Here is a 139182-nt window from a genome sequence, read left to right as displayed (position 1 = left end):
TTGGCAATTTCAAGCTTAATCTAAGAAATACTTACAAAAATTCATAGATTTAATGCTCTATTTGAATACTTTCCATTCTTAGGAGTTGCGGCTGTTATTTTTTCTTCTGCCTCAGTGCTTTGAAATAAGAAAAGAATTTCGTTTTCACTTTACGAGCTCGCAATAGTTACTACTGCATAATAAATTCTTGACGATCTCCTCCTCCCCCCTTCGAATGCTGCAGGCATATGTTGCATCGTAGTAATTCCTGATCTGTGGCAAATTGTGTCATAGATCTTTGATCTGACTCTGGCTCTGGCTCTGGCTCTGGCTGCAGTCAGTTCCCACAAGCTGCCAACTCGTATCAATTACCAATTGCATATCTGCAGTTATATTAGCTATGCCCACACACACACACACACACACACACACACACAAACACACACACACATATATATATATATATGGTGACTATCGATCAGTGATCTCATCTCATCGATCTTTTGGCCATGGTCGTTTCCCACACCTGAGCGAGCCGAGCGGACGGACGAACGGGGCCAACAAACTTTGGCAAACAAAACGCCTTCTATGGCATTATGGAAATACCGTTAACGTTTGGCCAAAAAAACAAGAAGAGGAGATGAAGGGAACGAGAGAAGAAAAAAAAAACAGCCCAATCAAATTCATAAGTTTCTATGGCCAAGATCAAAAGCGGGGCCCCCGAGCAGGTGACCGACTCAACCAATACACAGATCTTTAGCAGCAACTGTTGCTGCTGCTGCTGCTGTTGTTGTTGTTGTTGTTGTTGTTGTTGTTGTTGCAACAATCATTTGGCAGCGATCTATCATTGCCAACTGGCCAAAAGAGAGACACAGCTAGTTAGCTACGAGGAAGTTGTTGTCCATGAGAACCTTGAACTCCCAAGAAAGAAATCATAAAAGAGCGCTCACCAATGTCCGACTAGAAGATACCCTAAGCCCAGCTGCCAGCTTTAAATACTTTCACTTTTAAATATGAGTTTTTTGCCATTTAATGGAGAATCGGAAGAAGGTATCCAAGGTACGCGTGAATCTACAAGCCAAATTTGGTCCATCCTCGGCTTATGTGCTAAAATCGATATTTATCGATAACATGAACGTTGAGGAAGATATCGAGAACAAGCTCTCTTTCAAGTTAAGGCAAGTTTTCTAGCTCTTGTTACCAGACATGATCAAGAAAATATGTGCTCGGCGATGCTGCCCCCCCCCCCCCCCCCCCCCCCCCCCCCCCCCCCCCCCCCCCCCCCCACACACACACACAAACAGTTTCAATGGATTACAGGGTATCTTAAACAGACAATAACAAATAAACTCAGTTGTTGTTGTTGTTGTTGTTGTTGCTGTCGACACGGCCTTTAAAATATGATTTTGAATGGAACAGCGTGGACAGTTTTTTTCTTCTCTTGATTTTGTGATTTTGATTGAGTTGAAAACAGCAAAAACAAAAAAAAACAAAAGCCAAAAAAAACCGAAACAAACCTCGTGTCTTGCTGGCCGTGCTGGGTGTTAGAGCTGCGGCCAATGGCGGCTATCTGAATAAAATCGGTGGCAAGTCCACTTCGCTCTATTAGACTCAGCTCTTTGAGCCAACCCCACCCCCCTCCTGCTGCCCCGCCCACTTAACAGCCGCCCTGCCTGCGACCAGCTCAAAGACAGCCAACACAATGCGAAATAAGTTATTTTTTTGACAGCAAATCCGCTTAGGCGTCGGCCAAGTCAGCGGCCCACACGCACACACACACACACACACACACATGTGATTAGCATGTGTGTGGGTGTGTGTAGTCGCTTATACCTTGCAGCCGCGTGCGCCATGTGCAGGGTATGCTGATACCCTATACAGGGCAATACATTGATATTGTCAACAAATATGCAACGCGCATTTTAACAAGAAGCCAAGCTTATTCATCTGGCTGAAAGCTCTTGCTGCTGCATATATATATATATATATATATATATATCTGAATATCTGAATATATGCATATCAGTCAGCTAGATCGGGACAGAATAGTATATAGCTGTCAATCGGAAGGATTGCCTTCAAGTAAGCTGCTTGTTTAAGCACAATTCTATGTTGTTGCTGGAAATTTGCACCAAGTATTTTCTAGATCGTGACACTATATCTATTAAAAAATGTTGAATTCTTGAATTTATATAATCCCAATTACGAGCTTGAGTATATTTTTAAAGCATTCACAATGGTCCAATTAGTTTTTGTAGTTTGTAAAAAAGCAAAAAACATTTATCTATTTAATATGGTTTACTCTCGTAAGATCTTGTGTACTATATATGTATATATATATATATATATACACTATGCTATATATACATGCTGTACTGTATATAGACACTATGTGTTGTTGCAAAGTCAAAGTCCTTCGTGCTTGGAGCCTAGGGTATCTGGTGAAATTGTATATTTTTTTTATATATTTAATATAAATCTCATTGTTCGTATAAGATTTTTTTATTTTGCTGCTGCTGTTTTTTTCTTCTTCTTTTTATTTTGCAATGTCATTTTGTATTTCGTTTTTTGCAGTTCGCTTTAATTTTGTTTGATTTAATTTGGGTTTTTTTCGCGGAAGCAAAAAGCTGTTACGAGCATTACGGCTACAAATACCTATTCATATATGTATATTATATATATATATACATATATACTTTTTCGCTTATGGGCCAGACTTTGCTTTGCAATCGCCTTTTACCTAATGTTATTAACGTCATATTGACACACATTCGGGTCGGGCAGAAGCAGAGAAATAAAGTGCAAAAATCTAAGCTAATTACGTGACAGATACCCACGCCCCCTCCCCACACGCCCAGCCCGCAGTCGTTGTGGCATATGCCACAAGCCGCCCGGCGCGTGTTGCAACATCTTTTGCGCTTCCATAACGGCTTTCGCTCTCTTTCATTTGGTTTTCTTTTTTTGTTTTTTTTTTTTTTTACCTGCGCACACACATCGGCCGCATGTCACGTACTTGCGCTTTGTTGCATGCAACTTGCAGCTGCAGCATCGACTTGGCCCACATTGCGTCCACTTGCGGCAGCTCAGCCAGTGTTGGCAAAGTCACGTTAATATGCGCATCGACACCTGACACCTGACACCCGCCCAACCCCCCAACCCCACCCAGCCCACGGGGCCTCTGACCCATGCCAAGTGCCACGACTTTATTTCAACTTTAAACCAAGGCAAGAATACAAATATGGCCGACAAAAGCCAAAGCTCCATTTCGAGAGCAAATGTTTCCCTATTGAAGACAAGAGACGCGATAAAAGAGTTCGATTTGATACGCTTCGCAAGATATGCGGGGAGGGGCTAAGAGCAGATCGAAAGTGTCGAGTCGGGCAAGAAAGCATTTCACTTTTCAAACTATATTTCTTACAGAGCTAGATGATATAGATATATAGCAAGAATCAAGTATCTAGCATCTTGTATCTTGCATCTTGCATCTGGTGTCTAGTACCTAGTATATAGTATCTAGTATCTAGAATCTAATGTCTATCATCTTGTAACCCATAACGTTTATCATATACTATATTCGGATTCTGCTTACTTGAAATCGGTTGATATCATTAATATATTATCTATATATTAATATATATGCGACTATACTTACCTTAGGGTAGGGCAAAAAATCTGTAATTCTTTGCAAATTAATTATATATTTGAACTAAAAGCTATATACAAAGTGATATATACAATAAATATATAATAATATCAATAAATTTAAAATAACGTCAAAGTTAAATAATTTAAAATTAAAAATTTAAATACATACATTAATATATTACATTATAAAGTTAAATTAAATTATAAACATTTAAAAAGTTATTTAACAAGCGAATGTTCAAAATGTGTTTGAAAAATGAAAACATTTGAACAAAACTGGCAAAAAGTTGGATAATTGCCAAACAAAAAGGAAGATTGTCTGAATGAAATATAAAAAATATAATAATACATAATTAATTTAATATTAATATATATATATACATGCCGATAATTGCATAGAAGAGATTTACTTTAAGCTCATTTTTGGCAGCGTTGCGTCTTAACTTATTTACATGAATCCGAGAATTTGGCTTTGGATTAGGATTTTAGTCCGGAGAGGCCAGTACTTAATGTCTAATCTACGAGTCGGACTGATCTTCCATAGCATCGCAGACTTCATTCACTTCGGGCTGATTGTGAAGCCTCGTCGAATGACGCACTGACGCTTGGTGTTTATCTTCATCTTCGAAGTCGTCAACATCGTTCTGTTCACTTTCCGCTGTCTCTTCCGCAAGCGACTTGGCCTCCAGCTCTGCCTGACGCTCCATCCCATCCAGCTCCTTCACGATTGTGTCCGCGTCCATATGCCCGCTTTGTTGGAGCGTTGATGGAGTCTGTGGGCAAAGAAGCGTAAGCCAAAACTGGCCAATATGCTTAAGCTGCTATGCATACTCACCACTTGGTCGCTCACATCGGCTGAGACAACGCCCGAGTCGGCAGGTAATGGCTGATCCGACCTATGGCTGGAGTCCTCCGCTGCTGGACGCTGCGGCCGCTCGTCCAGGCGAGTGCTCTCCAGGAAACTGAGTCCAGTCGGCGACCTTGGCAGCGTCTGATCCAAGCGCGAGCTATCTAAAAAACCAGATTCATTAAAATCAATGTCCTGCGGCTCGTTCGTGGCGGCAAGCTGCAGAGCCTCCGGCTCATTTGGCTGCACATTCTGATCATCGCAGTCCGTTGTCGAAACCTCCAAGTCCATGTCCGAGGAGCCGTCCGGAATAGTTGCATCAAGTGCCTCAGCAATCGTCGCCAGCTTTTCGCGTATACCAGCTAACTCCTCGTGCAATCTATGCGCATCCTTGCTGGTGCACGGCTCCTCCAGACGCCCGTGTATCGTCAACATGCGTATCCGTAGCTGATGCTGGGCCACCCGCAGGTCGGCCTTGACCTTGGTCATGCTAGTGAGCGTGCTGGCCAAGGTCATATTATTGGGCACATCATCATGGGGTGTGTGGGGACTTGGGTGAGTCGGTGGCTCCTCGCAGCGACGCTTCTCGGGCATCGCGGAGCTGTGCTCGATGGGCTTGAAGTCGAATGGCGAATCTGTTGCTGCCGCGATGTTCGACGACAGGCGACGCTTGATGACCTTGCGACCGAGCTCGTCCGACACTGCCACGGCTACCGACGGGGACCGTTGATTCGGACGTGTGCTGCCAAAGAAGCCAACCACATTTCTGGTCAGTCTGCGCTCCATGGCAGTTGCCTTGTCGCGGCTAATGTTGCGTAACATGTTGTCCAGTGCGTCGTTTAGTAGCGATCTGGAGCGGCTGGACGTCAAGGCTGCCGGCTCCACATCCATGTCGGAAGACTCCTCCGAATCTGGCTGAATATTGATGAGCTCCCGCCGAATCTGGATCATTTCGAGGCGCAGCCTGTTCGCTGCCTCGCTGCTGCACGGCTCCTCGAGGTTCCGCTGTAGTTTCAACAAACGCGCCTCCAGGTAGCTCTGCATGTCCATCAGCGACGTGCTCCCATGGATCTGCGCTGCCTGGGCATTAGCCTTGGCTTGAACCTGAAACTTGGTGCGTGGCAAAACTGGCAGCAACTGCTGCACCCGGGCATCGTTGGTGTTGTAGGAGAACAGCTTCAGATCCCTGACGCCGGCGAGGGGTATAACGCTGAACGCTGCTCCTTGATGTTCGCCCTTCACATTGGGATTGAACGGCGAGTCCGGATCTTCATCGTCGCCAATCTCTTTGGTCGGCAAGGCGTTGCTGCTTAGCTCCTCGGCAATCGATTCGTCTGCGGATGAGTCGGAGGACGTCGGCGTTGCCCTAATCGGTTTACTTCTTGGAATATCAAGGAACCGAGCTGAACTGTCCGACGATTCAGGCTTCTTATCACAATCGTCCGTTGGTTCAGACTTCACTTCGACCGGTCCGACCGCTGATTTAGCCTTGAGGACGCGGCTCACGAAGGCGTGTTGCCAGGCCTCCAACTTGCTGACAGAGCTCTCGTCGGCGACATTCCATTGCTCCACCTTAATGGCCCTGCTGGTCCGCACGCCCAGCTCGTCCGACTCGGAAGACATATCCGAGATGTTCATGTTATTAATGGGCCGTTCGAACATTATCGACTCTGCCATGTCCGAGTCCTCGTCCAGTTCGTTATTCCTCGCCGACTGCAGATGGCGGAACGCTACGGCGCTGCTCTCGACGTCGTCTATGATCGCGAGCATGTTGCGGCGACTGGAGAACTGCCTGGACCGAAAGGGAATGTCCGGCATCAGCGTGTTCGACGTGGAATCCATATGGTAGGTGAACAGCTTATAGTTACCCTTGAAGTCAACAGCATTCGGATCTGACGCATCGACCAGCTGTATGCCCCGCCACAAGGGATGCACTGCATAATCCGTACTGTTTACGGGCGGTTCACGAACTGGCTTATATTGCATATGCTTGCGACTGAAGCGCTCCTCGTCGCACATTACCGTAAATGGTTTTGGTTTCATCACATAATTGAATGGAGAATTCGCTGGATGACGACTGTCGCTATTCTCGTGGCCACGATGTCCTCCCTCCGATGGCCGACTTTCGGCCAGGTCTTCCTTCTCTGGAAGCAAACGCCCGGCTAGCTCACGTTTGCTGCAGACCCTGGCGCAATGTGTTAGGAAAACGGTCGCATTCACATGTACCGTGCGGGAGAGCACATGGGCGGCCGGCAGCTGGATGCAATGGCGCATAAAGAAGTCCATATATTGGCCAATCGGAAGCTGCGGCTGACGCACGATGCCCTCCCCTTCCTGGGAGGCCGCAACGATGGCAGCTAGCAAAGCGGCCATGGTCGGATTTGTGTAGAAGGCGCGAATCGCTCGGGCTGCACGGGACAGTGTCTGAGCCTCGACCAACTGATTGTTATTCCCCTCATTAGTAGTAGCCTTGAATGGATTCATATTGAGGCAGCGGCTACCTTTGAGAAATTATAAATATACAAATTGCAATGAATTTCGAAAGGAAAGCACAGAGCTAAGAACATTCTCGCACTTACTTTTGAGAACGATTCGAGCTTGCGAAGGGTATTAATTCAAAATGGAAGGATAATTTTTGCCGGTTACGATGTGAGCTTGCGAAGGGTTTTAATTCAAAAGGAAGGATATGGCTACCGGCTATGACGTTGTCAAAAAGTTCCAGGGCACATCCGGTGCGCATCAAATTGCGCGTTGCCCAACACTGTTTTCACCTGGCTTTCGAGAGCCTGCGTTGCCATAACACCAATTGGCACTTGCATATGCCTTGGCTCGGCTCGATACTGATCGGCATCTTGTTGAAATTAAAATTACTGATCGAAAATGTTGCAGAAGAGATTTTGGTTAACACGCTCGACCTCGCACGGCCCGGAAATCCTCGCGGGCATTGTTCCATTTTGAGTGCACATGATGAACTCATCTCTAGCCAAAGCAAAGCTGTATAACAAATGGCGTCGTTATTCAACACTTGACTGTCGAAAACTTTGCCACATTTACTAGCTAGTCTGCTTGTGAACTTTACACAATTATCCGGCACTTGCAATGATAAGTGTGGGCTTTACATAATCCGGATTCCAAACTGTTTGTTGCGTGCGCCTTCAAGACTTTCTCAACACTAATATCGATAGGTGCAATAATCAGGCTCGGCTCATTTCTACTTAGCGCCTAGGTCCCTAACAAATATCGCCAACACTGTTCAGTCGATGGAAAGCCTTGGCAAGTGCATCCTTTATATCCATGCTTTATACTTTATCAAATTAACGCAACAAAATAAGTCATATTGTTAGTTAGCTGTCTGGAGTGTTACCCAGCACTCATTTTGATTGGTACTCATATCACGTGAGCCTGGAAGGCTCTGCAAGTGCATCGCACCTTAGAAATTTGCCCAACACTAATATCTAGCCTCGAAGGGTCAAGGCTTCCTGCGCTTGGGTCCTGAACTGGAGTGGAACCGAGCAGCGCAGCTCCATTAAATGCATAGATGCATATCGAGTGCCATCGTTGTTCAACACTGGCTTAATCAAAACAAATCACAGAAACTTTGGCACGTGCCGCGCAGCATGAGAGATTGTGTGATGTCATAATAACAATTTCGAAAGTGAAAATCTGATGCAGCTTAGTGGAGGCAACAGCAACAACAAGTGAAGCCGCACCGAGGCACGTTTAACGTCAAGGCACATGCACCACACACAGCTTCGAATTCGATTTGAATTTGAATTATGGTCTCGGTTCTAGCCGAAGCTGCGATGCGCTACCAAAAAGCCAAAGGCTGACTCAGCTCAATATTGTATTATTGTCTATAGGCAATAAATTGTAAAATTTGATTTGGCGTGCACAAGGCCGAATGCCCGACCGTGGGTAGCGCAGCGCGAAGATTCAGACCTATTTAACGCCTCGGGCCAAAAATGCATCGTGGGCGTCTTCTGTCTGTGTCTGGCTCAGCTGCTGGAGCAGACATGACTTCTAAATGCTCTATAACCATGTCAGTGATGCCACCTGGTCAAAATATTGAATGTGAAGTGCTGCCAATTTAATCCGTTAATTTTCATGCAATTGCAAGTTGCCAGAAGTGCCAACTTTTGACGGCAACAAACGATATGTATCCACATTTATAAGTAAGTATATACATATATAATTGCTCATGCTCGATGCATTCCATTTAATGACAATAGGCAAATTGCTATAATGCCACGCCCACCTGCGGCATTTATCATCAGACGTCAGACGCCAGACGTCAGCAGCCCGCGATGATGCCCTTGTTTGGGTTTAGGGTATACGTACGAAACGGTGAAACAATAAACACCAAATAAAGCACTTTGAATGCAGTTTGTGGAGATAGCCATAAAATATAATAAAGAAGAAAACAAAAATAAATAATAAATAATAAATAATAGGCGACACGAGAGCGGGAAATATTGAAATTGTTTAAATATTAAATTATTACAAAAATGTGCATAAATGAATATGGAATGATCTATGCAAATGGAAATGGAAATTGAAATGGAAATGCATGACACGTCGTTCCCATTTGTTGCATGTTGTTGCCTTTCGTCGTGCCAAGCAGCGCCTTCAAATCGAACGGATCGGATCGGATCGCATAACATTAAATAAGCGACGCGCGCCAATCTTGATGACATAACCTCAAAAAGCGGCGTCAGCTTTTTTTTTTTGCTAACGGGCCGCATGCGCGGGCGTCCAACGAGAAGGCGACAAGTGTGACAGTGTTGAAAAACAGCTTGATCTGCAGGCCTGCAACTGGATTTAAAGTGTTTACACATTGTTTGAGAGTTGAAATTATCGATCGCAATTCAAGGTTTGATTTCAAAGTTTGCCTACTTAACTAGACTGAGAACTTGTGTTCTACTTGTGTTCCAATAAGAATATTTACTAAACTAAGCAGTTACGATATTTAGTCTGCCTAAAGTTTTCGGTTTTCCTTGGATAAAGTTTTCCACATCACAGAATATATGTACTTTTATATTAATTTCTATATTAATATATTCCTAGTCAAGCACACGGCTTCGCAACAAGTTTTAGCTGACATCTCTGACATCTCAAATGATACACAGATAGGCACTCATTATTTGCTTATAATTCACAACTAGTTATAACGCAGAGGTGCTGTCATAAGCGCATTGGTCACATTGATCCACACTTAAAATAGTTCACCTATGCGAGGAAACGATTGCTGTCCTGAGTTCATATACCGGCAGATCGTGTATGTAGAAGATGGAGTAAGTTTCAATCAAATTCCCAAATAGTTATAGCTCATTCCCAACTAGTTCTAGTTAATGAGTTCGCTGTTATCCACATACTGGCAGATTGTATATTTGGATGATCGAGTACACCTATTATTCCCTTATAATTCCCAACTAGTTGTAGCTCGATGATACTGTTATGCAGAATCGCAGTGATCTACATTGTAGCTGAGTGGCAAATATGTGAAGTATGTGTGCCACATATTCAGCTAGGCCCGCCCATTCACAAATTATGTGCTGGCCAAATGACTGATGAGTGACGAGTGTTTGCAATTAGAATAGTGAGCTGTGCCCCAAAGTGAGTCTTTCGGATTTGGCGGCTAGTTGGAGGGGGATGGGGATGGGTGTTGGGCTGCGTGTTAATTAATTATGCATAACATTGCGGCGCCATCATTCGGATGATGCCAGCTCCTGTGCCCTGGCCTGGTTGCCGTTTGTGGCCCAACGCTCAGCTCGTTGCAATCAGTCCAACTGACGCGTAGACCCTGCTCTGGCGGGGAGAGGGGCGTGGCTGGGGGAGGGGGAGCTGGTGCAGCTGCCCCGTTGGCGATCTGTTCAGTTGCCGTCAGCCTAAAAATGCCGCGCTAAATTCTTGTGACTCTTTAAAAATAAACTTTTTCTAGATATTTGTCGCGCTTTAAAATAAGCCAAAATATTTTTGACTTTCACTTGCGATGCGTCTCGGCGCGATTGTTGTTGTTTTTGTTGTTGTTGTCGCCTTTGTGTCTAATTTATTGTTGTTGCGCTCTTTAATTTGTTTTTAGCACGCAAATTATGTGCGGCAAGCGGCAGAGGACTATTTGGCCCGGCGACAGGCGCGCAACAAATCAATGACACGCTCAATGACTTCCGGATTGGCCGGACCGATACTCGCCCTGGGCAATGTGCATTATCTGCCCGCGGCCAAGAGCGGCACCTTCTTTGCCCGCGACAATGTGTCCAACTTTATAACCTGGTGCAGGTGAGTCTTAACCCAACTACAACATACGAATCACAGCTAGTTCTACATAGATCCACATCTTTTACATACTTAGCTATAATCCACAAATTAGCATATTTAAGGTCAAAATTCTCAACTGCTTCTAGCGCACATATCGACTCGTCAGTTCACAACGATCGACAGACTTCTATGCGATCAATATAATTCTCAACTAGTTCTAAGTATTAGGATTTGGCATTCAGCTTCTCAGCTATCTTTAATTGATTACTTGATCAACTTTTTGTTGATTGTTACAGAATATATGTATTATTTTAAGATCAATACAATTAGAGAAATGTTTGAAAATAAGTTAATTATTTATCAATGATAGACATTATGGCATGATCCTCAACGAGATTGAATAATGAAGATTGATTCAAGATTTGTTTTAGTATGCTTCAGTTTTTTTTTAAAGATCAGCGATCGCCTGCGTGCTTTGATCCTTAACTTAACATCCCTCAGTAACTGATGAACTTTGATATGCTTTAACAAGAATCTATTATCAAATAAGTTGAAGAAAATACCTGATCAGTGATCGCTGATCGCTGATTATTGATTGACTAACGATTTGTCATTTGCAGAAAGAGCCTTAAAATCATCGAGTGCCTATTGTTCGAAACGGACGATCTGATCATGCGCAAGAATGAGAAGCATGTGATCCTCTGCCTGCTGGAGGTGGCCAGGCGTGGCGCCAAGTTTGGTAAGTGCAACAACATGATGTTATCGATCAGCCCAACTGATCGATATGTGTGCAAATTTATCGATAGGCATGTTGGCGCCGATGCTGGTCCAAATGGAGCGACAAATCGATCGCGAAATCGCGGCCGATAACAAGGCGAACGGCGTTGGCTGCGGCACACAGACGAACAACGGCTGCTCGGAGAGCGGCACCCAAACGGAGACGCCGCCGATCGGCTCAGAGTGTGCCGCCATCGAGACGGATCTCTATGACAGCGACACCGAGAACGAGGATGAGCACGACAAGGACCCGATGCTTATGTACGGGCCACAGCCCCAGATCATAACGAACGATCTGAAGAGTCTCGACGAGATGGTAAGTAAGTGGGGCATGCTCCAAGCCACGGCTCAGGCCAAAGTCTGCCCAGCTCGCGGCCCTAATTGCGCTCGCTGTTGATGTCATTTTCCAGCTGATTTTTCCTGCTGCTGCTGCTGCTGCTTTTCTTTAGGTTTTCTTGACGTGGCGCTGTGTTTTCTCTTTTATTTATTTTTGTTTCGTTTTTTTTTTTTTTTTTGTGTGGCAGCGGACCTCACGACTTTTTGTTATTGTTGTCGTTGTTGGTTGTTGTAGCTACTTTTCTCATGTCCATTTTTAGCCACGGCTAAGTTTTCCAGTTTCAAACTTGGGCAAAACAAATCAAAAGCAAACAACAACAACAACAACAAGTCGAGTCGAAAAACAAATGCAATGGATAATTGCTTAGACGATTTTGTGTCGACTTTTGCCTAAAAACGGATATGTATTACCTAGCCAAAAATAATCTACTTGCATTAAGTCGTGATCTTTGTTTACCAAGAGCCATGCATGAGCTTCAACTGTTCAATTTGTTTCTTAATATTATTGGTGAGTGAGATCTCGAACATGTTTATCGAATTGAAATGTTTAAACAATGACTGCACTCATCATCAAAGTTATCGATTACTCTGGGATTTAGCTTCAGAGATATATAAATTATATAGGACTAATAATCGGAATTGATCGATTGTGAGGAAAGGTACGCGTTATCGGAAAATATCGATTACTCGCGTGTTGGGCCATAGAAAAATATATCGTTAGCTTGATCAATTTATGTTTCCAAAGAAACCAGTTCTAATAATCGAAATTTATTGAAAAAATATCGATAACTTCTATTTTGTGCTTTAAGACTTTTAATGTGGAAAACAAACGAAGGAATTAAAGGCCTTAATAATAATCGAAATTTATCGATAATTAGGTAAGGAGAGTATCGAACACTTTCAAACATTCCAAATTTGTCTAAAAGCAGTTTAATATGATTTCCTATCACCAAAATCTTCTATTACCGAAGCCATTTTAGTGCACCTATCGATATTGGAGCGCCTATCGATTATTCGATTTATCGTTAGCGCTGGCAAACATGTCAAGTATTTGGCAAACAATTGCTGATTGGCGATTGGCAATGCTTATGTCACGGGCCCTCAACATATTGTTAATTAATTTGACAAGATGTTCGAGGCGTTTCATTCGCGCCCGTTCCGTTCCGTTCGGACTCGCATCGTTTTCCGCTGGCGCCAGATGTGCCAACAACAATTACTGCAATCGCAATTGTCAATGGTAATTGCAAGTGTGACTGCGAGCAACATGCGGCGACAGCAACATGCAGCAGCAACATATAACAAAGAGCGGACAATGGACAGCGAGCGCCCAAGGATTGAGGAGCAGTCAGCCAGGCAAATCGGAAAACTAATGAAAAGCCATGCAAACATTTCCTCACGCCGCCAGCAACATTGACTACGAAGCGCGGCTTACGATAGACAGCTGCTCGATGGATGGATGGATGGATGGATAAATCGTTGCGCATTTATTGGACGCAACATGGACATGAACGTGCCATGGCGCTTTGCTGGCTAACACGCAGCGCCACATGCTGCCCAAAACATTGTCAGGCAACAGCAGCAACAGCAACAACAGCAGCAACAACAACGCCAACAAAGTGGCCCGGCGGGCGGACAGAGTCGCCGAGTCGCCGAGTCGCCTGGTCGGATCACTCAGTCAGCCAATCAATTTGTTTGCAGCAGCAGCAGCGGCAGCCAAATCAGCAAATAGCCTCAACAACTTGTCGAAAATCAAATGATGTGCCACCACGGCAGCAGTCACAGCTACAGCAGCAGCAGCAACTGTTGCAAACCACGCCACGAATCATTTGTCGCTGCCGTTTGGCACGTCCGCGTCGTCAACATTGTTGTTGTTGCTGTTGCGATTGCTGTTGCTGTTGCTGTGCTTGTGCCTCCTCTTGTTGTTGCGATTGATGCTGATGTGGCTGTTGTTGTTGCTGTGACTATTGCTGTTGTTGCTGTCGCTGCTGCTGTTGCTGTGCTTGCGCCTTCGCTTGTTGTTGCTGCTGCGATTGATCCTGCTGTGGCAATTGTTGTTACTGTTGCTGTGGTGGCTTTTGCTGTTGTTATTGCTGTTGCTGCTGCTGTTGTTGTTGCTGCTGTAGTCGTTGCTGTTGCGATTGACGCTGCTCAGGCAATTGTTGTTGCTGTTGTTGTTACTATTGCTGTTGCTGCTGCTGTTGCTGTGCTTGTGCCTCCTCTTGTAGTTGCTATTGCGATTGATGCTGCTTTGGTCATTGTTGTTGCTGTTGTTGTTACTATTGCTGTTGCTGCTGATGTTGCTGATGTTGTTGTTGCTGTTGCTGCTGTGACTATTGCTGTAGTCATTGCTGTTGCTGTGGCTATTGTTGTAGCTGTTGTTGCTGCTGTTGTTGTTGCTGTTGCTGCTGCTTGTGCTTGCAATTTATGGCCCAGACCAGGATCACAGCGTCGGCTAATCTTGCATGCGTCACAGTCACGCCGTTTCCCCTGCCACTCACCCCTCTTCCCAGGTTGCCCGCTCGTTGTCGTTTGCAAATCTGCGCACCACTGCCAGATCATTTTGCTGGCTTATCGCCATGTTAGATTTATTGTGATGTCGTCTTGCCACAAGCTACGCCCACCCCCCACCCGCTCGCCATTCACCCCTGTCCAGCGGGGACGGATTGCAGCTGTGGCACAGTTCCCACTTGGCCACGAATGCAACTCGACAAACTGCGCCAGCTTCAGGCTGGCTAACTAACTAGCGAAGTTCAAAGGTGCAAATGCGTTTTGGCTGTTGCACCCAGCCCCCTCCCTCTCCCACTCCACCATACCCCTCGCTGTTGCCTGAAAGCTAGCAGCCCAGCAAAAAGGCCTGTCAAAGGCAGCGACACAGTAGCCAAGCAACGCCGACTCCCTACAGACACGATCCAAAGCGAGCCAGTTGCTCTGCTCTGGGGCCTGACTGCAGCTCTGGCCTCTGTCTCTCTTTGTGTTTGGGTCTGGGACTGGTCTGGGCCGCGGAGTTGGTGTCTTTGGCTCGTTTTGGTTGTTCCGCTCATTTGTTTGATCATTTGTTCGGACAATGGCAGCGCGTGAATTTATGCAGTGGAAAGCGAATTGCGATGCCGCCGCGCGGATTCCGATTCCAAAATAGTCGTTGGCTTCTTGACTTGAACTTATGCAATGGCCTGCGGGGTCAGCCTTTGGCTGCCCGCCCTCTGCACACACACACACACACACACACACACACACACATATAATATATACATGCATGCAACATTTGACACAAATTTTGGTATATGTGCAGGTCAGAGATTTGGTGGAGAAATGTACATGCCCCTCGCAGTTTCCCATGGTGCGCGTCTCCGAGGGCAAATATCGCATTGGCGACACCAAAGTGCTCATCTTTGTGCGGGTAAGTCAAATCTGCAGGGTAGACGGTTAACTTAACTTCCGGCCAAGCGCCTGGCTAAGCTTTCGACTGAGAATACGGCTAAAATATTGGCTAAACGTATCGGTTAATATTGCAGACTCAAATCTCAGCTAATCTTACCGATAACTTTCGAATTTTCCGGTCTAATATTTCGTCAAAACTTACGGCTAAACTCGCAGCTAAACTTGCTGATAACTTTTAGCTTAATTCACGGCTTAACTTTAACTAAACTCTCGGCTAAAATCGTGGATTTCTTACGCAAAGAAATCCAGCATAACTTACTGTTCAGCTGCTAATTGAACTCTTGGCTAAACTTGCGGATAATTTTTGCCTTAATTTCTTGTCTAATTTTTGGTCAAACTCTAAACTAAATGTTAATCAAGTAAACACCAAAATAATATATCCTATCGTGTCTTCTTCGTGCATCGTGTTTCCATATTCACGCTCAAATAACCAATCGTATCACATCTTCCATTTGTCTGCAGATACTACGATCGCATGTGATGGTGCGCGTGGGCGGCGGCTGGGACACGCTCTCCCATTACCTGGACAAGCATGATCCTTGCCGGTGCCGTGCCCAGCACCGCAGCTCGATCCAGGCACGTCTGATGACCCGCAACACAGGCAATTCCGGCAACGGCATTGAGCTGCACAAGGCGCATGTGATATACGAACGGTAAGTGAATCGAACTGTTCCATCTCCCGTCTCCGATGGACGGGGTAGCAGGTTAAACGCCAGCTAAACAACACTTTGCTCCACTTCCACTCCGCCTGCCGCGACGACTGCTGCAATTGAAAACGCGGCCCATTATGTGCCATGCATTAAGTTGTTATCGCCCCGCTAATTGCATGCATAAAGCCGGATAATGATGGTGTCTCCAATCGCCAGCGCCTTAAACGCAGCAACAAACTAGACAGACAGTCCGTCTCTTGGACAGCGGCACAGAATCAAGCCAGCTGAGACTGAGGCTGAGACTGAGTGCGCCATTAAGGAACTCCATTAGGCAAGCTCGCACGAATAGCTGTAGAGGCGCAGTGGTAGGGGCTAGGTATTGGCATGGTCTAGTTGTTGATACTTGTAAAATGCATTCATTTCATATTCATGAGTCTACACGCTCATTCACAAGGCAAACTTGTGCTTATCAGCCTCTGCTCGACTCGAAATTCCCTATTCGCGCTCTTAGCTCGCATCTCAGAGTCCTTGAGATACATCTTAAACACTTGTTTAGATAGAGTCTTGCCTTCGTAGTTTTATTTTCTTTTTTCCCAGCAATAGCTGTTTGCATGAGCTCGTGCATTCAACTTTGTGTTTTATGCATTTTCGTTTAATTCATGCAGTGCTCTGGCGCAGCCAACTTAATAAGGCTATTGATAAGCTTAACAGCTGTTAATTCTGAGCGCAGCCAACTTAACAGAGCCAATGCTAAGCTTAACAGCTGTTAATTCTGAGCGCAGCCAACTAAACATGTTTACTGGGACAAATATCGAACAAGGAAAGCATTCAGAAATTAAAGAATGTATATTTTCGTTCAATTTACTACAATTTGTACTCGACTGAATCTCTAACGCCCACTCGTAAAATTTAATAATGCAACTTTAATGGTCATAGACTGCAATACACTCTCAAGAGATAAGAGGTTTTTATTGCGTTTACAAAACAATGTTTATCAAAGCAAAAACTATTTGTAAGCTTTAACGTCCGATACTTGACGCGTGGTCATGCCTGTAACTAAACAGATATGATATCAATTTTCCCAGTATTTGCGTTTTATTGCGCCGTCATAAAGCCAATTGAGCTCTTTAAGTTCAATGTTAAATCGATGAGAAACTAACCTCAAAAATATAATATAATTCAGATAGATATACAGTCTATAGACACAAAAATGTGCAATGTAAAGGCAAATGGATAGCTTACCTTTAGGTACAAATTAAAATGGCTCCGTCAAAAAATCTTAGTTTTTTAAGGTCGATTGTGATACCGGTTCCCGGTTTCAACTAGTTCCAACGTTAAATCGATTCTAGGTTCAAACCAGTTCCGGGTTTGAATTGCTTATATTTGCAAACCGGTTCTAACCGGTTCCAGGCTGAAACCGGATCCAGGCTAGACCGCTTCCAGTTTCAAACCGGTTCCAGGATCTAGCTGCCAACCGTTCCTAGGCTTAAACCGAATCCAGAATCGAACCGGTTAAAACTTCGATCTTTTTTTAAGTGAACTCTTGCATTTGGATTCAGGTCGAAATCCGCTTGCCTTCCATATGCTGATGCCCAAATCGAATTCTTGCAGCTCACCACCCGCAGCACGGCGTGTTCTGTCAACGGCCGGAACTGGTTCCGGTTCCGGTTGCAGTTCCGGAGCAGTGTCGCCAGCCGCTGGAACAGCCGTCAGCAGCACACCCAACGCCAGCTTGTCGCCCAGCGCAGCCGCTGCCGCAGCCGCTGTCAAGCATCGCAGTCGCAGTCCAACGCCGCAGCGCAAATTCTTGAACCAGGTCAATGGCTGCGCGGAGCCCCTACCCGGCTCGCCGCGCCCGGCCAGGCGCTCGATGTCGCCCAGCCAGCGACGGCTGAACGATGTGCGCAAGAAGCAGAGCTCGCTGGACTCCTACAAGACGCTGCCCGTCCTGGCCAGCGCTGAGAGCAACCTGGAAGAGATCAATGGCGGCGGTGGCGGCGTTGCCACATCGGCAGCCGCATCGACAGGCACGGTTGCCGGACAGCCGGAGCAGAGCAGCAAATTTGAGAATATCAGCGACAATGGCAGCGAGATCAGCGACGAGGGCTACCGCAGCCTGGGCGTCATCCAGTCGAATGCACAGAAGCGCGAGTCCCTGCACAGTCAGGCCTCCATGGAGGACGCTGAAACGAATGGTAGGGGGATAGCGGGATGCCGACCGTTCAGGGCTCAGCTCCAGGCTCACAGATTCTTATTATTTGCTTTGTTTTTGCAGCGCGTCTCGATCAAACGTCCAGCGACTCGCAGATCTCTCCCACTGATGAGCCCGAGGCCGAGCCGGAGACGGAGGCGGAGATCAAGTGCAATTCCGTGGCCGAGGAGGAGCCGGAGTATACGCTCTGCGAGCTGGATGGACCACAGTCGCTGCCCGCTGTGCTGGCCCTGCCCAAGCAGCCCAAGGCCGTCTACGAGGGGCATGGCCACAAGTTCGAGCAGTCCGGCGTTTACATAACGGACGATGAGATTACGGTGACCAGCTCGCCGCTACCAGAGCCGGACAACAAGACGGCGTCCCAGTTGGTGGCACCGTCGCCCATTTTGGGCAGCAAGATACCGCGCTCCCCGCTGGCGCAGCGACGCCGCCGGCGCAGCATCGACAATAGCACCTGCGGCGGCAATGCCGGCGGCAGCCTTCAGGATTTGAGCACGCGTTCCACGGCGATCGGCTTCAATCGTAAGCAGCCCGTCTATCGTTCGGTGCGCCGCCCGCCACAGGCTCAGTCGCAGTCTGCGTCGCAGGCGGCACGACCGAAGGCCTCGCAGCTGCCGCTGGTGCGGGATGTGACCAACACCTGGAGCGGACGCAGCGCTGCCACATCCACCGGCGCCAACGGCAAGAAGCGGCCCACGATCAGTGCGGAGACATTTGCGCCGCCGGCGCCAGCAGCAGGCACAGGCGCATCCGTATCGGCATCGGCATCCACATCGCCATCGCCTTCGCCGTTCGAGCGCAGCATCAAGACACGCTCCTCGCAGATACTTTACGATAGCAATGGGCGGCGGGTGCGTGGCGGCTGCAGCAGCTCGCTGACCACATCGCCGGTAAAGAATCACGCCTCCTCGCCGCTGGCGCAGCAGCTGCTCGAGGCGGCCAGCAGCGCCAAGAACGATGCACAGATTCTCGAGAAGATGAAGACCCTGCTCTCACGCTACGCAGCCGGCAATCAGCAGCAGCAGCAGCGGCCGGGCAAGAAGACGCCCGTCTACGAGGACTTCACCACGGCGTGGGTGCACAGCAATGGCAATCTGGAGCGCTCCGAGAGCTGCTCGCCGCCGGCAAAGGCGCGCTCCAAGCGCAGTTCGGCCGCCTCCTCCTGTGGCAGCAACAATTCGCGTGATATGACGGCAGCTGGAGCGGCGGCAGCTGGAGCGGTTGTGTCGCCACGACGGGAGCGCGGCATGTCCAAGATTCCAGCGCCAGTGCGTCATCATACGGAGCTCTATTAACGGCACGCGCGGACGCCTAGCGTCCGGCCCAGGGGCATGCCCAGGATAAGACCACAGTCGGCGGCCATCCATGTGGGATGTGTGGCTGAATCGGTTTAATGGGCCCCATACAAATGTGGGCTTAGACCTTAGGTTAATGTTAGGCAAAAGCTCGAATTGTCCGTCTGTCTGGTTTGGGGGCGTGTCCGGCCAAATTGAAGCGAACGGAACCGTTCCAAAAGACCTCAATACACACATATATGCAAATGAAACATACTCGTCTATACGAAACGTTAATCGATAATAATGATAATAATAATAAGAAGAAGAAGAAGTAAAAACTGTAACTGCCTCATTAGATACCCAGTTTCAGCTGATCCGTGCACCAGACGCCAATCGCCAATCGCCAATCATATCACATTTCATTTCGCAAAAGCAGCAGAAAATTCCAAGTCTAAGCACTTCGTAACCCAATTTCTACTCGTCACTGTCACTCGTTGCTTCACATGGGCTCGCACTCGTTACTCGTTTCATCCATGTGGGATGTGCATTTCGAAACTGTTTCAAGAACAACTTACCCCTACTCTTTAACATTCGCTCGTTTATTGAGTATCCCTCTCGTTACATTTGATCGAACGAGCATCGGAGTATCCGTCGTTTGTGGAATAGCGGAAATATGTCGTGCGAACTTATGTCGTTGCTTCGCTATTTTACGCACTGCTGCCATTCGTTACTCGTTACTTTTTACCAAGCGATTGCTTTTGCGTTTAGCAACAAATCTAATCCCCAAACTCAATACTTTCACTCGCTAGCTTAGCGAATATCTTACTCGCTACTCGTTACTTTTTGTCGATCGAGTGCTTGACATTTGCTCCGAGTACAGCTAAACCCGATTGACTATAAGTTGCATCTTACTCGCTGCTATCCACTCGTTACTTTCATCGAGCGATTGTTCTGGACTGCGCGCCATGTGATTGGCAGAGAGAACCAACCATTTACAATCCAAATTGAGACTTTCAACTACAATTTTAACGTTTCTTCGACTTACTACTCTACTACTTTTTTTTCAATAGGATATAAAAATAAGGGAACGATTTTTGGCATATAACATTTGAATGGATACTTATGCATTGCTCTCGTGATAGATCTTAGAAGCAAACCACATAGAAAGCGCATAATTTTCTAGAAGTTTTACGATTAGTGCACACACACACACACACACAGAGAGAGAGGGAGCCTACAGGAATATTTTGTATATAGGCTAAAAAGGAATAAAAGTGAAAATATGCCTAAATAGTTGGGTTTTTCAAAAATATATAAATAGTATATGATAAAAGTATCGCAATATAACTGATTGCTGTGAGTGTGTGTGTGCGTGTGTGTGTGTGCTTAATTTTTTTTCCAGCATAGTCTTAAAAAGAAAAAAGGAAGATTTATTTTTATATGCAAGCAAACGCCATCAATGTGAAAACATAAAATAAAGGTAAGAGGGAAAAGCTTTTAACAAAAACTCAATTTTACACATAATACGAGATGCGATACGATAAAAGATGGAAATACAAATAGATAAAAGATATATATGCAACTATATATATATTCGTATAAAGAAATGTAGTTAGGATTGTTTGAGCAAGCCAAACAGAGCGAAAGAATAAGAAATCAACTAAACGAATTTTGGTGCTTTACCAAAGCCAATTTCAATATACTCCCCCCCTCAACACCCTACTGAACCCCTCTGACACAAGGATCCAACTATATCTATAAAGTTAAGAGCCATAAACTGAACAGCGGTCACAAATGTTCGAATGTTAAGTAATTCGTCTAATTGATTAATTAATACTCCATATATAACACATAACTACACATATTAAAGCCCCAAAACTTATTAACTATATATATATATGTAATAGATACTTGCTGAAGTGTTTACCCAGATATCATTTAATACAATATATTAGCCTAATTTTCTGCACCCGCTGCAAAACGAAATATATATATATTAACTATATATACACATATTCGACTTAATTAAAGTGTGTGTGTGTGTTTTTTTTTTTCTTACTTGTTTTTGCTTATAATGATAGCAAAGTTAACATACTTAGTACGCCGTACCTTTAAAAAGCAGTATGCATATAAGTACTATATATAAATAGATCCCTTGCTTATGAATACGTTAAAATCGGCCTTAATATTCAAACTATGTTTATTGTAATATATGATTTCGAGTTGGGTTTCTGTTCAGTTTCGTAACGTTAACCAAATGTATATCGAACGAAGGGCAACAGCATATTTGAATGCCCCTTGTAATAAAACATATGTATTCTCAGCTATATCCGTGGGCCTTAGCCTCTAACTAAGTATATAAACAGAAAAGAAGAGACGAAGATATTTGTAGATCAAATCGAAACAATAACACTTGAACATCATTTCAGCAAAATTACAATTTAATTGTTTACAACACACGCACATAAGAATTAAATAAAACAATAATAAGTATATACAAAAATATACGAAAAACAAAAAGTATCTGACAGATACAGCTCGTCTGATGCGTATCTCTTGCTGTGTTGACTAACTGGCAATTTATTCTTAATTCTCAATCTGTATTTCGTTGTTTTGTTTTTTTTTTTTTTCGTATGGAAACTTGATATAATGCAAACATATAAAATGTATTTTAAATACAATTAATTATTATTAAATCATTTAAAGCAAACTAACTATTACAAATGGAATAGATTACAAGAAATATGCAAACCACAACAACAACAATATATTGATTTTAATCACAAGAATTTAATAAATAAATACAAATTATAAGCTATAAAACCCCCAAAAAAAAAAAAAAAAAAAAAAAAAACACATATCAGTTTATTCTATTTGCAGCTCATAAACTAAGGAATCTCCATGCACATACAGAATATCGCGAATATCTAAATCAAGATATTCGCTACTCGTTATGAAAACTGCTACAGCAAAGCCAACTGGGCAACATCATAGATATAATCTCTTCACATCGGATCTCACTCGTTACCTGTTACGTCAAACTTGATGAACAGCCAAGTGTAAATATCGCCACCTGCCCGTTCCCGCCATTATCCGGATCAGTACTATCGATTGGCATTAAGAAAATGAAAATCCAAATGTTGACCCAAATCGACCAAAATATTATACCTTTTTGAATTTGTATGCTTTCTGGCAAAATTATGACGTTTGAAAACGACATAACTCCGCCGCTGATCATGGCGAGATTATGTCGTTTTGAAGCGACATAACTCCGCCGCTCTAAAAACGATATATCTCCGCGCTCTAAAAACGACATATATCCGCGGAAGATATGACGTTTGAAAACGACATAACTCCAATTTTGGACTCGTAAGGATCAGTACTATCAATTGGCATTAAGAAAATGAAAATCCAATATCTCGAGTAAATATCGTCTGATTTTGAAATTTTATACCTTTTTTAGTTCGTACGGATCCCTACTATCAATTGGCATTCAAACAAATTAAAATTCAGTGGGTTAAAAAAAGTTGTGGACAAAAAAACGATTCGTTTTTAACATCAACCCTTTTTTATGATTTTTTGGAATATCTCGTCCAAATAATGTCAGATTTTGAAATTTTATACCATTTTGGACTCGTAAGGATCAGTACTATCGATTGGCATTAAGAAAATGAAAATCCAAATTTTGACCCAAATCGACCAAAAAGCAAGGGGTTACATCACGTTTTTTCTCAAATTCGGGGTTGGTTCGAAAATCAAAACTTTTTCGATGATTTTTATTGAATATCTCGAGTAAATATCGTCTGATTTTGAAATTTTATACCTTTTTTAATTCGTATGGATCCCTACTATCAATTGGCATTCAAACAAATTAAAATTCAGTGGGTTAAAAAAAGTTGTGGACAAAAAAACGAGTCGTTTTTAACATCAACCCTTTTTTATGATTTTTTGGAATATCTCGTCCAAATAATGTCAGATTTTGAAATTTTATACCATTTTGGACTCGTAAGGATCAGTACTATCGATTGGCATTAAGAAAATGAAAATCCAAATTTTGACCCAAATCGACCAAAAAGCAAGGGGTTACATCACGTTTTTTCTCAAATTCGGGGTTGGTTCGAAAATCAAAACTTTTTCGATGATTTTTATTGTATATCTCGAGTAAATATCGTCTGATTTTGAAATTTTATACCTTTTTTAATTCGTACGGATCCCTACTATCAATTGGCATTCAAACAAATTAAAATTCAGTGGGTTAAAAAAAGTTGTGGACAAAAAAACGAGTCGTTTTTAACATCAACCCTTTTTTATGATTTTTTGAAATATCTCGTCCAAATAATGTCAGATTTTGAAATTTTATACCATTTTGGACTCGTAAGGATCAGTACTATCGATTGGCATTAAGAAAATGAAAATCCAAATTTTGACCCAAATCGACCAAAAAGCAAGGGGTTACATCACGTTTTTTCTCAAATTCGGGGTTGGTTCGAAAATCAAAACTTTTTCGATGATTTTTATTGAATATCTCGAGTAAATATCGTCTGATTTTGAAATTTTATACCTTTTTTAATTCGTACGGATCCCTACTATCAATTGGCATTCAAACAAATTAAAATTCAGTGGGTTAAAAAAAGTTGTGGACAAAAAAACGAGTCGTTTTTAACATCAACCCTTTTTTATGATTTTTTGGAATATCTCGTCCAAATAATGTCAGATTTTGAAATTTTATACCATTTTGGACTCGTAAGGATCAGTACTATCGATTGGCATTAAGAAAATGAAAATCCAAATTTTGACCCAAATCGACCAAAAAGCAAGGGGTTACATCACGTTTTTTCTCAAATTCGGGGTTGGTTCGAAAATCAAAACTTTTTCGATGATTTTTATTGAATATCTCGAGTAAATATCGTCTGATTTTGAAATTTTATACCTTTTTTAATTCGTACGGATCCCTACTATCAATTGGCATTCAAACAAATTAAAATTCAGTGGGTTAAAAAAAGTTGTGGACAAAAAAACGAGTCGTTTTTAACATCAACCCTTTTTTATGATTTTTTGGAATATCTCGTCCAAATAATGTCAGATTTTGAAATTTTATACCATTTTGGACTCGTAAGGATCAGTACTATCGATTGGCATTAAGAAAATGAAAATCCAAATTTTGACCCAAATCGACCAAAAAGCAAGGGGTTACATCACGTTTTTTCTCAAATTCGGGGTTGGTTCGAAAATCAAAACTTTTTCGATGATTTTTATTGAATATCTCGAGTAAATATCGTCTGATTTTGAAATTTTATACCTTTTTTAATTCGTACGGATCCCTACTATCAATTGGCATTCAAACAAATTAAAATTCAGTGGGTTAAAAAAAGTTGTGGACAAAAAAACGAGTCGTTTTTAACATCAACCCTTTTTTATGATTTTTTGGAATATCTCGTCCAAATAATGCAAACATATGAAATGTATTTTAAATACAATTAATTATTATTAAATCATTTAAAGCAAACTAACTATTACAAATGGAATAGATTACAAGAAATATGCAAACCACAACAACAACAATATATTGATTTTAATCACAAGAATTTAATAAATAAATACAAATTATAAGCTATAAAACCCCCAAAAAAAAAAAAAAAAAAAAAAAAAACACATATCAGTTTATTCTATTTGCAGCTCATAAACTAAGGAATCTCCATGCACATACAGAATATCGCGAATATCTAAATCAAGATATTCGCTACTCGTTATGAAAACTGCTACAGCAAAGCCAACTGGGCAACATCATAGATATAATCTCTTCACATCGGATCTCACTCGTTACCTGTTACGTCAAACTTGATGAACAGCCAAGTGTAAATATCGCCACCTGCCCGTTCCCGCCATTATCCGGATCAGTACTATCGATTGGCATTAAGAAAATGAAAATCCAAATGTTGACCCAAATCGACCAAAATATTATACCTTTTTGAATTTGTATGCTTTCTGGCAAAATTATGACGTTTGAAAACGACATAACTCCGCCGCTGATCATGGCGAGATTATGTCGTTTTGAAGCGACATAACTCCGCCGCTCTAAAAACGATATATCTCCGCGCTCTAAAAACGACATATATCCGCGGAAGATATGACGTTTGAAAACGACATAACTCCAATTTTGGACTCGTAAGGATCAGTACTATCGATTGGCATTAAGAAAATGAAAATCCAAATTTTGACCCAAATCGACCAAAAAGCAAGGGGTTACATCACGTTTTTTCTCAAATTCGGGGTTGGTTCGAAAATCAAAACTTTTTCGATGATTTTTATTGAATATCTCGAGTAAATATCGTCTGATTTTGAAATTTTATACCTTTTTTAATTCGTACGGATCCCTACTATCAATTGGCATTCAAACAAATTAAAATTCAGTGGGTTAAAAAAAGTTGTGGACAAAAAAACGAGTCGTTTTTAACATAAACCCTTTTTTATGATTTTTTGGAATATCTCGTCCAAATAATGTCAGATTTTGAAATTTTATACCATTTTGGACTCGTAAGGATCAGTACTATCGATTGGCATTAAGAAAATGAAAATCCAAATTTTGACCCAAATCGACCAAAAAGCAAGGGGTTACATCACGTTTTTTCTCAAATTCGGGGTTGGTTCGAAAATCAAAACTTTTTCGATGATTTTTATTGAATATCTCGAGTAAATATCGTCTGATTTTGAAATTTTATACCTTTTTTAATTCGTACGGATCCCTACTATCAATTGGCATTCAAACAAATTAAAATTCAGTGGGTTAAAAAAAGTTGTGGACAAAAAAACGAGTCGTTTTTAACATAAACCCTTTTTTATGATTTTTTGGAATATCTCGTCCAAATAATGTCAGATTTTGAAATTTTATACCATTTTGGACTCGTAAGGATCAGTACTATCGATTGGCATTAAGAAAATGAAAATCCAAATTTTGACCCAAATCGACCAAAAAGCAAGGGGTTACATCACGTTTTTTCTCAAATTCGGGGTTGGTTCGAAAATCAAAACTTTTTCGATGATTTTTATTGAATATCTCGAGTAAATATCGTCTGATTTTGAAATTTTATACCTTTTTTAATTCGTACGGATCCCTACTATCAATTGGCATTCAAACAAATTAAAATTCAGTGGGTTAAAAAAAGTTGTGGACAAAAAAACGATTCGTTTTTAACATCAACCCTTTTTTATGATTTTTTGGAATATCTCGTCCAAATAATGTCAGATTTTGAAATTTTATACCATTTTGGACTCGTAAGGATCAGTACTATCGATTGGCATTAAGAAAATGAAAATCCAAATTTTGACCCAAATCGACCAAAAAGCAAGGGGTTACATCACGTTTTTTCTCAAATTCGGGGTTGGTTCGAAAATCAAAACTTTTTCGATGATTTTTATTGAATATCTCGAGTAAATATCGTCTGATTTTGAAATTTTATACCTTTTTTAATTCGTATGGATCCCTACTATCAATTGGCATTCAAACAAATTAAAATTCAGTGGGTTAAAAAAAGTTGTGGACAAAAAAACGATTCGTTTTTAACATCAACCCTTTTTTATGATTTTTTGGAATATCTCGTCCAAATAATGTCAGATTTTGAAATTTTATACCATTTTGGACTCGTAAGGATCAGTACTATCGATTGGCATTAAGAAAATGAAAATCCAAATTTTGACCCAAATCGACCAAAAAGCAAATGGTTACATCACGTTTTTTCTCAAATTCGGGGTTGGTTCGAAAATCAAAACTTTTTCGATGATTTTTATTGAATATCTCGAGTAAATATCGTCTGATTTTGAAATTTTATACCTTTTTTAATTCGTATGGATCCCTACTATCAAGTGGCATTCAAACAAATTAAAATTCAGTGGGTTAAAAAAAGTTGTGGACAAAAAAACGATTCGTTTTTAACATCAACCCTTTTTTATGATTTTTTGGAATATCTCGTCCAAATAATGTCAGATTTTGAAATTTTATACCATTTTGGACTCGTAAGGATCAGTACTATCGATTGGCATTAAGAAAATGAAAATCCAAATTTTGACCCAAATCGACCAAAAAGCAAGCATCACGTTTTTTCTCAAATTCGGGGTTGGTTCGAAAATCAAAACTTTTTCGATGATTTTTATTGAATATCTCGAGTAAATATCGTCTGATTTTGAAATTTTATACCTTTTTTAATTCGTATGGATCCCTACTATCAATTGGCATTCAAACAAATTAAAATTCAGTGGGTTAAAAAAAGTTGTGGACAAAAAAACGATTCGTTTTTAACATCAACCCTTTTTTATGATTTTTTGGAATATCTCGTCCAAATAATGTCAGATTTTGAAATTTTATACCATTTTGGACTCGTAAGGATCAGTACTATCGATTGGCATTAAGAAAATGAAAATCCAAATTTTGACCCAAATCGACCAAAAAGCAAGGGGTTACATCACGTTTTTTCTCAAATTCGGGGTTGGTTCGAAAATCAAAACTTTTTCGATGATTTTTATTGAATATCTCGAGTAAATATCGTCTGATTTTGAAATTTTATACCTTTTTTAATTCGTATGGATCCCTACTATCAATTGGCATTCAAACAAATTAAAATTCAGTGGGTTAAAAAAAGTTGTGGACAAAAAAACGATTCGTTTTTAACATCAACCCTTTTTTATGATTTTTTGGAATATCTCGTCCAAATAATGTCAGATTTTGAAATTTTATACCATTTTGGACTCGTAAGGATCAGTACTATCGATTGGCATTAAGAAAATGAAAATCCAAATTTTGACCCAAATCGACCAAAAAGCAAGGGGTTACATCACGTTTTTTCTCAAATTCGGGGTTGGTTCGAAAATCAAAACTTTTTCGATGATTTTTATTGAATATCTCGAGTAAATATCGTCTGATTTTGAAATTTTATACCTTTTTTAATTCGTATGGATCCCTACTATCAATTGGCATTCAAACAAATTAAAATTCAGTGGGTTAAAAAAAGTTGTGGACAAAAAAACGAGTCGTTTTTAACATCAACCCTTTTTTATGATTTTTTGGAATATCTCGTCCAAATAATGTCAGATTTTGAAATTTTATACCATTTTGGACTCGTAAGGATCAGTACTATCGATTGGCATTAAGAAAATGAAAATCCAAATTTTGACCCAAATCGACCAAAAAGCAAGGGGTTACATCACGTTTTTTCTCAAATTCGGGGTTGGTTCGAAAATCAAAACTTTTTCGATGATTTTTATTGAATATCTCGAGTAAATATCGTCTGATTTTGAAATTTTATACCTTTTTTAATTCGTATGGATCCCTACTATCAATTGGCATTCAAACAAATTAAAATTCAGTGGGTTAAAAAAAGTTGTGGACAAAAAAACGAGTCGTTTTTAACATCAACCCTTTTTTATGATTTTTTGGAATATCTCGTCCAAATAATGTCAGATTTTGAAATTTTATACCATTTTGGACTCGTAAGGATCAGTACTATCGATTGGCATTAAGAAAATGAAAATCCAAATTTTGACCCAAATCGACCAAAAAGCAAGGGGTTACATCACGTTTTTTCTCAAATTCGGAGTTGGTTCGAAAATCAAAACTTTTTCGATGATTTTTATTGAATATCTCGAGTAAATATCGTCTGATTTTGAAATTTTATACCTTTTTTAATTCGTATGGATCCCTACTATCAATTGGCATTCAAACAAATTAAAATTCAGTGGGTTAAAAAAAGTTGTGGACAAAAAAACGATTCGTTTTTAACATCAACCCTTTTTTATGATTTTTTGGAATATCTCGTCCAAATAATGTCAGATTTTGAAATTTTATACCATTTTGGACTCGTAAGGATCAGTACTATCGATTGGCATTAAGAAAATGAAAATCCAAATTTTGACCCAAATCGACCAAAAAGCAAGGGGTTACATCACGTTTTTTCTCAAATTCGGGGTTGGTTCGAAAATCAAAACTTTTTCGATGATTTTTATTGAATATCTCGAGTAAATATCGTCTGATTTTGAAATTTTATACCTTTTTTAATTCGTACGGATCCCTACTATCAATTGGCATTCAAACAAATTAAAATTCAGTGGGTTAAAAAAAGTTGTGGACAAAAAAACGAGTCGTTTTTAACATCAACCCTTTTTTATGATTTTTTGGAATATCTCGTCCAAATAATGTCAGATTTTGAAATTTTATACCATTTTGGACTCGTAAGGATCAGTACTATCGATTGGCATTAAGAAAATGAAAATCCAAATTTTGACCCAAATCGACCAAAAAGCAAATGGTTACATCACGTTTTTTCTCAAATTCGGGGTAGGTTCGAAAATCAAAACTTTTTCGATGATTTTTATTGAATATCTCGAGTAAATATCGTCTGATTTTGAAATTTTATACCTTTTTTAATTCGTATGGATCCCTACTATCAATTGGCATTCAAACAAATTAAAATTCAGTGGGTTAAAAAAAGTTGTGGACAAAAAAACGAGTCGTTTTTAACATCAACCCTTTTTTATGATTTTTTGGAATATCTCGTCCAAATAATGTCAGATTTTGAAATTTTATACCATTTTGGACTCGTAAGGATCAGTACTATCGATTGGCATTAAGAAAATGAAAATCCAAATTTTGACCCAAATCGACCAAAAAGCAAGGGGTTACATCACGTTTTTTCTCAAATTCGGGGTTGGTTCGAAAATCAAAACTTTTTCGATGATTTTTATTGAATATCTCGAGTAAATATCGTCTGATTTTGAAATTTTATACCTTTTTTAATTCGTACGGATCCCTACTATCAATTGGCATTCAAACAAATTAAAATTCAGTGGGTTAAAAAAAGTTGTGGACAAAAAAACGAGTCGTTTTTAACATCAATCCTTTTTTATGATTTTTTGGAATATCTCGTCCAAATAATGTCAGATTTTGAAATTTTATACCATTTTGGACTCGTAAGGATCAGTACTATCGATTGGCATTAAGAAAATGAAAATCCAAATTTTGACCCAAATCGACCAAAAAGCAAGGGGTTACATCACGTTTTTTCTCAAATTCGGGGTTGGTTCGAAAATCAAAACTTTTTCGATGATTTTTATTGAATATCTCGAGTAAATATCGTCTGATTTTGAAATTTTATACCTTTTTTAATTCGTACGGATCCCTACTATCAATTGGCATTCAAACAAATTAAAATTCAGTGGGTTAAAAAAAGTTGTGGACAAAAAAACGAGTCGTTTTTAACATCAACCCTTTTTTATGATTTTTTGGAATATCTCGTCCAAATAATGTCAGATTTTGAAATTTTATACCATTTTGGACTCGTAAGGATCAGTACTATCGATTGGCATTAAGAAAATGAAAATCCAAATTTTGACCCAAATCGACCAAAAAGCAAGGGGTTACATCACGTTTTTTCTCAAATTCGGGGTTGGTTCGAAAATCAAAACTTTTTCGATGATTTTTATTGAATATCTCGAGTAAATATCGTCTGATTTTGAAATTTTATACCTTTTTTAATTCGTACGGATCCCTACTATCAATTGGCATTCAAACAAATTAAAATTCAGTGGGTTAAAAAAAGTTGTGGACAAAAAAACGAGTCGTTTTTAACATCAACCCTTTTTTATGATTTTTTGAAATATCTCGTCCAAATAATGTCAGATTTTAAAATTTTATACCATTTTGGACTCGTAAGGATCAGTACTATCGATTGGCATTAAGAAAATGAAAATCCAAATTTTGACCCAAATCGACCAAAAAGCAAGGGGTTACATCACGTTTTTTCTCAAATTCGGGGTTGGTTCGAAAATCAAAACTTTTTCGATGATTTTTATTGAATATCTCGGGTAAATATCGTCTGATTTTGAAATTTTATACCTTTTTTAATTCGTACGGATCCCTACTATCAATTGGCATTCAAACAAATTAAAATTCAGTGGGTTAAAAAAAGTTGTGGACAAAAAAACGAGTCGTTTTTAACATCAATCCTTTTTTATGATTTTTTGGAATATCTCGTCCAAATAATGTCAGATTTTGAAATTTTATACCATTTTGGACTCGTAAGGATCAGTACTATCGATTGGCATTAAGAAAATGAAAATCCAAATTTTGACCCAAATCGACCAAAAAGCAAGGGGTTACATCACGTTTTTTCTCAAATTCGGGGTTGGTTCGAAAATCAAAACTTTTTCGATGATTTTTATTGAATATCTCGAGTAAATATCGTCTGATTTTGAAATTTTATACCTTTTTTAATTCGTACGGATCCCTACTATCAATTGGCATTCAAACAAATTAAAATTCAGTGGGTTAAAAAAAGTTGTGGACAAAAAAACGAGTCGTTTTTAACATCAATCCTTTTTTATGATTTTTTGGAATATCTCGTCCAAATAATGTCAGATTTTGAAATTTTATACCATTTTGGACTCGTAAGGATCAGTACTATCGATTGGCATTAAGAAAATGAAAATCCAAATTTTGACCCAAATCGACCAAAAAGCAAGGGGTTACATCACGTTTTTTCTCAAATTCGGGGTTGGTTCGAAAATCAAAACTTTTTCGATGATTTTTATTGAATATCTCGAGTAAATATCGTCTGATTTTGAAATTTTATACCTTTTTTAATTCGTACGGATCCCTACTATCAATTGGCATTCAAACAAATTAAAATTCAGTGGGTTAAAAAAAGTTGTGGACAAAAAAACGAGTCGTTTTTAACATCAACCCTTTTTTATGATTTTTTGAAATATCTCGTCCAAATAATGTCAGATTTTGAAATTTTATACCATTTTGGACTCGTAAGGATCAGTACTATCGATTGGCATTAAGAAAATGAAAATCCAAATTTTGACCCAAATCGACCAAAAAGCAAGGGGTTACATCACGTTTTTTCTCAAATTCGGGGTTGGTTCGAAAATCAAAACTTTTTCGATGATTTTTATTGAATATCTCAAGTAAATATCGTCTGATTTTGAAATTTTATACCTTTTTTAATTCGTACGGATCCCTACTATCAATTGGCATTCAAACAAATTAAAATTCAGTGGGTTAAAAAAAGTTGTGGACAAAAAAACGAGTCGTTTTTAACATCAACCCTTTTTTATGATTTTTTGGAATATCTCGTCCAAATAATGTCAGATTTTGAAATTTTATACCATTTTGGACTCGTAAGGATCAGTACCATCGATTGGCATTAAGAAAATGAAAATCCAAATTTTGACCCAAATCGACCAAAAAGCAAGGGGTTACATCACGTTTTTTCTCAAATTCGGGGTTGGTTCGAAAATCAAAACTTTTTCGATGATTTTTATTGTATATCTCGAGTAAATATCGTCTGATTTTGAAATTTTATACCTTTTTTAATTCGTACGGATCCCTAAGATCAATTGGCATTCAAACAAATTAAAATTCAGTGGGTTAAAAAAAGTTGTGGACAAAAAAACGAGTCGTTTTTAACATCAACCCTTTTTTATGATTTTTTGAAATATCTCGTCCAAATAATGTCAGATTTTGAAATTTTATACCATTTTGGACTCGTAAGGATCAGTACTATCGATTGGCATTAAGAAAATGAAAATCCAAATTTTGACCCAAATCGACCAAAAAGCAAGGGGTTACATCACGTTTTTTCTCAAATTCGGGGTTGGTTCGAAAATCAAAACTTTTTCGATGATTTTTATTGAATATCTCGAGTAAATATCGTCTGATTTTGAAATTTTATACCTTTTTTAATTCGTACGGATCCCTACTATCAATTGGCATTCAAACAAATTAAAATTCAGTGGGTTAAAAAAAGTTGTGGACAAAAAAACGAGTCGTTTTTAACATCAACCCTTTTTTATGATTTTTTGAAATATCTCGTCCAAATAATGTCAGATTTTGAAATTTTATACCATTTTGGACTCGTAAGGATCAGTACTATCGATTGGCATTAAGAAAATGAAAATCCAAATTTTGACCCAAATCGACCAAAAAGCAAGGGGTTACATCACGTTTTTTCTCAAATTCGGGGTTGGTTCGAAAATCAAAACTTTTTCGATGATTTTTATTGAATATCTCGAGTAAATATCGTCTGATTTTGAAATTTTATACCATTTTGGACTCGTAAGGATCAGTACTATCGATTGGCATTAAGAAAATGAAAATCCAAATTTTGACCCAAATCGACCAAAAAGCAAGGGGTTACATCACGTTTTTTCTCAAATTCGGGGTTGGTTCGAAAATCAAAACTTTTTCGATGATTTTTATTGAATATCTCGAGTAAATATCGTCTGATTTTGAAATTTTATACCTTTTTTAATTCGTACGGATCCCTACTATCAATTGGCATTCAAACAAATTAAAATTCAGTGGGTTAAAAAAAGTTGTGGACAAAAAAACGAGTCGTTTTTAACATCAACCCTTTTTTATGATTTTTTGGAATATCTCGTCCAAATAATGTCAGATTTTGAAATTTTATACCATTTTGGACTCGTAAGGATCAGTACCATCGATTGGCATTAAGAAAATGAAAATCCAAATTTTGACCCAAATCGACCAAAAAGCAAGGGGTTACATCACGTTTTTTCTCAAATTCGGGGTTGGTTCGAAAATCAAAACTTTTTCGATGATTTTTATTGTATATCTCGAGTAAATATCGTCTGATTTTGAAATTTTATACCTTTTTTAATTCGTACGGATCCCTAAGATCAATTGGCATTCAAACAAATTAAAATTCAGTGGGTTAAAAAAAGTTGTGGACAAAAAAACGAGTCGTTTTTAACATCAACCCTTTTTTATGATTTTTTGAAATATCTCGTCCAAATAATGTCAGATTTTGAAATTTTATACCATTTTGGACTCGTAAGGATCAGTACTATCGATTGGCATTAAGAAAATGAAAATCCAAATTTTGACCCAAATCGACCAAAAAGCAAGGGGTTACATCACGTTTTTTCTCAAATTCGGGGTTGGTTCGAAAATCAAAACTTTTTCGATGATTTTTATTGAATATCTCGAGTAAATATCGTCTGATTTTGAAATTTTATACCATTTTGGACTCGTAAGGATCAGTACTATCGATTGGCATTAAGAAAATGAAAATCCAAATTTTGACCCAAATCGACCAAAAAGCAAGGGGTTACATCACGTTTTTTCTCAAATTCGGGGTTGGTTCGAAAATCAAAACTTTTTCGATGATTTTTATTGAATATCTCGAGTAAATATCGTCTGATTTTGAAATTTTATACCTTTTTTAATTCGTACGGATCCCTACTATCAATTGGCATTCAAACAAATTAAAATTCAGTGGGTTAAAAAAAGTTGTGGACAAAAAAACGAGTCGTTTTTAACATCAACCCTTTTTTATGATTTTTTGAAATATCTCGTCCAAATAATGTCAGATTTTAAAATTTTATACCATTTTGGACTCGTAAGGATCAGTACTATCGATTGGCATTAAGAAAATGAAAATCCAAATTTTGACCCAAATCGACCAAAAAGCAAGGGGTTACATCACGTTTTTTCTCAAATTCGGGGTTGGTTCGAAAATCAAAACTTTTTCGATGATTTTTATTGAATATCTCGAGTAAATATCGTCTGATTTTGAAATTTTATACCATTTTGGACTCGTAAGGATCAGTACCATCGATTGGCATTAAGAAAATGAAAATCCAAATTTTGACCCAAATCGACCAAAAAGCAAGGGGTTACATCACGTTTTTTCTCAAATTCGGGGTTGGTTCGAAAATCAAAACTTTTTCGATGATTTTTATTGAATATCTCGAGTAAATATCGTCTGATTTTGAAATTTTATACCTTTTTTAATTCGTACGGATCCCTACTATCAATTGGCATTCAAACAAATTAAAATTCAGTGGGTTAAAAAAAGTTGTGGACAAAAAAACGAGTCGTTTTTAACATCAATCCTTTTTTATGATTTTTTGGAATATCTCGTCCAAATAATGTCAGATTTTGAAATTTTATACCATTTTGGACTCGTAAGGATCAGTACTATCGATTGGCATTAAGAAAATGAAAATCCAAATTTTGACCCAAATCGACCAAAAAGCAAGGGGTCACATCACGTTTTTTCTCAAATTCGGGGTTGGTTCGAAAATCAAACCTTTTTCGATGATTTTTATTGAATATCTCGAGTAAATATCGTCTGATTTTGAAATTTTATACCTTTTTTAATTCGTACGGATCCCTACTATCAATTGGCATTCAAACAAATTAAAATTCAGTGGGTTAAAAAAAGTTGTGGACAAAAAAACGAGTCGTTTTTAACATCAATCCTTTTTTATGATTTTTTGGAATATCTCGTCCAAATAATGTCAGATTTTGAAATTTTATACCATTTTGGACTCGTAAGGATCAGTACTATCGATTGGCATTAAGAAAATGAAAATCCAAATTTTGACCCAAATCGACCAAAAAGCAAGGGGTTACATCACGTTTTTTCTCAAATTCGGGGTTGGTTCGAAAATCAAAACTTTTTCGATGATTTTTATTGAATATCTCGAGTAAATATCGTCTGATTTTGAAATTTTATACCTTTTTTAATTCGTACGGATCCCTACTATCAATTGGCATTCAAACAAATTAAAATTCAGTGGGTTAAAAAAAGTTGTGGACAAAAAAACGAGTCGTTTTTAACATCAACCCTTTTTTATGATTTTTTGAAATATCTCGTCCAAATAATGTCAGATTTTGAAATTGTATACCATTTTGGACTCGTAAGGATCAGTACTATCGATTGGCATTAAGAAAATGAAAATCCAAATTTTGACCCAAATCGACCAAAAAGCAAGGGGTTACATCACGTTTTTTCTCAAATTCGGGGTTGGTTCGAAAATCAAAACTTTTTCGATGATTTTTATTGAATATCTCGAGTAAATATCGTCTGATTTTGAAATTTTATACCTTTTTTAATTCGTATGGATCCCTACTATCAATTGGCATTCAAACAAATTAAAATTCAGTGGGTTAAAAAAAGTTGTGGACAAAAAAACGAGTCGTTTTTAACATCAACCCTTTTTTTATGATTTTTTGGAATATCTCGTCCAAATAATGTCAGATTTTGAAATTTTATACCATTTTGGACTCGTAAGGATCAGTACTATCGATTGGCATTAAGAAAATGAAAATCCAAATTTTGACCCAAATCGACCAAAAAGCAAGGGGTTACATCACGTTTTTTCTCAAATTCGGGGTTGGTTCGAAAATCAAAACTTTTTCGATGATTTTTATTGAATATCTCGAGTAAATATCGTCTGATTTTGAAATTTTATACCTTTTTTAATTCGTATGGATCCCTACTATCAATTGGCATTCAAACAAATTAAAATTCAGTGGGTTAAAAAAAGTTGTGGACAAAAAAACGAGTCGTTTTTAACATCAACCCTTTTTTATGATTTTTTGGAATATCTCGTCCAAATAATGTCAGATTTTGAAATTTTATACCATTTTGGACTCGTAAGGATCAGTACTATCGATTGGCATTAAGAAAATGAAAATCCAAATTTTGACCCAAATCGACCAAAAAGCAAGGGGTTACATCACGTTTTTTCTCAAATTCGGGGTTGGTTCGAAAATCAAAACTTTTTCGATGATTTTTATTGAATATCTCGAGTAAATATCGTCTGATTTTGAAATTTTATACCTTTTTTAATTCGTACGGATCCCTACTATCAATTGGCATTCAAACAAATTAAAATTCAGTGGGTTAAAAAAAGTTGTGGACAAAAAAACGAGTCGTTTTTAACATCAACCCTTTTTTATGATTTTTTGGAATATCTCGTCCAAATAATGTCAGATTTTGAAATTTTATACCATTTTGGACTCGTAAGGATCAGTACTATCGATTGGCATTAAGAAAATGAAAATCCAAATTTTGACCCAAATCGACCAAAAAGCAAGGGGTTACATCACGTTTTTTCTCAAATTCGGGGTTGGTTCGAAAATCAAAACTTTTTCGATGATTTTTATTGAATATCTCGAGTAAATATCGTCTGATTTTGAAATTTTATACCTTTTTTAATTCGTACGGATCCCTACTATCAATTGGCATTCAAACAAATTAAAATTCAGTGGGTTAAAAAAAGTTGTGGACAAAAAAACGAGTCGTTTTTAACATCAACCCTTTTTTATGATTTTTTGGAATATCTCGTCCAAATAATGTCAGATTTTGAAATTTTATACCATTTTGGACTCGTAAGGATCAGTACTATCGATTGGCATTAAGAAAATGAAAATCCAAATTTTGACCCAAATCGACCAAAAAGCAAGGGGTTACATCACGTTTTTTCTCAAATTCGGGGTTGGTTCGAAAATCAAAACTTTTTCGATGATTTTTATTGAATATCTCGAGTAAATATCGTCTGATTTTGAAATTTTATACCTTTTTTAATTCGTATGGATCCCTACTATCAATTGGCATTCAAACAAATTAAAATTCAGTGGGTTAAAAAAAGTTGTGGACAAAAAAACGAGTCGTTTTTAACATCAACCCTTTTTTATGATTTTTTGGAATATCTCGTCCAAATAATGTCAGATTTTGAAATTTTATACCATTTTGGACTCGTAAGGATCAGTACTATCGATTGGCATTAAGAAAATGAAAATCCAAATTTTGACCCAAATCGACCAAAAAGCAAGGGGTTACATCACGTTTTTTCTCAAATTCGGGGTTGGTTCGAAAATCAAAACTTTTTCGATGATTTTTATTGAATATCTCGAGTAAATATCGTCTGATTTTGAAATTTTATACCTTTTTTAATTCGTACGGATCCCTACTATCAATTGGCATTCAAACAAATTAAAATTCAGTGGGTTAAAAAAAGTTGTGGACAAAAAAACGAGTCGTTTTTAACATCAACCCTTTTTTATGATTTTTTGGAATATCTCGTCCAAATAATGTCAGATTTTGAAATTTTATACCATTTTGGACTCGTAAGGATCAGTACTATCGATTGGCATTAAGAAAATGAAAATCCAAATTTTGACCCAAATCGACCAAAAAGCAAGGGGTTACATCACGTTTTTTCTCAAATTCGGGGTTGGTTCGAAAATCAAAACTTTTTCGATGATTTTTATTGAATATCTCGAGTAAATATCGTCTGATTTTGAAATTTTATACCTTTTTTAATTCGTACGGATCCCTACTATCAATTGGCATTCAAACAAATTAAAATTCAGTGGGTTAAAAAAAGTTGTGGACAAAAAAAGGAGTCGTTTTTAACATCAACCCTTTTTTATGATTTTTTGAAATATCTCGTCCAAATAATGTCAGATTTTGAAATTTTATACCATTTTGGACTCGTAAGGATCAGTACTATCGATTGGCATTAAGAAAATGAAAATCCAAATTTTGACCCAAATCGACCAAAAAGCAAGGGGTTACATCACGTTTTTTCTCAAATTCGGGGTTGGTTCGAAAATCAAAACTTTTTCGATGATTTTTATTGAATATCTCGAGTAAATATCGTCTGATTTTGAAATTTTATACCTTTTTTAATTCGTACGGATCCCTACTATCAATTGGCATTCAAACAAATTAAAATTCAGTGGGTTAAAAAAAGTTGTGGACAAAAAAAACGAGTCGTTTTTAACATCAACCCTTTTTTATGATTTTTTGGAATATCTCGTCCAAAGAATGTCAGATTTTGAAATTTTATACCATTTTGGACTCGTAAGGTTGGACTCGGGGTTGGACTCGGGGTTGGTTCGAAAATCAAAACTTTTTCGATGATTTTTATTGAATATCTCGAGTAAATATCGTCTGATTTTGAAATTTTATACCTTTTTTAATTCGTACGGATCCCTACTATCAATTGGCATTCAAACAAATTAAAATTCAGTGGGTTAAAAAAAGTTGTGGACAAAAAAAACGAGTCGTTTTTAACATCAACCCTTTTTTATGATTTTTTGGAATATCTCGTCCAAAGAATGTCAGATTTTGAAATTTTATACCATTTTGGACTCGTAAGGTTGGACTCGGGGTTGGACTCGGGGTTGGTTCGAAAATCAAAACTTTTTCGATGATTTTTATTGAATATCTCGAGTAAATATCGTCTGATTTTGAAATTTTATACCTTTTTTAATTCGTACGGATCCCTACTATCAATTGGCATTCAAACAAATTAAAATTCAGTGGGTTAAAAAAAGTTGTGGACAAAAAAACGAGTCGTTTTTAACATCAACCCTTTTTTATGATTTTTTGGAATATCTCGTCCAAATAATGTCAGATTTTGAAATTTTATACCATTTTGGACTCGTAAGGATCAGTACTATCGATTGGCATTAAGAAAATGAAAATCCAAATTTTGACCCAAATCGACCAAAAAGCAAGGGGTTACATCACGTTTTTTCTCAAATTCGGGGTTGGTTCGAAAATCAAAATTTTTTCGATGATTTTTATTGAATATCTCGAGTAAATATCGTCTGATTTTGAAATTTTATACCTTTTTTAATTCGTACGGATCCCTACTATCAATTGGCATTCAAACAAATTAAAATTCAGTGGGTTAAAAAAAGTTGTGGACAAAAAAACGATTCGTTTTTAACATCAACCCTTTTTTATGATTTTTTGGAATATCTCGTCCAAATAATGTCAGATTTTGAAATTTTATACCATTTTGGACTCGTAAGGATCAGTACTATCGATTGGCATTAAGAAAATGAAAATCCAAATTTTGACCCAAATCGACCAAAAAGCAAGGGGTTACATCACGTTTTTTCTCAAATTCGGGGTTGGTTCGAAAATTAAAACTTTTTCGATGATTTTTATTGAATATCTCGAGTAAATATCGTCTGATTTTGAAATTTTATACCTTTTTTAATTCGTATGGATCCCTACTATCAATTGGCATTCAAACAAATTAAAATTCAGTGGGTTAAAAAAAGTTGTGGACAAAAAAACGAGTCGTTTTTAACATCAACCCTTTTTTATGATTTTTTGGAATATCTCGTCCAAATAATGTCAGATTTTGAAATTTTATACCATTTTGGACTCGTAAGGATCAGTACTATCGATTGGCATTAAGAAAATGAAAATCCAAATTTTGACCCAAATCGACCAAAAAGCAAGGGGTTACATCACGTTTTTTCTCAAATTCGGGGTTGGTTCGAAAATCAAAACTTTTTCGATGATTTTTATTGAATATCTCGAGTAAATATCGTCTGATTTTGAAATTTTATACCTTTTTTAATTCGTACGGATCCCTACTATCAATTGGCATTCAAACAAATTAAAATTCAGTGGGTTAAAAAAAGTTGTGGACAAAAAAACGAGTCGTTTTTAACATCAATCCTTTTTTATGATTTTTTGGAATATCTCGTCCAAATAATGTCAGATTTTGAAATTTTATACCATTTTGGACTCGTAAGGATCAGTACTATCGATTGGCATTAAGAAAATGAAAATCCAAATTTTGACCCAAATCGACCAAAAAGCAAGGGGTTACATCACGTTTTTTCTCAAATTCGGGGTTGGTTCGAAAATCAAAACTTTTTCGATGATTTTTATTGAATATCTCGAGTAAATATCGTCTGATTTTGAAATTTTATACCTTTTTTAATTCGTACGGATCCCTATTATCAATTGGCATTCAATCAAATTAAAATTCAGTGGGCTAAAAAAAGTTGTGGACAAAAAAACGAGTCGTTTTTAACATCAACCCTTTTTTATGATTTTTTGGAATATCTCGTCCAAATAATGTCAGATTTTGAAATTTTATACCATTTTGGACTCGTAAGGATCAGTACTATCGATTGGCATTAAGAAAATGAAAATCCAAATTTTGACCCAAATCGACCAAAAAGCAAGGGGTTACATCACGTTTTTTCTCAAATTCGGGGTTGGTTCGAAAATCAAAACTTTTTCGATGATTTTTATTGAATATCTCGAGTAAATATCGTCTGATTTTGAAATTTTATACCTTTTTTAATTCGTACGGATCCCTACTATCAATTGGCATTCAAACAAATTAAAATTCAGTGGGTTAAAAAAAGTTGTGGACAAAAAAACGAGTCGTTTTTAACATCAACCCTTTTTTATGATTTTTTGAAATATCTCGTCCAAATAATGTCAGATTTTGAAATTTTATACCATTTTGGACTCGTAAGGATCAGTACTATCGATTGGCATTAAGAAAATGAAAATCCAAATTTTGACCCAAATCGACCAAAAAGCAAGGGGTTACATCACGTTTTTTCTCAAATTCGGGGTTGGTTCGAAAATCAAAACTTTTTCGATGATTTTTATTGAATATCTCGAGTAAATATCGTCTGATTTTGAAATTTTATACCTTTTTTAATTCGTACGGATCCCCACTATCAATTGGCATTCAAACAAATTAAAATTCAGTGGGTTAAAAAAAGTTGTGGACAAAAAAACGAGTCGTTTTTAACATCAATCCTTTTTTATGATTTTTTGGAATATCTCGTCCAAATAATGTCAGATTTTGAAATTTTATACCATTTTGGACTCGTAAGGATCAGTACTATCGATTGGCATTAAGAAAATGAAAATCCAAATTTTGACCCAAATCGACCAAAAAGCAAGGGGTTACATCACGTTTTTTCTCAAATTCGGGGTTGGTTCGAAAATCAAAACTTTTTCGATGATTTTTATTGAATATCTCGAGTAAATATCGTCTGATTTTGAAATTTTATACCTTTTTTAATTCGTACGGATCCCTATTATCAATTGGCATTCAATCAAATTAAAATTCAGTGGGCTAAAAAAAGTTGTGGACAAAAAAACGAGTCGTTTTTAACATCAACCCTTTTTTATGATTTTTTGGAATATCTCGTCCAAATAATGTCAGATTTTGAAATTTTATACCATTTTGGACTCGTAAGGATCAGTACTATCGATTGGCATTAAGAAAATGAAAATCCAAATTTTGACCCAAATCGACCAAAAAGCAAGGGGTTACATCACGTTTTTTCTCAAATTCGGGGTTGGTTCGAAAATCAAAACTTTTTCGATGATTTTTATTGAATATCTCGAGTAAATATCGTCTGATTTTGAAATTTTATACCTTTTTTAATTCGTACGGATCCCTACTATCAATTGGCATTCAAACAAATTAAAATTCAGTGGGTTAAAAAAAGTTGTGGACAAAAAAACGAGTCGTTTTTAACATCAACCCTTTTTTATGATTTTTTGAAATATCTCGTCCAAATAATGTCAGATTTTGAAATTTTATACCATTTTGGACTCGTAAGGATCAGTACTATCGATTGGCATTAAGAAAATGAAAATCCAAATTTTGACCCAAATCGACCAAAAAGCAAGGGGTTACATCACGTTTTTTCTCAAATTCGGGGTTGGTTCGAAAATCAAAACTTTTTCGATGATTTTTATTGAATATCTCGAGTAAATATCGTCTGATTTTGAAATTTTATACCTTTTTTAATTCGTACGGATCCCTACTATCAATTGGCATTCAAACAAATTAAAATTCAGTGGGTTAAAAAAAGTTGTGGACAAAAAAACGAGTCGTTTTTAACATCAACCCTTTTTTATGATTTTTTGGAATATCTCGTCCAAATAATGTCAGATTTTGAAATTTTATACCATTTTGGACTCGTAAGGTTGGACTCGGGGTTGGACTCGGGGTTGGTTCGAAAATCAAAACTTTTTCGATGATTTTTATTGAATATCTCGAGTAAATATCGACTGATTTTGAAATTTTATACCTTTTTTAATTCGTACTGATCCCTACTATCAATTGGCATTCAAACAAATTAAAATTCAGTGGGTTAAAAAAAGTTGTGGACAAAAAAACGAGTCGTTTTTAACATCAACCCTTTTTTATGATTTTTTGGAATATCTCGTCCAAATAATGTCAGATTTTGAAATTTTATACCATTTTGGACTCGTAAGGATCAGTACTATCGATTGGCATTAAGAAAATGAAAATCCAAATTTTGACCCAAATCGACCAAAAAGCAAGGGGTTACATCACGTTTTTTCTCAAATTCGGGGTTGGTTCGAAAATCAAAACTTTTTCGATGATTTTTATTGAATATCTCGAGTAAATATCGTCTGATTTTGAAATTTTATACCTTTTTTAATTCGTACGGATCCCTACTATCAATTGGCATTCAAACAAATTAAAATTCAGTGGGTTAAAAAAAGTTGTGGACAAAAAAACGATTCGTTTTTAACATCAACCCTTTTTTATGATTTTTTGGAATATCTCGTCCAAATAATGTCAGATTTTGAAATTTTATACCATTTTGGACTCGTAAGGATCAGTACTATCGATTGGCATTAAGAAAATGAAAATCCAAATTTTGACCCAAATCGACCAAAAAGCAAGGGGTTACATCACGTTTTTTCTCAAATTCGGGGTTGGTTCGAAAATCAAAACTTTTTCGATGATTTTTATTGAATATCTCGAGTAAATATCGTCTGATTTTGAAATTTTATACCTTTTTTAATTCGTACGGATCCCTACTATCAATTGGCATTCAAACAAATTAAAATTCAGTGGGTTAAAAAAAGTTGTGGACAAAAAAACGATTCGTTTTTAACATCAACCCTTTTTTATGATTTTTTGGAATATCTCGTCCAAATAATGTCAGATTTTGAAATTTTATACCATTTTGGACTCGTAAGGATCAGTACTATCGATTGGCATTAAGAAAATGAAAATCCAAATTTTGACCCAAATCGACCAAAAAGCAAGGGGTTACATCACGTTTTTTCTCAAATTCGGGGTTGGTTCGAAAATCAAAACTTTTTCGATGATTTTTATTGAATATCTCGAGTAAATATCGACTGATTTTGAAATTTTATACCTTTTTTGATTCGTACGGATCCCTACTATCAATTGGCATTCAAACAAATTAAAATTCAGTGGGTTAAAAAAAGTTGTGGACAAAAAAACGAGTCGTTTTTAACATCAACCCTTTTTTATGATTTTTTGGAATATCTCGTCCAAATAATGTCAGATTTTGAAATTTTATACCATTTTGGACTCGTAAGGATCAGTACTATCGATTGGCATTAAGAAAATGAAAATCCAAATTTTGACCCAAATCGACCAAAAAGCAAGGGGTTACATCACGTTTTTTCTCAAATTCGGGGTTGGTTCGAAAATCAAAACTTTTTCGATGATTTTTATTGAATATCTCGAGTAAATATCGTCTGATTTTGAAATTTTATACCTTTTTTAATTCGTACGGATCCCTACTATCAATTGGCATTCAAACAAATTAAAATTCAGTGGGTTAAAAATAGTTGTGGACAAAAAAACGAGTCGTTTTTAACATCAACCCTTTTTTATGATTTTTTGGAATATCTCGTCCAAATAATGTCAGATTTTGAAATTTTATACCATTTTGGACTCGTAAGGTTGGACTCGGGGTTGGACTCGGGGTTGGTTCGAAAATCAAAACTTTTTCGATGATTTTTATTGAATATCTCGAGTAAATATCGACTGATTTTGAAATTTTATACCTTTTTTAATTCGTACTGATCCCTACTATCAATTGGCATTCAAACAAATTAAAATTCAGTGGGTTAAAAAAAGTTGTGGACAAAAAAACGAGTCGTTTTTAACATCAACCCTTTTTTATGATTTTTTGGAATATCTCGTCCAAATAATGTCAGATTTTGAAATTTTATACCATTTTGGACTCGTAAGGATCAGTACTATCGATTGGCATTAAGAAAATGAAAATCCAAATTTTGACCCAAATCGACCAAAAAGCAAGGGGTTACATCACGTTTTTTCTCAAATTCGGGGTTGGTTCGAAAATCAAAACTTTTTCGATGATTTTTATTGAATATCTCGAGTAAATATCGTCTGATTTTGAAATTTTATACCTTTTTTAATTCGTACGGATCCCTACTATCAATTGGCATTCAAACAAATTAAAATTCAGTGGGTTAAAAAAAGTTGTGGACAAAAAAACGATTCGTTTTTAACATCAACCCTTTTTTATGATTTTTTGGAATATCTCGTCCAAATAATGTCAGATTTTGAAATTTTATACCATTTTGGACTCGTAAGGATCAGTACTATCGATTGGCATTAAGAAAATGAAAATCCAAATTTTGACCCAAATCGACCAAAAAGCAAGGGGTTACATCACGTTTTTTCTCAAATTCGGGGTTGGTTCGAAAATCAAAACTTTTTCGATGATTTTTATTGAATATCTCGAGTAAATATCGTCTGATTTTGAAATTTTATACCTTTTTTAATTCGTACGGATCCCTACTATCAATTGGCATTCAAACAAATTAAAATTCAGTGGGTTAAAAAAAGTTGTGGACAAAAAAACGATTCGTTTTTAACATCAACCCTTTTTTATGATTTTTTGGAATATCTCGTCCAAATAATGTCAGATTTTGAAATTTTATACCATTTTGGACTCGTAAGGATCAGTACTATCGATTGGCATTAAGAAAATGAAAATCCAAATTTTGACCCAAATCGACCAAAAAGCAAGGGGTTACATCACGTTTTTTCTCAAATTCGGGGTTGGTTCGAAAATCAAAACTTTTTCGATGATTTTTATTGAATATCTCGAGTAAATATCGACTGATTTTGAAATTTTATACCTTTTTTGATTCGTACGGATCCCTACTATCAATTGGCATTCAAACAAATTAAAATTCAGTGGGTTAAAAAAAGTTGTGGACAAAAAAACGAGTCGTTTTTAACATCAACCCTTTTTTATGATTTTTTGGAATATCTCGTCCAAATAATGTCAGATTTTGAAATTTTATACCATTTTGGACTCGTAAGGATCAGTACTATCGATTGGCATTAAGAAAATGAAAATCCAAATTTTGACCCAAATCGACCAAAAAGCAAGGGGTTACATCACGTTTTTTCTCAAATTCGGGGTTGGTTCGAAAATCAAAACTTTTTCGATGATTTTTATTGAATATCTCGAGTAAATATCGTCTGATTTTGAAATTTTATACCTTTTTTAATTCGTACGGATCCCTACTATCAATTGGCATTCAAACAAATTAAAATTCAGTGGGTTAAAAAAAGTTGTGGACAAAAAAACGAGTCGTTTTTAACATCAACCCTTTTTTATGATTTTTTGGAATATCTCGTCCAAATAATGTCAGATTTTGAAATTTTATACCATTTTGGACTCGTAAGGATCAGTACTATCGATTGGCATTAAGAAAATGAAAATCCAAATTTTGACCCAAATCGACCAAAAAGCAAGGGGTTACATCACGTTTTTTCTCAAATTCGGGGTTGGTTCGAAAATCAAAACTTTTTCGATGATTTTTATTGAATATCTCGAGTAAATATCGTCTGATTTTGAAATTTTATACCTTTAATTCGTACGGATCCCTACTATCAATTGGCATTCAAACAAATTAAAATTCAGTGGGTTAAAAAAAGTTGTGGACAAAAAAACGATTCGTTTTTAACATCAACCCTTTTTTATGATTTTTTGGAATATCTCGTCCAAATAATGTCAGATTTTGAAATTTTATACCATTTTGGACTCGTAAGGATCAGTACTATCGATTGGCATTAAGAAAATGAAAATCCAAATTTTGACCCAAATCGACCAAAAAGCAAGGGGTTACATCACGTTTTTTCTCAAAATCGGGGTTGGTTCGATCTGATCAAATCTTTCAACAAGAACATTATATTGATTTGAATCACAAGAATTGAATTAGTAATTTAAAAGTGTAAACCATAAAAACAAACAAAAACACATGCATTTCGGCATATTCTATTTGCAACAAGAACATTATATTGATTTGAATCACAAGAATTGAATTAGTAATTTAAAAGTGTAAACCATAAAAACAAACAAAAACACATGCATTTCGGCATATTCTATTTGCAGCTCATAATCTAAGAAATCTTCCTGCATGTCTCGACTGCAAATCTAGCGTAGCGAATTAGTTGGAAAGTCTGACAGAGAACATATTGCCTTAATTATAGAAATGGAGTCAATTATAGAGGACGTTGCGGAGCAAACCCGTTATGCCCCACTGAGATGTTTCACGCAAAACAAGTGCGCGTCGTGCTCACCTGTTGCCAAGGTAAATTAGCGCACGCATCTGTAACTAATTGGGAATAATCTGAATTTTTCACCCAACGATATTTAAATATGCGTTATGGAGTGCCATAGCAGTGATCTTTCGTTAGGCCACAAATTATATATATACAGCACATGGCTGCATTTTTATCGATAATCGAATGCATCACTGATTGACTGAAAGAGAAAACAGATAATTGAATGCGCACTTTGTTCACACATGAAAAGCTTAGGCATGTGTATGGAGTATCAAATATATATTTTATATAATGTATTTCGTTGTTGGACTCATTTAAAACTAAATACTAATTATAAATCGCCGAGATTGCCGAGACCGCCAACTTCCGAGCCAAAGCGTGCCTTATCCTGGCTCTCGGTCCAGGCTTTCGCAATCATTTGCTTTGTTTTTGAATTGCCGCTGTTGTACATTTTCTTCATGATGTTGACCAGAGCACCCTCGGGATTCTCGCTCTCTTTGGCCAGCTCGTTGTCCTGCTTCTGCTTTAGTCGCTTCTGTATGGACGTCAGCACGTCCCAGCTCTGCCCCTCCTCGACCTTTTTCAGATATATCGCCACCATGTCCGTTTTCAGCTTGCGGTAACTCTTCTCAATGTCGATGGCATAAAGCAGGTTGTTGACAGTCAGACCGAAGTCTTTGCCATTAAGATCGCTCACGTGCAGCTGCAAGGAGTGATCCGTGTACTTGACGGTGACCGCCTCCTCGGCGCAATTCTGTACGCCGTTGAGTGTTATAAATAATTTGACAAATTTGGAGCTCTGATCCCAGCCGTAATCCGTCAGCTCATGCAGATATCTGCAGTGCATGAGAATATTCAATTAAATTGCCAAAATGTATATATGTATGTATGTCCAGCAAGAACTTACCGCTTGGAATCTGCGCCAGCTTGCCGCTCAGCCGCCAGTCGTGCTTTTATCTCCAAATTGATTATTTCGCGCTCCGCCTCGGCTTTGGCCTGGGTTAGCGCGCCTTTAACACGCGCACTTTTCGCGTGCTCCAGCAATGCGGCGCACTCGGCGACATCGGCCTTCAGCTGTATGCGAAAATTACATACATATATAGGTCTGTGGATACATGTCACTGACACTCACCTGTTCGAGGGACATTTTGTTAGACTTAGTACAAAATTAAGGTTTGTCAGAAATAGGTGCAAGTGATTCGTAGAAAATTCGAGCAATAGTGACGCCGGCTTATGGAAGTGTCGTCTGAATATATCGATAGCTGAACACTTAAAGTTGGCGCTGGTATCGATATTGCCAAAAATACTGGAAAGGAACTGGCATCGATTGACCAATTGAATGAGCGGAACCAGTTAAATTTCCTTATTGTTGGCAATGCTGCTCGTAACGGTGCTATTCCAATTTTGCAATCCTGGACGACAATTAATGTGCGAAATTTGTGTCTTGAAAAATGAGTTTGCAGGATGAAAGCTTTCCCGCCGATGATCTGTTCGATAAGCTAAACGCGACAGCGGCCAGCCAAGGCACAAGTCTTAGCTATCAGCGACAATATGCACTGGATCTCGATGACCCCGATAACCTCGAGCGACATCCGTCGCCATTTTTGAACAGCGACTGCTCGGAGAAGACCTGCGCCAGCGATCCGGTTGGCCTGGAGCACGATCATAATCAGCCCAAGCACGGTGAGTAAGAGAGCGCACTTACCACAGCCACTTAATTTGACTTGGTTTGGTTGGATTGCCAGAAAATGCGGCGAGCAATAAAGGCCACCACGCCGACAGGCACATACAGCTGGGAAGTGGACGCAGCAGCAAAGCGGTTTCCTATCAGGATATCCATTCGGCGTATACGAAACGTCGCTACAAGCATGTCACCAGCAAAGTGAGCAAATACATAGCGGACATTAACGACCAGGAGAAGCAGCGTCGCACTACGGCCGGCACATTTCAACGGCATCGTTCCATGCCAGAATCGCTGACACCACGTGGCGGTGCCGAGGATCAGCAGAAGCTGGATGAGTCGCTGACAAACAGCAGCGGCACGGACCAGCATATGCGCGACGAGAGCTACGAGCGGCTCATCAACGAAAAGGAGAGCCTACAGTGGCACAACAAGATGCTGGAGAAGCAGCTCTACGAACGAATCGACGCCAACATTCTCTTAAGGAACAACTTTGAGCTTATACGCACCGAGCTAACCGACTGCAAGGACAAGCTGAAGCGTCAAACAGCCTTGGTCGTTAGTGGTGCTGGGCATGCATTTGGTGCTGGTGGCCATTCGGTTCGTTCCCAGATCTATTGCCACGCCTTGCCTAATGTGCGCGTGACAAAGGCCACACAAACTGATCTGCCAGTGATTACGGGGCACATGTCCAATCTGTCCGATCTATCCGATATGCCCGCTATAGCGGCCAATGCAACGCCGCATCCCAATGCGAATCTACATGATCTAACGTACGACAGCAGCGCGGGCTCCATTGAAATACCGCTGCTTAGCGTGCCGCCCGCGATTCGCCAGCCAAAGCTGACCAAATCGTTGAAGAAGAGCGGCCATATAAAGCCGCTCTCCCTGAACTTTAGCAACGATAGCGCCGATGTGGATGCCCATGGGCATGCAGGTAGGCACTGCTTTTTAATGGCCATACATCAGGCAGAGATCATTAAAGTCGCTTACTTTTCAATTACAGCTGGGGAGGACGTTAATGGAAACTTGCAGCCAACTAGCTCCAACCGGGCGACTACTAACAATTCGGGCAGCAGCCATCCCAGCAGCAATGATTCGGCCATTGACATTGAGGGTCACGAGCTACGTTCACCGCAACCGAAGTTCGGACATCAGGCCATCAATTTTGCGCCCATGCTAAACTGGAGCCAGCGCGAGGGCATCATTTGCTTTGAGAAAACGAGCAATCGAGTGATGGAGCTGGTGCCCTTGAATACACACGAGCCAGACAATGGCAATACCAATACCAATAACAGCAGCTCAAGCATCAGCCAGTTTAGTATGCAGCAGTACAGGACCTATGCACATATTGGCCAAAGGAAGAGATCCCTTGCTGCCCGCATGCTGCGTCTGTTTGGGCCCTGTGCACGATGTGATGATCCCAATCAGATGGATGCCAGCAATGCCACATATACGGTGGGCATTCCGCTGTTGCCCAACGATTCCACGCGTTCGCATAATTTGCGTTGATTTGCATTTAATTTTTTTTTTTCTGTTTCCTCATTATTTGTATTGTATTTATTTAGTGTTTAACACGCTGGCGTTTTCAATGGTTCGCGAACGAACGTTTCTATTTTTAACCATATCCAATAATTGCATTATTGTATTTTTATGTTTTAGTCCATATTTGTAAGTACGTATGCCATGTATTCAACTACCTGCGATGTCTCTCTCATGTCGATTTGCTTTTTATAGTCTTAGTTTAGTGTCAACCTAATAAAAAAGTGTATCTCGATTCTAATTGTATTGCAAATTTAAATTGTCGCGCACTCTTAAACGATTAATTATCGATAGGTAATGGTGCGGTCAAGCGATATACCAGCGTTAACAACACTGAAATCAGCTGCTCGCCGTTTATCGCTGTTGAATTGTCAAATAATTGTAATGGCCTGTCAGGCATAGAGTAAGCAACTTGCTCTATGGTCGCATTTAATTTAATAAAAACGGAAAGTTCGAGAGGCAAGTGAACAAGTCCCGCTGATATTCGCCAAAAATCGTGCGTCTTTCGCTCTACACAGGCGAGTGACAGCGGGAGCGGCAGATGCAGCAGCAACAGCAACAGCAACAGCAGCAGCAATACCAGTACCAGAGACGGAGACGGAGCCAAGCAAACAGAATCGGAAGCGAGTAAAAAAAGTAAGCGGCTCGAATTTTGGCATTGCTGTGAGAAGCAAAACGTAGCGGCCTGTGTGCCAGTAATATTACAGCGCTCAACAGTTTCGTTTGGATGAAATAATAACAACAAAAAAATATACAAAATTTTATCAGCTAAATTCAACCGATCAAATATATTCGCAAGTTTCGGCCAAATTTTCCATGTATTTATAGAACCAAAACAGCCATTCCACCCAGAGGCAAGAGGGCGGCAATACAAAAACAAAAAAAAACTAAATTTAAAAAAAAAACGGCTAGCACAATAAAGAAAACAAAAAACGAATTAGAAAAAAAGTACCGTGCGTGATTTGTAAAGTGTGGCCAAATTACTCGAACTTCATACTACTCTGCCCATAAGCCAGCTCAGGCAGATGCTGCTCCTGATTAAACCAACGTCAACAACAACAACAACAACCACAACGCCTGAACAATGGAAAAGCGCATTAAATCTGGCAACGGCCGCTGCGACAATAACACGGTCGTGGCGGCTGCACCAGCTACCAAAATCAATGTGAACCACAACAAACCGCAGCAGCTGGCCACAAATACAACAACAACAAGAACAATAGCCGCCGATGGCAACTCTAGTTCCAAGTTGGCAGCCGCGTTTCGGAATATCAGAGTCAATGTGCAGCCCAGCAGAGGCATGCACTCTTGGCCGCGTCAGGACGAGCAGACGGTTCAGGCAACAACTGCAGCGATTTCAGCTGCACGCGCCCGCGTAGAGGCAGCAGCAGCAGCAGCAGCAAACGCAACAACAACAGCAGCAGCAGCAACAACAACAACGATAATAATAAACAACAAACAGAGCAACAATGTTGTGAAGCTGCAGAAGCATCCATCCTCAGTGTTGGCAATCGCCGAACAATATGCAACGATTGCGGCCAATTACAGGACGAAGCCACGCAACAAAAGTGACGGTAGGCAACCATCTTGATTTTAGATTTGTGTGCGTTTCTTTGTATTTCCATGGCAGCACTGAATATTGTATGCGTAGCTGTATGTGTGTGTGTGTGTCTGTGTGTGTCATTTCAAATCTATTTTTATGCACAACTCGTGCTAGCTTAGTTCGTAAGCGAGTGGAAGAGAGAGTGAGAGAGAGAGAGAGGTGGAGAGAGTGCTGCCAGATTTGATTAAATTGCCATTTTGTAATGCACATTAATAATTGATAATTGTTCAACTTGCAGAGGCCATCAACGATCTGCTGCTGCGCATACCGGACATTGCACAAATATTCGATGTACAGAGCCGCATCGGTAACGGTACATTCAGCACTGTGCTGCTGGCGACGCTCAAGCGGGAGGCACAGCTGCCGGACAGCATGCGTCGCAAGTTTGCGATCAAACATCATATACCCACCAGCCATCCCGATCGCATTATGAAGGAGCTGCAGTGCATGACAGATATGGGGTATGTCTAATAACATAATTCATTGGCTAATTCAAATGCCAAGCAAAACGTTAATAATTCCTCAATGTGTGTCGGCCTGTGCCGCATTTCCATTGAGAGCGTCACGAACGACGTCAGCCGCTCGCAGCAGACGTATCTTGTCATACGTATCTTACATACGTCATTGCACTTTATTTAAGTTGCCGTGGTCATCGATTGCTTCGACGTTTATTACACTTTCACACACCATTCACGTGCCACCTTCTTCTCTTCTTCTTAGTTACACCATCGCCGCTCTCACTCGCTCTCATGTGCGAATTGCTGCTCATGTAATATTTGTTTACAAATCTTGCAAATACATTTCATATGCGCACACTTACATGCATAGATTAGTCTGTGCAGACGTAAATACACTTATATGCACGTACACACACACACACATGCAGACACACACACACTCATAAAGATTGTTGCTTAAGAGCTTTGCCATTTGCGCAAAGTGGGCAATTTGGACTTGACGTATTTTGCATATCCTTCCACCGCCTTCCAATAAGTATCGATTACACAATTTTGCGTTTGCGTATTATCGATAATCTCGTGCTGCTTAGCGAGATTAGATAAGCAATACATACGTAATATGTTATTTATACTTGTACATGTGTGCAAGTGTGTGTGTGTTGTGCATATCACACTGTGCGATGACGTAGAAAAGCAAAAAACAAAAAAAAACAGTTCAATTCCGCTTTGAACTACCTTGGGCAAGGTTATCGCCAAAATGTGCCTAAATGGCAACCAGCTTAAGTTCCGCTAGGGTTCTTGCATTATTTATGGCCAACGAGCTCGCGCGAGAGCGAGAGAAAGCGAACATATTTGAGAGCATATGACAGTCTTTGCGTGGGCCGCGTGGGTGGGGGGTGGGGGAGGGCTAGCCAGACAACCGGCCGGCCGGTCGGTCGGTCAGACGCCGACTGGACTGATGCCTCTCTCTCGCTCTTTCTCTTTCTCGCGTGTATCTGCGCCTGTATATGTACATATATCTATCCCTATTCGTTCAATTTGCGCAAATTCCGTTGCCCAATTGCGTCACAGCGCTGATAATTATGATTGGGAGACGGGGATTTGGTCGTGCGCAATGCCCGGCGAATAATCATCGCTGTGACGTCGGTAGACCAGACCGGGCAACCCGACCGACCATCCGACCGGCCATCGACGTGGGCGACCTCTGCACGGCTTGAAATATGGAAACCGGGAGACCCAATGAGCTCATCTCGAGTTCCTCTTTTCGCTGTGTATATTTATCATTAGTAAATGCGCGCAGCATCGATTTATAGAGCTGTTAATATTATTAATAATGAGTTTCTCACATTAGCAACAAATTAAACGAAGATGTGTGTTCATTCTCTTAACCCTTATTGTGCTCTAGGCCATATTTTGCACGCGAACATCTACAGCCTCGAAGACAGACCTTTTCTCACCCTTAACTTAATTTCTTCCTTTATGCAAAAGTCCTTAGTCCGATATTTATATCTATTCTTGGTTTTCTCATGAACCAACTCCAGGTCCGACAAGGGTACAATTCGTAAATCTGGTTTTCTATAACTTCATATATATACTCAGGTTTTGGTTCGTCAGATTTTCCTTGGCACTTGGCCTCGGCAACCAAATAATCCAGTCTAAGATTGGGAAACGTAAAAATCGATTTTGGAAATTGTTCTTTGAAATTTCAAACTGGAAAAGTCTAAGATTAGCGATTGTTCTCTCTTATCTCTTATCTCTCGCCTCCGCTCTCTTCTTGCTCCTCTTGTCACTTCTCTGATCTGATCTCTTCTCTGCTCTTTCATTTTGCAGGGGCACCGACAACGTTGTGGGCATCCACTGCTGTTTGCGCTGCGAGGCGTCGGCGGCATTCGTGATGCCCTATATGCCGCACGATCGTTTCCATGATTTCTATACCAAGATGGAGGTGCCGGAGATCCGTTTGTATATGCGTAACCTGCTGTTGGCGCTGCGGCATGTCCACAAGTTCAACATAATTCATCGCGATGTGAAGCCCAGCAACTTTCTGTACAATCGACGGCAGGGCCAGTTTCTGCTCGTGGACTTTGGCCTGGCGCAGCATGTGAATCTAAGCGGCGGCCCAACCAGCATAACTGCCTCCCAGCAGCAACAGCAACAGCAGCAGCAGCAGCAGCAGCAGCTGGCGGCCAGCAACAGCAAGCGACCACGCGATGCCTCTGGACAGCAGCAGCAGCTGGCGGCATCAGCAGCAGCAACTGCATCGGAGGCGGCACTTGGAGGCGCGGTCAAGCGGATGCGGCTCAACGATGATAGCAATGCCAGCAACTGGAACAAGATGCCGCTCAAGCCGGTCAACGAGATTGCGCAGAGCGCCAAGTGCGATGCCAAACAGAGTCTCACTGAGATCGCGCCCGACACACAGCAACAGCCGGCGCCGCCGACGGGACCGGGACAGGCACAGGCACAGTCCGTGCAGCCGGCGGAGTCGAGCGTGGCGACCAGCAGCAGCAAGTACAACACGAATCGCATTGCTGGCGGCGGCGTCGGTGGCGCCGGCGGCGCCGGCGGCGGCAATGCAAAATGCTATTGCTTTGCGAATCCGTCCGTTTGCATCAACTGCCTTATGAAGAAGGAGGTGCATGCGTCGCGAGCGGGCACGCCCGGCTATAGGCCGCCCGAGGTGCTGCTCAAGTATGCGGATCAGACAACCGCCGTGGATATATGGGCAGCGGGCGTCATCTTCTTGTCGATACTATCCTCCGTCTATCCGTTCTTTAAGGCGCCCAACGACTTTGTCGCTCTGGCCGAGATCGTGACCATCTTTGGTGATCGCGCCATACGCAAAACGGCCCTGGCCCTGGAGCGCATGGTGACGCTTAGCCAGCGCTCGAAGCCGCTCAATTTGCGCAAGCTGTGCCTGCGCTTCCGGCATCGTCTCATCTTCAGTGACCAGCAGATGGTGCGCAAGCACGAATCACCCGACGGCCGGATCGATGTGTGCAAGAACTGTGATCAATATTTCTTTAATTGCCTCTGCGAGGAGAGCCCCTATGTGACCGAGCCGCTCGATCCGTACGAATGTTTTCCGGCCAGCGCCTACGATCTGCTCAGCCGCCTGCTCGAGATCAATCCGCACAAGCGCATCACCGCCGAACAGGCGCTCAATCATCCCTTCTTCACCGAGCAGCCGACAGTTCCGGCTGTGCCCGCTGCCGTTGCCGCCAAACTGCGCACCGAGGCGCCCAAGCAAATGACGCGCAGGCGCGCCACCAAAGCGGCAGCGGGAGCGGGAGCTGCAGCTGCAATTGAAGCTGGAGCGGGAACGGGAACGGGAGCGGGAGCCAGAGCGGCAGCTGCTTCACCAGCCGCTGAGCAGCCGCAACAAACTCTAAACAAACTGTGAAAACTAGTCGAAAACCCTTTGATAACCTCTAGAGCTTAGGATATATATCTATATATATATATACATACATTTTTTTTTTGGCCAGTGTCGGGCATAGTTTATATGTATTTACAAACACACACGCACACAAACACACAATCGTGCCTGTACATACATACGCACATCCTTAATACACACAGCAGCACACACACACACACACATCACACACACACACTGCCCAGTAATCATCCTAGTTCCATGCATATCTTCACGGAGAATTACGAGAGAGGATCACAAAGTATAAAGGGACATATAAAACTCAAAAATTGCCGCTCCCGGTCGCAAATACTTAAACAAATAAAAACCAAAAAAAAAAAAAAAAAAAACAGAAATATTTATAGGAAAATCACACAAAAAACCAAACACACAAAGATCATATACCTCAGCAATGTTTTGAGCGCTCGTTCTTATATTCAAAGTCTAAATCAAATCCGTTTGGTTTTCGGATAACCCATTTTATGTACACAAAAAAAAAAAAAAAAATACATGCATTAAATTTATACACATATTTATACAACAAACAAATAAATTTAAAAATAAAAATGTTTTTTTTTTTTTTTTTTTTTTTTTTTTTTTTTTTGTAATTATACCAAATAATCATTGAGAATAAATGCAGATAACTTGACAACCAAATAGTATAAAACTAAATAGATCTAGTACTTAAAAAAAAGCGGCAGCAAGTTCTGTTGTTTGTTATAAAAAACAAAAATGTACATGTTATATAGTTCGAATAAGTTTAAGTCTATGTATAGATTTATATGTGTATATATGTATATATCTATATATATATATATGTATATATATACAATATGCATAAGCAATTCATGTGTGCGTCGAGTTAACTGATTCGTATCTATATACAAAATAATATATTTATACCATTCAATTTGAATGAACAAATTATAATTGTTTTGTGGTTTTATGCTTGGACAACATTTCATGGCTTAAGGAAAGTATTTACGTTAAGATAATGCCCAGATTTTCAGCTGAGGGATATCTTTCAGAAATTGAAAACATCATTAAATTGGATTTTCGAAATAATCAACTTTTATAGATTAAGTGTACAGTATATTCATGAAAGAATGGAACTCTTCGCCAACTAAACTAATCATATTGTAGTCCGGATGCTTATGAAAGTGCTCTGATTTAATTTGAGATATATAATAAAAGATCGTAATTGGGAAGTCGGATCGTTGTCAAGGCTCGAGATGCACTCGGCGAAGTATACATCTATGTATATATAAATATAACAATTATGCGATTATCAAGAGTTAATATATTTTGTCAGATCAGGTGTGCCTAATTTATAATTATATACTTATAGCCCTGCACTATTTGCACATATAAAGGCATTACAGGATATTTGATTAATGTAAGACGAATATTCGTCTATATATTTTACATTCTTTTGTAATGTACGATTTACATAAGGTTCGGCGACTGCGCAAGCTATTACAATGAACTTTTTAGATTTGGAAAGGTTTACATATATATAAAAAAAAAATATACATATATTGGTTTAACGAGCTAAAGAAAATCTGCATAGCATTACAATTCAGGTCGCCATTTTCTTAGGTTTCTTTCGTGTCAGCTTTGCGGATGTTGTGGGCGCATCCTCGTCCATGGGCTTGTCCTCTTCGGGCTTCACCTCAACTTTGATGCGCTTGCCAGCCTTGACCTCATCTTTGCTTGGCTGCGTCTCGATGACGCGCTTCTTGGGCATCTGGAAGCTGCCGCGGCCAGCCGCACGCTCCGACTCCTCGATGCTGTATGGCTCCGTTTCGAGCGCCTTTAGGCGGCGCTTGTGCACCTTGGTGCGAAAGTGCGCCTGCATCGATCTGTCGTCGATGAAGTACTTGGCACAGTGAACACAATAGAACTGTGCGAAGCCCGGCTTATCAAGGTCCACGTTCTGATTAATTAGCTCGCCGCTGCGTGTGCGCAGATCGTCATCGATTTGGTCGAGATCCCTGCGACGGTTGCGTACACGCCAGCGACGCTGCAGATGCGTGTCGCCATAGTGCATCTTTTTGCGCTTTTGTACCATACCCATCTTGAGGCTTTCTTTTTGAAATTAATATGACAACAAGAAGAAAGAAAAAAAAGCTGTCTCGGATGCACGTGGTATTTGTTTTGACCACTTTCCTGGGGCGTGCAGCAACTGATGTCTGAACGGCACTTCCAATATGCTTAGGCATAAAAGTTACAGTTAGAACGAGAATTAAGCAGCAATATTCAATTATTTACACACCTTGTAACACCTTAATAAACAACGTTTCCTTTTAGTTATTTACTGCGCATAAATTGTTCTTAAACTAAATCTGTTGGGTGCACACTGCAGCGGCTGATGGGCGAGCGGTGGTGTGTACACACTGTATACAAAACATAAAACATCTGTGTACATACAACACAGCTGTTTTAAATATTTAATGCTTTTGCTTTTGCTTTAGCCATTGATTTAATATAATATTGTGCTACATTTGTCAATAAATTTCAAAATTTTGGGATTTTGGGGTCATAACGCGATTTTCGTTAAACACTGTAATTATTTGCGTAACGCGCATTTCCGTAACCGATAAAATAAATCGATAACAAAACAATCGGCTTGTGGATCGAAAAGCTCAGCAATCGTTGTCAACGATGGTGCCATGAAGGAGGTGGTATTTTAATCGTGCGAACAAGTTGTCTGCGGGCGGACGTGCGCATTTTGGTTGTATTTTTTTTAATATCAGTACGGAAAAAAGAAGTAAATAATGCATTTTGTTTTTTTCTTCAAATAAACAATAAGTCGATTACAGTGCGATAATGCAACAAAGTTGTGCATAAGCCTGCGAAGCACACACAGCTAAATGGAAATGTGTTTGATATGTGATTAAATAACGTTGACAGTGCGGTTTTTCTATAAATTGTATTTTTTCTTTATCTTATTATGTTGAGTGTTAAGCGAACAGAGTGCAGTAAACATTGGCATTATTGTTATGCTCATGATTAGACCACCTGCAAACAATTGCCATTGTTGTTGTCGTCGCCGCCATCGTCGTTGTCGTTGTTGTTGTCGTTAACGTTGCTTTTGATTGTTCAATTATGCCGTTATGAACAGCTGTTCTGATTGTGCATCTCTCTGAGGTTGCAAGCACGGCATGCGAAACGCAACAACGATAAATATGACTTGCCGGGTCCCTGTGTGCGTGTACGTGTGCGCGTGTGTGTAGGCATATTTAAACAGTGATTACATTCCCAAAAAAAAAGAAAAAGAAAAACCTGTATCGTTTATTTATTACCGATTTCTGTTTCAGCTTTGCACATTCCCTCGAGTTTTTTTTTTATATACCAGCTTATTCTTGTTCGTATTTGTATTCGCAATTGCTGGCGGAGCAGACAAGTATAGTGCAGTAAGTAGAATTATTTATATATATGTATATACAATAACACAATGTAATTGTTGCAGTAGTTGCTTTTAATACCACACTTATCAATAAATAAAAGAACGTGCGAGGCCCTTTATCAGTGGGCGCTGTTGCCTCGCTTGTTAATCAGTCGATTCGCTATTTAACAGTTATTCGCATCCACACGGACAGACACGCATAACTTGCACACTTACAGTCGTCACGTGCGTCTGTATGTGTGTTGATATTTAAATCTCTTTTGCGCTCGGTGATCAATTTCGATCGCTTCGTGCAATATTTGCAATTGTCTCGCAACTCGAATGTAGCGCGCACTGTGACGTAACAAGCTCACACACAGCATATCCCCCTTGCCCCCGGCGCGCCCCAGCCAAGCGTTTTTGTCAATGCAAATGAACGCACTCCCAAACATGCACCAATCACAGTCTCCCACTGTCAGCTGTCATAGAGGGTCTCTCTTGTTTTACTCTCTTCTGCTGTCGCTCTCGCTGGCTCAGTGTTGCCCAAACAAGTTTGCACATAAAAACCGATTACAATTGCAAGTGTTTGCATAGCGATGCACAATGGATCAAATGTCTTCTGCGATAAGTTCAAATGCGATTTCTACGCGAAGCTGAAATTTTCAGCAGCAGCAGATTTATTAAAATATGAATGCAAATCTTGAATTCAATTGGTTATTTATGTATGTAGCATGTCATATTAATGAAAGCTGTGAGCATAATCAAGGGATATATGTATTTCCACCGTCCATAAATATCAGTGCGACAAGCACTCAGAGTTGCTAATGGGAGCTGCCAATGTATCCAGCTGAAAACGAAAGTCTTTACTCGAGAAAGAGACACACTGAAAAAAGGGAGAGAAAAAACCCGTTACCATTTACCATTTACCGTTTAGCTGATCTTTGATTCGACACGGGAATTGTTGCGCAGCTCGAATGGCAAATTTACCAGTTCGTTTTTTAAAGTAACAATTCGAAACGAAAATAAGTAATAAGTTATGTTATGTCTGTAGGTTGAGTCGAGTTTTGTACTTTTAGATAATGCCCTTGATTTGTATCTATGCATGTTCAACTTTGGATTACAAAACAGTCCCTTTCAAAAATAAATGGTTTTTTTTTTGGGTTTTGAAAAGAATCCCGATCTAGTTGCGAAAGACTATGCATAACGCCAAACCCATGTGGAAAAGCCATTAAAAATATATGATAAATATATTATCTGCCCGTCGAATTGGTATTTAGGGGCATTGAGGGCGTGGCAAATGCCAAAGCCAGTATTAGGCCGGAAATCCTGAATCCCTCCTGCTGGGGGAGGATTCGACCCAACAATTCCTTATAGCATATAATATTCCCATAGTCAAATCTAGATAAATCTAGACTCTCGTATCACACAATTCAAAAAAGAAAAAGCAAAGAAAAACATTTACAAATTTTCTTTTGAGCCTAGGATTCTCTCCTAGGCAAATCCTTCACAATTATTATAGATCGATAAGCTTTTGTTTTGAAAATTATATAATATATCTATACAAATACTTATAATAATACTTGAGAAAAGAAAGAAACAAACGAACTAATCGTGCTTTTTAATATTTAATATTATAAATAATAATTTTTTAAATGTTTTTCCCAGAAATAATTGCCTGAGATTGAGGAGAAAACAAATTTGATGAAGCACACTATAATATTTCCATATTAAATAGACTATAACTTAATATATATGCATATATATATATATTATACAAACTAGTTTATAATGAATGAGCTTTTGTAATATATACGATCTATATACGATATATAGCTAGAATTCTCTGCTAGATTGTCATTTTTTTTTAGATCCATCTATTTGTATATATTTGGACGTAAGTTGCCTGGAAAATCGCAATTACAGATTAATGTTGAATTAGCCTAATCGAAAGGCCCAACTCAAAGTTTTGAGTAGATTTCTCTTAAATGCGAGCCCAAAACAATTCCGGCCAAGCAACCCGTTGGGCCAGTCAAAGAGGCTCGGCCAGCTTCAAGGCGAACGTCTATTTGCCTCTCAAATTGGTTTGGAAACAGATATATATATATATATATATATAGAGAGAGAGAGATAGAGAGAGAGAGAGAGAATTGTTCATATAGCTGGATCGTTGGAGAATGGGGCTGGGATTCATTGAGGGCATTCTTTCACTTTGTTTTCTTTTTAATGGGGTTTTTTTTATGTGCCGAGCTACGCTTTAAGCTTTTGCGATTCGAAACTCGTTTTATTTCACTTAGTTTTTTATTATTTGTGATCCATAGCCCGGTTACGTTGAGTCTCGTGACTCAGTTTGAGGCAGGTTTAGTTTTTCCAACATTTGCCAATTACCAAAGCGAGCCGAGATATTTCATCTATTGTTGCTGAAACCGGCTTTTCGACTGAAGCTCGTTGCGCAGGGGAGATGGGGGATGGGCGGGGGCACAGGCATTTCCCCAAAGCACACATTACCAAAGGTATTCCACAAAACAGTCAAGCGAATGTTGATTAAATACAGAGAACAAATTATATACTTATCTGCGATCGTAAAAAACAAGTATAACCAGAGAGAGAGAGAGAGGGAGAGAGAGGGAGAGGGAGAGCGATTCTAGATGTGTGACGTTTAAATATATTCATCTATATATATATATATGGTATATAGTATTTGATATAAAGCGCGTATGGTAATTCCCCATAAATCGCGTTGCGAACGAATTACCATAAATATGCGACCTTTGGAATGCCTATGCTTAAGTACAGTGAAGACTCGCCAGAGCGAACGCACAGTTTTTACTCCAGATAACCGTGGAGAAAAGAAAAGAGTGCTCGACTGGCAGCTACCCTGTGAGGCATTAACGCAGGCTGCGCTTCTTCCTACTATGTAAAACTCGGTGCTTATGGTCCGATCTATTTGCGATTTTCAGCGCTTTCAAACAGACTCCTCTTTCGCTTTTGTAGAAACTGAGGGCATGTATCCAAAATGTTGAATACATATCAAATAGCTCTTAAAATCTGCGAAATTTCTAAAGAAAGCATAGTTTTAGCGATGCTAAAGAACTGATAAGAGATTTTGATAAACCTGTGCTGCATGTGATATAGTCAAACATATATTCAGAGTTTCCATATATGTATATATATATATGCATATTTAAAGTATGGCTTCGAAGGTGCTTGCTTCCTTCTACAATATGTAAATCGCATTAAGATAAATTTCTTGCTGTTCGTTAAGCTGGGTATTCACTGTATATATACTCTAATTGTGTGCATATGGCACCCTCTTTTCACATTGTGTCTGATATTGTCGTGCACATTGCGCTAATTGCGCTTGTAGCTCGGCGCTATCAAAAAACAAACCACAGACAAACCGAACACCCTAATGCACCTTATCATTTATTTGTATTTTGCTGCCTTTCTGATATGTGATATCTGAGTGTGTGTGTGTGTGTGTGTGTGTGTGAGTGTGGTCACAAACGGCACAACAAGTGTCGTGCCTCAATCTGAAATTCGGCTCGTTGCAGTTGGGCCCACCGGCCTTGACTCAACTTGAATAGCAGGAGGCGTCTGCCACGCCTCGAAAGCGACATTTGCGGTAAGCCGAAGCCAAATTGTTGTTGATAAAGTCGGATATGAATATATCATGAATATATACACTGTAAAAACGTTGCATTCCAAAAAAGACTAAAAGGGAAAGTAATTTGTATTTACACAAATTAACATTGCAGTTATCGATAACATATCGAGCTTGGGTACGTGATAAATCGTTTGCTGCGAAACAAATATCTAGAGATATTATTCGAAAAGCATTCAGCAAATGTTCACATATGAAAAGAAGTTTTTGCAATGCAATTGCGGACGAATTACTTAAATAATATATTGCTATGTGTTATCGATAACCATCAGACTTATCGTTAAGTGTGCAAGGAATATATATATATATAGATCACTTAAAGGCCATTTCCTAATGGCTTAAATGTGGAAAAGAGCATAATTTATCAAATATTGTTTGAAAAGCAAAAATTATATTGCGATATGTTATCGATAAACAGCAGAGCATGGGCATGCAACATGAATATCGACAGATTATTTAAATACCATTAAGATATGGTACAAATGTTGTTAAAGTTTAATTGAGTTTAACAAAGAAAGAGACTATTGCTGTTATCGATAACTGGCAATCGGTAATAAGCCGAGTTTGGGTACGTGATTTATCCCTATAAAGTTAACTTTTCTAGGGTATTTCGAGGTCGATAACTATTGAGCGCCTGTGCAGGCGTTTATCGATTAAATATAAGTTTCAAATGAAGCTGGATGCTTTCTCCACGCTCCACGCTGGATGCTTTATACGCACGCCGAGTTATGCTGAATATTTCAATTTCAATTTGTATGAATGCCGCACTGGAATGCATGACCTTTGTGTGCGTGGAGCAACTGGGAGGGGCGGGGCGTGGCGTGGCAATGGGTCATTTGGGTACTTTCTAACCCCATTTGGATTGAGCTGCTGCTGCTGCTGGCGGGTGAAAGGTGCCGCGTCATTTGATTGCGGGAAGTGAATGAATTACTTTCTAGTTGGACAGCGGGAGACCGAAACATTTGCCGGATTTGTAATTGTTATACCCCGTAACAGTTTGCACCAACGAGTCCATGAGGCATATCAGAAGTCTTGAGCCGAAGCTGCAGCCCATCGATAAATATCGATTTTGCAAACTTGCTTATTAGGCATAACTCGAAGTCTATCTGAGCTGGAGCTAACCAACTTGTTAGTTAGCTTCCTGTAGAGCATGCCCAGAAAATCTGGACTATAATTCAGCTCCATGCTAAATTGAATAGAGTTACTTCAAGGGTATCTAGCAGTCGAGCACTTGCTATAGTTTTTGACTACATCTCATGTTTGACTTTCAACTTTCACCGCAGATATTAACACGGCCCTAGATATATATCACCTGGCGAAATGGACGCACACGCACACCACAGCGCACCCAATGTTGGTGAGTAGCCCTTGGTCCCATGAGATGTCCGTTGACAGAATGTAGCCTCGATTGCCCAAAACAGAACTGATTGACCATTCCATGCACGGACACGATCACGCGAACATGCATCACGATCACGAGCACATGGGCCTGGACGCGACCACGCTGAGTCCGCCGCTGGCGACGCCGCACGGGGATCTGGCCATGGGCATGCATGCTGGCCATCATCATGGCGGCGGCGGCGGCGGAGGCACGGGCACCGGCATGGAGCACATGATGTCCATGGCGGTAAGTGCCCAGCATGCCAAACTGTTTGGCCATTTGCTAATAATCCTACCCCCCCGCTTCCCAACCCACACCCAATTTTCGGGCAGTTCCATTTCGGCTACAATGAGACAATCCTGTTCTCGTGGTGGCACATCGAGACGATCGCCGGCCTGATTGGCTCCATGATAGCCATCTTTCTGCTGGCGCTGCTCTACGAGGGCCTCAAATACTATCGCGAGTATCTCTTCTGGAAGACGTACAATCTGCTCGAGTATCGGCCGGTGACGGGACCGCAACGCAATCCGGAGGCGCCGCGCCTGCCCGCGCCCGCCGCCCATGCCGCCCCATCGCCCGTGCAGTGAGTATTGCAGGTTTTTTTTTTGCTTTATTCTCTCCTCTCAAGTTTCAGTTCAATGTTTGAGTGCCTGTGTACCACTGTGCCTGTGTACCACTGTGCCGTTTGAGTTATGCTCTGTATATATTAATTCTAATGCTTACTCTTATATCATATATATCTCTCTCTTTCTCTCTCTCTCTCTCTCTCTCTCTCTCTCCGTCTCTTTCTCTCGTTGCCGTTTACCGTTATTATATGCGTCTCTTGTGTGTATCATACGCTTTTCGCCTGCGCGCCCATCATCTGCGCCATGTAAATTATGCTCATCATCTTATAAAAATATCTACACAACAATAATGTACAAAATCCAACAACGATATAAACTAATAACAATAACTATAATTCTATTTAAATCAAATTATTAATGATTACTTGAAAAAACAACAACAACAACAACAAAACCAACAAATCGACGCTTACAATTTGATAACGATAACGATAACAATTTGATATTGATTTCCCTTCCATCTGTATTCGTACACACACACGCACGCACGCACACGGACGTACTCGTACTCGTACTCGTACACGCAACCGTTACCCGTTACCGTTAACTGTGAACACGCCCCCAAAAAACCGCATCGTACGTATGTATGTGTGCATATGCATGCCCCCAGATACGTTGGCGAAGTTGTGCACAAACAACCGTAAGTATCCCAAGCCACGCCCCCCCTGAAAATGTAGTCATAATTGAAAACGTTTCCATTTACATATTTAGCTAGATTATCGGATTACCTTTATCGTATATAGTACATACATATATATATATATCGGTTGCACATCTAATTAACGATCTCTCTTAAGTATATCCGTTTTTTTATTTTTCCCCATTTTCTTTTTATGGTCCGTTTAAAACGAACTCGCGTCCGATTAGCTGAATGAGAAATCGCAACTTGATACCCTTGATACGAGCACTTGATACCCAGATATCATCAGTCCAATAACCAATTAGTGACTAAGTCAATTTGCACTAATGCGTAACGCAATTCCAATTCGCACACTAATCTTGTAGCTAGACTAAATGGAACACTTAATCTCACAGAATTTGCAACCTTTTTGATAGAGCCTAGAAACTAACTTTAATGAAAAAGTCGAACATAACCACACTTTATTTTTTGTGCAGCCCTGGGCTTGGCACTCTTCTTCTTCTTCTTCTATGATATTTTGCTTACTTGAAATACAGAGAAAAGTCTCTTGAAACACAATTTCGTACATTATTTTTAATATATAAATAATAAATCGAATATTCGTAAATTTTAACCATAAATCAAATGCATTTACTGTGTACTTATCCGTTAAGGCATGCTGTTCGTTAATAGACAGCGTTCACTGTAAATAAAAGTATTGATGCATTCAGTTCTTCGTAGAGCAGCACGTTTAAGTAGTTTTTTCGAATTTATCGATAGGCATTTATCGATAACTTGTTAAAGTGTGAAACGCAAAACTTGTTTCGATTAAAAGCAAATAAACCAGAACTCACAGATTTCTCCAAACTTAAGTAGTTGTTATCGATAGACATTTATCGATAACTTGTTAAAGTGTGAACTTGTTTCGATTAAAAGCAAATAAACCAGAACTCACACATTCCTCCAAACTTAAGTAGTTGTTATCGATAGGCATTTATCGATAACTCTTTAAAGTGTGAACTTGTTTCGATTAAAAGCAAATAAACCAGAACTCATAGATTTCTCCAAACTTAAGTAGTTTTTTCGCATTTATCGATAGACATTTATCGATAACTCTTTAAAGTGTGAACTTGTTTCGATTAAAAGCAAATAACCTAAAACTAGTAGATCCTACCAAGCTCCAAAAATTGTTGTACATTTTGTTTCTGTTAATTTATGTTTATGTTTCTGTTTTTGTTTATGTTAACCTAATACCACATACTTTCTTGTCGTGGGGCTAAAATCTGGCTGACTTGATATCGAAACTGAAACGCCTGTTAAATGTGTTTATGTGCCACACAGACCGACAATGCTGTCCATCAATCATCTGTACCAGACGCTGCTGCACGTGCTCCAGGTGACGCTCTCCTTCCTGCTAATGCTGATCTTCATGACATACAACGTATGGCTCTGCATGATGGTGGTGCTGGGCGCCGGCATTGGATACTTTCTCTTCTGCTGGAAGAAATCGGTAATTGTCGATGTCACCGAGCACTGTCACTAGCAGACGCCCATCTGTCCAACCAGGAAGGCGATCCACTCCAGCCGGCTGTGTCTCACCCGCGACGGAACGTCGCCATGATGAGCCGGCGCCCGCCCGACCGATCGACCAGTCACAATTCCTGCTGCAAGCTGAATGTCCCATTTTCTCGAAATGCCCAACCCCCGACCCCCTCCCCCCCCCCACACACACACACCCACACCCACACCCAGACATTTTTAGGTATTAACATATATGTTTATCCGTGCAAAGCGCATTTGCCAGCACTCAAATTTTTATAACTGTGAAATTTTTTCAAGAAATCTAAGCGAAAAGAAAAAAAAACTGCATCCAAACAACAACAACAACAATAACGAACCAGTTGCTACGGGCACACTTTTTTTTTTAAACCAAACATTGAGGTTAAGTGAAAAGTGCAGCGAACAAAAGACGAGCAAATTCTTAAAAATTGCCCAGCAAACTAATAATTGTATAAATTGTAAAAAGCAAATAAACAAAAAAAAAAAAAAAACAAAACAAAAAAGAAGTAAAAGTAAACTGTTAGTTAGCCAAAATTTATCTCAATTGCTCAATTGCCGATTGGAGCGTCCGGGTTTGAACCACTTTTTTTTCTTTTGTTTGGTTTCACTCTACATTTGTGTTCTTTAAATATTTATCTATATATTATGCCCATAATTATACCTATACCTATATGCTTATATTTTACACAAAAATTTGTTAAAAAATTCATTTTTTTTTTTTTATATATATATAAATATTATTTTGTATTTGATTTGCTTAAAAGTAAAACAAAACGTTACGTATTTGTCACCCCTCCCCTCAAACATTATGAATTTATATGCTGTTAGATGATGAGAATTCCGTTTTAATATGATATTGATAAATCACCAAATTGATATACATACATACATACATACATATATATATATATACCGCTATGCATATAGATTGCTGTAGATATTAATTATAAATGCAAGTACATACAATAAATGGCAAAAACAAAATTATAATACGTATGTATACCTTATCTATACAAACAAATCAAATATATTACAATAAATATACACAATTGCTAAAAAGAAAATGTCTCAGCTTTGTTTTTTTTAGAAAATACTGGAAAATACTGAAAAATACAAAAAATACTCTTTCAGACATAAGACAGAAAAGAGGGTCCATATTTAAGATGAAGGCTCTTGATATTGGTTTTAATATCTCGACAACATTTCATTTTTCGATTTATTCTCTGCCAAGTTAGAACATCTTACGATTAAATACCCTTCCTTTGCGTATATGCTGAGTTTGATGAAAATATACCGAAAGACAGAACATGTTGCCATATAAGAACCTAGATATGGTTTGGCATATATAGAGTGGAGCATAAGGAAGCAGATATCAGGTTTTCCATACAAGTACAAGTCATTTTCGACCTATCCTACATGATATAGTTTATCGGTATATAAATGGAGAATAGTGAAGCTAATAAATGCCGACCTAAGTCAAGATATTGTGAAAAAGAAAAGAGCCCACTTTTCGACTGTTCGTTCCAAGGGCAGCTAAATGATATATGGATGCGATCCGGCTGGTTTCTGTAACAGAAAGACGTTGCGACGTTTTATTGAGATAGTTCCATTAATGAAAGACTATATTCATAGGAAGACAGGAAGGCTATATCAACTCAGCTGTTGATTCTGATCAAGAGTCTGAGAAGTCATCTTCTACATTCCAGGACAAAATATCAATACCAGCTTTCCTTGTAGTTGTCGAGTCTAGAGAAAACTTTACAAAAAATAGATGTGAAAGAAAAAACAACAGCATTACGAACCAAAAAACTCAAGACCAGTCGCTGGTTCAAAGCGTGATTCGCTCAGCTTTTGAATGTTTCAATAAGTATTTCGAAACAACATGAGGAACAGATCCGATGTCGCATATCTTTGCGTAGAACTCTAACTCCAGACAACTAAAGGAACTAGTCGCACAGATAAGTTACGATCGTGAGATCTGGTATATCGAAATGGATTCGACTTTCAGTAAAACCGATTTGTCGACAACTTTTTAATGAACATCTAGTTCTCAAGAACAAATTGGATTATTTCGAAAGTATTTCAGCTCCAAGCTCTCTCGCATAGAAGAAAAACAACAGAGTTTCGAATTGCGCAATCTGTAGCAATTTTTTTTTTCATTTTTTTTTTATTATTATGATTTTTTCTTGCATTTGGTTTTGGATATTGCATTTTTTTTTTCTTCTTCTCATTTGCTTTGATGAAAAATTATTGCAAGTCGCGTATCTGCATGGATATTTATTGTAGATATGAGTTATGCGTTTAATAATTAAAAACTCGCTTTTGGATTAAATGACATTTTTTTTTTTTTTTTTTTTTTTTTTTTTTTTTTTTAGTTTCTTTGCTCTTTTTTTTTCTCTCGTTTTTTAAATGTATTTTTATTAGTTTTTTCGTTCGGTATTCAAACATTCATGTATGCGAATTAAATGAAATTAAATTATATATATATATATATATTATTATTATTATTAATATTGTTTTTTTGCTTTTTTCTAAATACATAACGAAAGGCGACGCATTATCCTTCACAAACAATCCGAAAAAAACAAAAAAAAAAAAAGAAGCTCTCAACAGTACCGGAAATTTTCTCTACATGTCTATATACATATATCCATATAAATATATAGATATATATCAATATATGTAAATACGCATTATATCAATTATTATTGCCAATAATTTGTGAAAGATACAACGTGGCCAATTAAATCAAATATCTAACAATTGTTTGGGTTGTGTGTGTAAGTGTGTGTAGGTGTGTGTGTTTGTGTGTGAAACAGAGAAGAAAAGGTCGGGAGTAGGTATAGTTATATATATATATATATATACATATATATACGTATAGCTATTTATACATATATATATATATATATATATATATAGGGAGGAAGAGAAAGAGACAGTTAGATAGAAAGAGAGAGATAAAAGGAGACAAATTGAAATTCACCTCGGTATCTCATGCTTATTACAGTTAACATGATTGGAAGATATAGTGAACCCGTCACTCGATACTCGTTACTCGTTACTCGCTACTCGTTACTCGCTGCTCGCTGCTCGCTGCTCGTTGACTGGCACTCGGCGGCTTTCGTCTGTCTTGAAGAAACATAACTGGGTGTTGTGGGCATAGAAGTTACCTGGGAGTAGGCTCTTCGCTGGCACGCATATATATTTATATATATATATCCATTCATTCGTTCCCAAAAACCAGTTGACGAGAGAAATTCGTCGCTCTCAATTGACGCATTCGTTCGATCCTGCAATATGTGAAGAAAACGGCATTAGTATACAACATGACGTTCATATATATTTTTCTCTTTTGTTTTTGTTTTCTTTTTCAATATCATTAAATAATACGCCCAGTGGCCTGCACATAAGAGGTATTTACGAGCTAAAAGTCCGAGTGTGAACTTTTAGAAAAAAAAAAATCTGTTTTTTTTTTTTTTGTGGTACATGTATGAGAGTATAATAATATTTAAGGTATTTACGATAGACGCGAATGTCGTAAGTAAATTGTTTACACACAAAGGAAAAAAAAATAAACAATGGGCATATTTTGGTTAATGCTTACGACTATTTCATAGTTTTTTTTTATTTTTTAAGCAATTATTAGGTTGAACCCACCAATAAAAAGCAAATTTTAACAGAGAGTGGTTTGTGGTGTGTGTGTGTGTGTATGTGTGTGTGTGTGTGTGTGTGTAGGGGGGGTGGGCTAAGGATAGGGATAGGGGTAGGGATGTTGCTAACCATTTGGATAGAAACTTTTAGACCTGAGCTGCTTGAATTCTACAGTTTTCTTGGGCGAACCATGTGTGTAGTATTTTAGTATTTAAATACTGTTGTTGTTGTTCTTGTAGGTATTTTTTGTTTATAATCGAAATTTACCTGTTTTTAGGGGGGGCAAGACTCGTAGCCGGGACTTGGGGACAAATGCGTAAAAGATCAGGCTGCCTGCTCTCGCCTATCTACAGATCGTGTGTGTTCTCGAATATTGGATATACATAATATATATACTAGCAATACACTATATGTATTTTATATATGTGAGTAAATGCTTTAAAAGAAATGTACAATTTGTTTTTTTTTTTTTAAGATTTTAATTCAATTGCAATTACCTCTTGGTCGAGAGTTCGATCCTCGGATCGTCTAACGTTTCGATAACGAATTCCAAGCTCGAATTCGAATTCGAACTCGAATTCGAACTCGAATCAAATATCGATCACAGCTTCAATCATCGCGTTGCTCACTTCGAGATATACTGAGTGTACACATATTTATTTATATTCTTTTTGATTCTTGCCCATTTCGTTTCAGTTAATTCATTAACAAGAAAACAATTTCGGCATAGCCGAAGCCTCTATGCCCTTGCCAAATATAGAATTTATCAATAAATAAATATATTGTAAATCTTAAAAAAAAAAAATATATATATATAAAATGGACTTTTATTTAAATTTTAACTAAAAATGGATTCAAAAATTACTTTGTATTTAACACGGACAATATAACTACGTTAAACATTGTTTATATTTTGGAAAAGGCATGAATATTAATTTAAGTAAATGTACCTGACGTATTTACGAGTCTCGGAAAGCCGTTAACCGGGCAACTGTTCGTGTGTGTTGTTCGTGTCAGCGAGCCTTCGGTTCTGTTCAATGTATTTGATGTTGTTGTTGTTGTTGTTGTTGTTGTTGTTGTTATATTTAATAAGGCACCTCCTACTATATTGACTACAGGAGAGATTCATTGATAGGCAAAGTGTGAGAGAGAGAGAGAGAGAGAGAGAGAAAGTAGGTGTGTGTTTGTTTGTGTGAGTGTGTGTGTGTGTGTGTGAGAGAGAGAGAGAGCGAGAGGATTACGTACCTCTGAGCGAATCAACCGTTAACAATTCAAGCTTAATGCAACCCTGACCCTGATGGGTGGCAATGAATTAAAACGCTGTGTTTGGATCGGGGATCCCTGGTTCGCATGTACCGCGAACTGCGAACCACAAAGCACATGCCATTCCCATGCAAACGCGATCTGTGTGGGTGTTTCATTATATATCATAATATAGTATATGCATATACTTAGAGTTTGTATTTTATATTTTTTTGAGGTTAGTTTTTTTTTTTTTTTTTTTGTCGAGTTGTAAATACCTGGTACAATCAATTTGAACGTATCTCCAATAACAAGTACAACAAGGATACTCTCATTCCCAGCGTTCTGTGATGTTTAATTATCTTTCTTTTTTTTTTTTTTTGTAGTTGTAGGTTGTGTGTGTGTGTGTGTGTGTGTGTGTGTGGGTGGGTGTGTGTGTGTCTTGTAAGTGAATGCTGTTGCCCGTAAACCGATTGTCGAATGCTTAAAAATGCAACTAACCTGCTTCCAATTGTTTGATACATTTGCCATCGATCAGTGCAAATGGAACTACCCCCAGGACTAGAAATATTTTGGTTTGTTCCGCATATTCCGTATTCATCTGACATATGTATTTATCCATCTGTCCCGTCTGTCTGGCTATCGACGACATACACATTACACATACACATACACATATGCAAATATATATTCGCATGTTAGCTACAATCAAGGCGACAAGTGCAACAAGAGACTCTTGGGGGTTTTGCCTGTTCCGGTGCAGTTAACAAATTTCTTTTTCCAATACCAAATAACGAATGAGGGATTGCTGTAGTTGGCGAAACATGAAATGAAACTATTCAAGTTGGAACAAATGGAATTGGAACACTTCTCATATTCAATACAAGCTTAAAGTAAACACAATGTTAATTGGCGAATCTGAATTGGTGCAGTAACAATGTGTTTCATTCCAACATTCCATTTACGATCTGCTCGAAAAACACGCACACGGACTAATTCTGTGATGTTTACACATGTTTCAATTCATCGTTCCTATGCGGATCAGCTGCACGCAGCGCTGCCTTTGTGTTAAATGCAGACAACTTCTAACATTCCGACATATCATTTGTTTCATTCCAGCATTCCTTTTGCGATCTGCCCGAAAAACACACGCACACGTACAAGTTCTCTGACATATCTATGTACATATGTTTCAATTCATCATTCCTTCGAGTATTAGGCAGCGGACAACTTCTTACATTCCAACATATCATTTGTTTCATTCCAGCGTTCCCCATCCGGTATTTGGTACTTGGTTTTCTAGTGCACAACCTGGCATCGAATTTGCGAGTGAAGGTTCAAGTGAAAATGAAACACGATTTACAATACACGCACACACCTGCATATATATATATATATATATATATGCATATATATATAAATTCGTAACACACCAGAACAGGCGAGTCTTGTGCAAACATAATTTTTTAATCTAAATAACTGTGTGTGTGTGCGTGTGTGTGTGTGTGCGTGTGTGTGTGTGTGTGCTTGTGCGCGCGTGTGTGTGTGTGCGTAGGAGTGTATTATGATGTGAATTTGGGAGATTTTCTTTCTTTTTTTTTTTGATATATATATATATATATTTTTTAAGGGATATTTTTTCGTAGCCATAGGATTAGACAGAACTTGTGCCTGTCTCTGTACAATTCAAATTAGATAGAGCACGAGTACTCTTCTTTTTTTTAGTTGTTGTTGTTGGACTACGAGTACGTGTACGAGTAGGGATTATGAATATAGGTTTTATATATGGTTGAACTCACCTCTAGTCCCATTATATTTGGTAGGTTCGCACGTGTCACACACATGCGCGCCTTTTAGACTGTCTGATCTTAATATTTTTTTTTTTTTTTTATACAGATTATTGAAATGTGTTATTATTATTTGGAGTACCTCGATGCTGCATGGAGTGGGGCGGGGGCAGCGCGTTATTGGGCGTGGCACATAGCCAAAGAGAGAGTTGCGTGTGGCGCATCTTCAGCTAACTTGCATTTTCGATTAGTTACAATTGTTTGTTATGGTTTTTTCTTAATTTGTTGATGTTGTTGTCGCTGTTGTTGTTGCCGTTGTTATTGCTGTTGTTGTTCTTTATCAAATTGTTGTTTATATGCTTATGCTTATGCTCTTTGCTGTTCTCATTGTTGTTGGTTGTAGTTGCTGCTGCTGTCCGTCCGTATTTGGTATCCTCCTAGTAGCGACTGCGACTGCGACTGCGACAATGCCGCTCCCGACTGTCGTGGCGGTAATGATTGTGGCGACTGCGACTGCTGCCGCTGCTGCTGTGACTGCCGCTGCGCGAATACGAATGACCGTGATGCGATTTGTGGTGATCTGTGCAAAGAGACGGAACATTAGACAGACAGTTGGATTCAAAGTCGAACTGGGTCCGACTTTGGGCCGTGCGCAAACTTACGATGCCGCCTGTCCGATGATTGGCGATTGGGCGGATAGTCTCGACTGCGTTCCCGATAGTCACGCTGATCGCTGCACGCATTCGAGCACGATGAATGTGTTGAAAAGAGAGGGAGAATATGTTAATGTTGTATTTCATGAGCTAAGCTATTCATTCAAATATATATATGCACATCATTTCCAAGTCGAGAGTGCTAGCTGGACATATATATATGTATATATGCGGATCTTCCACAGTTTCTGACGCCTATTTCGTCATTTGTTGCTGCATTTATAAATGATAATCAGCCTGATCAGAATTGTTTGCCTTACCGCCTGTTGTCGTAGGTGTTGTGGAAGCGTTGGACACGATCATCGCGACGCCTTCGCTCCTCCTCCTCGTGCTCCTTTTGGCGGCGCTCGTTGATTTCGGTAACGGCATTGCGCAGCTTGGAATAGCCCAAATGCTGTTTGCCCATCAAATGATCCTCGATGCGCTGCTGTGCATCGCCAACAATGAGAAAGGCGCCGCATATTTCGCAGACCTTCATTTGCTTTTCGGGTAGCACTTCGTGCGACCAATTGGCCGCCGTTTTGGTATCTGTCTTCGTGTCCGATTTGCTGTCCTCGGACGCATTATTGATGCCAGCTGCTGTTGGCGATGCGCCGCCTCCAGTTGCTGCAGGTGCAGGTGCTGGTGCGCCTGCTGCGGGCTCTTCGATCGGCTCATTCGATTCGGTGCCGTCGCTGGCGATGGCATCGCCAATGCTGCCGGCTATGTTGGGACTGGCGAGCGGCTGATCGTTGCTTGATATTTCGCCGGCGTTTGTTCCAAGCGTGGGCGTCTGCGTCGGCGTGGGCGTGGTCGATTGCGAAGGCGGCGCTGCACGAAGCTTATGATAGTTTTTGACTTGGGCCTCATACTGCTGCTGCACCGACTCCTTCTCCTCCTTCAGTTCCTCGCAGAGAGCCATCAGATCCTGGGCCTGATCAACATCGCCGCGTATGCCCGCCTCCTCGGCCTCGGCGAGCAGCTTATTGATGCGCGCTGTCAGATTGCTCATGTGCTCCTGATGTTTGGCCGCATGCGACATTGTCCCAGACGGATTGTCTCGCTGCATCAGCTGCAAGCGCTGTTTGCCCTTCTGTATCTTTCGATCCACATCGTGCAGCATCACATTGCAAAAGCGCAGAAACTCATCCTCCGTATGGCGTTTGCGCTGCGATGGTCGCGCCTCCTCGTACAGGTGTTTCGCCTCCTCATCGTGAATACGTGTGCAAGGACCAAGATCGGCTCGTGTATTTATAAACAGATCGTGCGGACAAAATTTCACATTGTAGAATTGACAAAACTGTGCAAAAGTAAACAAAGTTATAATATGTCGTTTATCTTTATAAGAACGAAAATTTGGCTGCGCAGGGCTCCAGTCTTTCGGCTCAAAATACATGCAGTCCAGGGCTACGCACGCGACACTTGTATGTTTTCAATATAAATAACGTTATGTTAATAACAATTCTGACTCTCTATTCCAAAGGCAAGCTTTAGGCAGGGTTGTTGGTTTGAACCGTGAACCGAATCAGCGAAAATATGTATTTTTTTTTTGTAAATCGATTTGATTTGCAAGAAAATCAATTTAGTTGTAGCCTTAAATTAATATGATTTTCGAGAGGGCATACAATTTTTAAATAGAGTCCTTTAAATAGTTGATATGTTACATGTTTCGTAAGAAAAACAGACAAAGCACAAAAAAAAACTCAATGTTAGCAATAAACTCTTTACAAAATAAACAAAAATGAAAAAACAATGAGCATTATTTGAGTGCAAGTAGTTGAGCAGAATGCTCTGTGGAATGGTCAAGAATTCTGTTGTAGCACAACAAAATGTAAACAAATAGTTGCGTTGCCTGCAACTATTTGAAGATTGTGCGACAACTTTTGGCTTGTACTGTGCTTTGCCGGCTAGACTAGAGAAATGCAAATAAAATGGCCATAAAGTTATTCATGGCGAGCACTGCCAAGAAATGCGATTATATCACACAGAGCATGTTTATGGTAGCCAGTTGGTGCTCAAGCTGGGACTTACCTCTGGATCCTCCCAGTTGACCGCTTGCCCAGCCTCTGAAGGATGCAAATTTCGATTGCGGCCCATTAGCTCATCGAGCATTTGTCGGGCAGCGTCCACCATTTTGGCTGTATGTGTGGTGCGCGCGATGTGCTTGCTTGTTTATGTGTGTGTGTGTGTGTGTGGGTGGGTTGATGGCTGGCCCCAAGTCAATTGACAGTCGCAGCTGCTGTGCAAACGTAGTTGAGGTTATTGTGCCCTGTTAGCGCGTGTTCAGCAAACGTGTTCCATCCAGTCGGCCTAATTTAATATATTTCTCTAATGAAATTTCGGAATCAATAATTTCCTTGTCGCACTCAGCTCACACGCGTTAGCGATGGTAACTTGCATGGAAACCCGATATCGATAAGACAATGCGATAGCGTTGACAGCGCTGCCAGACTGCTACCGTCTGGCAATATTTTTGGCGCGCATTTATCGCTAGATTTCTAAAAATATAATTTATAGCTATTTTAATCACGTCAAGGCGAATATAAAACAAATACAATACACATTAGCATGCGTGCTACATTCATATACGAATGCAAGCAGCCCCTCACGTATAATGTGCCGATAGTCGCTCAACAATCGATAACTCACATGCCGCTACTGTCACTGCGAGTTGTCAAAAAAGGCGCGAAAATTGGCAAAAAAAAAACACGCAACGGCGGCTAAGTAAATAGCATCAGTCAACACAACTAACTCTTGCGCGCTTACATTGTTTATTTGTTGGTTACGAATCGAACGAGATGGATGTTGCTGATGCACAAATCGGACAGCTGCGCGTCAAGGATGAGGTGGGCATACGCACCCAGAAGCTGTTCCAAGATTTTCTCGAGGAATTCAAAGAGGATGGCGAAATTAAATATACACGTCCGGCTGCCAATCTAGAGTCGCCCGATCGCTGCACGCTAGAAGTTAGCTTCGAGGATGTGGAGAAATACGATCAGAATCTGGCGACGGCCATCATCGAGGAATACTATCATGTCTATCCGTTTTTGTGCCAATCTGTCTCCAACTATGTTAAGGATCGCATTGGCTTGAAGACCAACAAGGATTGCTACGTTGCCTTCACGGAGGTGCCGACACGGCATAAAGTACGCGATTTGACCACCTCAAAGATTGGCACGCTCATACGCATCTCTGGCCAGGTGGTGCGCACACATCCTGTGCATCCGGAGCTCGTGTCGGGCACATTCATGTGCCTCGATTGCCAGACGGAGATACGCAACGTTGAGCAGCAGTTTAAGTTCACCAATCCGACCATATGCCGGAATCCCGTATGCGCGAATCGTCGTCGCTTCATGCTGGACGTGGAGAAGTCGCTGTTCCTTGATTTCCAGAAGATACGCATACAGGAGACGCAGGCGGAGCTGCCGCGCGGCTGTATACCACGCGCCGTCGAGATCATATTGCGCTCCGAGCTGGTGGAAACGGTTCAGGCTGGCGATCGTTATGATTTCACGGGCACACTCATCGTGGTGCCGGACGTGAGCGTGCTCAGCATGCCGGGCACCAGGGCCGAAATGGGCTCCCGCCACAAGCCCGGCGAGGGCTCTGACGGCCTCACCGGCCTCAAGGCCCTCGGCGTCCGTGAGCTCAACTATCGGATGGCATTTCTGGCGTGCAGCGTACAGGCGACCACCGCCCGGTTCGGCGGCACCGATCTGCCCATGTCCGAGGTGACCGCCGAGGATATGAAGAAGCAGATGACCGATGCCGAATGGCAGAAAATCTATGAAATGTCCAAAGATCGTAATCTATACCAGAACCTCATCAGCAGCCTATTCCCCTCCATCTATGGCAACGATGAGGTGAAGCGCGGCATACTCCTGCAGCTGTTCGGCGGCGTGGCCAAGACAACCATGGAGAAGACCTCGCTGCGTGGCGATGTCAATGTTTGCATTGTCGGTGATCCGAGCACGGCCAAATCGCAGTTCCTCAAACAGGTCTCGGACTTCTCGCCGCGTGCCATATACACCTCGGGCAAGGCCTCATCGGCCGCCGGCCTGACCGCGGCCGTCGTCCGTGACGAGGAGAGCTTCGATTTTGTGATCGAGGCCGGCGCCCTGATGCTGGCGGACAACGGCATCTGCTGCATCGACGAGTTCGACAAGATGGATCTGCGCGATCAGGTGGCCATACACGAGGCCATGGAGCAGCAGACCATATCGATTGCTCGCGCCGGCGTCCGGGCCACGCTAAATGCACGCACCTCGATACTGGCCGCCGCCAATCCCATCAACGGACGCTACGATCGCTCCAAGAGTCTGCAGCAGAATATACAGCTGTCGGCGCCAATAATGTCGCGCTTTGATCTATTCTTCATTTTGGTGGATGAATGCAACGAGGTGGTCGACTATGCGATCGCCCGCAAGATCGTTGATCTTCACTCGAACATTGAGGAGTCCGTGGAGCGTGCGTATACGCGCGAGGAGGTGCTGCGTTATGTGACCTTTGCACGCCAGTTTAAGCCCATCATTGGCACGGAGGCGGGCAAAATGCTGGTGGAGAACTATGGCCATTTGCGGCAGCGCGACACGGGCTCGTCGGGACGCAGCACCTGGCGCATTACGGTGCGCCAGCTGGAGTCCATGATACGGCTGAGCGAGGCCATGGCCAAGCTGGAGTGCTCCAATCGTGTACAGGAGCGTCATGTCAAGGAGGCTTTCCGTTTGCTCAACAAATCAATTATACGGGTCGAACAGCCGGACATCCATCTGGATGATGACGAGCCTCTCGATGTGGACGATGGCATCGAGCATGACATCGATATGGAGAACAATGGTGCGGCTGCCAATGTGGATGGCGATGCCGCCGCCGCCGCCGCATTGGATACATCTGGCCACGCCATGCAAAAGAAGAAGTTCACGTTATCGTTTGAGGATTACAAGAATCTGTCGACAATGCTGGTGCTGCACATGCGCGGCGAGGAGGCGCGCTGCGAGGTCGAGGGCACCGATACGGGCATGAAGCGCAGCGATGTCGTTACCTGGTATCTGGAGCAGGTTGCCGAACAAATTGAATCCGAGGACGAGCTGATATCCCGCAAGAACCTCATCGAGAAGCTGATCGATCGTCTGATCTATCATGACCAGGTCATAATACCGTTGAAAACCTCCAATCTGAAGCCGTTCGCCAAGAGTCCCAAGGCCTCAGCTGTCGATGATGAGCTGGAAAACGATCCGCTGCTTGTCGTGCATCCCAATTACATAGTGGAGTAATCTTTGTCATTCTCTACGCTCATTTTTTCTTTGCATTTCATTTCAGTTTAAGTTTGAGCGATTTTTTTTTTCTACCGATTTTTAGGTTAGGTTTCATCTATTTAATAAGCATATCGTAGATTTTAATTTATATTTAAGAATTAATTGTAGTTTTTGAGTAATTCTGAAAATTAATTCAATCTCTAATTAATATGCATTTGTATTTCAGCTTCGTTTGCAATTATAATACATTTAATAATTTTGAGGTTATGTTGTCAAAAATGAAAAGATGTTCAAAAAAAAACTATTTTTTTAAATAAAGCAACAGATAAAAAACAAACTGGATTTTTGCTATTCGTGGGAGGTCATGGAGGTCAACAACAATTCATCAAATCATGAGAAAAAAAAAACGGTTCACGCAATGAACCCAAATGAAGCATTGGTTCAAGCCGTGAACCAAAGCTCCACGACACTGTTTTTGTTTTGTTCGATTTGCAACACTGTTTCTGATTTGGTAGCAAATAATTCGCAAGTCAATTTCATTTAGTTTTTCTTTTAATGGTACATATGCGCTGGTAAATTGCCCAATCAATAATTGAGCGGAGCAAAACAGAAAGAAAGAAAATAATCTACAAGCAATCCCAACTGGCGGTCCCTAGCGTTCGAAGGTATAGTGCTTGACGCCGTCGGCGGGATACTGCTTGGCGGCCACTGGACGATACATTTTCTTGTCCTCGAGCCAATAGTAGAGCGCCAGGCAGCCGGTCATGACGCCCAGAAAGCACGTGAAGTAGTATGTGTTGCTGTAGCGTGGAACATCCGGCTGTGAGTAGCGATCCTCGCTGTACAGATCGTGATCAGCTGAAATCTGAAAGAGAGCATGGAGCAGAGCATCAGATCTGTGCTTGGCATGCCTTAATCGTGGCGCTTACGGGCTCGTTGAGGTTGCGCTTGTGTTCGGGATAGTCATAGGGATAATAACTATCCTTGTTCTCTATGCCAAGGCCACCGCCAACTTTGGGATAGTCGCCATAACCCAGACCGTTATCTGCGTATGGCTTGTACTCCTCGGGCAGTAGATAGTATTTCTTGGCAGCGGCCTCGCGTTCCTTGTCGGTTTTTGGATATGGACCGGGCTTGTAGTCCTTGTTCCAGCCGGCAACTGTAAATGGAGAAATGCAAATTGTTTGAAACATCTCAAAAGTTACGTAAACAAAACAGAAACAGCAACAGCAACAAAATGCACTTACGATTGCGGACAATGTGAGCCTGCAGGGCAGGATTGACAGCGCTCAGCTTCTTGGCCAGGCTCAGAGATTTCATTAACGCTGACATTATGTGGGCGATGACGTTAACTTCTTTTCAATTTACAATTTATTCACAACACTTCCAGCTCTCGCCTGGCAGCAATTCGGCAGGCAGCAGTCACAGCTGTTGCTTAGAGATGAGCGTTTCGGTTTGCGATATGTGTGCATACAGCTTTAACGATAGGCAGTCACGCAATATTTACATATATCACTCTTAAAATATTTAAAATACTATTTTTAAAAGAAAATCACAAAATATCCATGCTTAAATTGGTTTTTAAAAAATAAAAAGAATATATATTTACGAATGGTGCGCATCTCTATTAAATTGCTCAATACGATGACTGCACCTATCGATATACAATTCCAAACATAATTATCGCCTATCGCACTTATTGTTTTTGTTGTGCTGCCAGCCTGGTCCCGCTAGTTGAGAGCGAGTGAAATATACGCGGCTTTATTTCTGTTTGCAATTGCTGTATTTAACATTTTCTATATATTAAAAAGATGGTGCTACCGCTTTTGCAGCGCTCCACGCTTCGTGGCGTTCAACAGCTGACCAAGCCATGGGCGAGCGCAGCGTGCAGTTTTCGCATGGTAAGGAGATTTATCGTGGAATGTGCGCTTATGTAATTTGCATTTCTATTCTGGCCTGCATTGCCGCTTTTGGCCAGCTTGCCATAAACATGCAAAGTTCATGAGCTGCAATCGGCAACAATCCTCTCTAAATGCACTCACACACATACATATATGTGTATGCACCCATGAACTGCAGATACTTCCAATTGGAACCATTGCTGTGGCCATTGCCGGCATTTCATAATCAAGCATACCAATCAAATATGGAGTGGTTATATGAGACGGATCCTGAAAATAGTTAAACCGTGCTAAAGAAGTGGCCTTTCAATTTGGTAACACGCCCACTATCGAACGGCAAATACTTCAACAAGTTGTGCACCATTCCAATAAGAGGCACACATTTGCTTTGCGCAGCTTATCTACCACGGATCCAATTAGACAAAATGGCGACACAGAGAGCTGTTCAAATCAAATTAGACTCGTCCTTTTGCTTGGAATTGCGCCAATTTCACAATTGATTAAATTGTATTTCTGTGCTTGATTGATAAGCTAAAAAAAAAAAGTGCAGTAATGTCTTTAAATTATTGTATTACAGTAATCTCTCGACAAAAAGTACAACCAGTATTGATTGATAAATGCTCAATGTAAATTTATATAGTCCCACTTCAAAAATTACGTTTTAATAAAAGGAAAATACTTTTTGCACCGAATGTAACTTAACACACAGCACAATATTTGAATATTTAAACCATTTCACCAGATATAATAATCGGTAAATGTTTATTTCACAAAAGCTAGCGTAAAATGGGTGGAAAATTAAGTAGAAATTCAAATAAGAACTTGTGAATCGGTCAAAGCTTGTAATACCTTTGTATTACTGATTGTTTACTATATATATAATATGCATCTTATCTAAATCGAAATCTTTAGGATATTCCTTGTGCATAACTACCATAAATGATTTTGTACAGGGTATTCGAGGTCGTCAACACCCTACACATATGTAATATGTTTACATACATTATTTTGATTTCTCTACAAAGGTATATATATATATATACATATATTCTTTTGCACCGATTTCACTGAGTTTGCGCAAAAACCGGCCCAGGCAGCAATTTACACAGACACACACACACGCACACACATACACACATGCGCGCACATGAACACAAGCATATTGGCAATTATTCAGGTATTTTGACAATGCAAACCGGTTAATTGTATCTGACTGATGTTCTAATTGGAGGTTGGAGAAGGATTGTCGCACCGCCGTGTGAATTGTATTTAGCCTGTCATTCACACCGATTGGCATCCACTAACTACCGTTGCTCGTTAGTTGGGCGCATGCTGCGTTCTAATCTCTCCCACGCGAATTGTTGTTGTTTTTATTTTACTCGGTCGTCTTAAATTTAGCACTTGCTCGTGGCTTGTTTACACACAGCGGCATATAAAATGTAAAAGACTCGCGCACACACACATGTGCACAGATTAGCGCACAGTCATGTACACACACACACACACAGAAAGGCAGACTTCGCGCAGCCGAGAAGCAGAAAGCGCGCCCCGTGGGTCGCGAGTCTTGAGTTCGGCATTCCGGCACTTCGTATGCCCTGCAGCTGCAACGGCAATTGGCCAAAGCAAATTAAAGCTCCGAATATGTTGAATAAATTGTTACAAATGCGAAAAGCAGCTTAAATGCAAATATCCCAGAATGTGACAGGGCTGTCTTCAATTCCTTTTGAACCGGTTCGCTCAAGGAATTTCAATTTTGTTCCCACAGTGAACCGAATCAGTAGCTCAAAGAGCAGACAAAACGGTTCGTTTACAATTATCTGTTGAATAGCACAAAAATCATTAAACAAACTATATATTTGAGTCATCGGAGTCAAAATAAAGGTTCATTGAAAGCATTTCGCTTTCGATATGAAAGTCTGAAACGGGCCCGAATTCGATTTCGAAAAGTCAAATCGGAATTGAACTCTTGCACTGGCCAGGCGCGAGTGTAGGGCATCCGAGGGTCGGGCTGACGCAGCCAACAAACATGCCGTACTTGTTGAGCCAGCTCTTGCGTCGGCATTTAGCTGTATTTTATGGCCCCGGCTGGCTCGACTTATCTGATTCGCCCGACATTCACCCAACGGAGCCGCTGGCAATCGCAGTCGAAATCATTTTCATAACGAGATTCTCAGTCGAACAGAATGGTCAGCATCAGGCATATAATATGAATATATACATATAGATAATACCATGTATGGCGAGAGTCCTTTGAAAATTCCATCGTTGTTATCGTTGACAGGCATCGCAGGACTTTCGCGTGGAGAGCGACACATTTGGCGAGCTGAAGGTGCCCGCCGACAAATACTATGGCGCCCAGACGATGCGCTCCCAGATTAACTTTCCCATTGGCGGTGCCACCGAACGCATGCCGGTAAGCATGATGAGCTGCCTGCCAACCATTGATCCTTATGGGAATCGATTGTTTTCGTATTGCAGAAACCGGTTGTCCAGGCCATGGGCATCCTGAAGAAGGCCGCCGCCGAGGTCAACAAGGAGTTTGGGCTCGACCAGAAGGTGAGCGAGGCCATCTCGAAGGCCGCCGACGATGTCATCTCCGGCAAGCTGTACGACGACCATTTCCCCCTAGTCATCTGGCAGACTGGCTCCGGCACCCAGAGCAACATGAATGTGAACGAGGTGAAGCTGGGCTTAGCCAAGGCCCTAACCAAGTCTCCAGTCTGTTTCATTTGTCGTAATCATTGCGTTCCCTTGGGCAGGTCATCAGCAATCGTGCCATTGAGCTGATGGGCGGCAAGCTGGGCTCCAAGACGCCAGTGCATCCCAACGATCATGTGAACAAGTCGCAGAGCTCCAACGATACCTTCCCGACGGCCATACACATCTCGGTCGCACTGGAGCTGAACAACAATCTGAAGCCGGCGATCAAGACGCTGCACGATGCGCTTGCCGCCAAATCGAATGAGTTCAAGGACATCATCAAAATTGGCCGCACCCACACAATGGACGCGGTGCCATTGACACTCGGCCAGGAATTCGGCGGCTATGCCCAGCAGCTGGCCTACGCCCTGGAGCGCATCGATGCCTGCCTGCCACGCGTCTACGAGCTGGCCCTGGGCGGCACAGCTGTCGGCACCGGACTCAATACGCGCAAGGGCTTCGCCGAGAAGTGCGCCGCCAAGATAGCCCAGCTGACGGGACTGCCCTTCGTGACGGCGCCCAACAAATTCGAAGCGCTGGCCGCACGCGACGCCATGGTCGAGGTGCACGGCGTGCTGAACACCATTGCCGTCAGCCTGATGAAGATTGCCAACGATATACGCTTTTTGGGCTCGGGACCGCGCTGCGGTCTCGGTGAGCTCTCACTGCCAGAGAACGAGCCGGGCAGCTCCATAATGCCCGGCAAGGTGAATCCCACACAGTGCGAATCCCTTACAATGCTTTCCGCCCAGGTCATGGGCAACCAGGTCGCTGTCACAATCGGCGGCGCCAATGGACACTTTGAACTGAACGTCTTCAAGCCATTGATTGTGTCCAATGTGCTGCGCTCCATACGCCTGCTCTGTAAGTACTCTCTGCCCCAATCTGCCAATCTCTCTCTCTCTCTCTCTGAACTGTTTGGTTTTTCGGTTTGCAGCCGATGGCAGCCGCACCTTTACGGCAAACTGTGTGAATGGCATTCAGGCCAATAAGGAGCGCATTGCCAAGATCATGAACGAGTCCCTGATGTTGGTCACCGCACTGAATCCGCACATTGGCTACGACAAGGCGGCCAAGATAGCCAAGACGGCGCACAAGAACGGCACCACGCTCAAGGAGGAGGCCATCAATCTGGGCTATTTGACGGAGCAGCAGTTCAACGATTGGGTGCGACCCGAACAGATGCTGGGCCCCAAATAGACGCGCACCATCCGTTTGGCTAACAAGTCGGCCCTGCCAAAACCGTCTGGCTATCCAGGCTAGCTGGCGACTATGTATCAAGTTTGTTGTTCAGTTGAAAATAGCTGCCACAATAAAAAGCAACTCTTTGGAAATTAACTTTTCGTTCGAATCTCAAAATACGCAACAAAATTCGTTAATCTATTTTGTAGCAGTAGCAATAAGCACTTGGTGAAGATGCTGTGCGCCCAGCAACCGACTATGTTCCAGCCGTGCCAGATCCTGGCCAGCTTTCGGCGTGTCGGCACCACGCTGTTGCTTCAGTGCAAAAAGCCGAAGGGCGTGAGTGTTGCCATCGGACAGCATATAGCTGCCAGTTTTGATCCTTACATTTGCAGGATGATAAATTTCGTGTAGAACGGGACACCTTTGGCGAGCTTCAGGTGCCGTCCGACAAGCTGTACGGTGCGCAAACGATGCGCTCGGTTCTCAATTTTCCCATTGGCAGTATTGCCGAGCGCATGCCGGTAACTATGAATCGATGGCATGCTGTGCCCTAACCAAGCCCAATCCGAATCTCAATCCCAACCCGAATTTTCCCAGAAACCCGTCATTCAGGCCATGGGCATACTGAAGAAGGCCTGTGCGGATGTTAACAAGGATTTTGGCATGGATGCCACGATAGCAGATGCCGTTTCCACTGCCTGTGATGAGGTCATTTCGGGCAAATACTATGTCGAAGGTCACTTCCCGCTGGTCATCTGGCAGACGGGCTCCGGCACACAGACGAACATGAACGCCAACGAGGTCATCAGCAATGCGGCCATCAAGGCAATGGGCGGCGAACTGGGCTCCAAGAAGCCGGTGCATCCCAACGATCATGTGAACAAGTCGCAGAGCTCCAACGATACCTTTCCGGCGGCCATACACATTTCGGTCGGCCTGGAGCTGAACAATCGCCTGCTGCCCGCCATTTCGCAGCTGCGCGACGCTCTTGTCTGCAAATCGCTGGACTTCAAGGACATCATCAAAATCGGTCGCACCCATCTGATGGACGCAGTACCCATGACACTCGGCCAGGAGTTCAGCGGCTATGCACAGCAGTTGTCCAATGCTATCGCACGCATCGAATCCTGCCTGCCGCACGTCTACGAGCTGGCCCTGGGCGGCACAGCCGTTGGCACCGGCCTCAACGCGCCAAAGGGCTTTGCCGAGAAGGTGTCGGCCCGCATCGCGGAGCTAACGTCCCTGCCGTTTGTGACGGCACCCAATTTCTTTGAAGCACTCGCTGCGCGCGACACCATGGTCGAGGTGCACGGCGCGCTGAACACCATTGCCGTCAGCCTGATGAAGATTGCCAACGATATACGTTTTTTGGGATCGGGACCGCGCTGCGGTCTCGGTGAACTCAAATTGCCAGAGAACGAGCCGGGCAGCTCTATAATGCCCGGCAAGGTGAATCCCACACAGTGCGAATCTCTAACCATGATTTGTGCACAGGTCATGGGCAACCATGTGGCCGTTACAGTGGGCGGCGCCAATGGACACTTCGAGCTGAACGTGTTCAAGCCTCTGATTGTTTCCAATGTGCTGCGATCCATACGCCTGCTCGGTGAGTAATCGGCCAAATTGTGTAGGGCATCTGCAGTTGCATACACTCAAACCACGTATCCATTTGCAGCGGATGGCAGCGTCAACTTTAGCAAGAACTGTGTGAAGGGCATCGAGCCCAATAGTGAGCGTATTTCCAAGATCATGAACGAGTCCCTGATGTTGGTCACCGCACTAAATCCGCACATTGGCTACGACAAGGCAGCCAAGATAGCGAAGACGGCGCATGAGAATGGCACCACGCTCAAGGAGGAGGCCATCAAGGCTGGCGTCACCGAGGAGCAGTTCAAGGAGTGGGTCGATCCCAAGAAGATGTTGGGTCCCAAATAAATGTGTCGATCACCTTGTGTATTTTCAAATCGACGATTTGAATAAACCTCATAAAGTTGCATCAGTGAAAGGCCTATCGATATATTTTAGTAACGTTGCGATTAGCAAACAATCGATTACTATCGATGCTAGTCCATGTTGCAGCTCTGCGCAACAAACTGACAGCTGTTTGTGTTTGTAAATTTCTCATTGTTTTTATTGTATAAATTGACGCAAAATCAAAGTCTGGTGCTAAAAAAAATTACATTTCTGGCTCATTTCTGCTTTGTTATTTAAAATTACGTTTTGCGAGCGGTTTCTGAGTGCTTAAAGGTGCAACTATATGTGGTAGATGTGATTATCTAATTTGCTACCAAAAACCCAACCGCAAAAAAAACAACCATTAATAATATCGATGTTTAACAAATTGTTAACAACGGAACGTACATGAACTGAAAAAAAAACACACACACACACACACGAACAGTTTCACACACACACACGTACACAAAGTGGCAGCCGGAAAATCAATCAACGAGGCGAGTTAAATTTCAAAAATTATCAGTCCCTGACCATAGAACAAAATCGAAACTTCCATACACATTGTAAAAAAAATATTGAGAACAAGTTTGAAGACATTTTAATTTCGAAACCATTACCATATTGACTGTGTAGTTATGTGCATACGTATATATTTATAAATAAATATCGAAAAAAAAAAAACAAAAAACAACAGCAGTGACGACGGCTATTTCTACGACGCAATACCAAACAATCGTCAGTCGAGGCAGCCAACAATCGATATATCGATAGCCGACGATCACAACTGAAGCGCATGACAAAAGGTGGCGCCGCAGTCATACAACAGCGACAAGGACAACGAAAACGCAACGAAAGCGTAGGCCAGACAAAATAAAAAGGTGAGCATATTGCAAATATGGCAAGCAACGGTAATAAATATCATCTCTCTCTCTCTCTCACTCTTTCACTCTTTAGGCTTTTCGCTCCGTTACTGTTTATCGGTGCGGCTGTTGTTGGTCCGGGTTACAACAACAAATAAGCCCGAACTGCAGTTGGTAAAATGTCTGTAAGACTGTTAACCGTGCGACTGGTTAAACATGGTCGCTACGTTCTACGAAGCTATTGGAATCGTGAAATACACTCCAACATTTTGGAACAAAGCCATTTAAAGACACGAAGCAAGCGAGGCTTTCCCCTAACATCCGTCAATGTTCTGCGGGTGAGTGGATGCCCCTTAATTATGCTACGCATGACATTTGCCGTTTGTTAACTGTAAACAGCATACTGAGCACAAGTGCAAATTTACACCAGGAAGAGTGAGACAGCAATAGACCTGTTGCGCTCACACACGCAAGTGCGAGTGAGTAACGAGATCTTGTTATCCTGAAATATCGAGTGTATTTAATTGTTGCAAATCAGCAGTTCTTCTATGTTTAATAGACATTTTTCCAAGTATTTTTCCCAATTACAAAATGAGATCTTAAACATGGAAACCAGAAGTCACTCGAAAATGAAACTTTGTAATCTTGTATAGAGAAATGTCGCAGGACTCACCAAAATTAGGCTATGCTCTTTTGAATTTGAGTGATTTAGTCAGTCAATCAATCAATCAATCTGGATAAAGAGTTGTACATTTAGAAATAATAGACAAAAAAAATCCTTTTTTAGCCTAGCCTAGCCTAACCTAATCAGGCAATCAGTCAATCAGTTGAACGATATCAGAAAAAATTGACTGTGATTGAACATGATTGAAGCTTGCAATTGAAAGGGTCATGATTCAAGTGTAGACTTTCATCTCAAAGGAAATCCAGCCCAGCTCTTACGTCTCGGGCTGTGCGTCAATCAGACAGTCAGTTAGTCAATCAGTCAGTCAGTCAATCAGTTGAACAAGATCCGAAAAAAGGGCACATCCATAAATAGATTTGCCAAACATTTCAATAAAAATACGATTGACTGTGATTGACTTGTGATTGAAAGGGTCAAGAATTTGAGGGCAAGTGTCATCGTAGCACAAATACAATATGTTCATTGAACAGATCGGTTTATTGTTTTGCAGAACACAGCCGCACCACAGCCGGCGGCTAATGTGTTGCCACGTTGTTGCCCGGCGTCGGCGGCGGCCAGCCCAGCGAACGGCGGACTCTTTCGGTTTGGACAGCATGCGCGCAAGCTGTTCATCGACAACATCTTGAGCCGTGTGACGACCAACTATTCGGAGGAGCTGCGTCAGCGTGCCACACGCAAGCTATTCTATGGCGATTCGGCGCCGTTTTTTGCACTAATCGGCGTCAGCTTGGCGACCGGATCGGGTGTCCTAAGCAAAGAGGACGAGCTGGAGGGCGTGTGCTGGGAGATACGCGAGGCGGCCAGTCGCCTGCAGGCTGCCTGGAACCATGACGAGATATCCGAAACGTTGACCAGCAATTTCAATATTGATCAACTGGAGGTGGGTCCGCCCATTGCCAAGGGCTGTGCGGCCGTTGTTTATGCGGCCAATTTCAAGGAGAATACCGCAACAGCACAAACACAAAGCACGCCCAGCGCCGCGGATGCAGCACGTCCGAATGCGGCTGGCAACAAAAGCAACACATGGAATCATCATGAGCTAATGTCACCGCTGCAAAATATGTCACGTTTTGTGCACAATTTTGGCGGCTCCGTTGACAACATCTACAGCTACAGTCAGCCAACGGCTGCCGCCGCCTTCGTCGATGGTCTGGCAACAACTGGCGCCCAAACGGGCCAGCCCAAGGAGGAGCACCGAACGGCAACCAGCGATTACACGCAGCAGGAGCAGCAGCAGCAACAGCGGGAGCAGGAGCTGAATGCGACCGCATGTAGCTCCATTGAGCGCTATCCACTTGCTTTAAAAATGATGTTCAACTATGATATACAGAGCAATGCGTTGTCCATATTGCGCGCCATGTACAAGGAGACGGTGCCGGCGCGTCAGCGACGGATGAATGCCAGCGCCGAGGAATGGGAACGCCTGCTGCAGCATCAGACATTGACGCTGCCGCCCCATCCGAATGTTGTCTGTATGTTTGGCTTCTTTTGCGATGAGGTGCGCAATTTTACCGATGGACATCTGCTCTATCCGATCGCTCAGCCGCAGCGCATCAATCCGCAGGGCTATGGTCGTAATATGTCGCTATATTTGCTAATGAAACGTTACGATTATAGTCTGCGCGGCCTGCTGGATGCCAATGAGCTGAGCTCCCGCACCAAAATCCTGCTCTTGGCCCAAATGCTCGAGGCGGTCACACATCTCAGTCGGCACGGTGTCGCGCATCGTGATCTTAAATCGGACAATGTGCTCATTGAACTGCAGCCGAATGATCAGTCGCCGCTGCTGGTGCTATCCGATTTCGGTTGCTGTCTGGCGGACAAGGTGCATGGCCTGCGTCTGCCGTATGCCGCCAATGATATTGATAAGGGCGGCAATGCGGCCTTAATGGCGCCAGAGATCTTTAATACGCAGCCCGGTCCGTTTGCCGTGCTCAACTATAGCAAAGCGGATCTGTGGGCGTGCGGTGCATTGGCCTACGAGATCTTTGGCCAACCGAATCCCTTCTATTCGGCCAGCGGCGGCATGGCGCGTGCTCAGGGCGAGCTCACCTATTCGTTGAGAAACTGCGATTATCGGCACGAGCAGCTGCCGCCACTGTGCGATACGTGTCCGCCGCTGTTGCAGCAGCTCATCTACAATATACTTAATCCGAATCCATCGAAGCGTGTCAGTCCCGATATTGCGGCCAATGTGCTGCAGCTCTTCCTTTGGGCGCCATCCAAATGGCTCAAGGCTGGCGGCATGCCCAACAGTCCCGAGGTGAGAGCCACAACAGCAACAGCAACACTAAGAATATGATCTCATATATATAAATGTTATCTGTTTACAGATCCTGCAGTGGCTTCTCTCGCTGACCACCAAGATCATGTGCGAGGGCCGTCCACAGCCGGGCGGCAATGCCAGCAGCTGCCAGCCGTCGGGCGGACGGCATGCCTATGTTGAGTATTTGCTCATCTGCAGCTTCCTGGTGCGGGCGCGTCTACGTCGCATCCGAGGCGCCTTGAATTGGATACAGAATGTGGTCGCCGCGTAGACCGACCATGCAAATGTTACGAGTGGACAGTTCTGGAGGGGCGTTTGGGCGTTGTTAACATCTTGTTATTCTGAGAGATGAAAGAGAAAGAAAAAAAAAATATATGAAAATAGATCAGAGCGTGTGATAACTAAAATATATAGTATATATATCAACATATATATAATATATATATATATATATTGTGTATATATATACATACATATTTTATAAAAATTACAAAATTAGCCGCATACTAAAAAACAAATGCATTTTTTATTTTTTGAACATTTATGAGGTGCTTGAACTATCTAAACTTTCATTTGAGAAAAGTCTCATTAAACGAATAATAACATTTTATATATCTTATTGTAAGGAATTTTGGGCTCTGTTATAAATCAATTTATGAATTGAAATTCTGGAATCGTTCAGCTCTGAACTCTACCAGGCGTTAGATAATGCAACAAATATATGAATTAATATGTGCACAATTAAATATTACAAATACATATATATATATATATATATATATATATAGTCTATTTGAATGATGATAGATCGTTGCCCTGCGGAGGCGCATCCCTTTGATAGGGCAGCTAGTCGGCGTGCCGAATGCTCCAAAAGTTTGCCTGATCTCCAAACTGAGATCCGCAAATATGCCCTAGGGCAGAGGGCTGAGGGCTTTGTCAGTTGCAAAGGCAGATATTACAGCTACTTATTTATAGGAACAATCAATCGTACATCGAGTTGATATCATATTCGAAATTAATCCTAAATTATCTATAATCTGTGAACAATTGATGTTGCACAACAGATTGTACATTTGGTTTATGCATTCGATTAAGGAATTGCGAACATTTTTGAGCATTCAATGTGGATGTGTATAAATTCAATAAATATGCATATGCTAGCTTAATTGTATGTGGCTGTGGATATCATTTCCTGGACAACAGCTAGCAGGCCAATAACATCCTGGGAATTGTTTAAATATGCATTGAGTGTATTGAAGTCCAGAATCTGCGCAGTGCACTCCACAAGGGACCATTGGAAGTTCAGCTCTTTGACGGTAATGCAGCGTCCTTCGCCAAAATCGAACGTATAGAGGATGTTCTGCTGCGCATCTTGATCCAGCAACAGTTGGCAGCCAAATTGTTGGAATTTCTCCTTCAGTTCTGGCAACACGGCCGCAATATTCTTGCCCTCTTCTAAAGCCGCAAACAATAAAAATAGATTTAATACGAAAAGTAATGCAAATAAAGTGACGCACCGATATCCTTAAACTCGGCTTGCAGCTTGCTTTGCTCAGCATGTATATACTCCAGGCCCAGGACTAGCTCGGACAGTTTGCCTTTGTATTCGTAAACAGTTGCGGTCGTGGTCAAATCAGTTTTCCATTTGTCGATGGCGTCGCCAATCTCCTGCAGATAGTCGGTCGTATCGGTAATCAATTGCTGCATCTCATGCAGATCATTGGCAATTTGTGCCAATTTATTAGTCATAATTGCCATTTTTTTTCTTTCTTTCTTTTCTTTCACACACGAACAAATCCTGAAAGTGAAGTTTTTTTTTTTTTTTTGGAAACGCGCTACGTTCGATGACGACAGCACAGCGCAACTTGCCGATAAATTTCGATGCATGCGCGCAGACGGCACTCCACCAAAAGTTATCGATTCAGTATTTTTTTAATACCTTCTGCGTTTGGACGAAACGGTATATAATGAAGCAATGCAAATGCAACGGCACATGCAACGTATTTATTTGTTTCAAAAAGCATTTCCAACATTGCTGAAAAAGCCTGCAACTGTATGGGGGGGGGGGGGGGGGGGGGGGGGGGGGTCATCTTTGCAGACATATTCTTAATCTTGATTTAAATTTTGTGGTGTTTGACTCCATTCGGATATCTCGTCCTCGACGACATACACAAACATGGCTGAAATGCGCGATGTCATATGTATGAAGGAGAATGTCATTCGTTCTTTGTTGCTTGATGACATTCTCGCAGACCTGTCACCAATCATGTCATGGACGATCCGTCAAATAAAGTCCAGCTGACGTTCGACTGACAGCAGGACTTTAGTAGCACATCTGACAGCTACCATAAAATATGTACATCAAATCAAATATTTATATAAAATATAATATGTTTATAGTAAGTGCAAGTTTACGGCTTAAGATCCGCAACAAATCCAATTCAGGTGAGTCACAAATGTTTATATAGTAACAAGACTATTTGAGTGGGTCAAAGACCACGTTGCTGACAAGTCATGCAGCGTGTCCTGCAAGACACCCAGCATGACGGGTCATCAAGTGTGTCAGCGGTGCGTGCTAATTAGCTGGTTAACGAGATCACATCTCGAATTTGGTGTCCACGCTGCTGACGCACAGCTTGTGATCATAGAAGGAGCAGGTGGCCATGTGCAGCCTCTGGCCATGATCCAGCTCATCGATGCTTGGCGCCCAATCGACGCCATAGCAAATGCTCGAGTGCTCCTCATAGGCGCCCAGCAGGCTGAGCGCCGAGTCCCTCAGTTGCAGCACGCTAAAGTTTTTGTACATGCACGCGGCCAGGATCAGATCGCTGCGCCGTGGATGCGGCTTGAGCCGCCAAATGCCGCCGTTCAGATTCAGTTCGGCTAGACTGCGCTTCATGGCGCGCGTATCGAACAGACGCAACAGCTCGTCGTAGCTGCCGGTGAGCAGCTGATGCTCCCGCTCCGGATGGCTGAGCAGGCAGGTGACGCCGGCGCCATGCGCCTTATTTGTCCAGATGCGCTCTGGCTGCTCCGAGCTGCCGCTGCGCAAATCGTAGGCGTGCAGCAGGCAGTCATCGCCGCCGCTGTAGATGCGCTGCGTCGACCAGCGATCGTAGGCGCACGTCCACGCCTCAAAGCCGTGCGCCTGCCAGGCGCACAGCTGGCTCAGTTGAGCCTGCGCCGTGTACTGCAGCTGATGGACATGGCCCAGCGAGTCGGAGACGAGCAGCTGCAGGCCAGCGCCGTCGGCCGCAGGCCGCCAGTCGAGGGCCAGCGCCAGCGCTGGCTTCGTATTCTCTGGCAGCGTCAGTTGGGCGCGACGCTGCAGTTGGTGATCCGCGTGCAGCTCGTAGATCTCCAGCTGGCCCAAGGCGTTGACTGTGGCTAGCAGCGGTCCGGAGTCGTTGCAATAGGCGGGCAGCCACTTCATGTCCAATATGGCAGCCGTTTCGATGCACTGCAGCCGTTCCAGGGCGCCCGTATGCCTGGCGAACGCATACAAATAGATGCGACCCTTGCGCAACGAATTCTGCTCGCCCTCCATCAGCTGATATGTGCCGCAGGCAAAGTAATCCGCATGCCGTTCATCCTGGACGCACCATTCGACCGAATCCGCCGAGTACTCGGTGTCCACGCTGTGCAGCGTCTTGAACATGATGCTTGCCATATAGAACAGCAGCAAAAAAATCCCGCAAAATGAAACGAATGTGCACACTCTGGTCACTCTGGTTTTCAACAGTTAGTTATCGATTGGCAGAATGTTCTCTTAATGCGCTCTTATTAGATTTATTTTGTTTTCGCTACTTTAAAAAATTAATACGTACTTTCTACTTAGTGCTCGTTTTCTTTTTTTGTTATGGGCTACAAATTGTTATTATGAATTATTTAGGCTTAGTTGTTCATTTTAGTTTTTTTTTCTGTTTTCTTCTTTTCTTGTTTGTTGCTTAATACATTACATAAAAAATGGTTAAGCGGTCAACTGTTGACGGACCGTTACACTTTCAAAAATTCAAAAAAGTTACAATTTCTATAACCTATTTTAGATGCAAATACATGCTCATACATTTTTTTCTCTCTTCTCTTCTCTTTTTTTTTTTTGTTGTGTTCTTTTGTTGTTGTATTTTTCTTCTTCTTCTAGCTGAAAAGTTAATGCATGCGCGTGTGTGAGTGATTGTGTGTGTGTGTATTTGTGTTGCTTGCATTGTGTCGGTGCGTTTTGTTACGTTTCGTTTCTTACACTGTTCCGTTAGTTTTCTTGAATTTGTTGTTTTGTTTTTGTTTTTGGTTGGCCATCATCGTATGTATATGATGGATATGATGGCTTGCTTGCTTTATACATATTCAGCTGTATGTACAATACATTATTGCACTCTATATCTCGCTCGCTCGCTCGCTCTCTCTCTAGCTTTGTCTCTCTCTCTGTTTTTAATAGCTATTGCACTATCCTTAAAGTACGCATACAAGTTAAACAGTTATGTTCATTTAAATCGAGAAAAAAAAATATAAGACAAATGTAAACACAAATACAATACACACATACATATATAAATATAGCAGATGCATATTTGTATATAATTAGTTTTATATGTATATATATTATATGTATATATACATATTTTTAGTTTAGCAATTAAAAATAGAACGCGCGCGCCTTAAGGATATCATTTTTTTTCTTTTCGTTTTTCTCTTCGCATGCTCGCGCTCTTCGCTCTCGCGCTCTTCGCTCTCTCGCTCTCACGCTCTCTTCTGCTCTCACTTTGTACAAACGCGTTCAATACACAGAAATATTCTATATGCTACAAGAAATGTGGGTGTGTGTGTGTGTGAGGGCGGGAGGGGGGATAATGTGTGTGTGTGTTGTTGTTGTTGACCAGACGAGATTTTGTTTTTTTTTTTTTCCTTTTTTTGTTTTTTTTTTTCTTTTTTCGTTGCCATCCAACATTTTTCTGCACGCTGCAGCGCGCGTTCAGCGCCAACAATAGCCCAAAGCACAGCCAGATGATATACATATGTGTGTATATGTATGTGTAGACCGATGTGACCGATATTGTATATATGCATAGATATAGACATATATGTGTAGTCTGTCTAGCTTTTTGTGGGCCCACCGTGGCGCTTTCGCGATACTCATTTGGTTTTCATAACAATTATCGGTTCGAGTATCTTAAGCATATCATTATTTTCGGGTGCGCCGCTGCCGCTGCCGCTGCCCGCGTTAGCGCCGGCCGCGGCAGAGGCTTGCAGCTTGCTGTAGCCCTGCTGATGCTGACCGAGGCTGACCAATCGCTGCTGCTGCTGCTGCTGCTGTTGCTGCTGCTGCTGCTGTTGATTGATGACAATCGTCTCGTGATGCTGCTGCTGCTGCTGGAGGGTGCCCGCCATTTGGTGTAGCTCGTGCTGCTGCAGCTGCTGCTGGAGATGGAGGGCGGCGAGCTGCTGATCATTGGATCCGTCGCCGTCTAGCTGTGAGTCCGTTTTGACGACAAAGCTGTCGCTGCCGGCGCCGACGCCGCTGCCGCCGCCGCCGCCGCCGTCGGTGTCATTGTCGTAGAGCTGTTCGGTTGTCTCCTCCTCGTCCTCCTCCTCGGTTTTGGCATGGAACTCGGCGCTGGCGCTGCTGCTGGTGCGCGGCGTATGGCTGCGCATGCGTCGCAGTCGGGCATATTCGGCCTGCTTGGAGAGGCGTTCCTTGCGCTCCTCCGTGTTCTCGGTGGCGCGGATTTGGGCGCGTTTGAGGCGCGCCCGTTCGCTCAGCTTCTGCAGTCGGACTGTGCGCTGCTCGGGCGATTCATTGGCCCGCACCGCACGCTGATGTGCCGCCATTTTGTCCAGCCGTATGCGCTTCTCCTCCTCCGTTTCGTACTTGTTGGCGCCGCTGCGGCGCGGCGTCGTTAGCGGCGACGGCGGCACAACGCCATCGCCATCGGCCGTGGAATGTGCATGTATGTGACCACCATGCTCAAGCGACTGGCCGCGTCCGCCGCGTCGCTGGCCCATGCCGCTGCCCGCCAGCATCTGGTTGAGCTCCTGTTCGAGCAGCGTGTTCGCCTTCAGGTGTTCCTCGTTGGCGCTCAATAGGCTAATCTTGCGCGGACGACCGCGTCCCATTTTCGGAAACTCCTGCAACAGCTGCTGCTGCTGCTGCTGCTGCGAGTGCTGCTGCTGCTGCGAGTGCTGCTGCTGCTGCGGCTGAGGCGGCGCCGCCTGCTCCAATCCGACTGTGAGCGTGGCATTGCCGCCCGCCGCCGTCGTCAGTATATTGTACTGGCCGGACGCAGTCGGGCTGCTGCCGCCGCTGGCGTTCGCAAAGTGTACGGGCGTGAATGGCGGCGGCACCGTGTTCGGTCCGATGCCCAGCTGGAAGCCGTTGTGATACATGGGATAGTAGGCGGTTGTGGTGCTGCCTGTCAGCCCGTTGGCGGCGCCGCCGGCGCCCGTAACGGTAACTGTGCCCGCGCTGCTCGTTCCGCTGCTGTTGGCCGGGAACGTGGCCAAATACGGCAGCTGATTGTACAGCTGCTGTGTGGTTGTTGTTGTTGCCGCCGATCCGCCTCCGCCTCCGCTTGCTCCACCTCCTCCAGCGGTCGCCTGTCCCGCCTTTAGTAGCTTCTGCTGCTGCTGCTCCGCGGCGGCCACAATCACCTTGGCCTCGTTCTGGGCCAGAGTAACAGACCCGCTGTTATCGTTCGCCTCGCCGGACTGCGGAAGCGAAAAAGAATAAAGAAGCAAAACAACATTTGTGAGGTTATGTGCGCTGCGCCAATTGAGGTTATGTTCAGCGAGTGTGCTGCAGATACCCTGGACAGGCATCCTAGCTGCCTTCCCAGCTGCGACTACTTTGCTATCGATCTATATGTAAGACTATGTAAAGCTCTTAAAGCCTCCGTGATATGCCCAATCGATATTTATCGATTTCGTAAAAGAACGGGCTAAGCTAACGATTCTTTCGATTAATCTAAAGTCTTCTCTTCGAAATGAAACTTTCTGCTTACAAATATTTGCTGTTTTTTTTTTGTTCTTCTAAAAACTGAAATACCCTGTACCTGTGCATGCTCTAGGGTAGCCTACGTCCAGACTTTGGTGCTCAGCCTTCTTTTTTTTTTACCCATTTTCAAAAAATTTGTTGCGAGGGCTTATTAAGTTGGCTGCGCCAGCTTTCAATAAAAGAAATAAAGCCGCACATGTTAATACCCTACACGTTCTTATATTGGGCAAATACATTTAGTTCATTCGGAAAACAAGTCGTAAACTAATATATATATATAAGAACTATATGTATTCCTCTGGTATTCCTGGTATATTTATGAATTAAGCTCAAAAATTGGAAAACTTAAAACAAACTAAAAGCGATGTTTTTTTTTCTTTTTGAACAAAATTTGGAGTTTTTTTTTTGTTTTTTTTTTTTTGGCAACATTTTTATTAAACTTGAAACAAACAAAGAAATGTGAAAGATCATAAAAAAGTTGATCAAGTATTTCGGACAGCAGCTAAAGAAATACCCTAGCAATTTTTGTTGTACACGCAAGCGGGCTTTCACTGTAGCTACAGATCTCTAAGAAAACTTTAAACAGGGGAACAAAACGAAACGAAATGGAACAAAAAGGAAAAGGGATACAACTTTGGCTTGAGCTTGAGTTCTGCTTCTTCTTTTGGCTTCTACTCTGACTGTCTCTCTCTCTCTCTCTCTCTCTTTCACTCTCACATGAAACGAAACGAAGCACAGGGGAACAAAATGAAATGGAACAAAAGAGTCAAGGAAAAGGGGGGCTAAAACCCTAGCTTGAGCTTGGCTTCTGCTGCTTCTTCATCTTTAGACTTCTACTCTGGCTTTCTGGCTTTCTCCCTCTCGCTCGCTCTCTCTCTTTCACTCCTAGACGAAACGCAGGGGAACAAAAGGAAGTGGAACAACAAAGTCAAGGAAAAGGGGGGCAAAGACCTTGGCTTCTGCTTCTTCTTCTTTAGACTTCTACTCTGGCTTTTTGGCTTTCTCTCTCCCTCTCTCTCTTTCACTCCTAGACGAAACGCAGGGGAACAAAAGAAAGTGGAACAACAAAGTCAAGGAAAAGGGGTGCAAAAACTTTGGCTTGACCTTGGCATCTGCTACTACTTCTTCTTTAGACTCTTCTACTCTAGCTTTCTCTCTCCCTCTCCCTCTGCCTCTCTCCGTCTCCCTCTCGCTCTTTAACTCTCGTGTGTGATTTGGCTGTTTAACGCCGCCGCACCTGGCTCTGCCTACGGCTGCATACGCACCTGTAGTTCCACCATATTCGCGTACTTCTGCTTGTACAACTCGAGCTGATTGGCAATGTTAAAGTGCGGAACATGGGCCTGCAGCAATTTACCGGCTTTGCCCGGCTCCTCGCCGTAGATCTGCTGCACGAATATGCTGCCCGCCTCGGCAACGCCGCTGCCGCCGGCAACCCCATCGATCAGCTGCTGGGCGCCCAGCGAATACCGCGGCTGCTGCTGCTGTTGCAGTTGCTGTTGCTGCTGCGACTGCTGCTGCGGCTCCTGCTTCAGCTGCATGGTGGGACGCAGCGTGCCGGGCGTGATGAACATGTTCTGGCCCATGTACTCGATGGCCTGATGCTGTTGATAGGCAGACGCTGGCGCTGCCGTCACCAGATGCTGTTGCTCCTCGCCGGCGGCAATTGTTGCTCCTGTTGCGGCAGCTGCTGCTGCTGCTGCTGCTGTTGTATTGTTGCTGCTGGTGTTGTTGTTGGTGCTGCTGCTGCTGTTGTTGGCAGTCGCTGAGTTGACGTTTGCCTGATTTAAATTAATATTATGCTCATTATTACAATTGGCTGTGCCAGCTACGTTCGCAGCGGCGGCGGCGGCGGCAGCAGCTGCTGTTGCCACGGCAAGCACCTGCTGCTGCTGCTGCTGCTGCTGCTGCTGCTGTTGTTGTTGTTGCTGTTGCTGTTGTTGCTGCTGCTGCTGCTGCTGCGCGGTCAGTGTGTTTGAATTGGTCGAATTAGTCGATGAAGACGACGACGAATTCTGCGGCACGCCTGCATGCACTTGCACCTGCACCTGCACCTGTTTGTATATCTTTTTCTTTTCTCTGACCTTTTTCGCATAGTCGTTCAGCTTTCTCAGTCTTTCCTTGCGCTCCTCCACGGACTCGCTGGCGATGCGCTGGCGCGCACGCGCCGCCATCTCGGCCAGTCGTATCTTTCGCTGATCGGCCGTCTCGCTGGCCCGATACATGCGCATCCGTTCCGCCAGCTTGGCCAGACGCTTCGCCCGCTGTTCTGGCGACTCCATGGCGCGCCGCAGACGCTGGCGCGCCGCATTGCGGACCAGGCGCATCGCTCGCTCCAGATCGGATTCGTTTTGGCGTCGCTGTCGATTTGCTTCCGCGTTGCGCAACAAACGCTTTCTGTACTCGTCTTCGCTTTCACGCTGTCGCCTCTCCCGCATCCTTTCAGCATTGCGGGCCAAACGGCGTTGACGTGCCTCCGGACTCTCGTTCCACCTTTGCTGGTGCTGATGATGTTGCTGCTGTTGCTGTTGCTGCTGTGTATTGGCTGATACGTTGCTGACACTGGAGGCGGGTCCCAACGGTGTGGGCGGGGGCTGTTGCTTTAGGGAGAGCGGCTGTGTGTAAGCGGGCAATGTTATTTGCAATTGTTGCTGATGAAATTGTTGCTGTTGTAGATGATGTTGCTGCTGCTGCTGTTGCTGTGGCTGATGCTGTTGCTGAAACTGCTGCTGCTGTTGCTGCTGCTGTTGCTGTTGCAGTTGCAACTGTTGCTGCTGATGTGTCGACAATGGTACCAACAGCGCTGACGGATGCTCGATAAGTAGGCGCGCATTGGGACCATTTATTGCCAGCACATGTGTTGCGTATTGCTGCTGCTGCTGTTGCTGTTGTTGCTGTTGCTGCTGCTGATGTTGGTGATGGTCAAGTGTTGGCTCTATCTTTATCCCATTGGGATCTGGTTCCATTATTTTGCAAAGCCTGAACAACAATCGAAATTGTCGTCAAATTGTTGTTGCTGCTGCTGCTGCTTGATCGATTGTTGTTGTTGTTGTTGTCAACAAACAGCGATACGCGTATCTCCGTCCTGTTGATGATATCGATAACTTTTGTTGCTGCTGTTGTTGCTGTTGTTGCTTTTGCTGCTCGGTCGACAATAACGTTGGCGTTTTGATCGCCGCATTTAACAGCCGTTCTCGTTTTGCTTGCGTTTGCCGTTGTTTTGCGTTTTTGTTTTGTTTTGTTTTGTTTGCTGCTTCGCAATTCGGTTCGTTGTTATATAAAGAAATTGCGCTCAATTATCGTTATCGTTAATCGCAATCGCTCTGCACGTACGTGCACACATGCATATGTGTTCTATCCGTGAGTGTGTGTGTGTGTGTCTCTCTCTCTCCCTCTTTTTTTTTTTTGTTTTGTGCGTTTTCGTTTTAACAACTTTTGGCTGCTGCTCTCTCTCTCTCTCTGTTACACACACACTCTTTAGCTGTCGCTCTCGCAATCGGTGTGACTGTTGGTTGCCGTTTCGGTTTCTGTTTTGCGCATCACCTTTTTTTTTTTTGCTTTTCTTTTTTCCTCTTTTGCTTGTCAATCAATTTGCAATATGCTTCTAAATGTCGATCGCTGCCTCAGCTATTTCTCCGGGCTGCCCAGCTCTTGCTCTTCTCGCGCCGCCTGCACATGCAAATGTAGTAATAATAATAATAATAAGAATCAGAAAGGGAATAGAAAAGGAAAAGAACAAAATATTCATACGGATGGCAACAACAAATGTCATTCAAAACGTACGGTTTGTGTCTCAGCTAAACGAAATTGCGCACCTTTCACCAGACTCAGCGCAAATGTTGCTTTGCGCCTTTTATTTAATGTTAATGTGCAAAAAATGTGCCGTTGCGTGTTTGCTTTATTTTCGTTTGAAATCGGTTTACTCTTTTCTATTTTCTATTTTCTTTACTTTTTTTTTTCTTTTTCTCTCTTTTTGGTGGCTACTTTTGGTGCGTGCGCACGTTTCTTCTTCTTGCTTGATAGTAAATGACAATTGGCGCCGCCACCGCTGCCGCTGTGCCGTTCCAATGACTATACGGCTTCCAGTGCCTTCCAATCGATTTTTCACATGATTATATGTACACACACACACACGCACACAGAATGCCTGGCTGGCTGGTTCGCACACACACACACACACACACACACAGCTAAAGCAAACGGCGGCCTCTATATATACAGACGCACACGTATGTCTGCCTGTCTCTGTATCTGTATGCAGCACACACATACATACATACATACAATGTCTTTTATAAATATTTTGAAGCGTTTTGCCACAATTGTTGCATCAGTTGCAGCTTATTTACATATTTCCCTAACACTTTGCCGCTTCAATTTGTCGGCATTTGTGAAACGCAGCGCACACACACACACACGCACACACATACACTTGAGTTATTTAAATGTGTTCACCGTATGCATATTATTATATATGCACATATACACGCATGTATATACATATATATTTAGTTTCCCATATTTCGGCATTTGGTTTCACAATTGTTCAATTTGGTATATTGATTGTGTTTTAGTATACTGCTCAATTGTTTATGAATTTCGGTTTGTTTTCGTCGAATGTTCCAACAAAAAAAAACGCGCTAAATTTTCCGGCAAGCAAAATGCTCGGCCGTTTTCTGTACCAACGCACACAACAACACGTTAAAAAATAAATACAACTGGAATATTGGAAACTGGATGTTGTAGGTGTGTGTATGTATACATGTAGCATCAGCGATAAGCGCGGCTGTCCACGTCCGATAACTATCGGACAATATTTTGCGCGCAATTCCGATAGGCACGCAACGCAACGATAATTGGCGCGAAAATTCAAATTTACCACAACTATCGATTCACAATTGATTAAAACGACAAAAATGCGCGCATAATTCATTGAAAATGCATATTTCATTTAAAAATTGTGAATGCAACTTTATTCAAGTATTCATTTTGTTTTTCGTTTGCTTCTTGTGTTGGTTTTTCTCTTGTTTAAGTGTGTTCTTGTTGTTGTTGTTGTTGGTTTTTAGTGTACATCGAATATTACAATTACATAAAATGTATTTCATATAATTTTACATCAAAACAATTTTGCGTGTAAGGCGGAAGGGCGTGGGGGGGGGGGGGGGGGGGGGGGGTGAGGGCGGGTTATAGGGGCTCGTTAAAAGAGTAAGAAAAAAAAACAATTTGAAATTTCGACTAGAACTTAAGTGGTACGTTTAATATATATAATATATATATATATAATATATATATATATAGATATATAATTATTTTTGCATTTTCATTTTATTTAATTATTTTTTATTTTTGTTTTTGTTAATTTGCTCAGTTGTAAATGTTTAGAGGGTGCATTTTTTTTTTCGATTTTTTGTTGTTTTTTTTTTTATTTTTTTCTTTTTGTTTAGTTTATTCGCAAAAGTATTGGGCGCTGTGCAGAATGGGTTGATGGCAGGGGGGTGGGGGGTGGGCGGGGCTTGGAGGCGTTCAATGTTGCTATAACAATATGCCATGTACATGTACATATATGTATGTATGTGTGTGTATATATATGTGTGTGTATAGATGTGGCTGACTGTGCGTGTGTGTGTGTGTGTGTGTATGTACACATAGTCGTGTGTGAATTGCTCCTATTCATGTGGGGGCAGCACGCACACACACACACACACACACACACACACACACACACACACACACACACACACACACACACACACACGCACACACACACACGCACACACACACATGGGGGTTGCTTGTTTTGGACCAAGGGTTAAAAATGCGTTCGAAATTTGTTGAAATTGTCTTTTTCTAATATTTGTTGTTGCCAAAAATAAAACGTGAACAGGCGCGCCGCAGCTTGCAAAATTGACCGAAAGATGTCGCACCTGTTGCAGCGGCGGCCTGACGTCAAGCGGCGAAACAAATAAAACCAAAAGCAAAAGCAAAACAAAAGCAAAAAATGCTTATTAGAAATGGGAAATAACAGTTAGAAGACGAATTTGGCTGCGCTCGCTGCAATTCTTAGCATTGAGTCACCCTGTATGCGGCGCACATATGCACACGTGTGGGCGTGGGCATGGCCGTGTGTGCGTGTGTGTGTGTGTGTGTGTGTGTGTGTGCGTGTGCATATGGGGTTGAAGTTAATTTTTTGCTTTTTGGGGTTTCTCGCGCTGTGCTGCTGCTGCTGCTGCTTCTTCTTTTTGCGCCACATGTGTGTATCCCGCACATATGCGTGCGTGTGTGAGTGCGCGCGCGCGCGCGTATGTGTGTGTGTGTGTGAGGCGTGCATACATTTACACATGACTGCGCGCGCGTGTGTGTGTATGTGTGTGTATCTATATATTATTCTGTGTGTTGTATATATATAACTACATATATATATATATATTTATATATTGTAAGAATATAATGCATGCATTATAAAAATACTTTTTTTTTGTTTGTTTTTTTTTTTTTGTTTTCTTTTCTTCCTTTCCTTTTGTTTTCTTTTTTTACTTCATCTTTGTTAATGTTAACTTAAAAAAAAAATTCTCGACACTTTTTTTTTCTGTTAAATACCAAAAAAAAAAAAGTGCCTCATTTTATCCATATTATTATTATTATTATTGTTGTTATTGTTGTTGTTTATGTTTTATGCGGCTTATTTAGCTCATTTTACTCTTTGTTATTATTTGCTTTACTTATTTGTTGTTGTTGTTGTTGTTGTTGTTGTTGTTTTCTTTACACATTTCTATGTAAATGTTATATGTTGCTTCTTTTCTTTTATGTATACAATATATATTATTTATAGCTGTATTTCTTTCTCTTTCACACACATATGCTGCTGCTTCTACTGGCCATGCTGCTGCTGCTTCTTCTTCTTCCTCTTCTTCTTCTTCTTCTATGGCTTTCTTCTTGCGTTGCTGCTGCTATTTGTGTATGCTTACAGTTTTCTGATTAGATATCATCTGATTAGATTCCGTGTGTTGTATTGTTTTGTGTCTGTGTGTGTGTGTGTGTGTGTGTGTGTGTGTTTGTGTGTACCTATGTTGTTACTGTTATTGCGTGTGTGTGTGTGTGTGTGTGTGTGTGTGTGTGTGTGTGTGTGAATGCACTTTACTTGCTGAAGCCCGCTTCAGAAGCTTCCAATTGCGCTCTGATTGGATTCGGCTATAGGCGTGCACATGTATATGGCCTGTCTGTCTGTTTGTCTATCCGTGCGTGTGTTGGGTGTTGTCTGATTGGATTCCGCCTGCTGCTGCTGATGCTGCTGATGCTGCTCCTTAGTAGCCCTTGAGGCGATCCTCGAGCGGCGGCTTGATCACCTTGGGAGCACTCGCCCGCGAGACGCGCATCCGCTCGGCCGCCTTGGCCAGACGCTTTTTGCGCTCGTCGTTCGATTCGCTGGCGCGTCGCAGTCGCTGGCGGGCGGCGTTCTTCATCAGTCTTAGGGTTCTTTGTACTTCGTTTTCGTTTTGGCGTCGGACGCGGTTCGCCTCGGCGTTTTTGGCCAAACGCAGCCGATACTCGGCCTCCGATTCTTTGCTGCGCTTATCTCGCATTCTCGCCGCGTTCCGTTCCAGACGTCGTTCCCGTGCCTCGACAGATTCGTTGCTGCGCCGACGCGCCGCCTTCTGTGCCCGCGACGATTGATGACCGAGGGCGACGCCGGTGACAACGATGCCGGTGGATAAATGTTGGTGCAGGGGATGCGGCGCCTGTGGATGTTGTTGCTGCTGCTGCTGTTGATGTTGTTGCTGCTGTTGTTGTGTGTGCTGCGGATGTTGCGGATGTTGTTGCTGTTGCTGCTGCTGCGGATGTTGTTGCGGATGTGGCTGGAAGCTGTTTTCGCTGTTGCTGCTTGCGTTGGCGTTCGCGTTGCTGTTGTTGTTGTTGCTGTTGCTTGCGCTGTTATTGTTATTGTTGCTGTTGTTGTTGTTGTTGTTGTTGCTGTTACTGGCACTGTTATTGTTATTGCTGCTATTGCTGTTACTGCTAACGGCGGCAGCGGCTGCGGCAGCGGCTGCAGCAGCGGCACCTGTACTCGCACTGGCCGCAGCAGCGGCGGCAACTGTTGTCGTATAACTGTTATACTCTATGAGGCCCCTGTTGCTCGGATAGAGATGGTGCATGGGATTCTCATAGTTGAGATATTCCGGTTTAATGAAGAACGGATCGCGGGCGGTAAGCGGCGCCGTTGGCGAATTAAGAAAATATAAACGGCTATGATGATCTGTGGTTATGCTACCTCCGCCGCCACCCACACCCGCGGACATCGAGGGTGTTTTTCTGTGTATCGCTGGGTCGCGATTTATGCGAAAATGGCGCCTAACGTTTGCTTCTTGTTGTTTTTCTTCTTCTTCTTCGTCGTCTTCTGCTACTGCTGCTGCTTCCTCTTTCTCTCTCTACTTCTTTTGCTTCGTTTTATTAACTTTTTATTTTTTATTTTTTTTTTGTTTGCGTTCGTTTTTGCTTTTTTCTATTTTTGCGTAATTTTTCGCGCAATTTGCCGCGTCTTTTGCAAAACACAACACACACAATTTAACTGACCAAAAAAATGTGGCGAGTAAACAACAAAAGCGACATATAACTAATCAATATGGAAAAAAAACTTCCAAATTCTGATTGGAAGCCATTTCCACGATATACACGTACACGTACACACACAGCAACACGCATGCACCAATATTTCGCATGGAAGCGCTGTTTGCTCATTTTGGCACTGTTATGCTCAGCGACTTCCAGTTGGTCGGTCTGTTCGTGCTATCGTTAGGTAAGGGAGGGGGCGTCATTCCAATTGTCAAAAACTAGCCGGCATGGTTGCTGCGCACTCATTTTTCGTCCAGCGTTGCATTTTTTGCGAATCGATAAGAAATTTTTACAAATTATTTTATTAAAATCAAGTTTTTAATAAATGTGTGGGTGCACACAGTGCTGCTTAATTGATTTTTTTTATTTAGCAATTTGCTGCGTGCTGTTATGAAATACGCACATTAACATATGTTGCTGCACTTGTGCTAGTTCACATTTACCCATTGCATTACAAGGCTAATATATGTACATTGTTTGCGTCATATGCAATTACATTTATTTGTTTCTTTATTTGTGTCTATTTAATAAATTTACCAAAGCATAAGACACTCAACATAAACTGTTAAAAAGACAATATTATGTTATCGTGCCAAATTCAGCCTTGCTCTGTTATCGATACATTGATTTTGTCATGTTGACAGCACCAACTGAGTTTAAAACAGACATAACAGTAGTATGGTGGAACAGCGCGTTAACATTAAGAGCTTGCAGCGCTGTAATCTGATAAGGTAGTGCCAAGAGCTAAACACTGATTTGACGTCATAAGCTATTTGTATTTATTTACATGTAGCAGATTGACAATAAACATACGCATATAAAAAGCACTGCATATTTAAGTCGTTTTGAAACATACAAATATAACTAATCAATTAAGATTTGCAAATTGTCAGCTAAAATGCCTAAATTATCTCGCGGTTTAGTGAGCGTGACGTCATAACTTACACAGGTTACACGCTCTCAGAGCGCGCCCACAATGCGGCCAATGCAACAACTGACCTTGTACAGTGCATTTATCATGTGCTGATGTTTTTTGTGTTGGTTTCTATTTTGTTTTTTATGCTTTTGTTTTGTCTTGTCAGATCATTGCGGTGAGCGGACGTCTTGTGTTTAGCGCAGCGCTGCGTCGCAGTTTGCGTAAATTGACTCAAAATAACTGTAACAGCAACAGCGCATTTTTGAATTGTGTTTACCGTTTTGTCAATGAGATTTGTGAAAATGAATTAATTGATACAAAAGCTTGTGCATGTTATTTTTTTTATTTCAATAAAATCAATTGTGTATTTTTTTTTCTGTTGTTTTATTACTTGTTAAAATACATGAATTTCATGTGAAATACGGCAAGGTGCAGGTGCAAAAAAAAAAATACAAATCAAATAAGAGAACAAATTCAAATTGCAAACGCAACGAAATTTATGTAAGCACCAATAAGAAAAACGGCACATAGCATAAAAAAAAGAAATACAAAGAAAAAACGTACATTAACAATAAAAAGTATCTTTAAACATTCCAAATTGATTCTCTGCTTGTGTAAAAAAAAAAACTAATAAGTAAAAAGAAACGGAGAAGCAACAACAACAACAACAACAGCAGCAGCGACAACAGCAACAACAACAACAACAAGAAGAAGAAGCCCATAGGCACGGCAAAGCCGAAGAAGAAGAAGAAGCAAATAAATAGCAATTTCGACTAAATAAAGGTATGTATGTATTTAATATATGCGCGTGTGTGTATATGTGTGACGTTTACTTAACATACAAACACTATATTGAGCTATAGATATGAATGTTCGCATGTGTGTGTGTGTGTGTGTGTTCATATTTCGTTATTAGTTTAACTCTTCAATTTATTATTGTTATTATTACTGCTGTTGCTCGCATGTGTGTGCGCGCGCGTGTTTGTGTTTGTGTGTGTGTGTGTGTGTGTGTGTGCTGCTGCCTCGTATTTGCTTCTTTTTTTTTTGTTGTCTCTTTCGCTAGTTCTTATTGTTGTTTGCCATTAACTATGCTCACTTGAGCTGAGCCACTGGAATAGTTACGTTAAATCAGTGCGTGTGTATGTGTGTGCGTGTGCGTGTGTGTGTGTGTGTGTGTGTGTTGGCAAGCAGCGTAGATTACGTTGATAATGCTCAAGAAAATGCCAAGAGAATTTGTTGTTATCCATGTATTTGCTTATTGTTCTTTGCACGCACGCACACACACACACACACACACACACAGACTTGATACATGGATATTATGCATAGCTAAATCTACAATCACACGAATTGAATGAAATTGAAGTGAAATGTTATAATTTTTACAAATTTTCAATTGCAGTTAAGCTGAGTTGTTTGCATATGCATATTATGTAGTATAACAGTTGTGTATACATATATGTATAACAGTTTGTTTTTATTTATTCCATTTCTGTTTCATATCTTGTTTCAGCTCAATGACCTCGCATTCGCATGCTTCTTCTAGCTAATAACTTTCTTACATTGCGCCATTTTGTCACGTCTTCGAATCTAACGTTAACTCACACTCACACTCACACAGGCAATTTGGCATTTAAGCCAGGCACATGCATCGATTAATATAATCGATTAATCAGGCGCAGCTGTCAACTAATGCAAGCAGTGTTGGAATCTGCCTGTGTAGGTGCATGTGTGTGCATGTGTGTGCATCGATCCAATTAGATTCCATTTATTTTTTGGGAGCATCCACTGTCATACCAATTGCAAATCTAGTTGGACCGATAAGAGCAGAGCGCTTTAAAAGGTGCGCATTTCAACATTTTTTTTTAATGATCCTTTGCCCTGCCTTTGTCTGGCTGCCGCAGCAGCAGCAGAAAAAAACATCGCTTGGCATTTTACGACACATGCAAAACTTGCTATTTAACATAACCATATCCATTTCCATCCTCTGAGTCACACACACACACACACACACACACACACGTACTTATATGTACATGTGTAACTATGTGCGATTGGCAGAGTATCATTAAATGCAGATCTCTATAAAAGCATAAAAAACACATTGTTGCCGTTGTTGTTGTCGTTGTTGTTGTTGTTGTTGTGGTTATTGCGTTCGTTTCATCGATGCAAGCAAAGCGAAACCAAAACCGAACCAAGCCAACAACAACTGCCTACATGCATACAATTGCACAGACACATGCACACTCACACACACACATGCAAGCAGCAATCCATAATAATCTTCCCGTAATTTATAGTCCAAGACAATTTATGTAATTTACAAATACCAAAAAGGAAAGAGACAGCAAATGACGGAATGTAGACGAATGAGCGAGCGAAGCAAACGTTGAGAGCGAATGCAACTGCAACTAACGATAATAACAATAACTGAAAAAATATATACGTATATATATATATATATGCATGTATATACGCAACAACAACGACAGCGTACTAAATAAACAATTCAACAAATTTGATCCGAGGCGAGCACACACACACACACGCACACACACGCGCGCGCGCGCGCTCGCACATACACGCACACACACAGGCAAAAAACATCGTCGACTGGCACACGCACATCAAAATGCATATGAAGAAAGAAAAAAAAAATAATTTGTGTAAGAAAACGTATAAAACAACAACAACAGTAAGTGCAGCGCTGCAGCAGCGCTGCAAAAACGGTAGATGGAGCGGCGGGTGGTCGGGCGAGCGGGCGGACGGCGTTCAAACAAACGGCGACGTCGACGTCGACGGCGACGCGTATACAGAAAATGTCGTTCGTTTTTGTTTTTGCTTCTCAAGTTTTGTGAACGCATAAAATAACAAGTAGACGAAGCAGAAGAAGAAGAAGGAGCCTTTCAATGCAGCTCGTCGAAGCCTAAATACACTGACAGCAGATTCTTAGATAAGTTCAGTTATAATTGATTCAATCAGAATCCATAGAATAGCTAACATTTAACTTGGTATAAGGAACAACTGGCATTCATAATTATTACACCTTTTTGCATGAGCGTGCATACATTGTTAAAAAATAAATTAATTAAAAAAAAAAATTACAGATAAGGTCTAGGTAACTTCCTTCTGAAGCTTATCAACGTGCATGTCAAAGTAATTGTACACACTCATAGTCCAGAGTATACCAAAGGCTTGTATTAAAAAAAAACTATAGAAAAATTATAAAACTTGCACACATGCACGCGCAACGACGCTCGCACACACACACACACACACACACACACACACACACACAGTCACACGTCTCACGCTCATTCACTCACTCACACACACAAGCGCGCATTGAATGCGGTAATTGCATTTATTTCACGTGCATACGCTCCGCTCTGCGCTCTCTTCCCAAGTCGGGTCTCTTTTAAGTTGCGCTCTGCGTATGCTCCCACCCAAAACCCCAAGCAGCAGAAACTCACTCACTCATTCACTCACTCGCTCACTCGCTCTCTCGCTCGCTCGCTCTTTTCAACTAAGAACGAAATGCAGAAAAATCAACTTAGTGCAGAAAATGTTTTCTATGTTATTGACTTTCTATGTTTTCTATGCGGCTTGAATGCTTGCTTCTGCTTCTTCTTCGTCTTGTTGCTTGTGTGTAGGTAAGGGCATTCCAAATGCGACTTTGCAGTTTGGCGCAACTTCTTTTTGCTTGCGGTTTAGCTTTGCCTTGCGTTGCATTAATGATGTTCAAGATGATCATAATGATGTTGCTGATGATGTTGATGAGGCTGAGAACTGGGTGGAGAGTTACACAAAGGCAAACACACACACACACACACGCACAGCCATAAATACCTGCATAGTACATATACAAGCATAGGTGAGAGGACTTGCTGGTTTGGCATCATTTATGCAGCGCCCCCTCCCCCTATGCCCCTCCAGCCTTGCATAAACTTGTCTATGTGGCCGCTGCCGCTGCTGCTGCCGCCGCTGCTGCTGCTGCTGCTGCTGCTGCTTCTTCTTATTCCATTCTGTTCCCAGTTCCCAGTTCTGAGTTGTCGCTGTGTGTGCTTATCTTTACTGCCGTTGCCGTTGCCGTTGCCGTTGCCATTGCCAAGTTTTTGTCTAGTTTTGGATTTTCTTGTTTTATTTTTTTTGTATTTTCTTTCTTAACTTTTGAGTCTGTCTTGCTCTGACACCTTGGTATACTTTGTGCGCTCCTGCTTCTCCTTAATACTCTACCTTCATTTGCGAGCACACCCACCGCCCACACGCATATTCCGTTGCTGTTTGACTGAATGGGGTATATTGGTTTTTGCATAGGCTGGCAATCTCTAATATGTTAGTTTGAATATTCATTTAACTGGCTTATAACGGTTATTTGCGATTATTTAGCCCCCTCGATTATTTATCCATGTAGCTTATGTATTTTCGGCGCAGCTTGTTGTACGAGAAAACACTTTGTGCAGGGTATTTGCCAGTTGGGCAAACTCACGATTATAACGTTTTTGTTTTCCTGGTTCAACTTTGATGCTTGTGCTTGTGTTGCTGCTTCTTCTTCTGCTTTAACTTAGTGCGCCTTGCATCTTACGTGGGTTGCTGTCGTTGCTAACATCATGATCATCATCGTCATCTGCATAATCATTATTATAATCGGATTTAAAATAAACGTCATTATCGGCAGTTGTTATTTTTAGCTTTGCCTTAGCAGCGCATTCTTGTCCCTGACATAAGTACATGGATATAATTTTAATAACATGCATATGTATGTGCATACATACATACACACATACATACATGCATGCATACATACATACATACATACATGCATACGTGCATACACACATACATACAAACACATGCACATCTACAGCTAAGTGCAGCTACCGCTATCTCTCTCTCTCTCTCTCTCCCTCTCCCCACCCTCTCTCGCCCTACGTCTGCCTAATCCCCTGGCTTAATTTGTATTTGTCTTATATCCATTTTCGGATTTCTGTGAAATTCTCAATTTGTTATAATTTTTTTTTTTTGTATTTTATCTGTTTCTTCTTTTGCGAAACATAAAACGTAACTGTTTTTTTTTTATTTTATTATTTTTTTTTTTTTTTGATATTTGGTTACGCGGAAAATGTTTACACAATTTGGCACAAGATTGAATATCATTCGATATATGTATGTATATATGTTTGTGTGTGTGCGAGTGTGTGTGTGTGTGTGTATAACTGTATGCATTTAGATGTACATATATTTGCTTGCGTATCTTTTTATCATATGCACAAGTTTTTCATGTCTTTCCGCTGGAGATGCCAGACTTCATAAGCATATACCCTACCAAAGCGTATTGTTATTTTGTTATTAAACGCGTTACGCATGAAGAGAGGCAGCTCTTCGATGTAAGCACTTTTTTGTATATACACTATTTGGCATCGATTTTAAAGAAGAAGATTCACAATTGAAATTATTTTTCTATTTTTCTGATAATATATTATTTATGGTTTTCTTAAGTCTCTCAAATTAAAATTGGGCTTAATTGGGATTGAATAAGAAAAAGGAACTCTCTATAAGAAACAAAAGAAGAAGCTCTAATACGCTTCCGACATATTGGCAAAATCTGGTCAACGTCGAACTGCCATATCAATATATCATATATCATACCATATATGTCTCTCCGATAGAGGAGAAAAAAACTATAAATTAGTTTGAAAGTTAATTGAAGCAAACTCAAACTATGATAAGACTTGAGCTAAATGTGGAATAGCTCGAGAAATAAAGTAAATGCAAGAAAATTACAAATTAGTTTGTAGGGTATTTGTACGAAACTCGGAAACTTTGATACTTTGATACCTTACTCTGCGTCTTAGACATGAGCTAACTTGGGTCGAAAACCATATTATCTAGCCTATATAGAAAGGATCGAGCCAAAATATACAAATTCGTTTGTAAATCTTTTGATCCAAAACTAGAAACTATGATGAGCTCTACGCTAAACCTTAGACATGAACATTAAGTTCGAAAGTAGGTTTTTTTTTTTTGAATATCTAAAGGGTATTTGCTCGTCGACATGCGCCGCCCCCCCATCTACAATTCTGGTTACAGACGGGGACCACACCTACATATGTATCTATAACGCATGTTGCGATTGTCAATCTTCAGTTGGAGCTTGTCTTTTCGATATGTGTATGTGTGCGCACACACACACACACACACACACACACACACACACACACACACAGCGTACTTTTTGTTGTAGGTGTTGAATTTCCACTTGCCTCTCTCGCACTTTATCTCTGTGCACACACACAGATAACTGACTGTATCTTTGTATCTTCATCTGGCTATCATATAATGAATATACATGTATGTACTATGTATATATATATGTGTGTGTGTGTATGTGTGTACTTCTTCCGGATCCATTGTTATGGCAAGTACATGTAAATTATTATTCACGTTGTGCTCATTGTCGTGAGCTCGTAATTACCACGCACTGTAATGCTCTAACATCTGACAAGTGCCACGCCTCACGCCCACGCCCACGCCCACGCCCACGCTCAAATGCCAATCACAGGTAAATTTCGCAAATCTTTCAAATTGAAACTAAAAGCTAAACTTGTATAAATAAAAGATCTAGATCTTTATTCCAAGATGAACTAGAATTGTTCGAGAAATAATTAAAGAGTATTTGCTGTGGAACTTGGAATTTGTGCAATCTTTAAAGTTGTGTAGTTTTCCTCTTGCCTCATGATTATTATTATTATTATTATTGTCTTTCTAATTAGTAAGATTCGCTGTAAATATTTGTTTTTGTTTTTGTTCATGGGCAAAATGAACCAGTTCATAATTGAATTAGAATCAGAAATATGCAAAATACAAAATTTATGGAAAGCCATTGAAAAGTTAACAAAAAAAAATAAATATCCAAAAATAAATAAAATGAGAGTAAAATGTTAATTTACTGGGAATTTGAGTTACAAAATTTCAAGATCATGTTCTCTATTTTTCGCTTGAGCTGTTTCTCTATCAAAAATATCATTTGAAACGTGCCTTTCGAGTTAGTTCCAGTTAAATTTAATGAATGCAACTATTTTCGCAAGGATCAAAAGGTAAAAGTTGAACAGTGTGACCATATTTCCGCTTTATAATCTTTCAAAGAGCTTAAAAAGAGCAAAAAAAAAGAAAATTATATAAAGGAGTTTTCTATGAAATAAATTTCTGCAGAATTCTATGCAAACTTTTAATTGGAAGCTAACCGTATGTGTGTGTGTGTGTGTGTGTGTGTGCATGCGACTCGTTTCTGCTTTTCGCATTCTTCTTCTTACATTTGCGCAACTTTATTGCACTCAATTTTTGCGCATTTTATGGTTACAGAGTTGAAAAATAAGAAGAAGCAGCTGCCGCAGCAGCAGAAGAAACGCGCTGTATCTTTCAATAGATACTTTCTAAGTCAACGACAGCGTTTAGAATTTATCTAGTGCGCACACACACACAGACGCACACGCACACACACGCGCGCGCGCGCGCGCACACGCTCTCTCGTCAGCGTATGTGTGTGTAGATCTATCAGTGCGCCAACTTCGTCTTCGTTCTTTGCGATGTGTCTTTCGCTCTCTGCCGCGCTCGCTCTCTATCTGTGCATGTGTGCGTGTGTGTGTTCGCTTGCTGTCCGCAAATATGTTCATACAAATATTAAATTGTACATACCAGCATACACGCCCCCCCCCCCTCCTCCCCCCTTGCGTACCATCCTTTTAAGTCTTAGCAGCCACTCACCGTCCGTGCGTTGTATAAATTTTCTGTGGAACTGTACAATAGCTAAATAAAAAGAAGAAAAAAAACAAAGTTAAAGCACACAGACCAACGACGACGATACAAGAGTTAAGTATTAAATGTACGTGCGCTGCACACACATACAGTTAGTGTGTGTGAGAGAGAGAGAGAGAGAGAGAGGAGAGATGCATGTGTATTGTAGTTATGTATGGCTAGTAAGTGTAAGTAGCGTGTATTTGTTTTTTGTCGTCTTTTTGTTGCTGTTGTTGTTGTTGTGGTTTTTTCTTTAATAGTTGTCCGTTGAGCACTTTGGCTGCGACTTGGACTACGACTTTAGCACGCTGAAATAACTAAAGCAACAGCAACAGCAGCAACAACTACAACAGCAACAACAACAACGGCATTAAGAGACAAATGTTGAGTTTCTTGACTTTTCTGCCTTTACTATTTAGTGTTGGCAGCCTGAAGTTCGGCTCTCTTTGGTTGTATGTTTGTGTTTGTTTTTTTTTTCGTTTTTCGTTTTTCTTTTGTTTTTTTGCTCTTAGTTTGTGCATGCCGGCAGTAGCTGCTGCTGCTGCTGCTGCTCGTACTCTTACTCCATTATCCATGCTCATGCATTTTATACGTTTGTTATAAACTGTAATATTTCCTCATATGTAAACCGCGAGCGACGTTAACGTTGACGTCGACGTCGCCGCCGTAGTTGACGTTAACGTTGTATTCATTACTGTTGCTGTTTTTCTTTACTATGGTTTCAATTTTATTTAATTTTATTTTAAACTCTAAACAAAAGACTCCAAGTGAGCTGCAGACTCGACTTGGACACACACACACACACGCGACACAATGAATGCTAATGGCTGGAAGAAGGGGCAAAAAAAAAAAAATCAAAAAAAATGGTTAGGGGGGAGGGGCGGGGGGTTAACGATTGAACGTACCATATGCGGGCAGGGCATAAAAACATACACACACATATGCACATAGTTATGAATGCGATTGTGAGTGAGTGTGTGTGTGTGTGTGTCTTTATAAATTATACAGATATTCCATACATGCACATACATAGTTATGTTTGTAAGTATACTAACGTGTATATTGCTGTAGTTATATTGAGACAAGAAAAAAAATGCGACATGGAGACGGGAATTGTACGTACAAGTACTCGGTCGTACAAATATGTATTGCAAATTGGTTGGGTTTTCAGTTCCAGTTTCCAGGTCGTTGCTGGTGTCTCTAACTATGACTGTGTGTGTGAAAGAGAGAGAGAGAGATAGAGAGACGCTGTAAGCGTTTGCGTAGTTATTGCATGTTCTTATTTCTTGTTTCTATTTGCGCGACTGACTGCAGTTTTTCTAGATCTTATGATTTCCTTCTTCTCATCGCGATCCCATCCAAATTTGAGTTTGCCATTTTGTTGTTGTTGTTGCTGTTGCGCTTGATTTCCATCATTTGAATAGTACAAGAAGCGTTGTCGTTATTTGAGCTGAATCTGGAACTGGTTCAGGAATTTCACATTCCACAAAAAACGACGCATTGCCGTTTCAGTGTTGATCATTGTGTGCATTTGATTAGGTGTTGCAAGTGTTGCGCAGTATTTATTATTCTGTCATTTTTTAGTACTTTAATGCCAACTCTCAAATTAGTGCAACTTTAATTTGTAGCCAGCCCATTAAAAACGAGTACCAATTTGCAACTAAAGAAAAGCAGCGGCATTGAGATGCTCCTAATTTGTAGCTTATTGAAAACTAATACCAATTTGCAAGAAAATGCAGTCGCGATGCGTTGCGATGCGATGCTCTTAACATAAGATGTTGCTATATATACATACATACATAGATGCACTTGCATATATATATATGTATATATATATGTACATATGTATGTATGTATATATTTTTTATAATAAGCGCTTGAAGTGCAGCTTAGGATTTTATCTCTTGTTTTCTTTGCTGTTGAGACTTATTTTCTTGTTGCATGTATGCGTGTGTGTGTGTGTGTGTGTGGGTGGGTGGGTGTGGGGTTGTGTGCGGGTGTGTTCAACTTCAACTGATTCCTGTTCTGCTCGGCTCACTCCACAGTTGGATAAAAAGTTGTACTCGAAGTTAATATGCAGATGTTTGTCTTTACTTTAGGATGCAAAGCCCTTGGCATTTTGCGTAGTTTTATGTGCAATACACAACGCTTGGCCCCTTGCCGCCTGCCCAATCTCGCATTGCACTAACTTGTGCTCCCTTCGGCCGTCCTTGCTTACCCTTTTAAGCGCGCACAAACACACACACACACACACACACACACGTATGCATACAAATATTTAAAGAGCGAGAGAGTAAGAGAGCGAGAGAGCGAGCTATAAAACTAGAGAGCGCGCGTGAGAGAACATGAATTTATCGTTGTAGTTTCTGTGGCGGTTAACCTCACCTCACCTCGGCTTGCACACACACCCCACCCCTCCGTACCCCACCCCTGGCACTAACCATCCCCATTGAGCCCCTTGCCTGCCTTTAGTAGCAGTCATCCGGCTCATAGAGTTTATTTTATTATTTCGTTTCGTTACGATTTTTGCTATTATTTATTTGTTCGCTTCCCACTGTCTGTGTGTGTGTGTGTGTGTCTCTGTGTGTGTGTGTTTTTAAGTTTTGTTTTTTTTTTTTTAGTTTTGACTTGTTTTCTTTTGTGTAATTTTATTTTCGTTTGTATCAAGTTCGTATGTGTGTGTGTGTGTGTGTGTGTGTGTGCTTGTGTGTGTATGGCAACGACAGTAAGAATTGTATTACCATTGTTGTTGTTGTTGTTGTTTTTGGAATCTACACAATAATAAAAATGCTCGAGTCTCATATATAGATTGGGTTGCTTGAAGGTGACAAAGCGTTGGTAAAGGGGAGGCGGGCGGGGGGAAGGTTTAGCTTGTTTGCCTGTCGTCTCTCTCTCTGTGTGTGTGTGTGTGTGTTTATTGTGTGCGTGTTTTTATTTTCTTGAATTTCAATTTTTTCCCTCTCTTGTTTCTTAGTTTTATTTATTTAGTTTTCGTCTACATTTGTTTGTTTTTGTTTTTTTTTGTTTGTATGTATTTTTATATTTCTCCGAGTCTCGCATTATTAATAAATAGTTTCTCGTTCTCTGTATTCCATTTCAGTAACCAAATCGCCGCCACTTCAACCGCGTCAACGTTTTCCGTCTTTTCCCGTGACGCAAAAAAACAAAAAAAAAAAAAAAACAACAAAAATAAAAAGAGAAAAAACAAAAGTCAAAATAAAATACAAACATTTGGCCACACGCTGCACGGCGAACAGCGTTGCCACTTGTTGATTTTGTTTGTTTTTGTTATTGTTTTGTTTTGTTGTTGTTCTTGTTTTTTCGGGTGTTCGCTTTGAAGTCCAATGCCGCCGCAACGGGAACGCGGCTAAATAACGGCAGTGCGACGCTAGAGAGGAGAAGATCTGGCATGCAGCTAGCTGGCTGGCCGGCTGGCTGCTCACACGCCTCCTCCTCTAACTCCGATTCCAGCTCCAGCTCCAGCTCCAGCTCCAGCTCCAGCTCCAATTCCAATTCCGATTCCAACTTCAATTCAAATTCCACACATATCTATACGCATCAGGACCAGGGCTACAGCTTCTATTACAATTCCTATCGCATATCCTGATCTCGTGCAAATTCAACATGGACGCCGAGATATGCAATCCGCAATTATGTCGCATTTGCATCACATCGCACACAAACTCTATGCAAATGATATCTATATTCGGCGAGGATTCGCTTTGGCAAAAGATCACCACATTGGCGGATGTTAAGGTAAGCAAGAAGAGCACGCCTTCCAATCAGACGCATCGATTACCAACTAGAATAGGGTTGAGCCCGCGGCTTAAAGTTCTGTTCGTGAACCTAATTTAACATAGACTTATGAACCGAGGCTTAAATTAGAAACATGCGGTTAAATCTTTAAATGAAATAATTGGAATTTTGGCTCGTTTTACTTGCGTCACAATTCAAATAAGAAAACAGTGCGCCAATTGGCAGTGTCCGACTAGCAGATACCACGCACATGTTTAGTGAAAGGCAAAGGATATGCCAAAAATATAATTAACTGGTTGTGCGAACAAGAATATTACCCGGCCTTGCCCGGCGGGCAAACTGGTTTCATGTGGTTTCATGAACAAAGATCTTTGAAAATTAGACTGGGAGTTCTTTTAAGATGTCTGCTAAGCTAATAGTATAAAAGTATGTTGAAGAAATCAAGTCATATCATATTATTGACGCTACGTGTTCTCAGAAGAGTTACTTGGGTATACAATCCAATTGGAATCGAATGCAAGCTGATTAGAATGTTCGATAGATAAGATATAAGATTGAAATGCAGTGTGTTTTAATTGCTGACTTCATGCAATGTTCTTCATATTGGAATGCTCTCTAAAACTATGTTAAAAACTTTTCATTTGCTTTCTTTGCGGTTGCTTTGAAAACTTCCAAGGGCTTACAAGACATTCAAATATCTGTTTGCTTTGCGACCATTAAAAGGAGAGAAGAATAAATGAAATAAAGAATCAAGGTATACGTGACTATTTTTAAAATATGCCATCATGATATCTCATTGTTCAACTTTTGACAATCTTTGCATGATTTAAGAGTTTATAAAATTAAACTTTTGGCAACCAGATTTGAACAATGTTGTTTAGAATCTGTAGAATCTATTAAAAGTTTTTGTTTGCTGCAAAAATCAAAGAAGCTCCAAGAAAACAAAGCATTTGGAATTCTATTTTAAGGCGTTTCCATCTGCATAACATTCCAACTGGCATCAGTTAACGCTGGTTCAGTTCCTCAAAAATATGTATATTACAATGAATGAACTAGTTGAATCGATGAAATGAACTTGTTGAAATGCTCAACTTCAACAAAATAGAATAGATCGTGCATGAACCAGTTCAGTTCACAACTGAGCCTGGCATTTCCAACTCCCCCAATTCAGCTGCTCGTTCTTAGATCTGCCGTAAACATGTGTACATGCATACATGCATACATGCGTACATGCACACATGCATGCATACATGCGTACGCGAAGGCGTTTCTCTATAAAGTGATATGTATACAATCACCCAATATACCAATACATGCGCACACATATGCATGCATGCATGTATGTGTGTCCCGTATATATGTATGTACTGTACGCGGCACTGATATATTAACATATTTCATAGAATAGCCGTAATTCACAACATTTTTATCTCTTTCACAGTAACTGACATGAAATGAAATGAAGAAAAAAAAAAAATAACGTTTCGTTTGCTTTTGTGTGTTTGTTTTTTTCGTAATTCTTTTTTTTTGTTTGTTTTAGTTGAGTTCAGCTCGCTTAGTTTTTAAGTATTATACCGTTTTTTTTTTTTTTTAGCCGGTGTATCATATACATGCATAATTTGGTTTTGTCTGTGCGTGTTTTTTTTTAAATTGGAATTTCTTCTGTTTCTTGTTGCTTGTATTAAGTTTTCTTTCGTTTTGCTGCTTTTGTAAAATAATTTACCGTTTGAATTGCTGCTTATATGTACATACATATACATGCATACATATGTACATGCATGCATATCTATATTTTTCTTCTTCTTTTGTTTGACGTCTCGCACACACACACAAGCACAACTTTATATGTATGCATGTAAATGTATAATTCATGTTTGGTTTAATTCCATAAATTTTTCTTTTACAATTTTGTGCTGCCGCTGCCGCTGCCGCTGCCGGTGCTGCTGCTGCTTCTTCTCGCATCTGCGCTCTCTTCACACAAACTGGGCTCTCTGTTTGACTATCGCTGTCTCGCTCGCGCCGCTCTTGCGCTCGCTCTCGCTCTCGCGCTCGGCATGCGGCGGCATTCATTCACTTAGTCGTTGTCGGCTTAGACGTTCGTTGGCCCCCTATCTGCCGCCCGCCCGCCCGCTCGACCAATGGGGCGGGACGCAGGTGGCGATTAGTGTTGCCAATTCAGCCATTTTCTAGCTACATTCGGCATTCCATGCAGTCGACAGTTTTAGCTATTTTTGGCAGCTCAGAGACAATTCACATTTTAGCTACTTTTATAGCTTATTTTTGCAAGCTATTCAGCTAGTTTTTTTTTGGATTGGGCAACACTGCTGCCCAAAACTCTTCGCACCGCGAGCTCCGCTTTGAATTTATTCCATTCCATTCCATTCCATTCATGTATTTTTTTCATATACATATTATAATTTATTTATTTGTTTTTGATTTTTTTTTCCTGAATGTGAAATGTTTTTCTGGTTTTCTGCTATTTCTGTTCAATTTGAGAGCGGCTTAGTTTTTTTTTTGTTTTTTTTTTTTTCACATCTTTTCACATAATTCAGTTGCTTTGGATACGATTTTTCTTACATTATGCTTTTCTGCTTCTTCTTTTCTAATCATTTTTATTATGGCTTTTTTATATCTTTTATCGTGTTTATGGGGCAAAACTCGTTGAGGAAACACGAGATCGCAGCAGATCGCGCACACACATGCATACGTATATGTATACATGTGTATGCATATGCATATGCATATGTATGTGTGCACACCTGAGTACTCTTTATGTCTGTGTATTTATTTTTGTAGCTCTGCTAATTCTTGTGTAAATAAAACAGTTTTTCCATATCAAGGTTTCTGTATAATGAATATGAATATAACTACATGCATACATGCATGCATACATACATGCATGCATGCATACATGCATGCACACATGCATGCATATGTATGTATGTATGTATATATCTTCAGCAATCTATTGTCCGTGTATTATTACTATTTTGTTCATTTAATACAAATCTCAAAACCAAATGAAAAAATACGCAACAGATAAAAAAAAAAACCTGTCGAGACGTTTTCTGTGCCTTCTATTTTGTTTCTTTTTTTTTTTTTTATGTATAGCTGAGATTTGGTTCGTCGACCCGAAAATCAAATTCGAATGAAAAAACAAAAAAAAAAAACCTTGTAAAAGTAAACTTTACTTTTTACTGGAAAAGATAGAAAACAAGGTTTTTAGCTGTGCTCCAGGGTTTGTCTTAAGGTTCTTTGGCATTTGTTCATAAATGAACCAGTTCGCTCTAGATCCAAAGTTAAATAAATTTGAACCCAAAAATGTTTAGGAAAGAGAAAAAACGCGTTTTAATAAATTTAAAAATAATTGCTAAACGAATAATAAAAATGTTTCAAATTTGTACATTAAAAGAAATCAAAGTTTTGAACCAAACCCGGCTCACGAACCAGCAGGAAGCTGGTTCAAAACGCGAGCGACAATTCTGATTGGAATTGCTGGCGGGTTTTCTTACTAACAAATTGAATATACAATTTATGGCATTTGGATATATTGATTAGTTTAATGGAACGTGGAGAAATTATATAATCATTTGGTTTGAAACTTGGCTAGAAAGCCGGTTGAACCGGAAGCTGGTTCAAAACGTGGCCGACAATTCTGATTGGAATTACAGGCAGGATTCTTAGTGAAAAAATGGAATGTACATTTATAGAGGATTAGAATATATGAACTTAACTTAAGCTGAACTAAGCTTAACGTAATGAATACCTTTCAATTTACCTGTGCAGATCGCCAAGAATGACACATTGCCGCAACAGGTGTGCGTGAACTGTGCCAAGACGGCCATCTCGGCGTGCCTGTTCAAGAAGAAGTGCGAGGATGCGGACAACTTTTATCGCCAGCAGCTGCTGATCAAGAAGATCGAGGGCCATACGGGCGAGCTAAACGTCGACGTGACGTTGCTCGACCAGCCGGCGCCGGATCCGCCGCCAGGCGCCGGTCTTCCGGCTAAGAGCGCCGGCGGCAGCAGCAGCAGCGCCAGCGGCAGCGGCAGTGGCAGCGCCAGCAGCAGCGGCGGCAGCAGCAGCAGCAGCAGCGGCGGCAGCAGCTCGGACGATGACGAGGAGGAGGACAATGCGAATGGTGTGGCCGTGCAACCGGATCCGGATGCAGATGCGGATGCGGATGGCAATGGCAATGAGAGCGATGCAGTCGAGGCACGGCCCCAGAATGGACACGCCAACAGCAATGGCCATCAGCAGATCATAGAGCAGCGGCGGGAGGAGCAGCCGACGCAGCCGAAGCAACCGAAGCAGGAGGCCGATGCACTGCAGCAAGCTGACGAGCAGCAAACTCTGGCGCTTGAACTCCAGCAACAGCAGCAGCAGCAACAGCAACAGCAACAGTTGCAGCAGCAATTGCAGCAGGAGCCGCACGAGGATGGCGAAATGCCGGAGCACATGCCGTTCAATTCGATACGCCTGATGCAGGAGTATATGCAGCAGCGCATGAACAAGTTTCCCAATGGCAATGGACATGTGTTGGGTGCCGGCGGCCACAACGATGCGGATGATGACGATGACGATGACGACGACGAGGATGAGGACATGACATTGCCCTTGATACCAGAAATTGAGCTGATAACACCCTCGGATCCGGACCCGGAACCGTCCGGCGGCATGATGCCCGGCAGCGATACTGATGCCCCCGCCGGCCTGGCCAATGGTGTTGGCGCCGGCGCTGTCCATGGATCAGCCGGCGTCGGCGTTGGCATCGGAGTCGGTGGCTTCCAGTGTCCGCACTGTTACCTAATCTTCGAGATGAAGCAGATACTCAAGGCGCACATGCAGAGCGTGCACGGCGCACCCGGACCCGTCTACGAGTGCACCAATTGCCGCAAGACCTACTTCTACAAGCGTTTCCTCGAGAAGCACATTCGACGTGGTCGTTGCGTCAAGAAGCGACGCAATCAGACGTAAGTTGCCCAACTGTCACACCCTAGTCTCTCGCCCAGCATTTGCCTAATCCTTTCTCATTCACAGCCGGCCGATGCAGTGCTCCGATTGCCATGTCCTCTTCCCCACCGGCCATCATCTGGGATGGCACAAGCGCACCGGCTGCCCATCCAAGGCGGCCAAAATGTAAGTACCAGCGGGAACATTGATTGTGCAGATAGGTAGCACTCCTTCGAGGCAGTTTTCTCCTTGAGCTCTGCTTTAAGATTTCAGGAATCTCTGGAGTTCGAACCCCCCACATACTGAAACCCCCCCCCAATATACTTCTCCGTCGAGCCCTCTTAGGTAATATATATATTGTAGCTGAACAAAAAGAGCAAATTGACAAATTTTGCTGAGTTTGAACCAGCGATCTCTCGCTTGTTCTTTTACATTTTAGTCAAAATAAGGTTTCGGTACAAAATGCAGCTTCTTAGATTTTAGGCTTTGGGCCTATCAGTTAGTCAGTTAAGCAAATGTGAAAATTGAAAAATGTGCTTGAGTTTGAACCAGCGTTCTCTCGCTTTTACTCTACCCTACGATCCAAAAGAAAGCTTCATTTAAAAGTGAGCTTTGTTTAATGCCTTCATCTCCTCCTTTCAGTTAAGTCAGTTAAACAAATAATGAAAAAAGTGAATTATGTTGCTGAGTTTGAACCAGCGTTCTCACGCTTCTACTCTACCCAACGACCCAAAAAGGAAGCTAAATTGAAAAATCACAGCTTCCTATATGCTGGGCCCTGGGCTATGTGTTGATCATCTATCGATTAGATAGTAAAACAAATATAAAACAAAACAAACAATTGTTATTGAGTTTGAACCAGCGACTTCTCGCCTGTACCGCTAACTTTCGTACTCAAAGTTAGCTTCAGCTGCTACGTTTCATCCCGCGCGATAAGTTTTCAGTTTGTCAGTTAAACAGATATCAGAATAGGTAATTGTTGCTGAATTTGAACCAGCGACTTCTCGCTTGTAACACTAACCTTTGATCGCAAAGGAAGCTTCAGCTGCTACGTTTCATCCCGCGCGATAATTTTTTAGTTAGTCAGTTAAATAGGCAATTGTTGCCGAGTTTGAACCAGCGACTTCTCGCTGATACCTTTCAGCTCAGTTCTGTATATACATAAAGATAGATAGCTCTATGGGAAGAATCGGCAGGGCAGCTGCATCCAAGCGAGCTTATGCATTTCTTCATCTTTATATAAGTATATCTACTTTAACTCTTTCCTCTTTTGTCTACACTTTTGCAGGCCCTTGCAGCAGCTCTTCAAGCAGAATATTGTGCAGTTCAACAACTTTCCGAAGCGCGTGGTGCCGCGCAAGCCGCCGCCGCCGCCGCCGGACAATGCTGCACTGCATCTGAACAATCGCAAGTAGGTGGCAATTTGTTTTGTGAAGCGCAACTTAGCTGATTCGATGCGTTTTAACTGGAATTTGTTTTCTTCTTTTAGGCTGGGCCTGACGAACAAGCGCAAGGGACGCACTCGCATCAAGCTGGACGCCAAAAAGATCGCCCTGGCCAAGCAGCTGATCTTGCGCGAGGCAACCACCACGGTGATTGCCAACGAGCTGAACATCTCGCGCACCTTCGCCTGGCGTCTGCGCAAGAGTCTCGTGAACGGTGTCAGCCTGCACGAGCGTGTCGTTGATCAGGCTCTCGAGGAGCACCAGCACCAACAGCAGCAGCAGCAACAGCACCAACAGCAGCAGCAACAGCAGCAGCTCCAGCTGCAACAGCAGCAGCAGCTGGAGCTGGAGCAGCACGAACGCCAGCAGCTGGAGGAGCAGGAGCGTCAGCAGCAGTTAACGTTGCCATATGGCCATCTGGGCCTGGGCCTCATCAAGGAGGAGCAAATGGACAGCGACGATGAGCAGCACGCGCCGCTCACCATTCTTGACCAGCTCGAGCCCGACGACATCAATGGCCAGATCGAGCGCGAACACGATAGGGATCGAGATCGCGTGCTCGATGGCGATGGCGATGGCGATGGCGATGCTGATGGCATTGTCGAGGGCGAGGGCGAGGGCGAGAATGATGGCATTGGCGATATTGGCGCCGAGGAAACGGCCGGCTATGCCGGCGACGATGATGTCTGCGGCCTGCTGCACAACGGCTACGATATGCGCGCCCAGCTGGAGGAGCACAGCCCCCTGGCCGAGGGCGCCGATATGGAGCATGAGCTGCACTCCAAGCGCGCCATATCCCTATCACCGACACCCATGTTGCCGGCACGCGCCGATGTCGAAGCCTATCAGCGACTCCTGGCCGAAACGCATCGCTTTCCGCACATTGTCAATGCCCAGCAGCTGCAGCTCCAGCAACAGCAGCAGCAGCAGCAGCAGAAGGTCGCCCACAATGGAACGCTGCCCATGTTGACGCGTTATCCGCCCGCCGTTGTGGCGGCCAAGTAAGTAGAGCTGAGCTCGTTGAGCTGGTCAGCTGCTTGGTTGGTCGGATGCTTCATGTTAGCTTGGGGATGACAGCATTTCCAAAGCAGCAGGAAGCTCATCCGAATCCTGCAAGTTGCAGCTGGACGACGAGCTAATGTCGATGTCCGTCTGTTCGTCCGTTTGTCAAGAGCTGCTGCTTGATGTGTAGCATATGAGTTTATTCTATTCATTTCGATAACTTCTTTACACTATCGATAAATATCGATTTGGAGGCAGAGTCTATTAAGCATAGCTTGGCATTTATAAGCAAACCTGAAATTTGGGTGCTCACGGCGCAACCTTCTATTCTTTTCATTTCGATAACTTATTCACAATATCGATAAATATCGACTTGAAGATATTGTTTAGCTGCATTCAAACCAGATACAGATGAGGCATATGTTTTTCAATCGGTTCTCCAAGTAAAAGCACTTTTTCTTGGCCCTATTTCTTAATTTCCTGAAGATCGCACTTCAAACTCCGAACTTCAAACTCAAGAACATTTATTGAATTCTTGTACTTTTTGTGACTCCTCTCTCTCTCTCTCTATCTCTCTCTCTCTCCTTCTCTCTTTCGCCTTCTCTCTTTCTCCTTCTCTCTCGCTCTCTCTCGTTGCCCTTCTCTTTCTATTGCATGCCAAGAAATATGCAATTAATTTAATGAATTTCTTTGCCTTTCTTTTCAGTCATGCTTTGCCCGTCAACTTGTCCCTGCGCTCGCTGCCGCCCATCAACAGCAATGAGAGGTTTGTGCTCTCTCTCTCTCTCTCTCTCTCGCTCGCTCTCTCTAATGTTGTTGTCTCTCTTTAAGCAATGGCAGCTCTGGCAGCAACCCGCATCATCATCATCAACAGCCGCAGCCACCGCCACCGCCGCCGCAGCAGCAGCAGCAGCAACAGCAGCAGCAGCAGCAGCCGCTGGCGCAGATCCATCAGCCTGGCAAGAAGCCGCGCAAGCCGAACGTCTTTATTGATGATGAGAAATATGCCATGGCCAAGCTGTTGGTCGCCCAGAATGCGTCCACCATGGAGATAGCGCGTGCCCTGAACGTCTCCCAGATGACGGCCTGGAAGGTGCGCGATGCCATACTGAAGGGCGTGCCGCTCTCCTATCGCAACAAGCGCGCCGAGGGGCGTGACGAGGCGGCCGCCCTGGCTGCCAAGGAGCAGCAGCAGCAGCAGCAACAGCAGCAACAGCAGCAACAGCAGCAGCAACAGGAGCAACAGCAGCAGCAGCAGCGCCATCAACAGGAGCTGCAGCGTCAGCAGCAGCTGCAAATGGAGCTGATCAAACAGCAGCAGCAGCAGCAGCAGCAGCAAAAGCAACAGCAACAGCAGCGACAGCAGCAGGAATTGCTGCTGCAACAGCAGCAACAGCAGCAGCAGCAACAACAGCAACAACAGCAGCAGCAGCAGCAACTGCGTCAGACACCAGCGGATACATCACATTATCAGCAGCAGCAGCAGCAGCAGCAGCAGACGCCGCCTTTGAATGGCGGAAAAATGTTGCATCCGCGTCGCCGCTTGAAGGCCGCCGAGCGCGAGATGCGCGACAAGGAGATCACACGCGAAATACTCGAGCTGATCAAGGAGGACAGCAATATACAGTACTGGAAGGTGTCCGCACGCCTGGCCGAGAAGGGCATCAATATATCGCCGTCGTCCGTCTGCCAGAAGCTCAAGTCGATGGGCATCCATCGGCGCTGGAAGCCCGGCGACAAGCCGCCCATGCTGGCCATCAGTCAGTTCAAGGCGGCAACTGTTGCCGCTGCCGCCGCGGCGGCCACATTGGCGGCGAATGGCGCCAGCTTTGGTCTGCCGAATGGCGTCAATGTCGGCGTCGGCGTCGGCTCGATGGTCGACGATGTCTACGAGCAGCAGCAGTTCGATATGGGCGGTCCACATTTTCTTAGTGCCTTTACGCGCTAGACGCCGATAACGATAACGATAACGCTAAACGAACGCGATAACAATAAATGTGACAATGACGATAACGTTAACGATAACCAGGACCAGGACGACAACAAAATGGCATTTAAAACGCCAACTAAAATTTATGGACAACAGGATAATAACAATTTTGATAGCTTTGATATCGGCATTGGTAACAATAAGACTAACGATAACGATAACGATGACGAAGACGATGACGGAGACGAAGACGATAACCTGGAAGCTTATGCTAACAGTGACATTTTAAATGTTAACTGAAACTTGATTGAAAACACGATAACAACTGAAATATGACAATTTTGTTATCGATAGCATCGATAACGATGACGATGACATGAACGTGAATAATGATATCTAGCGCGATTTACTGACAATAAATTGCAACAAATATTTCGATGTCACAAACGATACCAATCAGAACAACCGAAGAGCGACGTCCATAGCGATAGCGATATCTGTTACGATAGCGCTATCGGCATCGATACGCAGAACGATATCGATTGTCGTCGGCGCTTAACAATAATGTTGGCAATAACGATGGCAACATTGCTAACAAGATCGATAGGAATATTGATAACGATGACGACGCAATGGACTAAAGCATCCACGATAACAAAAGACAATGACTAAACGATAACGTTAACTACGGTAACAGCAACAGCAACAGCAGCTGTGACAGTAACAGTAACAGCAACAATAACTGTAACAGTAACAGTAACAGTAACAGTGACAGTCACACGCACAGTAACTGTAACTGTAACAGCATGAGTTAAAGCCACAATAACAGTAACAGTAACAGTAACAGTAACAGTAACAGTAACAGTAACAGTAACAGTAACAGTAACAGTAACAGAAACAGAAACAGAAACAGAAACAGTAACAGTAACAGTAACAGTAACAGTAACAGTAACAGTAACAGTAACAGTAACAGTAACAGTAACAGTAACAGTAACAGTAACAGTAACAGTAACAGTAACAGTAACAGTAACAGTAACAGTAACAGTAACAGTAACAGTAACAGTAACAGTAATAAAAACATTACCAATAATGCAGACGATGACGACGAAGACAATGCCTCCCGGTCCCGCCCAACGCACGTTCCCTAACTATATAAGTATTACACGCATATGCATACACATACATATATATACACACACACACACACACACACTAAAATACCCTCCCACACACACACACACACACACACACACCCAAGCACAGCAGTAATAGAAACAACAATTTGTATTTTTTATATAGTATTTAAATGTGCAAATCGCGCGCTGCATAAAACTACATCAAATGTATTCTATACCATATACATGATGTATTACGTTATGTACATATATATATATATATATATTTGTACGTATATATAAATATAATTTATATTATATATATGTATATATATATATATATATATATATATATATATATACAACCTATATATGTATATCTATATATATATATATTTTTTTTTTATTAGATGGATAACAAGAACGCATATAGCGCCTATATGCTACGCATTCCTAGAATGTAAGACTACACACACACACAAACACACACACACACACACACACAAACACACAAACACACAAACACACATACACACATATACGCAAAGCGGTCATTCCAAAACAAAAACAAAAGAAAACGAAAAAAAAATACCATTTAGTTCGTTTTTCCATATATTATTATTTTATAGAACTATATGAACCATATTTTTTTTATATTATTATTATTATTATTATTATTATTATTTAAATGACGGTATTTTATTCAATTGTTAGTCGTTAGTTGCAACATTTTGGACTTTTGAAACTCTGGCGCCGCTAATAATTAGTAGAGAGAGAAAAAAACCCATTATAATCTAGTATTTATTATATACTAAAAAGAACATGCTAAACAAATTGATGTATGTGAATGTGAATGTGAATGGTTATTGTTAACTGAACATTTATTTATTTTTATATGCTATATGCTCCACATTTACTATATATATGTATACATATATAGACAAATCTATATGTATATATATATATATATAGAAACCTTTTTTTTTGATTAGCTTACACAAAAAGGCTATAAACAAGACATTACAAAAAATACACACACGCATGTAAATTGTGTTTGCAATTTATTAAAGTACTGAATTTAAATTTTAGTGAATTATCATTATTATCCTTATCATTATTATTATTATTAATATGTTAAATTATGCATAAATGGAACAAATGAACGCGATACTAGAGACACACACAACAACAACAACAAGAACAAACAAAACAAAATACTAAAAAACTAAGATAGAAAATCGAAAAGAGAAAAATACCATATTAAGACATTTTTTTTCGTGTTAACATAAGTGCAATTACAACAATAATGAGAGACAGCAACAACAACAACAACAAACACACAACAGCAAATTATTATGCAATAATATTGTATTATTATTATTTTATTGAAACGTATTTTTTTTTTTTTGAGAAGCGCATAGAAAGGCGTCGCTTCTCTTTTTGGCCTGGCCTTAAACAACAGGGTGCAATAGACAAAATTGTTAATACATTTAGATTTTATGCCTAAAAGCCTAAGACCCGCACACCTGCCCCCTGCCCAGCCCCCACACTTCCCCCTCACAGCCAGGTACACACTTAAGACAAACGAACAATATTTAATTAGCCAATTTAGTAAAAAAAAAAAAAGAAAAAAAAACGAAAAGAAGAAAATAAAAAATGATTAACATTGAAAAGAAGAAGACAACACTTACCATAAGCATACTGAGAATTGTATTTATTTACAGTATATATACCACACTTATACGATTTAAGTGCATAAATAATTTATGGATCGCAAGCGCGATTGTATTTGCAGCTTAGCTTCTATTACTAAGGCCTATCGAATGAAAGCGCGTGAGCGAGAGAGAGAGAGAGAGAGAGGAAGTTCTCTCTCATCTGAGCGAGATTGTGTATATCGATAAACTTATCGATAGTTTAGTATTTTTGTAATTTAAAATTGTAACGCCCCACAGGCGACACACACACACACACACAACTCACACACACACACCCGCTGTATTCCCGCTATATACATGATATATCGTATATATATATATATATATATATATATATACTTGTGGATGTATGTAGTTAGTATTTTGTGTTTTCTATTTTGTTCTTTTCCTTCCAGCTTTTTGTATAAAATACAAGAATATTAAATATACATTAAACAAAAATTATCATTAAAATTATTTATAAGCAAAAACCATAAATAATGGAAAAACACACACACACACACACACAAACAACAACAACAAAACTAAACAAAACAAATAGAACTGACGTGCCTATGTAGCGATAAAAACTGAAACTTTCCTCTCCAAAATCTGAAAAGATGAAAATTATAAATAAAAAAAAAATATTAAAAAAATATTTAAAAATAGCAACAAAAAAAAAAGAAGAAGATATGCAAACAAATATATGCAAAAAAGAAAAGAAATCAAAATACACACACACACACACACACAGCGAGTTTATGGAGTAGACTTTATTTTAGTTGTAATTCGTGGACTGTGCCACAACCAACACCAACACACACACACACACACACACACACACACACACACACACACACACACACACACACACACACACACACACACACACACACACACACACCCAACCGATGTACTACATAATAATCATTCCAAAATGTCATAAAAATACATATTTATATATATAAATATATATATATATGTGCATATGTGTTTAAACATGCCTATATTTTATGAAAATAACTGAGAAATTTGTTTTTCTTATGCGCCCAACGCCAGGGAAAGGGAGTTAACAGCCAGAGCGCACCATTTCCGAGCCTCGAGAGAACTTATCTTGAGCGGGGCAACCAGTAGAGTCGAGCTAAACGAGATCGTCCGAATAAAGGCTGGCTTTATATCATATAGACAATATTCTATACTCGAGTAATGCCTCACAATCTATCTAGCTATACGAAACTTTAAGCTCCAAATTAAACGTAAATAGCTTCAGCTTTGGTATGCAACCTTTTTTGCATGCAACCTGAGAGTTTCATAAAGATCGGACCAGGAATGAGAAGAATCATTTTCCCATAGGAAATCTGAAATGTTTATCGGGTAGTCGGGTATTCCCGATTGGAGCCCAGTTATTCGTTTAGTTCTAGTTCGATTGATTTGCATAGTTCACATCAATCAGTACACAGCATCCGGTGAATGGGGGGTTGCCTTTGGGGAATTTCTAGATATTAAGCCAAAAATCAATTTAATAGCAATGGAGTTGTCTGTGGCTTTAAGCCTAGAGCTGTACTTGCCGCGACGCCTTTGTTTCCAGTTGTGCACCCCCGTGATTAATGCTCATCGTTTGCAAGGCGAGGCGGGTAGACACGACTCGCAAACGCCTTTGCAGCTGGTACAATATCCCTTGACAGCCGCTAACAGGCACTTTCAAGGTTTTGCAGTTAACAATGAAGATAAAGTACCTGCTAAATGTTAACGGGCAGGTTGAAAAAAAATAAACAAACATAAGTACAAACGAGAAACAAATTTATCGCAGCACATAATTAAAATTTGACGGCATTTAAAAGTGCTTGTCAACCTTTGACAGCAACATAAACGAGTTGGCTGCAAACTAAGTTGTAAAAGTTAATGTTAAAACATAAACATGTACGGTTTGATGTGGAAAAACAAACCGACTTTTAATAGAACTCTGGCTCACTGCCAGAAAGCAATTACCAAGAAAGAGAGAGAGAGAGAGAGAGAGGGAGAGAGAGAGAGAGAGAGAGAGAGAGAGAGAGAGAGAGAGAGGGAGAGAGGTACAGAGAGGATCTAAGTTGTATTGCTCCGCTCTTGGAACTCTCTGGATAGCATGACGAGCATGATGAGTAAAAGGGATTTTCCAACAAGCGATATGCATGTAATTGATTATGATTGTTTGTGTTTTTACTAAACAATGTATTTAAGTGCGCTACGGCAATTGGTTGCTTAGTTTGTTGAACGTCTTATTAAAAACACATTGTAGAAATATTAACTTGATGTTAAAGCCAATAGCAATTTGTACATTTGTAAAAGTAAAGATCTTTTGACTGACACTTAAGCTTCATTGCAAATTTATCACGTGGACGCTGAAGCTTAATCTTCTCAAAAAGAAATTTAACTAACAGTTAGGGTTCATTGCAAATTTACCAGGAGGACGCTAGACTGAGTATATACATTTGAAAATCTGCCTAAAGAAATGAAATTAAAGATGAAAATGATGATGCAATAAAGCCAACATTTGCCCTGAAAGAGAACATTTGACTGGCAGGTAAAGTTCACTGCAAATTTACCATGTGGAATCAGTATCCACCATTAACTGATGCAATTTGAGTATAATATATCTATAAAAATAAAACCTGTTTTTGCCTAAGTGACGAACATTTGACTGGCAGTTAAAGTACATTGCAAATTTACCAGGCGAATGCGTGAGTTCAGCTGGAGCAGCGGCTGCCGCTTGCCAGCTAGGCTTAGACCCGGCAGATGAGCTGCAATGCATTGATTAACAAAAGCTTGACGCTGGTTGTTGTTGATGTTGTTGTTGTTGTTGTTGTTAAAGTGATGCAGTTCGCGGCGCATCCGGCGAGCAAATGTGAAAAACAGCCAGATGACGACTTAGCCGGGCCAGAAACAATGGCCCCAGCTGAGAACTGTGCACGGGCAGCCTTTATAAATGGACCTGGGATGAGCAGCCGTTCGTTTAGTTGGCCAGCAGCACTTGTCAGCTAAGGGAGAGTCTATTTTCGTCGAAGTTCTTTCGAATCAACTGCGAGTGATGAGTACGATGACCACGATGCGCCACTGGAGGCTGCTGCTGAGCTGGTTGCTCGTGAGCAGCTGCATTGCGCTCGCCACGCCCTCCCTGCTGCAGCTCAAGAAGAAGCTGCTCTTCGGACATGGCGGAGGCGGCGGCGGCTACGGAGGAGGCGGCGGCTATGGAGGCGGCGGCGGCTATGGAGGCGGCGGCGGTTATGGAGGAGGCGGTGGCTACCATGGAGGCGGTGGCTATGGAGGAGGTGGCTATCAAGGCGGCGGCTATGGAGGAGGTGGCCATCAAGGCGGCGGCTATCAAGGCGGCGGTGGCTATGGCCATAAGCAAGCGCCCAGCATCGAGGTGTATGTGGTTAAGCAGGTGCCTGTCTATCACGGCGGCGGAGGAGGCGGCGGCTACCAGGGTGGCGGCTACCAGGGTGGCGGCTATCAGGGCGGCGGTGGTCATCAAGGTGGCGGCGGCATAGGCGGCTATCATGGCGGCGGCGGCGGAGGAGCCGGCTCCTATGCCAGCAGCAGCGCCAACAGCTACAGCTATGGAGGCGGCGGCGGCGGTGCCTATGCCAAGGCTTCAGCCAATGCCCATGCGGGCGGCTGGTAAAATCCAGCAAGGGGCAGTGCATCCGTTAACAAAACTTCTTTTTTTTAATAATTTTTAACTTAACTTGTGAATAAAAGTTCAAAATGTTGTTGGCACAAAACAAAACGATGCTGAGGGAAGGCCATAAAGGGGGGGTGGGGGGTGGGGAGTGTGTCTGGGGCGTGGCAGCATTTTAAAGTTCTGAATGACAACATGTTTTGTATAGAGAAAACAGAAGTGCAAAGTTTAAATACGCTACACAAAAAAATGAATGAAAGAGATGCCCCCGAACGATATTACGTATTGGAAGCCATACGATCGGACTACAATGTCCGATTTGCTGTGATTGGCAGCAGAAGTTGATTCAATCAATCGTTTCTTTGCCGAGATCTGTGTGGATAGAAGTAGTAGTCCGATATGAATAAGATCTGGGATGGGCAAAATATCTGGCAAAACGAAAGACTTGTAAATGCAAGAACTTGGCCTCAAATCAATTGGCAGCTATATGCAGAGAGAGAGAGAGAGAGAGAGAGAGAGAGAGAGAGAGAGAGAGAGAGGCGCTGATCAAGTATATGTATGTATGGCTAATGGATGGGCAGATGTTTTTGCTGCTAAGCGTCACATATTGCATGACAGAACCGAAATACCCGCTGTTAGGGCAGGCCATAATATTGCCTGGCTGCAAAAGATCGCATATTTCGAAACCCGTTTTGCTGCGAAAAAAAAACTCGCATGTAAGCAGCGACAACAACAACAACAACAACAATTACAACGAAAACAAGAAGAAGAAGAAGAAGAAGCACCTGTGAACGTGTTTCAAAATGCCAACAACTTGGCAAAGTGAAAGATTTCATAAATTGTTTTTGTTGGCAGCATGCAGAATTTACGATATTCGCGCGGGCGTGTTTCGTATTCCAATTGGGAATGCCAATTGGAACGGCCACACCAATTCCAAGCAGATGCTACGCACACCTTCAACATGCCACAACCAAAATAGTTTACCTTAAAGCATCTTAATGAGATCATCATGTTGTTCAAAATGCGCAATTTGAGCTCGAGTCGAGCTAGAGGCAGGGGCTGGGGGGTGGGGCAGGGGTTGAATTAAACAAAAAGTAAAACATTTTAAATATGTAGAACAGTATTATACTGTATAATTTCATGCCTCTAGTTCTTATAATAGCCAAGTTATGATTAAGGGAACCTGTTTTAAAATGGATATTTATTAATATATTAGCTAAGTATAAGGAATATAGAGGAAGGGGAGGGGGTGTGTGGGGGTGGGGCTGGGGATACATGGGAGAATGAAGATAAACTTGTTCTCTATAAAAAGATTTTTGTTTCCGAGATAAAACCATTTATAAAATGGCCCACAAATGGCGACAAAGGGCCAGATCGAGAATATATACATATATATATTCCCTATATATATATATATATATAGCGTATATCTGGTCAAAGATGCTTCCCTCTGCCTGTTAGCCCTGCAGCTGGAAGAGATCAAATCTTCGCAAGAATCAAAAAACTGCAAATTCAATAAAAAGCGAATCGGATTTGGCTTAAGATGCAATCGATCGAAAGGGTATATATAGAGAGATATATCTTCTCGTTCAGGCGGATGTCGAGATCGGAAACTACAAAAGCTTAAGACTTTCCTTGCCAAATGCAGAACGAGTTTCTCATTTTAGTTTCGATACATGCTCTCGATAAATATCTCGATAAATATCGATAAATATATATATAAGTCCAGAACTTTTTAAACAGATCGCACCATGTGCTCCGAAGTTAGCCAAGAATCCATTTCTTCATATAGAGCAGGAAGCAGAGGCACAGCCGTGGATGGCGCTGGAATGGTCTAGGGTATCTGCCAGTCGGACACTTGACTCTAGCTGTAGCTCCTCCTCTTGCTGCTTGTGCGCCTTTTTATTTGCATACTCGTGAATTATGACATAGGTTGTTGCTCGATTAGACAGAAACTGCGCCCTGGCATTGTATCTGAGTATCTTTAAGTATGGCTTGTATCTTGTAGCTGTGTATCTTTGTATCTTTTTGTCGCTGTGCACCTGCGATCCTGGACATCTTGGCAGATTGACATTCGCACTGGAAAAACTTGTTTGCTCGCATTTGTTGTTGTTGGCTTTGCCGATGATCAAAGCCAATAGCAAAGCCAATTCGAGCCGCTTCTCACGTTCCCCAATCGCTTGGCACGGGCATTATTGAAAGTTTTTCGAATTTCCAGCGCACAAGGAAAATGCCCCTGCCTGTGAGCTGCACATATATACACCTTATATACCTATATGTATATATATATATATATGTTTGTATATATATAGTTAATATACAGCTGCAGTCGCATGAGATTTTCCTCAAATCGATAACAGGTTTTTGGGCTCCGGCTTCGGCTCTGGCTCCGTCTTGGCCTGGCCAATTTTAATGGTTGCAGCAGAAAGTTTTCTGTTTTCTGCCGTTTTTTTGTTGTTTTCTTTTTGTTATTTCTTTATACCCTGTAATGCTTGAATGGGTAGCTTGACTTGCTCGATTAAAGGCCGATAAATATCGATTTTCAGTTTTGGTTGAATTGAAAGCATCTCAGTTTAGTCGGATCTAGACATAATATATGGGCAATATGAGATCTCTTATACTATGTGCATATTATTTGCTCCAAATCGATAAATATCGATTTTCAGTCAATTCTCTGAGACAGGCAGATCTTTAGACTCTTACATTTTGAATATAAGCCCTTGTACGCCAGACGCACATTATTCCCTGAAAATCGATAAAAATCGATACATGTTTGAAGTAAACGAAAACTGAACATCGATATTTATCGAGCCATGCTTCAAGTCAACAAGAACTGAGAATCGATCTAAGATCTCTGACACCATACGCACACAATTTGCTCAAAATCGATAAATATCGACGTGGTTGATTTAGGGCAAATCTCTGAGATTTGATTTGATTGAGACGTTCACATTTGGGAATTATCTGCTCATTTGCTTCCAGAAATGTATGACAGAGACTATGAGCACAGAAGATAATTTAGAAGTGTATGGCACAGGGTATCTTCTAGTCGGGCATTTTCAACTAGAGAGCTCTTACATGGCTTTTTTCTCTCTCTCTGTTGAGGCCTGGGGCTCATTGAAGTGCAGCCAAGCTGTGGTCAGAAATATGCGGATGACAAGCGGCCAAATGTAGTCGCTCCCTCTCGCTCTCTCTCTCTCTGTCTCTCTCTCTCTCTCTCTCTCTCTGTCTCCATCTCTCGCTCTCTGTGCCTAGCTCTGTTTAAGTATGGGTCCGTTCCGGCCTAGCTGCGTTAGTGGCAACACTTAAATTGCGCCGTCATCAACGGGTGCATTCCAAGTGCCAGGTTCTGTGGCCCACATTGGCTTCCAACTGGCCTCTTGCGGCCGGGCCAATCCGCTTAAATGGGCGTGGCACTAGTCCATGCTGCAATTGGAGCAAATCGTTTCAGATATGGCACAAGCTAAACTCCAAGCGATCTCAGCTGCAAACTGATCAAAGTATCCAAAAAGATTTGGCCAAATGTTGAGTTATATATATATATATTATATATATCCCAATTTAATGATGATTATACAGCTGACTTCAGGTTTTTTCCTAGAATCTCGTATTGTCCTATTCTTTTTATAATCTTTTATGCTCCCAAAAACTTTTCATTAGAGCTTTATCTACATTGGATATAGATGCATAATGCTTGATTCCTATTTGAATTTGCAATTTCCAGAAGGAAACATCGCTGAGTTCAGGTACAAAGTAAGATATTATTATTACTAAGTATGTGCTTCA

At 41.3% G+C, this 139182-nt stretch overlaps 18 protein-coding genes across 22 annotated transcripts in view; 9 read left to right on the top strand and 9 right to left on the bottom strand.

Moving 5' to 3' along the window:
- Window positions 1–20680, top strand: part of LOC115768007 (GAS2-like protein pickled eggs) — a 78105-nt gene extending 57425 nt beyond the window's left edge. For both annotated transcript variants that reach the window (XM_030712416.1, XM_030712417.1), the window contains exons 5-11: window positions 10551–10747; window positions 11347–11465; window positions 11533–11819; window positions 15129–15236; window positions 15740–15930; window positions 17539–18122; window positions 18203–20680. In XM_030712416.1, the coding sequence (XP_030568276.1) occupies window positions 10551–10747; window positions 11347–11465; window positions 11533–11819; window positions 15129–15236; window positions 15740–15930; window positions 17539–18122; window positions 18203–19434 (2718 nt within the window). In that variant the 3' untranslated portion in view covers window positions 19435–20680. The remainder of the gene's footprint in view (window positions 1–10550; window positions 10748–11346; window positions 11466–11532; window positions 11820–15128; window positions 15237–15739; window positions 15931–17538; window positions 18123–18202) is intronic.
- On the bottom strand, window positions 4024–7120 carry LOC115768008. The gene is made up of 3 exons (XM_030712419.1): window positions 7051–7120; window positions 4460–6972; window positions 4024–4397 (listed from the first exon to the last, which is right to left on the bottom strand). The coding sequence occupies exons 2-3, from the start codon at window positions 6953–6955 to the stop codon at window positions 4143–4145; spliced, it is 2751 nt and encodes a 916-aa protein (XP_030568279.1). The 5' UTR covers window positions 6956–6972; window positions 7051–7120; the 3' UTR covers window positions 4024–4142.
- A 27017-nt stretch (window positions 20681–47697) lies between the features above and the next one.
- On the bottom strand, window positions 47698–48643 carry LOC115767991 (calcyclin-binding protein). Its single transcript, XM_030712392.1, has 3 exons — window positions 48551–48643; window positions 48326–48492; window positions 47698–48254 (listed from the first exon to the last, which is right to left on the bottom strand). Exons 1-3 carry the CDS (start codon window positions 48563–48565, stop codon window positions 47750–47752), a joined length of 687 nt encoding a protein of 228 aa, XP_030568252.1. The 5' UTR covers window positions 48566–48643; the 3' UTR covers window positions 47698–47749.
- Window positions 48644–48717: 74 nt separating this feature from the next.
- LOC115767990 (protein swallow) lies at window positions 48718–50969 on the top strand. Its single transcript, XM_030712391.1, has 3 exons — window positions 48718–49101; window positions 49164–50036; window positions 50106–50969. The coding sequence occupies exons 1-3, from the start codon at window positions 48870–48872 to the stop codon at window positions 50609–50611; spliced, it is 1611 nt and encodes a 536-aa protein (XP_030568251.1). The 5' UTR covers window positions 48718–48869; the 3' UTR covers window positions 50612–50969.
- A 106-nt stretch (window positions 50970–51075) lies between these two features.
- On the top strand, window positions 51076–56206 carry LOC115767989 (cell division cycle 7-related protein kinase). The gene is made up of 3 exons (XM_030712390.1): window positions 51076–52215; window positions 52483–52705; window positions 54533–56206. Exons 1-3 carry the CDS (start codon window positions 51726–51728, stop codon window positions 56103–56105), a joined length of 2286 nt encoding a protein of 761 aa, XP_030568250.1. The 5' UTR covers window positions 51076–51725; the 3' UTR covers window positions 56106–56206.
- A 1300-nt stretch (window positions 56207–57506) lies between these two features.
- Window positions 57507–58539, bottom strand: LOC115767998 (zinc finger protein 593 homolog). The gene is made up of 2 exons (XM_030712404.1): window positions 58396–58539; window positions 57507–58333 (listed from the first exon to the last, which is right to left on the bottom strand). The coding sequence occupies exon 2, from the start codon at window positions 58195–58197 to the stop codon at window positions 57700–57702; it is 498 nt and encodes a 165-aa protein (XP_030568264.1). The 5' UTR covers window positions 58198–58333; window positions 58396–58539; the 3' UTR covers window positions 57507–57699.
- A 255-nt stretch (window positions 58540–58794) lies between these two features.
- Window positions 58795–67501, top strand: LOC115767997 (high affinity copper uptake protein 1). 2 transcript variants are annotated; one of them, XM_030712402.1, is made up of 7 exons: window positions 58795–58890; window positions 59441–59536; window positions 64453–64526; window positions 64591–64796; window positions 64883–65133; window positions 65787–65816; window positions 67137–67501. In XM_030712402.1, the coding sequence occupies exons 3-7, from the start codon at window positions 64490–64492 to the stop codon at window positions 67336–67338; spliced, it is 726 nt and encodes a 241-aa protein (XP_030568262.1). In that variant the 5' UTR covers window positions 58795–58890; window positions 59441–59536; window positions 64453–64489; the 3' UTR covers window positions 67339–67501. The 2 variants fall into 2 exon arrangements, with proteins under 2 accessions (XP_030568262.1, XP_030568263.1); XM_030712403.1 differs by lacking the exon at window positions 65787–65816.
- A 2789-nt stretch (window positions 67502–70290) lies between these two features.
- Window positions 70291–77104, bottom strand: LOC115768026 (luc7-like protein 3). Of its 2 annotated transcripts, none has more exons than XM_030712445.1 (5): window positions 76762–77104; window positions 75012–76030; window positions 74701–74771; window positions 74051–74618; window positions 70291–70648 (listed from the first exon to the last, which is right to left on the bottom strand). In XM_030712445.1, the coding sequence occupies exons 1-4, from the start codon at window positions 76861–76863 to the stop codon at window positions 74476–74478; spliced, it is 1335 nt and encodes a 444-aa protein (XP_030568305.1). In that variant the 5' UTR covers window positions 76864–77104; the 3' UTR covers window positions 70291–70648; window positions 74051–74475. The 2 variants fall into 2 exon arrangements, with proteins under 2 accessions (XP_030568305.1, XP_030568306.1); XM_030712446.1 differs by lacking the exon at window positions 70291–70648 and adding an exon at window positions 72665–72890.
- Window positions 77105–77434: 330 nt separating this feature from the next.
- LOC115767996 (DNA replication licensing factor Mcm6) lies at window positions 77435–80162 on the top strand. Its single transcript, XM_030712401.1, has one exon. It carries the CDS (start codon window positions 77529–77531, stop codon window positions 80001–80003), a length of 2475 nt encoding a protein of 824 aa, XP_030568261.1. The 5' UTR covers window positions 77435–77528; the 3' UTR covers window positions 80004–80162.
- Window positions 80163–80519: 357 nt separating this feature from the next.
- On the bottom strand, window positions 80520–81421 carry LOC115768024 (NADH dehydrogenase [ubiquinone] 1 beta subcomplex subunit 8, mitochondrial). Its single transcript, XM_030712443.1, has 3 exons — window positions 81233–81421; window positions 80915–81144; window positions 80520–80850 (listed from the first exon to the last, which is right to left on the bottom strand). The coding sequence occupies exons 1-3, from the start codon at window positions 81315–81317 to the stop codon at window positions 80638–80640; spliced, it is 528 nt and encodes a 175-aa protein (XP_030568303.1). The 5' UTR covers window positions 81318–81421; the 3' UTR covers window positions 80520–80637.
- A 282-nt stretch (window positions 81422–81703) lies between these two features.
- Window positions 81704–85924, top strand: LOC115768023 (fumarate hydratase, mitochondrial). 2 transcript variants are annotated; one of them, XM_030712440.1, is made up of 5 exons: window positions 81704–81886; window positions 84168–84299; window positions 84365–84565; window positions 84646–85450; window positions 85524–85924. In XM_030712440.1, exons 1-5 carry the CDS (start codon window positions 81797–81799, stop codon window positions 85784–85786), a joined length of 1491 nt encoding a protein of 496 aa, XP_030568300.1. In that variant the 5' UTR covers window positions 81704–81796; the 3' UTR covers window positions 85787–85924. The 2 variants fall into 2 exon arrangements, with proteins under 2 accessions (XP_030568300.1, XP_030568302.1); XM_030712442.1 differs by lacking the exon at window positions 81704–81886 and adding an exon at window positions 84001–84072.
- On the top strand, window positions 85801–87788 carry LOC115768022 (probable fumarate hydratase, mitochondrial). Its single transcript, XM_030712439.1, has 4 exons — window positions 85801–86107; window positions 86164–86292; window positions 86369–87377; window positions 87447–87788. The coding sequence occupies exons 1-4, from the start codon at window positions 86003–86005 to the stop codon at window positions 87704–87706; spliced, it is 1503 nt and encodes a 500-aa protein (XP_030568299.1). The 5' UTR covers window positions 85801–86002; the 3' UTR covers window positions 87707–87788.
- Window positions 87789–88011: 223 nt separating this feature from the next.
- LOC115768021 lies at window positions 88012–91951 on the top strand. Its single transcript, XM_030712438.1, has 4 exons — window positions 88012–88605; window positions 88682–88925; window positions 89763–91535; window positions 91606–91951. The coding sequence occupies exons 2-4, from the start codon at window positions 88767–88769 to the stop codon at window positions 91807–91809; spliced, it is 2136 nt and encodes a 711-aa protein (XP_030568298.1). The 5' UTR covers window positions 88012–88605; window positions 88682–88766; the 3' UTR covers window positions 91810–91951.
- Window positions 91952–92083: 132 nt separating this feature from the next.
- LOC115768012 lies at window positions 92084–93342 on the bottom strand. Its single transcript, XM_030712424.1, has 2 exons — window positions 93056–93342; window positions 92084–92993 (listed from the first exon to the last, which is right to left on the bottom strand). The coding sequence occupies exons 1-2, from the start codon at window positions 93294–93296 to the stop codon at window positions 92701–92703; spliced, it is 534 nt and encodes a 177-aa protein (XP_030568284.1). The 5' UTR covers window positions 93297–93342; the 3' UTR covers window positions 92084–92700.
- A 577-nt stretch (window positions 93343–93919) lies between these two features.
- On the bottom strand, window positions 93920–95207 carry LOC115767969 (diphthine methyltransferase). Its single transcript, XM_030712367.1, has one exon. It carries the CDS (start codon window positions 95194–95196, stop codon window positions 94135–94137), a length of 1062 nt encoding a protein of 353 aa, XP_030568227.1. The 5' UTR covers window positions 95197–95207; the 3' UTR covers window positions 93920–94134.
- Window positions 95208–96418: 1211 nt separating this feature from the next.
- Window positions 96419–101921, bottom strand: LOC115767967 (ecdysone-induced protein 74EF). Its single transcript, XM_030712366.1, has 2 exons — window positions 99792–101921; window positions 96419–98240 (listed from the first exon to the last, which is right to left on the bottom strand). The coding sequence occupies exons 1-2, from the start codon at window positions 101490–101492 to the stop codon at window positions 96669–96671; spliced, it is 3273 nt and encodes a 1090-aa protein (XP_030568226.1). The 5' UTR covers window positions 101493–101921; the 3' UTR covers window positions 96419–96668.
- A 3677-nt stretch (window positions 101922–105598) lies between these two features.
- On the bottom strand, window positions 105599–106926 carry LOC115767977 (GATA zinc finger domain-containing protein 10). Its single transcript, XM_030712376.1, has 2 exons — window positions 106560–106926; window positions 105599–106439 (listed from the first exon to the last, which is right to left on the bottom strand). The coding sequence occupies exons 1-2, from the start codon at window positions 106818–106820 to the stop codon at window positions 105828–105830; spliced, it is 873 nt and encodes a 290-aa protein (XP_030568236.1). The 5' UTR covers window positions 106821–106926; the 3' UTR covers window positions 105599–105827.
- Window positions 106927–108794: 1868 nt separating this feature from the next.
- Window positions 108795–128962, top strand: LOC115768034. The gene is made up of 8 exons (XM_030712457.1): window positions 108795–108832; window positions 118944–119599; window positions 123386–124572; window positions 124640–124738; window positions 125841–125963; window positions 126042–126998; window positions 127706–127765; window positions 127831–128962. Exons 2-8 carry the CDS (start codon window positions 119468–119470, stop codon window positions 128945–128947), a joined length of 3675 nt encoding a protein of 1224 aa, XP_030568317.1. The 5' UTR covers window positions 108795–108832; window positions 118944–119467; the 3' UTR covers window positions 128948–128962.
- The last annotated feature ends 10220 nt before the right edge of the window (window positions 128963–139182 follow it).

The sequence above is a fragment of the Drosophila novamexicana genome, unplaced genomic scaffold, assembly GCF_003285875.2.
Source record: "Drosophila novamexicana strain 15010-1031.04,08,12 unplaced genomic scaffold, DnovRS2.1 tig00001554-arrow-arrow-pilon, whole genome shotgun sequence".
NCBI lineage: Eukaryota > Metazoa > Arthropoda > Insecta > Diptera > Drosophilidae > Drosophila > Drosophila novamexicana.
The sequence above is the reverse complement of the archived record's forward strand: the minus strand, read 5'-3'. Positions and strand labels throughout refer to the sequence as shown.

What these genes read in the sequence shown, in the direction of transcription:
- LOC115767990 (XM_030712391.1), top strand. Translation starts at nt 48,870, where the DNA reads ATGAGTTTGCAGGATGAAAGCTTTCCCGCCGATGATCTGTTCGATAAG. An exon ending in TCATAATCAGCCCAAGCACG is followed by an intron (nt 49,102 to 49,163) that starts GTGAGTAAGAGA and finishes TTGGATTGCCAG; the next exon opens with AAAATGCGGCGAGCAATAAA. An exon ending in GGATGCCCATGGGCATGCAG is followed by an intron (nt 50,037 to 50,105) that starts GTAGGCACTGCT and finishes TTTCAATTACAG; the next exon opens with CTGGGGAGGACGTTAATGGA.
- LOC115767967 (XM_030712366.1), bottom strand. Translation starts at nt 101,492, where the DNA reads ATGGAACCAGATCCCAATGGGATAAAGATAGAGCCAACACTTGACCAT. An exon ending in CGAATATGGTGGAACTACAG is followed by an intron (nt 98,241 to 99,791) that starts GTGCGTATGCAG and finishes TCGCTTCCGCAG; the next exon opens with TCCGGCGAGGCGAACGATAA.
- LOC115767991 (XM_030712392.1), bottom strand. An exon ending in GCTGGCGCAGATTCCAAGCG is followed by an intron (nt 48,255 to 48,325) that starts GTAAGTTCTTGC and finishes CATGCACTGCAG; the next exon opens with ATATCTGCATGAGCTGACGG.
- LOC115768024 (XM_030712443.1), bottom strand. Translation starts at nt 81,317, where the DNA reads ATGTCAGCGTTAATGAAATCTCTGAGCCTGGCCAAGAAGCTGAGCGCT. An exon ending in GGCTCACATTGTCCGCAATC is followed by an intron (nt 81,145 to 81,232) that starts GTAAGTGCATTT and finishes CTCCATTTACAG; the next exon opens with TTGCCGGCTGGAACAAGGAC. An exon ending in AGCGCAACCTCAACGAGCCC is followed by an intron (nt 80,851 to 80,914) that starts GTAAGCGCCACG and finishes GCTCTCTTTCAG; the next exon opens with ATTTCAGCTGATCACGATCT.
- LOC115768008 (XM_030712419.1), bottom strand. Translation starts at nt 6,955, where the DNA reads ATGAATCCATTCAAGGCTACTACTAATGAGGGGAATAACAATCAGTTG. An exon ending in CCGATGTGAGCGACCAAGTG is followed by an intron (nt 4,398 to 4,459) that starts GTGAGTATGCAT and finishes CTTTGCCCACAG; the next exon opens with ACTCCATCAACGCTCCAACA.
- LOC115768034 (XM_030712457.1), top strand. Translation starts at nt 119,468, where the DNA reads ATGGACGCCGAGATATGCAATCCGCAATTATGTCGCATTTGCATCACA. An exon ending in CCATCCAAGGCGGCCAAAAT is followed by an intron (nt 124,739 to 125,840) that starts GTAAGTACCAGC and finishes ACACTTTTGCAG; the next exon opens with GCCCTTGCAGCAGCTCTTCA. An exon ending in CCCGCCGTTGTGGCGGCCAA is followed by an intron (nt 126,999 to 127,705) that starts GTAAGTAGAGCT and finishes CTTTCTTTTCAG; the next exon opens with TCATGCTTTGCCCGTCAACT.
- LOC115767977 (XM_030712376.1), bottom strand. Translation starts at nt 106,820, where the DNA reads ATGTCCGCGGGTGTGGGTGGCGGCGGAGGTAGCATAACCACAGATCAT. An exon ending in CCGCTGCTGCAGCCGCTGCC is followed by an intron (nt 106,440 to 106,559) that starts GCAGCCGCTGCC and finishes GCAAGCAACAGC; the next exon opens with AACAACAACAACAGCAACGC.
- LOC115767996 (XM_030712401.1), top strand. Translation starts at nt 77,529, where the DNA reads ATGGATGTTGCTGATGCACAAATCGGACAGCTGCGCGTCAAGGATGAG.
- LOC115767998 (XM_030712404.1), bottom strand. Translation starts at nt 58,197, where the DNA reads ATGGGTATGGTACAAAAGCGCAAAAAGATGCACTATGGCGACACGCAT.
- LOC115768012 (XM_030712424.1), bottom strand. Translation starts at nt 93,296, where the DNA reads ATGGCAATTATGACTAATAAATTGGCACAAATTGCCAATGATCTGCAT. An exon ending in AGCCGAGTTTAAGGATATCG is followed by an intron (nt 92,994 to 93,055) that starts GTGCGTCACTTT and finishes TTGCGGCTTTAG; the next exon opens with AAGAGGGCAAGAATATTGCG.
- LOC115767989 (XM_030712390.1), top strand. Translation starts at nt 51,726, where the DNA reads ATGGAAAAGCGCATTAAATCTGGCAACGGCCGCTGCGACAATAACACG. An exon ending in GCCACGCAACAAAAGTGACG is followed by an intron (nt 52,216 to 52,482) that starts GTAGGCAACCAT and finishes TTCAACTTGCAG; the next exon opens with AGGCCATCAACGATCTGCTG. An exon ending in CAGTGCATGACAGATATGGG is followed by an intron (nt 52,706 to 54,532) that starts GTATGTCTAATA and finishes TTCATTTTGCAG; the next exon opens with GGGCACCGACAACGTTGTGG.
- LOC115768026 (XM_030712445.1), bottom strand. Translation starts at nt 76,863, where the DNA reads ATGGTGGACGCTGCCCGACAAATGCTCGATGAGCTAATGGGCCGCAAT. An exon ending in TCAACTGGGAGGATCCAGAG is followed by an intron (nt 76,031 to 76,761) that starts GTAAGTCCCAGC and finishes ACTTTTGCACAG; the next exon opens with TTTTGTCAATTCTACAATGT. An exon ending in AACACCTACGACAACAGGCG is followed by an intron (nt 74,772 to 75,011) that starts GTAAGGCAAACA and finishes GAATGCGTGCAG; the next exon opens with CGATCAGCGTGACTATCGGG.
- LOC115768022 (XM_030712439.1), top strand. Translation starts at nt 86,003, where the DNA reads ATGCTGTGCGCCCAGCAACCGACTATGTTCCAGCCGTGCCAGATCCTG. An exon ending in GTATTGCCGAGCGCATGCCG is followed by an intron (nt 86,293 to 86,368) that starts GTAACTATGAAT and finishes GAATTTTCCCAG; the next exon opens with AAACCCGTCATTCAGGCCAT. An exon ending in GCGATCCATACGCCTGCTCG is followed by an intron (nt 87,378 to 87,446) that starts GTGAGTAATCGG and finishes ATCCATTTGCAG; the next exon opens with CGGATGGCAGCGTCAACTTT.
- LOC115767997 (XM_030712402.1), top strand. Translation starts at nt 64,490, where the DNA reads ATGGACGCACACGCACACCACAGCGCACCCAATGTTG. An exon ending in AGCACATGATGTCCATGGCG is followed by an intron (nt 64,797 to 64,882) that starts GTAAGTGCCCAG and finishes ATTTTCGGGCAG; the next exon opens with TTCCATTTCGGCTACAATGA. An exon ending in GCCGCCCCATCGCCCGTGCA is followed by an intron (nt 65,134 to 65,786) that starts GTGAGTATTGCA and finishes GCATGCCCCCAG; the next exon opens with ATACGTTGGCGAAGTTGTGC.
- LOC115767969 (XM_030712367.1), bottom strand. Translation starts at nt 95,196, where the DNA reads ATGTTCAAGACGCTGCACAGCGTGGACACCGAGTACTCGGCGGATTCG.
- LOC115768021 (XM_030712438.1), top strand. Translation starts at nt 88,767, where the DNA reads ATGTCTGTAAGACTGTTAACCGTGCGACTGGTTAAACATGGTCGCTAC. An exon ending in CATCCGTCAATGTTCTGCGG is followed by an intron (nt 88,926 to 89,762) that starts GTGAGTGGATGC and finishes ATTGTTTTGCAG; the next exon opens with AACACAGCCGCACCACAGCC. An exon ending in GCATGCCCAACAGTCCCGAG is followed by an intron (nt 91,536 to 91,605) that starts GTGAGAGCCACA and finishes ATCTGTTTACAG; the next exon opens with ATCCTGCAGTGGCTTCTCTC.
- LOC115768023 (XM_030712440.1), top strand. Translation starts at nt 81,797, where the DNA reads ATGGTGCTACCGCTTTTGCAGCGCTCCACGCTTCGTGGCGTTCAACAG. An exon ending in GTGCCACCGAACGCATGCCG is followed by an intron (nt 84,300 to 84,364) that starts GTAAGCATGATG and finishes TTCGTATTGCAG; the next exon opens with AAACCGGTTGTCCAGGCCAT. An exon ending in GCAACATGAATGTGAACGAG is followed by an intron (nt 84,566 to 84,645) that starts GTGAAGCTGGGC and finishes TCCCTTGGGCAG; the next exon opens with GTCATCAGCAATCGTGCCAT.